The sequence below is a fragment of the Cupressus sempervirens genome, chromosome 9 (genome assembly GCF_028749045.1).
Source record: "Cupressus sempervirens isolate cs-2001-9-10 chromosome 9, ASM2874904v1, whole genome shotgun sequence".
Taxonomy (NCBI): domain Eukaryota; kingdom Viridiplantae; phylum Streptophyta; class Pinopsida; order Cupressales; family Cupressaceae; genus Cupressus; species Cupressus sempervirens.
The window spans coordinates 788760553-788904731 of NC_143126.1; the positions used below are offsets into that span (position 1 = coordinate 788760553).

A 144179-nucleotide genomic window follows, 5' to 3' on the forward strand; every position below is an offset into this window, starting at 1 on the left:
TCCTTTGTACATTGCATCATTGACCAATCAGGATAGGACACACACAACTTCTTTGACACTAAACTTCCACCTTGCTTTGTCATTTGTTACATTACAATCTTCCAATCATAAGTCCCCTATAGCATCATAAGCCTAAAAATTCTTCCTTAGAACCTTACAATACCCACTTCTTCATAACATTGTAATACTTTTAAAATGACTTTGAGATCTTACGATCTATTATTTGTCATAGCATAAAAAGGCATGACTAGCCATGTGTCTCAAAATCTTTCAACCCCATCACCTGGCCCCACTATGCTTTATCAATGGATCCATATGATCTTACGATCATCTCTTTATCATATCTTTGGATATCTCAAAATTTGTTCGCATGATCCTACTACTAGGGCCTTAGTGTAACATCGAAGAACCTTAGTTGTTTCTTTGTATCACCTACTTCTACTATCCTATGATAAACTAGTTATTGTAAGGCTGTGACCCTTCTTTTTTGCATCTACAATACCATGATTGCCCATTTTCCGCAACGTCGCGCACCTTAGTTTAACAATCCTTTCATTAGAACTTATAATGATATGATACAAAGGAATTGTAAGATCAGGAATCTCATCTTTTACATTTGTAATACTATGACCACAGTATATCTTAAGATTGGAAGATCTAGATTTTAACCCTATGATCACTCGACAACCCCTTTGATCGTAAGAGAAGATTCAAATGACAAATAATATCTTGCTTGGATATAAAACCTAGGTTAAGGGCAAGATTGTGAGTTTTCTAAAAAAAATCATGATAAAGATGAAAACGCAATCTTAGGGCATCATTTTTCATAGTAGCCAAAGAATTTAATTCTAGCTTAGGGGAAAAAATATCATGTTAGGACCATCCTCTGAAAATGAAAACAAATAAAAAATGATCCCTAACATCACAACAATATTTTCTAAAACATTTTCACCATGAAATTTCCAAATTTAGCTTAGTGAAAATAAGGGCTATCAAATGGGATGAACCTCTACCACCATTTTTGTAACTCCAAAGATATTGCACTTCAAAATGAATAAATTATCATCAATTTTGTCCATAATAGTCCCAAGTTCTACAACAATGTGAGGTTTGAAAAGGCTATGAAAATATCCAAAATAGCCCTTTTATCCCTATCCACATGTGGGATCATGGCTGGAAAAATGACAATAATGTTTATATTTGATTTAGGTTTATCTCTAAGCATGGATTTCCCATAATCTTCCTAACTAATTGGATAATTAAACTATGAGAAGAATTCATCATTAATTTCAATCTCCTCTCAAAAATGCTACCCCAAATATGCATAACTCTCCTACTAGACTTCGTACAAATGTTTGTATCCATGGTGCAAAAGAGAACTATAAAAATGAAATCAAGGGAAAATAATAAAAGCAGCAAGAGACCAACAATACGTGAGAACCTTGAGATAAAAATGAGGAATATAGTACGACAAAAGGGTTACATGTTCAAAAAATCATGCAATGATAGGAAATGAGTGGAAACATACTGATCAAAGTACATGTACTTACTAGATCATAATAGTAATAAAAAATGAACTAAATGATACGTGTCAAGGGTGGAAAATTCAAGGGGGGAATTTAAGGGAAAAGGGGACCGATAAAAGAATTAGAAACTAGGGGAACCTAAAAACTAGGAAAGCATATGAGTAATTAAATTAATTGTGAAGGCTAAATCTTAAGGGGACTTAATGTTAGCATAAATCCTAATGGTATTCCTATAGGGGAGTATCCTAGTAGTATTCAAGACTATTGAAAAGAGATTGTTTGAAGTGTGGAACCTATCATGGAACAATCATTATTTTTCCAATGATGTCAAACCTACTACTTTTTGGTAAGATAACTACTTTTTGGTCTGAATTCTGTCATTTGATTTATTGATGAAGAAGATTTGAAAAGAAAGGATAAAAAGTGCATCTAGAGAAAGGTTGAGTTATATGGTGTATAAAAGGAGCACTAAGACCAATTAAGACATTGATGATATTATGTAGTGTTGATCTAATTAAAGATAAAGTGAATGGTTACTTAAGCTAAGCCAAGAAGAAGTGTTTTTCATAAAAAAAATTTGCCAAGCCTAACCGAGCAAACAATGTAAGTCGAGAAAACTTAGTTCAAGCTAAGAAGAATTCAACATGTGCCAAGTGTCAGAAAGTTAGTAAGTGTAAAGTGTCAAAAAAATATAGTAAGTGCCAAGCATCAAGAAAATAATAGTGATGGTTGAGCAAAGAAAACATAATAGATGCTGAGCAACTTAGTGTTGGTCGAGCATCAGAAGACTATTATTGGCCAGTGAACAATGTGGATGTTGAGTGATAGCTAAAAGAGTTAAATCAAAGATTTGATAAATTTGAGCCAACAAAGTTTATTTCTTGAATTATATGAAGCATGTGGAAGTTAAGTAAGATGAGCTAGAGACACAAAATTCAAGGTGAACCATTTTGAGACAAATTTAAGGAATATTGGAAGAGAAGTTTCTAGAGGGAACCTGATGGAAAGAGGAAGGATTTGATGAATCTGACCTAACCCAAAGATGGAAATTATGATTAAGCAATAAAATATCATAATTATCTTTATAAGAGGATACAAGGCCAGAAGTAATGAGTAAGGATACAAAGGATATGAGTGCCAAGAAGAATGGAGGACTGAACCAAAGATTTGTAATCTACAAGTGAGTTGTGTTTTATTATTAGATCAATTATTGTTGCTACTTTCTAACCATTGTATAAGTCTGGATAAATTCTTTGGATCAAGGTTGATCTAACAGTCATTTGTAAATCTTTTAATTGGGTGAAATTCTAATGGAATATTCTAAAGTCCTCTAACAAGGCTCACTCCTACTAGGGTGATTAAAATCCTTTAACCAGGTTGCATTTAAAAATCTATATTGAAACCTTTAACAAGGTTGGCTCCTTAGAGGCTCACTTTATAAGAATGAAAATTGGTAGCATGTTACTGGTGGTTTTTTTCCAAATTGGGTTTCCATGTTAAATCCTTGTGTCAAATTGTGTGAATGATTTTTCTATGTCTTATATTTACATTACTGCAAAGTTATTTTGATCTAGGACAGTGACCAACTAAGTTGTGGAGTTATTGGATGATCTAATCAATGCATGCACTTATATGTTTGGTAAGAACTAAAAAGTTTGATTTGTACATTTGGACCTTGGATAACTATTTCACCCACCCCCCTTAGTTATTATAAATATTTCAACAATTGGTATCAAATCCATTGGTTTTTGTAAGGGAATAGTTTGAAGATACTAGAAGCTCAAGATCAAGATGTACAAAAAGGAGGTACCCAAGCTTAACAAGGATAATTTTCCTGCATGGATTATTTTGATGAAGTTGCACCTAGGAGGACTTGGAGACTTTACACTGTCAACTATAACTACTGAGTATGTAAAAAGTACTAGAGGTATGACAATAGAAGAACTAAAACAAAAGAGAGAACACAACCAAATAATGTTGGAAATTGCATATGCCTAAGCTATTTTGAGTTTGATGACATCAAAGAGTGTACTACTTCCAAACAGATGTGGGATGCCCTGCAGAAGATCTATGGAGGAGATAAGAATGTGCTAAGAGCCAAATGTGAAAGTCTCAAAGGAAAGTTTGATGGAATGAAAATGCAAGAAGGTGAGAATATAGTCTAGTATTCTGCTAGAATCAAGGAATTTTTCAATGCCATCAGAGGATCAACTAGGAAACTTGAGGATGAGATTATGATTAGCAAAGTGTTGAAAACCCTACTACCTATCTATGGTATTAGAGTCTCTACTATACAAGAATCGATATGTACTCCCTGGTAATGATCTGACCCTTGAAGGATTGGTTGGTAGACTTACTGCATCGGAGCTTTCAAATTTTGATCATTTTAAAACAAAAAATGTTGAATATGCTTTCAAAGTGAAACTCTCACTGAAAGAGGCTAAAGAAAACAAAAACAAAAAGGTCAACATGTTTCTAATGACAGTGATATAGATGAAGATGTTGTAGAAGATCTTGAGGCATTTTTGGCTAGTATATTTCGTAGAGGCAAAGGGAAATACAAAGTTAAGTTGCCTATCATATGCTTCAATTGCAATGAGGTTGGTCATATTGTTGCAAGGCGTCCAGAGAAGAAGAACAAATATAAAGTGGAGATAACCATAGAGGTAAAAGAGATGAAAGTAGCAAAAGATTATTAAAAAAAAAGGAAAGAAGGCTTTCTACATTGCTAAAGAGGAACCCAATGAAGATTCAGATGCTCATGATGATGAAGTTGTGTATGTTGCAATGAAGAATGATTCTGATGAAGATAAGGAAACTACATTAGTGTCTTATGTGAACAAGAGTGACAAATGGATCATTGATAGTGGTTTCTCCAATCACATGATTGGAGACAAAAGTAAGTTCAATTATCTTGTGCATTATGATGGAAATAGTGTTAGATTTGGTAATAATGCACCTTTCTTGACAAAAGGAAAAGGAATAATAAAACTAACAAATAAGATCATTCGTGATAATGCTTACTATATAGAAGGACTTAACTATAATATGTTGAGTGTGTCACAATTGAATAGTTCAAGATGTAAGGTTGAATTTGGAAATAGAAAGGCTAAGATTTATGATGTTGATGGAGAACTCATTGGTGGTGGTGATCAAACTATAGGCAATCTATTTTATCTTGACATAAATGAAGCTACTTGTCTTGATGTACAATTTGATGATGTGTGGCTATGGCACAAAAGACTATGTCATGTAAATTTTGATAATTTGGTTAGTATAAGTAAGATGAAGAGAGTCAAAGCTTTGTGAAAATTGAACAAACCATATAGTGTAATTTGTAAAAAATATCAGTTAGGAAAGATGGTAAAGTTTAGGTTTAAGAATAAGATTCATACTTCTAATGCAATTTTGGACTAAGTTCATACTGATCTATGCAGATCAATTAGTATGCAAAGCTAAAAATCTGATATATACTTCATACTATTTGTTGATGATTATTCTAGAATGATGACTGTTATGCCTTCCAAATTTTTAAGTGGTACTTACATATAGTTGAGAAAGAGATAGGAAAAATTCTAAAGTGTTTGAGATCTGACAAAGGTGGATAGTTTACATCAAATGAATTTGAATTTTTTGTAATGATAGAGGAATCAAGAGACGTACCTCTACACTTAGAACCCCTCCACAAAATTGGATAGTTGAGTGTTAGGACACTAATGATGGAAAAGAATGTTTCTTTGAAATACTGGAGAGAAGTTGTCTATACCTTGAACCAAGTACAAGTGGAAAAAGGTACAAGTATTACACCTTTTGGATTATGGTATGGACACTCACCCAATGTCAAACATTTTAAGGTATTTGGAAAAAAATGTTACATTCTTAAGCAAAATAGGAAAGGTAAATTTGATGCTAAAGTGAAGAAGGTATATTCCTTGGTTATTCCATAAGAAGATAATCTTATAATTGTTTAAATACTAACACAAACAAAATTGTAGAAAGTGCCAATGTAAAAGTTGATGAATATACAAAAATTCATGAAGAAGAGAAAAAGGAGAAAGCTTAAGATTACAATTTTTTTGTGTACTACTATGAAGGCATGACTACAAATGATTTTGTAGATCAAGTTGCTAATCAACCAAAATCAGTGACTGCCAAGTCACATCTAATGGATGTCAAGTTGTATTCAGAAGTTAAGTTACATTCTAATGTTGAGATCAGTGTACAAGAAAGGAATGTTGAGTTACTTGACAGCAATGCACATAGTGAACCTGAGATAGAATTTCCTGAAAGACCTATTGTTGAAGAAAGGAGAATAGATCCAAGACTATCAAATTATGTCAGAAGACATCACCCTATAGAGAAAATCATTGGTGGAAAAGAATATGGATCAATGATAAAGAATAGATTGAAAAATGATACATGCTTGTTGAGCATACATGAACCTAAAACTATGAAGGATGTATTAGAAAATGAATGCATTAAAGCTATGAATGAAGAGATTGAGTAGATTGAGAAGAACAAAACCTAATCACTTGTGCCTAGACTAGAGAACAAGAATGTTATTAGAACCAAGTGGGTGTACAGAAACAAATTAGATGAGAATGGTGAAGTAACAAGGAATAAGGCAAGGCTAGTTTGGAAAGGTTATGTTTAAGAAGACGGAATTGACTATGGAGAAACATTTGCCCCAGTTGCAAGACTGGAAGCAATGAGAACCCTACTTGTTTACTCTACATAGAAAGGTTTCAAAGTTTATCAAATGGATATTAAGTCAATGTTTCTAAATGGTATACTGGAAGAAGAGGTTTACATTGAGAAGCCTGGAGGATTTGTTGATCTTAACAATAAGAATATGGTATGTAGATTGCACAAAGATTTATATGGTTTAAAGCAAGCTCCTAGAGCATGGTATGAAAGATTACATAGTTATCTTGTGAAGATTGGTTTTGAGAAGATTGATGACACCATCAATCTATACCTGAAGAGTGAAGGAGGTAAAGGAATTTTACTAGCTGAAATATTTGTTGATGATATCATATTTGGAGGATAAAATGCATTATGTAAGACATTTGCAGTTGAGATGATGAAAGAATTTGAGATGTTCATGTTTAGAGATATTAAATTCTTTGTTGGTTTGCAAGTGTATCAGATGAAATATGGTATTTACATTACTTAGTCTAAGTCTGTAAAGGAAATATTAAAAACCTTTGGTATTGAAGATTCAAAACTAGTTAGCACACCTATGGTAACTGGACACCAACTATCAAAGACCAATGATTTTGTTGAGGTTAATCAAACATTGTTCATGTTTATGATTGGTAAATTGCAATATGTAGTGAATAGAAGGCCTGATATTGCACTAGTTGTTGTGATTGTTGCAAGGTTTTCTATCAATCCTAAGGATAATTACTTAATGGTTGTCATGAGCATAATGAGATATCATAAAGAGATAGAAGACTATGGTCTATACTACAAGAAAAATTACAAGTTTGAATTGAGAGCCTATACAAATGTTGATTGGGATGGAAACATTGATGATAGGAAAAGTACAAGTGGTTGACCATTTTTCCTAGGAAAGAGACTAGTTACCTAGACTAGTAAGAAGCAAAATTGTATTTCACAATCTACTATTAAAGTTGAATATGTGTTTGTTGCGATGAATTGTACTAATGTGGTATAGATTAAGTAGTAGGTATGGAAGAGGAAATCACTAAACCTATGGTAATCTATTATGAGAATACAATTTCTATAAACATTTCTAAAAATGTTGTGATGCATACAAAGGAATAGATAGTTGATATATTCACAAAGGCTTTACTTAAGGATGCACGTGGATATCTAAGAGGTAAGCTAGGGGTGATACCCTTATGTCAAGCTACTTGAGAAGTTAGAGTGGTGCCCTACATGAACTGAGTTGAATGTCATATTTTACAACTTGGTGCAGTGGATCTTACTTTAGGAGCTACGTAAAGTAATGGGAGAGTTGAAACAGAAGATTTATAGTCAAAAGAAATGTGATAGAGGGTGAACTTGAATTGATAATATCTGCATGTTGAGATGACAAGCCTTTAGCATTGTTGTCAAAGAGGGAGATATACAAGGAAAGATAGATAGAGGGAGATATAGATTGAAAATCTTAAGAGACTACATGAGTTTATCAAGGAGATAGAGTGTGGGGGAGAAATTGTAGGGAGAGTTTCAAAGGTATTAAGTTCATTTTTTGGTATTATTATTGATATTGATTTTCCATCAATGGAAAAGAGGGAGATTGTTGAAAAGAGATTGTTTGAAGTGTGGAACCTATCATGGAAAAATCATTATTTTGTCAATGATGTCAAACCTTCTACTTGGTGGTAACACAACTGTTGGTGTAAATAAGTATTCACTTATTACACTTACTTAAGTTTACTTAGGTTAATGCATTATTTAATTATTTTGCATTATTTTATTATTTTATTTATGAGACACTTAGGAGTTTGTGCAACCTTGTGAGTTTTCATGTTGACAACACAAGAGTTCGCACCTCTATTTGAGCACATGGTGTCTACAACACTATTTTGCGTGTCCCACCCTTGTAGGCTTATCCTCTCATCACTGCACTTACTCCCGTGCTTAATGGAGGATAATCCATATCTGGTGGACATGTGCTTGGTTGTATGACACATCATGATGATAACTTCTATGCATTCTAGAAGCTCTCCTAAGGCCTTCATATATAGGCACTCCTAGTGTGTTGTTAATCACATTCTGAATAGAGCAATGTATTCGGACATACTCTGATTAATTGATCATATCCATTTTTGGTCTACTGTGTGCTTGTGTTTGAGTTCTTAGTTCTTGGGTGAATTTTTCCCTTAGGCAAATTCTTACAACAACTACTTTTTGGTATAAATGTTATCAGTTGATTGATTGATGAAGATGATTTAAAAAAGAAAGGATAAAAAGAGCATCTAAAGAAAGGTTGAGTTATATGGTGCATAAAAGGATACCTAAGACCAAGTAAGACATTGATGATATTATGTATTGTTGATTTACTTAGGCTAAAGTGAATGCTTACTTAAGCTAAGCCAAGAAGAAGTATTTTTCATATAAAAAAATCTACCAAGCCTAGATGAGAAAATAGTATAAGCCAAGCAAACCTAGTTAGGTTGACCAGAATTCAACATGTATCGAGTGTTAGAAAGTTAGTAAGTGTCAAGCATCAAAAAAATATAGTATTTTTTGAGCATCGGGAAAATAATAGTGGTGGCCAAGCAAAGAAGACTTAGTAGATGTTGAGCAACCTAGTGTTGGTTGTGCATTAGAATACTATTATTTCTGAGTGAATAGTGTGGATGTCGAGTGATAACAAAAAGAGTTAAATCAAAGATTTGATGAATCTAAGCCAAAAAAGGTGATTTCTTGAATTATGTGAAGCATGTGGAAGATAAGTATGATGAGTTGGAGGCACAAAATTCAAGGTGAACCATTTTGAGATAAATCCAAGAAATATTGTTAGAGAAGTTTCTAGAGGGAACCTAATGGAATAAGGGAGGATTCAATGAATCTAACCTAACCCTAAGATGGACGATTGTGATTAAGCTAAAAAATATCATAATTCTCTTTATCAGAGGATACAAGGCTAGAAGTAATAAGTGTTGTAAAGAAGTTGGAGGTATTGCTTTATATGGTGGCTAAAGGAATGAAACTACATTTGGCACATTGAGCAAGAAGACTTAAGGAGTTGAAGGCTTGAAGGGTGAAAAAACTATCAAAGATGAAGGGTATGAGTGGCAAGCAGAATGGAGGATTAAACTAGAGGTATGTAATCTGCAAGTGAGTTGTGTTTTATTATCAAATCAAGTCCCGCTACTACTTTCTAACCATTGTATTCATCCAGATAAATCCTTCGGATTAAGGTTGGCCTAACAATCATTTGTAAATCCTTTAACCAGATGACATTCTAATGGAATGTTCTAAAGTCCTCTAACAAGGCTCAAAAAAATAGGGTGATTGAAATCCTTTAACCAGATCACATTTAACAATATGTATTATAACCTTTAATAGAGTCGGCTCCTCATAGGGCTCACTTCATAATAGTGAAAATAATTGGTAGCATGTTACTAGTGGTTTTTTCCAAATTGGGTTTCCATGTTAAATCCTTATATAAATTTTTGTGACTAATTTTTCCACGTCTTATGATTTTCCAATGAATCTGATGATGAAGATGATAAGATGGCACTTATTTCTCATTTTAGTAAGAATGATACATGGATTATTGATAGTGGTTGTTCTCACCATATGATTAGTGATAAATTAAAGTTGAACATATGCAACACTGTGATGGTGGGAGTGTTAGATTTAGAAATAATGAACATTGTTGCATAAAAGGAAATAGTTGTATTTCACTAACCAATGAACTTAGATGTGACAATGCCTACTAGGCAGAAGGACTAAGCATAATCTACTGAGTGTGGCATAGTTGAAGAACATTGGATTCAAGGTAGAATTCATGAATGGGAAGGGCAAGATGCTAGATGGAAAAGGAAATCTAGTTGGGTCTGGTGATCAAAAAAAAGGTAACTTATTCTACCTAGATTTACATGAAAGTTCATGTTTCATTGCTCAAATAGAAGAAAGTTGGTTATGGCATAAAAGGTTGTGTCATGTGAACTTTGATAACCTGATCAAGATAAGTAACAAAAAAAGAGTGAGAGGTATTCCTAGTTTGAGGAAACCTGATATGGGCATGTGCAAAAATTGTTAAATTGGAAAGATGGGAAAGACTAGTTTAAAAAGAAAGAACTATCATTTTGAAGAAGTTTTTGAGCTGGTTCATACAAACCTTTGTGGACCTATTTTCATAGAGATCTATACTGGAGATGAGCATTTCATTTTATTTTTTGATGATTATTCTAGAATAATGACTATAATGTATTTGAAAGATAAGTCTGAAGCTTTTTAAAAGTTCAAGTGGTATCTAGCTAGAGTTGTGAGCGAGACATGAAAGGAATTAAAATGTCTAAGGTCAGATAGAGGAGGTGAATTCATATCAAATGAATTAAATGAATTTTTCATTGAGAAAGGAATCAAAAGACAAGTATCAGCCCTTGATACACCTCAACAGAATGGCATAGTAGAAAGAAGGAACAGATCTATCATGGATTGTGCAAGAACTTTGATGATAGAAAATAATGTTGCAATCAAATACTAGAAGGAAGAAATCAGTACATTAGTTCATACCTTAAACAAAGTACAACTAAAAGAAGACTCAAATCAAACACCTTATGAACTATTAAATGACTATAAACCCAATGTAAGTTACTTGAAATTATTTGGTAGCAAATGTTATATCTTGAAGGAGTCTAGGAAAAGTAAATTTGATGTCAAAAGTGATGAAGGCATATTCCTAGGGTACTCTAGTAGAAGTAAAGCATATACATGTTTGAATATGATTACTCATAAGATCATAGAAAGTGCACGTGTGAAGATTAGTGAGTTTGCAGAAAAAGAGTGAAGAGAGTAGCAAAGAACCTAAAGATTATAGAAAGTTTATTTATTTTGAACCTGATACATTTCCCAATCCAATTAGAAGTGAACAAAATTCACCTCCCAAGTCCCCAAAATCTCTTGAAGCATCCAAGTTACAGCCAGTGCAACCTAAGTGAAAGTTTGAAGGACCTGAGTCATAGACAGTGGGACCCAAGCATAATGCAAAAGATAATGGTGAGGCAAGTGGAACAAGCTCTAAATCTAAAATACTTGTACTTGCAAGATATTTCAAAAGGCACCATGCACCTGAGTAGATCACTGGAGATAAATCACAAGGTACAAAGACAAGAAACAAATTGAAAGGTACATGTTTGCTTACTAAATTTGAGCCTAGAATTGTTAAAGATGCTTTGGATAATGAAATTTGGAATGAAGCAATAGAAAAAATTGAAAGGAATAAGACTTGGACTCATGTTCCTAGACCTAAGGATAAAAATTTAATTGGCACAAAGTAGGTATTCAGAAACAAGCTGAATGAAGATGGAGAAGTTTCAAGAAACAGCAAGGTTAGTATGCAAAGGTTATTCTTAAGAAGAAGGTATTGATTATGGTGAAACTTTTTCTCTTGTTGCAAGATTAGAAGCTGTTAGGACTTTAATTGCTTATGTTGCACATAAAGAATTTAAAGTGTATCATATGGATGTAAAATATGCATTCTTGAATGGAATTCTAGAAGAGGAAGTCTACATAGAGCAACCTGAAGGTTTTTTAGATCCTAGCAAAAGAGATATGGTTTGTAAACTACAAAAAGCATTATATGGTCTCAAACAAGCTCCCAGAGCTTGGTATGAAAGACTTCATAGTTATTTAATGAAGATTGGTTTTCAAAGGAAAAATGATAACAATGGTCTTTACATCAAAGAAGGTCCAAAGAAGGAGATACTGGCAGAAATATTTATGGATGATATACTTTTTACTAGTTATGATGACTTGTGTAAAATTTTCTCTAAATAAATGAGTAAGGAATTCGAGATGTCAATGTTTGGCAAGATCAATTTTTTTTTGGCTTGTAGATTCAGTAGAAGAAAGATAGTATCTACATTACTCAATCTAAGTATATCAAGGAGGTACTAAAGAAGTTTGGAATAGAGGATTCAAGACTATTTGGAAAATCTATGTCTATTTGACATAAGCTTTCCAAAAATGATGATTCCAAGGAAGTAGATTAGATCACTTATGTATCTATGATTGGAAAACTACATTATGTAGTACATACTAGGTCTGATATTGCTCTTGCAGTTGGTATGGTGGAAACATTTTCAGCTAATCCTAAAGAAAATCATATGATGACAATTAAGAGAATCATGAGCTATCTATATGTACTCAATATTATGGATTATGCTACAACAAAGGAGGCAACTTTGATTTGAAAGCCTTCACTGATGCTAATTGGGCAGGAAGCATTGATGATAGAAAGAGCACTAGTGGTGGGGCATTCTTTCTTGGTAAAAGACTAGTGTCTTGGACAAGTAAAAAGTAGAATTGCATCTCTCAGTCTATAACAGAGGCAGAATATGTTGTAGCAATAGTTAATTGTTCCAATATTGTCCGGTTCAAGTAATTGTTGGCAGGTATGAAGGTAGAAATAAAGGATCCAGTGGTTATCTTTTGTGATAACACCAGTGCAATTAACATATCAAATAATCCTGTGATGCATACCAAGACCAAGCACATTGCAATAAAATATCATTTTCTGAGAGAATTGGTGCAAGACAAAGAGGTGAAATTGGAATATGTGAATAATAAAGAACAAATTGTAGACATATTCACCAATCCATTACCTAAAGATGCATTTTTGTATCTAAGAGGTAAACTAGGGGTCATTCCCCTATTTGAAGCTCACTAAATGAAGTTTAGTGATGCATCAACCAGAGCATGTTAAAGATCAATCAAGTTGATATAGTAATGAAAGGACAAATGGCATATGAATCAATACTTAAGGTACATTGGAAACTACATTATTTATGGTCTTTGGCATAAGATGTCAAGATGGGGAGTTTGATCTCATAATTCTATGGAGAAGATTTTTGATAGAGTTTGATATGATGAAGATGTCAAAGAGGGAGAACTTCATTGAAGTTGTTTGAAGAATAAGAACTTGGTTTAAAAAATAGAAATTTTTAGAGTTGATATCAGAGAGGGAGAGTTTGCTATCAAAAGAAGATATTGCAGTTAGAGTATTCAGATTTTGTTGACACCATAAAGGGAAATTGAAGTCAGAGGGAGTTTACATTAATAGAGGGAGTTCTCATGGATGAGAATTAGAATGAAACCAAGGATATTATCCTTACTTTTATTTTGCTATAATATTTTATTGTATTATGACATGGTGTGTTGCCATCAATGCCAAAGAGGGAGATTGTTAGATACAATCATTCAATTGTATATTGTCTTTAATGTTACACAAAATGCCATACATTCACCAGTTAGTGTCTACCAAGCTCACTCAGGTGATGAAGAAAATTTCATGCATCTGTCGAGCATTCCAGTGTTTTTCAAGTTTAGAAGACAGTGTACACCAAGTTCACTCAGGAGACAAAGGAAAGTTGGCAGGCAACGAGTGTTAACCGAGCTCACTCGATTACCAAAGAGAATTCACAAAAGATAGTGTCTACTAAGTTCACTCGAGAGACAAAGTAAATTTGGCATGAAACCAATATTAACCAAATTCACTTGGTTAATGCAAGAAATATTTTTTGGTTAGTGTCTACTGAGTAGGGTCGGCTACCAAAGGATTTTCTTGTTTTGGCATATTGATTTTAATTGATTTGTTTGTTGGTTCTAGCTGACTAAAGATATGAATATAAATTATTTTAAGTTGTATTCAAGAGGACTTGACAATATATATGATATAAGTATAAGGTCAAGTTAAGGTATTGAATGTGAACAAGTGTGTGAAGATAAGAAGATGCTTAGAGGAAGCAAATTGGAAGGATAAGAAAAATATCCTTGATGAGTTGTAAAGATACATCAGGAAGGATCAAGTATTAAAGCCAAAATTTAGATCTGAAATAAGCAGAGATAAATTTGCATCAGCAATCAAGTCATATTATTGTTACTCTCTAACCATTGTAGGAGTGAACTAAATCTCTTAACAAAATTGGCTTAACAGCTATATGTAAATCCTCTAACAAGATGACATTTCTACTTGAAGTGTCTTAAAGACCTCTAACAAGGCCACTCCTAATATGGTAATTAAATCCTTTAATAAGGTCACACCTAACAGTGTGTTTTGCAACCTTTAACAGGGTTGGCTCCTAATAGGGCTCACTTCAAAAGAGTTAGTTGTAATTGGTTGTTTTTCCCAAATTGGGTTTCCACGTTAAATCTTGTTGTCCCTTATGTTCATGCTATTTCTTTTAAGTGTATGCAACTAATTTAATTAAGGTTACACTAAACATCTTAAGATTTGAATGTTTAGTAGTTACTGAGTTACAATTGATATTATAGTGCTTGTTGAGTAATAGAAAATTGCTAGTGTTAATTGAGTGCCTCTTTGTTAATCGAGTTACCGTAGAATACAATTTTAGCAGAGTTTATGTTTTGAATTGTATTAACATCTAAGGGACCTAGGATTTATTTTTGTGGTAACTGATTTAACCCTCCCCTCTCAATTACTCCTCTTATGTTTCCAACACTTATCAATCTTAATAAGCTTGCAAGCTTTTAAACTTTCTACCAGTGCCTCCAATTATTCAATGTTATTGGAAGAGTTTCCCTTGGGTTTAGAAAAATTACCAAACACCCTCCCATTCCAATCATGGATAATGCATCCTATGCCACGTTGACCTAGGTTTCCCTTAGAGGATTCATCAAAATCAAGTTTACACCAAACAAGTGGGGGTAAAGCCAAATATAATTTTGGCATTCCTTTTTAGCCTTGGATCAACTCTTACCTACACAATTTGGGATAATTAGGCTAGACCATTCTTTATTCATTTGAGAATCTCGTTCAGAGAAGGATACCTTGTAATGAGATTTGAATCTAAATTTATTATTGATATTTTGAACAATTCTAACGTCAATTTTATCGCACAAAGATAAATTATTCATCTCTAAATAATGGAAGATTCTTACATTGTGTTCCTTATATAATTCTCATCTCAAAACTATTGGTCAAATTCTCATAGAGCAACATAATTATTCCTATTAAATTTGAATGATCGTTATTCAAAATGGTTTAATAAATTATTCTAAAAAAAAGTGGGATAATGGAGTTTGTTATAAAGCCATACTCAATAGTGTTGAGCATATGGAAACCGTAGTAAAAGATGATCCACTTACTCTTAGTAGGGCTAGTAGATCCACTTACCCCTAAGGGAAAGTAGGGGTAGATGATCCACTTACTCTAAGATCTTAAAGGATGATCCACTTTCATCTCTGGTCACCTTTAGATTCACCAAAATGTCACTATCCACAAATAAAGCTAATTAGGCCTAATTGTTTTAGGTTTAGTCTCAATGTTTCAATCAATTACCCTATGGAAGATTGTACAATTCTTAAATCTATCACCTAGAACTTCTAGAATCTAAAGTTTTAAAGTCCCAATAACCCACAACCATGTTCACCCTCAAGCCCTAGCTTTTAGGCTATCTTTTAAGCCTCTAGACTAGTTTTTACAAAAAACATTCTAGAAACCTTCAAACCCCACATCAACCTATCCAATCACTTGTTTCATGAAGGGAACACCCTAGAGCTTCTAACCATGCCATTAGATTGGCCATGTCAAATCATGGGTTTTCTCTGCAAACTCTCCTTGTTGTCCTGGCTCACCTACGCCCACCAGTCAACCTAAGGCATCACTCTACACCTAGAAGACTAGTCACACAAATGAAAAAGAAAAAAAAAATATATATATATATATATATACAAGGTATAACCAATCACCCCCCATGGTTTCATGCATTTTCAATGTGGATGATCAAGTTAGAGCCATTTTTGCTTTTGCAACCTTCTAAATGGAAATCACCTATAAGCTTCTCCAACTATCCAACCTTGTAACTTGAGATTAAGTTTGAGTATGAAAAAAAAAGGTAATAAAATAAATTATAAGTTCATGAAGTCTGATCAAACATTCCAATCCCTACACAGTCGTACTAGGGCATGAAAACTCTACAAAAATAATGAAAAACATACTAACATTCTATATAGTTTTCTCACATGTGTGGTATGCAACTAGAGATCAATCTAACCTTCCAAAATATGCATCCCATGATCAAATACCCAATAATGAGTAGTTACAACCATCCAATCCTTCATTAGCAACATTCTTGAAAAAATTGTAAAAGTTGCTCAAGCAACTTTTAAGCAATTTTGCTCTTTTTCTATTTTTGAGAAATGGGTGTCTCTAAGCCTATTATAGGACCTTAGTTAGGATTCATAGGGCATTATAAGTGACCAAATAACCTAGTTTCCTAACCCTAGAAAATTTTATTCATTTGACAACTTTTTTACAACTCTAGGACCTTGTGAGCAAAAATTTTGCTCTTTAAAAATACATTGGAACAAGCTAGATTTCAAGGACCATTGGAGCTTATTAGACTCACAAAAAACTCTTTACTAACACCTTAACAACTCACAAAGCCAAAAATTAGGGAGGGAGGCCTACACCATACTCCCCTGGGACAAAGAACTCAAGTCCCTTGAGTTAGGAGGTCTTCAATGGTAATCCCATGCTTCAGAATATCTTCTTTGGTCATTGAAGTGGCTTCAACATCTAGTAACCCTCTCCATTTCACCAAATAGCCTTTTTAGGTGCCCTTCTTGATCTTCTTAATCACCTTGGAGTCCATAATGTTGTCTAATTACAAAGGTTGGGGAGTGGGCAAATCCTTGACCCAATCATCTTTCCTCAAATCTACAATGGTGTATTGATCAGTATTAGAATGTAAACCTTTGAAACATATCACATACATTGAAAATGGGTGAGATACCCAAATTAGTAAGAAGTTCCACTTCATATGCATTATTCCCAAACTTATGCAAGATCTTTAGAGGTCATGTCTTCTTCATCATTAGTTTAGTGGGCTTCTCTTTTGGAAATATCTCCTTCCTAAGCTAAGAAAGCACTAAGTCTCCCACCTTAAAATTTCAAATCCCTTATGGTCTTGTTTGGTCTATTTTTGTACTTCTCTACTTGATGTTGCAAGGTCCTCCTAACTTGTTCATGAATTTCTTTCATCTTCTCTGCAAAGGGTTCTCCTTGAGCACTCCTTTTATATGTTGATCTCAAATTAGTTTTGACAAGTGAGTGTCAACACACTTAAATCATTTACTTAGTTCATACTGAACTAGTAATACATGTCGAGCACAACATGTAAATATTAGACTATGTCAAGTTGCAATGAGTGTCGAGTCACTCATGTGTTGAGTCACTTAGGTGCCGAGCAGATAAACCATGTTGAGTAATTCAAGAGCCGAGTAAACAATTGATGTCAAGTAATGTAGGTACCAAGTCAGAAGTAGAAATACAATACATGACAAGCATTAGAAACTTCATATGTCAAGTCACATAGTTTAGACATATTTGTTTGTAATGGTACAAACAACTATGTAAACCGTTTCTAAGCTTACTTAAGGATAGATTTCAATCTTTTAGAGATAAGAATGAATCTATAATTGGATTCCCTATGTAATTACATGCATCCAATCAAAAAATAGGAAGGTTCAAGTTGCAAAATGGATGAACCCTAGTTGTAGATTCATACCTAACCCTAAGCCACTAGAGTCTACTTAAGGAGGATGAAGCCCTAAACTTTTTAATAGTGTAACAAGGGGTGAATGATCAAATTGAAGGAGCGAACAAGATAGTTTGTAGAACATTCAAGCTGACTTAGTAGTAAGAGTATAGTGCAAAATCATTTAGAGAATAATAGAGAATAGAGAAGGGTACACCATTGATATATCAGATCATGAAGGATCAAATCACATATTGTGCAGAGGTGATCTGTTACCAGTCAAGCAAGTGCCAATTGCAAGATCTATGCTAAGACGTTCTAACAGGTGATTTCTGTTAAAACTCTTAACAAAGTAGTCCTAATAGACTATATTAAATACTTTAACAAGATGACATTCTAAGTGAATGACCTAAAGTCCTCTAACCAGGCACAATTCTAATAGGGTGTTGAAATCCTCTAACAAGATGAGACTTAACAGTCTTTGTAAGCCTTTAACAGGGCAGGCCTTTCACAGGGGAGACCATGATTCATGGTGAATCCTTTGTAACCTTAATTGGCTACACTTTATTACTGTAGTAGTAAAGATTTTTGGGTGTCATCCCCACCCCAATTTTACCTTCTCACTTGGAGGGTTTATGGGTAATCATATCAGGTGTTATGTGTGTGTTTGATTACATGTTTACATGATTGATGCATATGCTTTACATGTTATTTTAGTTTACATATTGAATGCATGTGATGTATGAATGGTGAAAGTTTCATGTGTTCAAGTCTAAACTCCTAATTCACCCCCCCCCCCCCCCCCCCCTAGAAGTTTACCTTTCCTACTTGTAATTCAAACAATTGGTATCAGAGCCTAGTTCTCTGAAAGAGAAGATTTTCAACTTAGAGGAAAGATCTTGAATGGAAGTTTACAAGTTGGGAAAGATTATTGAGAATCAATGAATTGAGATACAACTCATTCTACATCAACTTGATGAAGCTAGAGAAGAATTAAGGAAATCCTTAAAGAGAAGGAAAGAAATTGCCATTGTAGAGAATGACACACAATACAAAGAAATCAACACTACCAAGCTATTTGCCAATGGTGACTCCAATAAATTTAATGTAGCTATTGCAAGTTTAATGGAAAAGAATAGAGTACAAGTTGATGAGATTAGAAATCTCAAGGTAGAGCAATAATCTCAAGCCATGATGCCATGTGAGATAACTAAACAAAAGAAGAAAGATATGGAAGACAAAGCCATGACTGAAGAAGACAAAAGAGTCTTGGCCAATAGACTAGAAGAGAAGTCAACAAAGCTAACATGATCTCCAACATGCAATTGGATACTCTAAGCCAAATGATGAATGTTGATCATGAGTTCAATGTCAAAGACTTTGAAATAACTACATTAAAGTTGTAGAATGATTTGAAAAGAGAAAAAGAAATTGTTGAAAGTCTTAATAAGCCAAATGAAGCCATCAATTATTAAATTCTCCTAGATCCAACAATGATACATTAGGATTAGGCTAAACAAGCACTGAAGAAGGAGAATCATCCAAGGTTCCTAAAGAAAGAAACATCAAAGGTAAGAACTCTAAACCTACTTGTCAATTTTATGGTAAGAAAGGACATACCACTAATGCATGCAAAAACAAGAATGCAATTCAAAATGTCAAGCCTAAGAATATGACTCATTGTCATAAGTGCAACAAACAAGGTCATCAAGCACATGAATGCAGAACTAGAACCATGCATGCAACAAGATTTGAAGGATATTGCTACAATTGTCATAAATATGGACATAGAGCCTTTGAATGCAGATCCAAATCCATGTGGTCATCAAACAAGTCAGCAAAAGTAAGAAGCCATGGAAACTTTTATAATTGGGATTATAACACAAGACAAAGTTGTCATTATTGTCAAGAATATGGACATATCCTTGAGAATTGTATTAGGACACACTTCAGAGGCAACTACAAAAGATGGTTAAGTCAAACTACATGTTTTAGCTATTTGAAGACTCGTCACATTAGTAAGCATTGTCCAACTAGGTCAAAGGCATCGAGTTGTGAATTCAAAAAAGGAAAAGGCAAGGAAAATGTTAAACACATCAAAGGTGAGATGAACAAGACATGGAAAAGAAGAGATGGTTGTAGTACATCAAATGGAGAAGGGATCACTTCACCTAATAGGTTAGGTGCTCACACCTCAACAAACTAGACAACTAAGAGGTACGAGGGACTAATATTCAAGTATTATGTCATACATCAATTCCAAAAGAAGATAGCAATAAAAACAATACATTAGCATGAATAAATATGCAAGATATTGTTAAAAATTCAAATTAAAACTTTAAGTCTTTCATGTTGTTGCCGAGCATGAAATGTTTCCTGTGTATGTCAAGTGGAATGCTAGTTGATGTCAAGCTACTAGACTAGCCAGTTAATGTTGACCTCGTAGTAACTTTTGAGTGATGGTAATATCTATAGATGTCGAGTGGTTATGAAATCATGTTGATGTCAAGCTTACAACTATACAAGCACTAAGCATTAAATGCAAGGTTTTTGAAGGGTATTTGATCAATTTGTACTCATTATTCACCATTTCAAATTCAAGCAAGAGCAAGTAGAGAGAAAGGTAATTCAAAAACTTGTTTAAGGAATTTGCAAAGATCTCAACGATGATTTCATACCAGTTCTTGGGATTTTCAAGGTATTTATCACAAGCCAAGCTACATAGTTTTATTTTACAAAACCCTAGTTTGATAGAATGGCATCTAGCTCAAAAAATGTAGAAGGGAAAGAGGCTTTGAATGTTCAACTTGTTAGTAATGAAGTCAAACAACCAAATTTCAAGGCAATTCTAGACATAGCTTACAAACAAGATCCTTCTGGCACTTTTTCAATGATCTCGCCAAAAGTCATTATGGTGCAAGATGTTAGGAAATGTTATAATTGCAAAATAGGAGGAATAGGAGACATGGAAATTAGAGAAGTGTATGAAAAATTATGTGAAAATGGTGTTCTAAAGGAAGAATACAAAATCACTGAAAGGAAGGGTTTAACGCGTGGCCTAGATTTTCCCAGTATATTCAAAACTGAATGGATTGGAATTGTATTGAGTCAAATACATAACGGTTCTTTATGGCTAGAGGGTGGACCTATTAAGTTTACCAAAAGAATAATTCATAGGGCTACTAGTTACCCAACCCTAGATTGGCCCAAGACTCTAAGGAATGATTCCAAAGAAGTGATTGAGAAAAACACCAGAGAAAAATGGAATAAAAGAGGCATGATAATAGATATTGTTACTAACCCACTATTGAATTTTGTTGTTAGGGTAATATCTCACAAATTCTATCAATCTACTAGATTGAATAGTGTAACCTGTATTACTATGGATGTTGGCTAAAACATTGTGAAGAAAGATCATACTTATGATCTGGCTAAGCTTCAACTACAAAAATTGATAGAAAATCTTGGATCAATCAGAAAAACCAAGAGTGCTCAGTGTAAATTTGGTTCAACCATTGCCTACATATTCTTCTATGTGCAAAATACTTTTCCCTCTTTTGACTCTGTAGGATGGAAGAAAAATAGGTCTGTTGTAGTGCAAATTGCTGAGTTCATTAAACAGATGGGAGAAAACTTTGAAACCATCATGACAAGCTATTTTGAAGACTTTAAGAAGTCAATGAAGTAGAGACTCAGGTACATGTTTCCTTACTTGAAAGATATTATAATGTCATATGTTTTCTTGTTGACATTGATTATACTTATATGCACGTTGTCACACCAAGGGTTAGATTGTTAAGACCATTAGGTTATGAAACACTCCTAGCAGAGGAAGTTGACAAAAGTGCAAAGATCTTTGGAAACTATGATGTGATGAATGTAGACACCTAAAAATCTTTTAGAAAATAAAGTATTTTTATTTTCTGGAAAAGTCCCTGATGACATCATCAGTTATTAATTAATTATTTATTTAATTTATTTATTTATTTTTATGCCATTAAATCCCTTTATCTTAATTAAAAATATTTAATTAAGGAATCCCTCCCAAAAATGTTTAAATCTTATTTAAACATTATTTCCTTATTTATTAATTATTTAATTAATAAATTGACCAAAAATTCCAAAATAAATAAATAATTTATTTTTTGCCCAAAACTTGGCCAATTTCCTTAAGACCACTAACCTCTTCCAAAATCTTCTAATCCTTCTTTAATTTTGATTAAAGGCTAATCTCATCATTTCCTACCCCTAATCCCAACTCAAAATATTTAATTAAGATTAAATATTAATCCTCATGTTTATTAAAAATATTTTAATAAATATCTCCTCAACCCAAACCCTTGAAATAAATAAAACTTTATTTATTTCCTAAAAACCTTATTTATCCTCATCCTAGGAAGTTCTAGACACTTCTAGAAAGTCTTCATCCTCATCCAAAGCCTAGACTCTTCTAGAAGATGGCAATCCTTATCTTTGACCCTAATCCTAATCCCCCCCTAACCTTGTCACATTCCCTAAACATGGGTTAAGACTTGCTAACCCAAGCCAAAGCCAACAACTATCTCCTCCTTCACCCACCCTCATTAAATGGCATCCACTTGCCCATCTCTAACAAGCCTAATCTAATCTTAACACAAGCCTAATCCAAGCCTTAATCATTTTCACATTCCTAAGTCAAGCTTAAAACTTTCTTAATCCAACCCAAGTCAAAATATCTCAACTCTCTCACAAATATTTCAACCATAAAACTTTATGAAGCCCACAAAGCCATAAATGACTCTTACAAGCCCATTCATTGCTCTTACAAGCCATTATGAGGGTCTTCATGAGCTTTGAGCCTCCTTTGTTGACCACTCAACCCCTCTTGCTCTAACCAATGACACTGTGACATGTGTCACTCCCTGATTGGCTATAAGGAAGCACAATCCATGTGCTCTCCTCTCATTCAATCTAAACCTTCCATAAGCTTTCTCCCATCCTTGCATCCTAGCCCTTGATCTGATGCAAGAAAAGGATGAATAACTAGGGCCAAAGGCTCACCCAACTATCCAAACCACCCTACAAGAGTAAACACAATGGAACCAAACACAAGTGGACAACAACCAAAGGAGGAGAAGAGGAAAATACTTCTATTGATTCATCAAAATATCTTCATACATGCCTAGTTGTGAGGCCTTCTAGGTTATGGCCAATAACAATACATTCACATTCAAAGATTCAACAACAAATTCGCACTTTCAGTTCTGCTCTCTCAAAACTTTCCTTCTTCTAAAACTTACCTAGCTCTAAGCCTAAACTCTCTATTTATACTTGCCAAAATGGCTTACAGAACATTCTAGAACATTACATAAGAGGAGGGTCGACCCAACAATGGTCTGGACTCATCCCAAGAAAAGATCTTAACTTAAATGTCGCAAATGAAATAATTCTCGCAAGTTAGCTCGCAAAAATCACGTCCAAATACTGGCACTCGGCATACACTAGGTAACTCGGCACCTGAAGGAATGCTACAATAACTCGGCACCTGAAGAGTGCTACAGTAACTCGGCACCTGAAGAGTGCGACAGGAGCTTGACACCTGAAGAGTGCAATAGGAGCTCAGCACCTGAAGAGTGCGACAAAAACTCGGCACTTGAAGAGTGCGACAAAAACTCAGCACCTGAAGAGTGCTATAGTAACTTGGCACCTAAAGAGTGCAACAAAAACTCAGCACCTGAAGAGTGCTACAGTAACTTGGCACCAACTACAAAATGAGCAAAAATGAGCAAGATAACAAGGCAACCCAGGATGCTCTTGCATTAGAAAACCGAGGTTGGAATAAATGATTCTCCTGAATCATTGAGATGTCCCAACCTAAGCTGAATCCAACTCAAATTGAGAGATCCATGAAGCATCTTCAATAGGTCTGTTCTTCCACTTCACCAAATATTCATAGTAATCTTTTGCTCTTGTACTCTTGCCAACTCTCTGATCCAATATCTGTTCAACTTCCTCAATCTGTTTCTTATGATAATCATCTGGTCTAACAACTTCATCCTCTGACTCATGATACTTATACAAATCAGCAATGTTAAATATAGGAGATATATCCATGTCATCAAGTAACTCAACTTCATAAGCATTACTACTGTCAAACTTCTTCAGGATCTTATAAGGTCTAAATTTCTTCATCTTCAACTTGTTATATGTTCCAACTGGGAATCTTCCTTTCTTTAGATGAACCATCACCTCATCACCAACCTGAAAATCATGGTGTCTTCTAGACTGATCAACATTCTCCTTATACTTCTGATTGCTTTGTTCCAACCTCAACTTTACTTCTTTATGCAAGGACTCCATAAAATCAGCAAATTCTTCTCCTACAGTGCTTTTCTTTTCTTCACCAACAACATCTCTCAAATCTAATATACCTCTAGGATGCATTCCAGTAACAATCTCAAAAGGTGTCTTCCCTGTACTCCTATTCACAGAATTATTATATGCAAATTCAGCTTGTGCCAATACCATCTCCCAATTACTCGGTTTATTCCCAACTAAACATCTCAACAAATTACCCAAGCTTCTATTCACAACCTCTGTATGTCCATCTATTTGTGTATGGAATGTAGAACTAAACTTCAATTTAGTACCCATCTTCTTCCACAAAGTCTTCCAAAAGTAACCAACGAACTTACTGTCTCTATCTGAAATAATGCTTCTTGGTAATCCATGCAATCTCACAATCTCTTTAAAGAAAAGTTCAGCAACATGCTCTGCATCTGATGTCTTCTTACATGGTATGAAATGAGCCATCTTAGAAATTCTATCCACTACAACAAATATGGAATCATACCCCTTCACCGTTTTAGGCAATCCAAGAACCAAATCCATACTGATATCAATCCAAGGTTTCTCAGGAACAGTAATAGGTGTATACAAACCAGTATTTTGACTCACTCCCTTTGCAACTTGAAAAACTCCATAGCTCTTTACAAATTTTTGAACATCCTTATACATTTGTGGCCAATAATATTTCTCTTTCAGCAAACTCAATGTCTTATCAATTCCAAAATGTCCAACTAATCCACCACTATGTTTTTCTTTAATCAAATTCAACCTCATAGGACTTATAGGAATACACAACTGAATGCCTTTGAACAACATACCTTCTTGAATGAAATACTAATCATACTTACTTATGTGATCTGTCAGATTTGGTGCTTTGCACTCTCTCCATGCCTCAGAAAAATCAGGATCAGCATCATATAAATCTTTCATCTCATCAAAACCAAGAACTTCAACCTTCATTTAAGTCAACAAAGAACGTCTTCTACTCAATGCATTAGCACCTTTGTTAGTTACTCCACTCTTATGCTTGATCACAAATGTAAAACTCCGTAAATACTCAACCTACTTCATATGTCTTTGATTCAATTTATGTTGACTTCCCAAGTATTGTAAAGTTTTATGATCAGTATACAACACAAACTCCTGAGGCATCAAATAGTGTCTCCATTTCTTTAATGCTTGAAAGTTGGCATAGAATTCTTGATCATACATAGAATATTTCCTTTTAGCAGCATTCAACTTTTCACTAAAGAAAGCAACGGGCTTACCTTCTTGACTTAATAGAGCTCCTATTGCATTACCACTTGCATCACATTCAACTTGAAGTACTTTGTTGAAATCAGGTAAAGCCAATACAGGTAATTCAACAACCTTTTGTTTCAAAGTCTCAAAACTCCTATCAGCTCCATGTGTCCACTTGAATTCCTTTTTATCTCCCCTCATTGTTTCAGTCATAGCATTACAAACAACACTAAAATTCTTTATAAACTTTCTGTAAAAACTAGCCAAACCATGAAATGATCTTACCTCACTCACATTCTCAGGTGTAGGCCATTCCAAAATTGCTTTAACCTTTTCAGGATCCATCTTCAAACCATCAGCTGAAATCACAAATCCTAGATACACAATCTCCTCTTGCATAAAAGAACACTTTTTCAGATTAATTAGCAACTTTTCCTCTTTCAACCTCTGCAATACTTGCCTAATATGCTCAAGATGTTCTTCCTTAGTCTTGCTAAATATCAGAATATCATCCAAATAAAAAATCACAAATTTACCCAAAAATCTTTTCAGAACTTCATTCATCAACCTCATGAAAGTACTAGGTGCATTAGTCAAACCAAAAGGCATAACCAACCATTCATACAAACCATCTTTTGTCTTGAAATTAGTCTTCCATTCATCACCTTCTCTAATTTTGATTTGATGATAGCCACTCTTCAAATAAATCTTGGTAAAATACTTTGCTCCACTCAAACAATCCATTATGTCATCCATTCTTGGCATAGGAAACCTATATTTCATTGTTATCTTGTTAATGGCTCTAGAGTCAGTACACATTCTCCATTCTTTTTAGGTGCTAATACAGTAGGTACAGCACATGAACTCAAGCTTTCTCTGATCAAACCTTTATGCAATAGTTCATGCACTTGTTTGTTAAGTTCTTCATTCTTTGTAGGTGTCAATCTATATAGTGCTTTGTTTGGAAAACTAGCTCCAAGAATCAAATCCATACAATGACTTATACTTCTTACTGGAGGTAAACCATCAGGAATATCTTCAGCAATAATGTCTTTATACTCATTCAGCAACTCTGCAATTTCTCCTGGCACTTGGTCAATACTACCATCCGTCACTCAATCACCACTGATTGGCACTCGGTTAACATTGTTTTCTTGCACTTAGTCTCCATTGACAAAACTCAATTTTCTTGGGATTATAGCAAAACAAACTTGATTCTTTTTCACTTCTTTTTCAAATTGTTTCCCATTAACCATGCAAATTTTTTTAGCAGTACAATTAATCTCATCTGGAACTTCAATCAAAGGCAACAATGTTTGTTTCTTCCCATTTACCCAAAGAGTATATTGATTCAATCTTCCATCATGTACATCATATCTATCATATTGCCAAGGTCTACCCAAAAAAATATGACAACAATCCATGGGCATAATATCACACAAAACTTCATCAAAGTAATGTCTGATTTTGAATTTCACAAGGCATTGCTCACTTACCAATATCTTATGCTCATCTTTGATCCATGAAACATGATAAGGTTTGGGATGTTTCAGCCTCTGCAATTGTAACTTTGTAACCAGCTCTTCTGATGCCAGATTTGTAGAACTTCCACTGTCAATGATCACTTTACAGCATTTTCCAGCCATCTTACATCTTGTTTTGAAAAGACTTCTCCTTAAAATAGGTTCCTCATCACTTCCCTTATTGCATAAGGTTCTTCTCACCATCAAATTTTCTCTAGCCTCAGATCCACTTGGTGAACCCTCATCATCTTCTTGAATCACAACATTTCTATTATTCTACCCACCTATCTACATTCAAAGGATCTATGCCCTTCTTTGCCACATCTAAAACAATTACCATGAAATCCACCTCTAAAATAAGAATTACCTCTTCCTCGGTAAGAATTAGTGCCTCTTCGATAAGAATTACCACTTTTCCATTCAGTCTTGCCTTTGTCATCATTCTTTCATTCAGGTCTACCTTTATCCTGCACAGAACTGTCAGATCTGCCACTTTCTCCATAAGATCTACCTTTGCCTCTCTGGAATCTACCACCTCTACCTCTCTGTCTTTGTTCATGCTTCTTTGTCAAGATCTCCTCAGCTTTCAAGGCATATTGATATGCTTCTTCTACACTTTCCAACTTCACAAAACCTATTTCATCTTGTATTCAAGATCTCAATCCATTAATGTGCCTTGCAATTTTCTCAACATCATCATCCACATGTCCAGATCTGATGTCCAGTCTATAGAATTCCTCAGTATACTCTTTCACAGTCATGTCTTTTTGTTTCATATTTTGCATCTTTCTCAACAAGCTAACTTGGTAATCGGCAGGAAGGAATTTGTTCTTTACCTTGTTCACCATCTTTGGCCAAGTTCTGATCTTCTCCTTTCCTCTCCTTTGTCTACCAGTTTGCAAGTGTTCCCACCATAGTGATGCATGACCTTTCAACCTAGTGACTGCAATCTTCACCTTTCTATTATTAGGAGTGTTTTCATACTCAAAGAACTTATCCATATCAGAGATCCAATCCAACACAACATTGGTGTCCAATTTTCAATCATAAGGAACAACTTCTACAGCAGGCTTTGAATTCGCTCTAGACAATACTCTCAACAATCTTGCTTCATCTTGGTCTTTTTCAGGTTCTAGATTATGGTTTGGTGCTACTGCTTCATCATCACTTACATCATCAAGATGTGCTCCTCTCCTCTGGGCTATCTCCACAACATCTAATTTGGTTGCAATTTGTCTCAACTAATCCAATATAGCATTATCAACATTATTTCCTCTACCACGAACAATCTTTACAAATCAGGTTCCTACAAGATCATAACCCTCTACAAGTTATAGGTCAAATCCATAGATCTGCCACCCTACAACCAAATCCAAATTAGGCTTCTACATGATCCAATCTCCACAAGGATGAACCTCAAGCTCTGATACCAACTGAGGTAGGCATATGGAGAATAACTAGGGCCAAAGGCCCACCCAGCTATCCAAACCACCCTACAAGAGTAAACACAACGAAAGCAAACACAAGTGGACAACAACCAAAGGAGAAGAGAAAAATACTTCTATTGATTCATCAAAATATCTTCATACATGCCCAGCTATGAGGCCTTTTGGGTTACGGCCAATTACAATACATTCACATTCAAAGATTCAACAGCAAATTCGCACTTTCAGTTCTGCTCTCTCAAATCTTTCCTTCTTCTAAAACTTACCTAGCTCTAAGCCTAAACTCTCTATTTATACTTGCCAAAATGGCTTACAGAACATTCTAGAACATTACATAAGAGAAGGGCCGACCCAACAACGATCTGGACTCATCCCAAGAAAAGATCTTAAATTAAATGTTGCAAATGAAATAATTCCCGCAAGTCAGCTCACAGAAATCACGTCCAAATACTGGCACTCAGCATACACTGGGTAACTCGGCACCTGAAGGAATGCTACAGTAACTCGGCACCTAAAGAGTGCTATAGGAGCTCGGCACCTGAAGAGTGTGATAGGAGCTCGGCACCTGAAGACTGCAACAAGAGCTCGACACCTAAAGAGTGCGACAAGAACTTGGCACCTGAAGAGTATGACAGGAGCTCGACACTTGAAGAGTGCTACAGTAACTCGGCACCAACTACAAAAAGAGAAAAAATGATTAGGATAACAAGGCAACCCAGGATGCTCCTGCATCACCCTCAAGCCCTTTGCCTATTTAAGGAATCCTCTCCTAAGCCATTTTAACACAATCTAGAAAGTAAAGCCATAATGCCATTCTGAGAAGCCATTTTTACATCAAATCCATTCACCAAAATCTATCAAAAATCCTCCATTGAAGCCCATTTGAGCATTTGAGCATACATACATAATCAAGCCATCTTAGCTATTAGACACACCTCTACATCAAGTGATCATCCTTATTGAGAGAGCCTATCCATGGTTCATATTCTCATTTGAGGACTTCACTTTGTCTCTCATGAAGTTATGTTAAATTAGTATGCAAATGCTTTTGATTGTTTTAATTTAGTGTTTCAAACATACTAAAGTAGCATATACAATGAAATCAAAGGTTGAAATGTAATTGAAGATAGGCTCTACACTCAAGAAGAAGGATAGACTGGTGAAGAAGCTTAAAGAAAATTGTGGTCAAGGTGCAGATCAGGAATAAGAGGAAACAAAAGGTGCCGAGGGAGAAGAAGCTGAGGAAGCACCTACACATGTTGAGCCAAAGAAGAGAAAGGCTAAGGCACAACTAGTAACTAAGGCAAAGAAGAAAACTATTAAACCAAGCCCAACCAAGCCAATAGCACCTACCACTAGAGCAACCACACAAGCCACAACGTAGAAGGCCAAGGAGAAATCCAAGCAAACAAAACAAGGTGACCAAGTGCAAAATAAAAAAAGAAGAAAATATATTGCAAAGCCTGACTCAGATGAAGAAAATATTGAATTAGAGGATACAAGCTAGTTCAAAGTGGTAAGTTACAAACCACAATTTGATATTGAAAACTTGTGTGAAAATATAAAGAATATTGATTTCGAGAAACTTAAAAGAGAAGAGAAAAATCAAGTGGAAGAGGCATTGTATGCAATGATGTCTAAATTTAAGAACACTCCACTAGAATTTGACAACACTATGCCAAAAAATTTATATGACATTATGGAATAGAAGTGGCATTATTGTTTAAATTTAGGAAAATAGATTAGAGAATCAACTTTAGCCTAGGTAATGCCAAAAATTTAAAAAGGGAAAATTGCTAAAGCAAATCAGAAATATGGAGGAAGGTTTGCACCAAATATAAAGCCTTTAGCATTCTTCAAAACAATATTGAAGATGTTGTGAAGAAGTCAACCTAAATTTGGAAACTTATCTATGGATTGACAATTATGAAACAAGGAGAAGAGGACCCCTTTGAGGGTAAGAATGATGATAATGAAGAAGATGACAAGGAAGAAGAAGAAGAAGAAATATAGTTGAGAAGGGAACCGAAAAGAAAAATGATGACACAATAATGACTGAACAGTAGCAAGAGGAACATAGTGTGCAAGACACAAAAATGTCGAGTGCCAGCCCCCCTCATGACACAAGTGTAACTATAGAAACCATAACTATCAAGGATGTTTATGATGCATCGGCTCAGAACATCAACTCTCTGACTGTAGAGATTTGAAGAAGATTCTAGACCAATCTACACTGCAAACCAAGCTATGCAATAATAAAATTTTGGTCAGTGTAGAAGAACTTCAAAAGGTAGTAGCTAAGGTCACGAGGGGCAAGGTGAATCCACAAGAACCACCTTCTATCATCCCTTCAATTACTCAAGAACAACCTTTAACTCAAATAACAGTAGATACATCTACTAAGGTTGATACATTTGTTAAAATGGAAAAAAATGAATAAAGGCATATTGCAAAAGAAATAGGGACAATAGTAGAGCAAAAAGGATAGATAAATTCTTTTGCACCTAAAGTAAAAAGACCAGATGCTAGTCAAATCATTGTGCTAGACAAGAGAAAATCTAAAGAATATGAGCAAATACCAAAGGTAAAGGAGTAGGCAACCATCTAGGGATTGGTACCTCTACCAACATCTGACACTTCTCCTACAAAAGTTCTTCAGAAGCCAAGCATAGAAGCTACACCATTACAAATCTTAGTGCCAAGCTCTAGCTCTTCCAAAGTTGAAAAGGTAATTCACTATGGAGATATCACTCTAGATAAAGAAATAGTGATTCCTAAATACGACTATGACACAATGACAATAGAGCAAATAGGTATTTTGTAACAAGCCTTAGATAAAAAGAAGCATCGAGAAATGCTCAAGAGAGAACATAGGCATAAGCAAGCTCTTCAAGACATTAAAGACATCTTTTTAGATGCATTCAACGTAGCAACTCTTGAAGAAACTAAGCCACTAATGGAACAACTATCAGACATAGTGGAAAAGATAAATAATGAAAACATGGATACTAATGTTAAACTTTTTGACTATTCTAAAAAGGAATTCTAGAGCAAGGTAAATGAAAAGATATCTGGTGATATAACACTCACTCAAGTTGCATTGGCAACAAAGGTTGAGGATGTGAAGAAGGTACTTGAGAATATATTCTCATTGTACACCAAATTTTGTGACCCCACACTATTCACCCAAGAGACCAGACATCATATTATGAGCCTAGAGAGGAACATAAACATATTAGGTACTCAAATACCTTAGAACCCAGCTTAGAGTGAGAAACATTTTCATAAATTGCTTCAAACACAAAGTCAATTAGTTGTGTTAACAGCAGAAGAGGCTAACATAAGAGCCAAATTGACAAATAGATAGGCTTCCCTTACCCCACACATGGAAATACTCCACAAGGAACTAGGTTATGAAGAAACTCTACTAAAGAAAGACCCTAATCTTTCTACTCTACATGGCCTAGTACACATTGCAACTGAACTAGCTATCCAACTCAAGTCATTCGACGTTGCATGTGACAACTAGGATGCAGCTCTTAAAATAATAATAGATGTCCATAAATCATTTTTGGACAAACACACTATATGTGTATAGCCCATTTGCCTTAAGTGTCGAAAAGGGGGAGAATCAACTAAGGGGGAAAAATATCCATGAAAAGAGAGGAGAATATCCATAGGGGAAGATCTACAAGGAGAGAGCAAAGCAAGAACAAAGGAGGGGCAAAGAACAAAAGAAAGGAAGAAATATAATATATGAGAAACCATGTGACCACCCCAAGTAATATACATTTTTTTCATTTTTTTTGGAAAGAAAAGGTCGTAAACAAATATAGATACCAGCTATGATAGAGCATATAAGATGAAAGAATATCAGAGACAATGCATAGAAGTTAGAGAGAGCACAAATTTTGGATACAAAATAGACACGTTAACTTAGGGGGAGTTATCAATTTTGAGGTATATAGGTTATTGCAAAAATTTTGAAATTTTTGAAATTTTGTATATAAGTTGAGTCATGGATATGTTATGCTGAAGAAAACTAAGATTAATTGTGTATATTTAAGTGTTTTTGACACTCATGTCAAAGGGGGAGATTGTTCATCTCAGATTGGTTTTGACAAGTGAGTGTCAACACACTTAAAACATTTACTTAGTTCATACCAAACTAGTAATACATGCTGAGCACAACATGTAAATATTAGATTGTGATGAGTTGTAATGAGTGTCAAGTCACTCAGGTGTCGAGCACATAAACCATGCCAAGTATTTCAAGAGCCAAGTAAACAATTGATGTCAAGTAATGCAGGTGTCGAATCAGAAGTAGAAATACAATACATGTCAAGCATCAATAACTTCATATGCCGAGTGACACAGTTTAGACATATTTGTTTGTAATGGCACAAAAAACTATGTAAATTGTTTCTAATCCAACTTAAGGATATATTTTGATCTTTTAGAGATAAGGACAAATCTATATTTGGATTCCTTATGTAATTACATGCAATCAAAAATAGGAAGGTTCAAGCGACAAAATGGATAAATCTTAGCTATAGATTCATACCTAACCCTAAGCCACCAAAGTCTACTTAAGGAGGATGAAGCCCTAAACTTTTTAATAGTGTAACAAGGGGTGAATGATCGAATTGAAGAAGCAAACAAGATAGTTTTTAGAACATTCAAGGTGACTTAGTAGTAAGAGTATATTGCAGAGTCAGCTAGAGAAGAATAGAGGATAGAGAAGGATACAACATTGATATATTAAATCGTGAAGGATCAAATCACAAATTGTGAAAAGGTGATCTATTGCCAAAAAAGCAACTGCTAATCATAGGATCTATGTTGAGACATTCTAACAGGTGATTTTAGTTAAAACTCTTAACAGAGTAGTCCTAACAAGCTATATTAAATCCTTTAATAGGGTGGCATTCCAAGTGAATGACCTAAAGTCCTCTGACCAGGCACACTTCTAATAGGGTGTTGAAATCCTCTAATAAGGTGGGGTTTAATAGTCTTTGTAAGCCTTTAACAGAGTAGGCCTTTCATAGGGCAGACCATCATTCATGCTCAAACCTTTGTAACCTTAATTAGCTACACTTTATTGTTGCAGCAGTAAAGAATTGTGGGTGTCATCCTCACCCCAATTTTACCTTCTCACTTGGAGGGTTTTTGGGTAATCATATCAAGTGTTATGTGTATGTTTGATTACATGTTTACATGATTGATGCATATGCTTTACATGTTATTTCAGTTTACATATTGAATACATGTGATGTATGAATGGTGAAAGTTTCATGGGTTCAAGTTTAAACTCCTAATTCACCCCCCTCCCCCCCCAAGAAATTTACCTTTGCTACTTGTAATTCCAACATTATGTTGCAAGCTAAGGTCTCTCAATTATATTGCTCCCCTAGGATTTATCCTATAAAATATCTCAAATGGGCTCTTTCTAGTCCTCCTATTAATGGAATTGTTGTAGGCATATTCTTCCTAGCCTATGATATGATCTCATGACTATCCATGTTCCTTAGTTAAATACCTCAATATATTACTTAGGGATTTGTTTACCACCTTAGTTTGGCCATATGACTAAGGATGATAAGCTAAAGAGAAAGTAAAAATTGTCCCCAAAATCTTCCAAAGGGTTGTCCAAAAGTGGCCCACAAACTTGTCCCTATCACTGAGTATGTTGAGTGGTAAGCCATGAATTCTTACTATGTCTCAGAAGAAAATTCATGCAATGTGTGAAGCATCATTGGTTTTCCTACAAGGAATGAAGTGTGCCATCTTGTTGAGCCTATCAACCACTAAAAACACATTATCATGCCCGATTGGTGTCTTAGGTAGTTCTAAAACAAAATCCATGCTTAGGTACTCCCAAGGTCTTCTGTATAGATAAGGGTTGATACAAACCAATAATACTACTATGTCCCTTGGCTCTTTGGTAGACTTGACACTGCTTCATAAATTTTCTCACATTTGTCTACAACTTAGGCCAATAATAGTGCATATTTACCTACTCAAGTATCTTGTCCAATCCAAAGTGTCCTCCTAAACTACCTTGGTGTTTCTCCTTAATTATATTCTCCCTCATGGAACCTTGGGGTATACATAACAAGTGTCCCTTGAACAATAGTCCCTCCTACAACATGTAATTAGTAAAATCCACCTTAAAGCCCTGCATGAACTTATCACATGCTTCATATGCCTCTTAAAGTCTTCATCCTCCTTGTAGAGATCTTTAAGATTATTCATTCCCACACTTTGTGACTGTATTTCTTAAGTAGCTAGCACTCTCCTACTTAGTGAATCTTCAACTTTATTACTGACTCATTTCTTATGTTTGATGAAAAAGGTGTATGTTTGTAGATGCTCTACCCATTTTAGGTACCTCTGATTCAACCTCTCTTGCCCATTCAAGAAGCTAAGAGCATGATTTTCTATGTATTGGAAAGAGATGATGCCTCCACTTTTTGAGTGCCTGGACCATTGCATATGATTCCAAATCATGGGTGGAATGTCTTTGATTGGCTTCATTCAACTCCTTTGAGAAGAATACCACAGGATGTCCCTCTAGACTCAACACTACTCCAATGGCTAGTTTGCTAGCATCACACTCTACTGCAAATAGTAGATTGAAGTTAGGGTACCTAAGAGTAGGTATCTCTACTATTTTTTTCTTCAACGTGTCAAAACTCCTACCTGTTGCCTCTATCCACTTGAACTAACATTTAATTCTTCCTTTGATTGTATTTAGGACAAGTGCACACACATGACTAAAATTCCTTAAAGAATTACTATAATAAGAGGCTAGTCCATGAAAAATCCTTACATCCCCTATGGATCTAGGTGGTGGCCATTCCAATATAGTCTTGACCTTATTAGGATCCATCTTAATACATCCATTAGAAACAACAAATCTAAGATAGACTAGTTCAGTTTTCAAAAACTCACATTTGTCTTTGTTAATCATCAATTTTTCTTGATGTAGCCTCCTCAAGACCATCTCCAAATGCTTCATGTGATCCTCCTTAGACCTATTAAAAATCAAAATGTCATCTAGATAAATAGTTACAAATTTACCTTTAAAATTAGCTAGCACTTCATTCATGAGTCTCATGAATGTGCTAGGGGAATTTTTCAAGCCAAAGGACATTACTAGCCACTCATACAACCATTCATTTGACTTGAAGGTTGTCTTCCATTCATCACCAAGCCTAACTCCAATCTTATGGTAACCTAATTTCAAATCCACCTTAGAGAAGTAACAAGATCCTCCCAAATTATCCAACATATCCTCAATCCAAGGCATAGGGAATCTATATCTGATGGTGATCATGTTGGTAGCCCTGGATTTAGTACAAATTCTCCATTTTCCATATTTCTTAGGTGCAAGGATAGTTGGTACAACACAAGGGCTCAACCTCTTCCTTACAAGGCCTTTCTCTAGAAAATCTTGTATTTGTTTAGCAATTTCAGCATTTTGACTTGGAGTCATTTTATATGCTACCTTGTTAGTTAAATTAGCTCCTAGTATGAGATATATTTGATTTCATATCCCTCATAGGTGGTAAGGAATTTGGTAGTCCATTATCTATTACTTCATGGTTCTTCTCCAACAGTTGTTGCACTTCTTGGGGCATCTTGGCGTTCCCCTTATTCTCCTCACTAGGCTTCACTATCATTGCACAACACACTCTATTAGGATAAAACCATAGACAACAATAACAATTTCATGCAAATATAAACAATAACAAAAAATAATAGATTACACAAAAGAGAACAAAGTACACAAAGATTTAATGTGGCTCACCCAATCCCTGGGCTACGTCCACCAAATAGAAAGTCCAATATTATTACGATCCAATGATTACAACTTTATTACAATCTATAATCCCTTACAAGTCAATATTGCCACAAGAAGAAATTTTCATATCACCCACAATGAAACAATCCCTAACCCTAAGCCCTTTTATACAAGTACTTTTGTTGCTTTAGGGTTAAAATTAGTTACAACATGTCGACCATAAAAAATATCGATATAGTAGCCTTGAACCCCACTGAGGAATTATGGAGTACGTACAGTACTTCCCTGATCAATCACTACAATCTAATAATCTCCCAATTGGGGGACTGATCAAGATCCACACTAAACAACAATCTCCACTTGGAGACTGATCATGTAGCTATGCTACTACTCCATGAGGCTCCCACTGGATCAAACCACCTTAGACTCTATTGTTCTTTTACTCCTATTCAGTCTAGAAGACCAATAGAAGCTGAAGAGGAGTTCAACTTCTCCCTTGTTACTACCTTTGTAAACATATCTGCTAGATTGTCATTTGTATGTATCTTGTCCAACTTTAACTATCCATCATCCAAAACTAATCGAAATGAAATGGTAGTGAAACTATATGTGTTTTGTCTTTGAATGCAAAGCAAAATTCTTTCCAAGATGAATGACACTCTAGCTATCTATAAACAAATATTTATCCCTCTAAGGGTGTCCCAATTCTTCCAAGAAAAACTGAAGCCATATCATCTCCTTGGTTGCCTCTTTAGTAGCAACATACTCTGCCTCTATAGTGGATAAAGCATTCACCTTCTGTAATCTAGAAACCTAACTCACGACTACCCCACCTATAGTAAATACATAACCTATAGCACTCTGCCCAGTATCAATATCCCCTACCAAATCTAAGTATACATATCCCTGTAAATTAGTAGTGGAGCCCCCAAAGTGTAAACACTTACTAGATGTTCTTCTCAAATATCTGAGGATCCATTTGACTGCATTCCAATGCTCAATTCATGGATGACTCATATAGCTACTAACGACTCCCACTGCATGTGCAATATCTGGCCTTATACATAGCATAACATACATCAAGCTTCGTATAGATGAAGCATAAGGTACCTTGGACATCTTATCCTCCTCTTCTTATGTCTTGGGACACATCTCCTTGGTCAACCTCAAATGACCAGGTAAAGGTGTGTTGACAGCTTTACCATTCTCCATAAAGAAATGTTGCAATACCTTTGCAATATAATAAACCTAAGATAAAGTCTATTTCCTTTTCTTCCTATCTCTACAAATCTTCATACCAAGGATTTATTTGGCTGCTCCTAAATCCTTTATAGAAAATGCATGTTCTAACTGGTATTTTATCCCCTTAATGTGATCCATATTAGACCCAACTACAAGCATATCATCAACATATAAACATAAAATAATCTATCTATCATCATCCAACCTCTTAAAATAAACAAAATGATCTGAATGACACCTACTATATCCATGCTCATGCATGAAACTGTCAAATTTTAGATACCATTGCTAAGGTGTTTGCTTCAAGCCATATAAAATTTTCTTCAATCTGTACACTAATGTCTCCTTACCATTGACCTTAAATCCCTATGGCTGAGCCATATATATATATATCTCTTCATCCAAATCACCATGAAGAAAGGTTGTTTTAACATCAAGCTGCTCCAAATGAAAATCTTTAGTAGCCACAATACTTAAAACAATATAGATAGAAGTTATCTTAACAATAGGAGAGAATATCTCATCAAAATCAATACTTTTTTTCTATGCAAATCCTTTTACAACTAACCTAGCTTTAAATCTTTTCCTACCTCCATCCTCTTCTTTCAACCTATAAACCCACTTATTATCTAAATCCCTTTTACCAATAGGCAACTTGCAGAAATCTCGTGTCTTATTTTTTAGCAGAGTCCATTTCATCTTTTATTGTAGACTCCCACTGAATCTTAGTATCCACCTACACAATTTCATCATAAAATTCAATTTCACTGGCATTGGTTAGTAAAATAGAGTACAAAGAGGGAGAAAATATTTTTGAAGGTCTACTTACCCTTGTTGACCGTCTAACATTCACTGGGGCATGTGGTATTTGTTGTTGTAGTTGTTTCACACCATGAGGAATTGTTGGAACATCATCTTTTGGAGCATCATCTAGTACTACATAATCATATTTTGTCTTCTCATTTTGTTGCAACAAATCTTTGTACAACACTTTCTCATTGAATATGACATCCCCACTTCTTACAAATTTATGATTTTCAAAATCCAAAAGCCTATAACCAAATTGATCAATGCCATATCCAAAAAATACAAATTTCTTTGACTTGGCTTACAGCTTGGTTCTATTTTCAGAATCTATATGAGCAAATGCTTCACAACCAAATGTTTTGAGAAAAGAATAACTCACCTTCTTACTAGTCGATGCTTCCTCTAAAATACCACAACCAAAAGGAGTAGAGGGACCTTTATTAGTCAAATATACAACAATATTAATAACCTCTACCCACATGTTTAAGGGCAACCCAACATGCAACCTCATGCTCCTTGCATGCTCCATTATAGTCATGTTCATGCATTCAGCCACTTCATTTTCTTGTGGAGTCCTTGGAAATTTTTTTTGTCTATGAGTACCATTAGTAGAGCAATAATCTTCAAATTCATGACTACAATACTCACCACCATTATTAGATCTGAGATATTTTAATTTCTTACCAGTCTTATTTTCAACCAAGCATTTCTATTTCTTAAAAGTTTGAAATACATCAGATTTATTTCTAAGGAAATAAACCCATACTTTTATAGTTGCATCATCAATAAATGTAACATAATAATAAAAGCCACTAAGGAAAGATACCTGAGTTGGTCCCCATACACTATATGCACAAGCTTTAATTTCTCACTTTTATTTTCCTTCCCAATCTTCACAAAAATCCCTCTCTTTTGTTTTCCATGCACACAACTTTCACAGAAGTCCATATTAACACATTTTAGACCTGGTAGAACTTTCTTTAAATGAACTACTTTCATACCTTTCTCACTCATGTACCCAACTCTATTATGCCACAACATTGTATTAGAATCTACAACAACTATTTGTTCTCCCTACTCAACTCCAACAACTGTTCCTAAACATTCATTTTTCTATGATACAAAAAAAGTAGAAGGAACAATATGACATGTACAAAGATATAAGGTACCTACTTTCACACCTTTTACTACTACAAGCGAACCTTTTGAAACCTTCCATTTTTTATCATTAAAAGTAACTACACAACCCCCATCACCAAGTTGCCTTGCTTAAATTAAATTTCTACTTAGCCTTAAAACATGTCTTACCTCATGTATTAGCCAATGATTCCCATTCTGCAACTTAATCTTAACTTTTCCCTTTCCAATAATCTGATAGGGGTTCATTATCCCCCAAATAAACAAGCCCAAAATCCCCTTGGACATAATCAATGAAATAACCTCTATGAGGTGTAGCATGAAATGAAGCACCAGAATCTAAAACCCATGAATCATCAACACTTTCTAAAGATAGAAACAAAGCATCCTCTTTGGATTTGTTACTTACCACATATGCCTCCTTACCTCCATCTTTCTTTTCCCCTTCATTTTTCTTTTGAGTCCAACAATCTTTCTTATTGTGCCTTTGTTTTCCATAGTACCAATAGTCGTTTGGTCCTCTCGATTGAGACCTCTTCCCTTTTTACTTTCCTCTTGATTTCCCACAATTTCTATAATTACTTCCTCTCTCAATCATTCTACCTCAACTTTGTGTGTTCAAAGCACTTTCAGATGTAGACCTACCTGAGGTTTTCCTATGACTTTCCTTACTCAAAATAACACCAATCACATCATCATATTTTAGAGTATTAGATTTAGAAATAGAATTACTCACAGCCATTACCAAACCATTCCAACTTTTAGGCAAAGAGCACAAAATCAAGAGAGCCCTAATTTCTTTATCAAAAGTACTACCCATAGAAGATAACTAACTAGTAATGATATTAAACTCATTTAAATGATCTACAATAGATCCACCTTTTTCCATCTTCATATTAAGTAAATGCTCCATGAGAAACACCTTGTTTGAAGCGAAGGGCATTTCATACAATTTCACTAGGGTTTCCATCAACTCTTCTATCGTCATCACTTTTGTAATATTAAATTCCATCGATGGTGTCAGGCACAATCGAATGCTTCCAAGTGCCTTTCTATCTAAAAGATCCTAGTCATCATTTGTCATAGATCCCTGACTTTTGGTTTTTCTTTCCAACGACTTCCATAAATCCTTCTGATAAAGATAGTCTTCCATTTGCATCTTCCATAATTGAAAGTTTTGCCCATTAAACTTGTCAACCCTCAGCTTACCCTTGTCTACCATCACTCCCACTCAACCATGAGACTTTCCTACAAAGGATAACTAAAAAAAAAAAAAAAAACTCACTCTAATACCACTCATTAAGATAAAACCATTAATATAAATAACAATTACATTCAAATATAAACAATAACAGAAAATAATAGATCACACAAAAGAGAACACAAGACACCAAGATTTAATGTGGTTCACCCAATCCCTAGGCTACATCCACCAAACACCAAGTCCAATATTATTACGATGCAATGATTACAACCTGATTACAATCTATAATCCCTTACAACTCAGTACTATGCAAGAAGCAATTTTTGCATCATCCACAATAAAACAATCCCTAACTCTAAGCCCTTTTATACAAGTATTTTTGTTGCTTTAGGGTTAATATTAGTTACAACAGGTCGACCATAAAAAATACTGATATAGTAGCCCCAAACCCTACCAAGGAATTATGGAGTATGTACAATACTTCCCTGATCAATCACCATAATCTAACACACTCCTTTCTCCTTCTTTGTGACCTTAAGGAACTCCTTTCCACTCAAGAGCATCGTACTAGATCCCACATGCTTCTCTTAACTAGGTTCTACTAAAGGAACCTTTTAATATTTCTTTCCTTGCTTGGAGATTACATATCTATTTTTTCCCCATCAGGAATTTCTTTGACATCATATTTCTATGGATGCTCTAATAGGAGGTGATAGGCATCCATTGGCATTATATCACATAGTATTTTGTCTTTATATTCCCCTATTTCAAACTCCACCAAGGTTTGTTCATCCACCACTATCTTTTTTCCCTTACTCAGCCATGACACTTTGTATGGTATGGTGTGAGGTATCCTCCTAAGCTTCAACTTGTCCACCATCTCTATTGACACTATGTTCTTTATGGAACTAGAGTCTACTATCACCCTATAGATCTTCCCATGTGACATACAAGTGGTCTTAAACAAACTCTTCCTTTTAGGTGGTTCTACGACATTAGAAACTTTCAACAATGTCCTTCTCAACATGAGATTTTCTCCATCCAATTTTGGCCCTGCCTTGGAAATTGGTGAAGTGACACTTTGGGTGTCTTCTTCCTACATTAACTGAGTTCTCCTCTCTCCCATGGATGATGTAAAACCCTTTTTAGGACATCTGCCCATTGTATGACCCGCTTGATTACAATTATAGCATCTTCCGATGAAGACTGAAATGCCTCTACCTTGGGATTGAAACTTATCTCTAGGTGGTCCTCTTCCTCTGTATCCTCCTCTCTGAAATGTGCCCTTATTATTATTACCTCCATTGTTGTCAGTAGTTTGAGTTTCGTCTGGCCTACTTGGACCTTGTCCTTTACCAAAGCTACCCCTTTGGATCCTCTTTTACCTCTTCCTCTTTGTTGGGAGTCATGTCTCCTCCTATCCTTCTCCTCTTCTCTCAAGGCTAATAGAAAGCACTTGTGCATACTATTAGGGGCCATTATGTCGTTCTCATCTTGAATCCCTTGCCTCAACCCATTGAGGTATTTTGCCACTCTTTATACTTCCTCCTCTTGTCTTCTTTCTCTTAGACTTAGTTTCTTGATCTCTTCAATATAGGCACTCAATGTTAGATCTCTTTTCCTTAGGTTCTACAACCTTTGATATACCTGTATGCCATATTTTGCGGGTAGGAATTGTGCCCTCAACCCGATCTTCATCCTATCCCAAGACACTATCTTCTTCTTCCCTAATGTTACCTATCATCCTGCATCATATTCCATGATACCAATGTTGATCCCTTGAGTCTATCCTTGACATAACTCACTCTATTCTCCTCTTGTACTTCTTTGTAATCAAACTATTTATCTATAACCTCTAGTCAGCCTAACAACTCTTCTTGATTCAAACTAACTCTATAATAGGGAATATGCTCCACACTATCCTTGTTAAGAGATTTGAAGGCATCTAAGAACACCTTTGGATCCTTCTTCATCTCTTCTTCCTTGCCTTTGTCAGGGTTTCATCTTCCTCCTCACTCTCATCTCCCCTATCTGTGACTTTCTTTTTTTCTTTTTCTTTTTACCCGATTGGCCTTGGCCTATAGATCCTTGACCAAGTCCACTATGGCTCCCTTTCTCATTGCCTTGGGTGGCATACTATCAACTTCTTGGCTCTCTTCCATGTCAGACATACACCAAACTAAAAGTTGGCTTTGATACCACTATAATGTAGAGGGTCTAGGGTTCCAACACTTTAACTAATTCTAGTTATAGTGTAATCCTTGAACCATCCAATGGTTCTTATCTCCATTGTTCTTTCCACCAATCTTGGCCTCCAAGACCCCTTTCCCAACTTGCTTCCTAGGTATAATTGGATTAATGTTAGAACTTGGCCTTTCTTGTTTTAGGAAGTAGTCCTAGTAGCCCTTCCTTCTCTTATAACTCTAAATCCTTGCTTAGGATCTTACTCCCACCATTCCAAGGTATTTCTTGATGTTGTAAGCATCCTCCATGCCCTTCTTGAACCTAACTGACACCTCTGGCCACCTTTAGATTCACCAAAATGTCACTATCCAAAAATATTGCTAATTAGACCTAATTGCTTTAGGTCTAGTCTCACTGTTTTAATCAAGTACTCCAATTTCTTCCATGCAACCCTATGGAAGACTATAAAATTCTGAAATCTATCAGCTAGAACTTCTAGAATCCAAAGTTGCAAAGTCTCAAATCACCCAGAACTCTATTCACCCTTAGGCCCTAGTTTTTAGGCTATCTTTTAGGCCTCTAGACCAGTTTTTACAAAAAGGCTTCTAGCAGCCTTCAAACCCCACACAAACCTATCCAATCACTAGTTTCATGAAGGTAAAAACCTAGGTCTTCTAACCATGCCATTTGATTAGCCATGTTAGATCATGGGTGTGCTCTACAAACTCTCTTTCTTGTTGTCTTGGCACACCTACTCCCACTAGTCAGCCTAGGGCATCACTCTACACCTAGAAAACCAGTCACACAAATGAAAAAGAAAACAATAAAAATATATAAAAGGTTTAACCTATCATCCCCCATGGTTTCATGTATTTTTAACCACAGATGATTAGGTTAGAGCCATTTTTGCTTCAACAACCCTATGAATGGAAAACACAAACCAGTCACCTAAAAGCTCCTCCAACTATCCAACCTAGTAACTTAAGATTAAGTTTGAATATGAAAAAGAAAGGTAAGACAATAAACTATAAGTTCATGAAGTTTGATCAAACATCCTGATCCATATATAGATGTATTGGGCATGAAAACTCTGCAAAACCAATGAAAAACATAGTAATAGTGCATATGGTTTGCTAACACATGTGGTATGCAACTAGAGATCATTCTAACCTTCCAAAATATGCATCCCATGATCAAATACCTGATCATGAGTGGTAACAACCGTGTAATCCTTCATTGGCGACATTCTTGCAAAAATTGTAAATGTTGCTCAAGTAACTTTTGAGCAATTTTACTCTTTTTCCATTTTTGAGCAAATTAATGGGTGTTTCTAAGCCTATTTTAGGACCTTAGTGAAGATTCATAGGGCCTTATAAGTGACAAAATATCCTTGTTTCCTAATCCTAGCAACTTTTACCCATTTGACAACTTTTTTACAACTCTAGGACGTTGTGAGCAATTTTTGCTATTTACAAACACATTGGAACAAGTTGGATTCCAAGGACCATTGGAACTTATTAGACTCACAAGAAACTCTTAAATAACCCCTTAACAACAAACAAAGCCAAAAATTAGGGAGGGGTCCCTACACCATATTGTCCAGGGATCTACATTCCCATCCTAAGTTACACTCAATATGGGGATAAGAGATATAATTATTCAAGGTTGCTCCCCATAGATTTTTTAGGGTGGTAGAGATATTTGGAGAGATAAGGGATGAAAGCAGAGGATAACCTCCCCATGAGTCTTCCCAAAAAAAATATGATTGATGATTACCAACATCCCAAGAGAGTTGATGGTTGATCATGGATCTATTATCTAACATGAAGTTCAATACTCTAGAGCCTCTAAGAGGAGAGCTAATCCCAAAGATGCTATAAGGGTTATCCAATTTCAAATATTTATGGTAGATGATCTTAGCCTATTTCCTATTAGATTCCATAAAAATCCTCCAAACCAAATTTCCTCTAAAGGTTTTGCTCTGCCACATAAGATTTTTAACACCAAGACGTCTATTTTTTAAAGGTTTAGAGATATTACCCCATTTGGTGAGAACTATTTTCATTTGATGAGAAACACCTTGCCTGAAAAAGGTCTTACTTTTCTTCTCTAGGATTTTTTTTTGTTTTGGATAAAAGAGGGAGGTAGGACATTGGATAGGTGGGAATGAGAGAAAGAACTAACTTAAACACATTCATGCAGTTTGCAATAGAAAACCACTTAGATTTCCAACTCTCTGTATTCTTATCTAGATTTAATATGGTTTTTTTCTAAAGTTTATTTGATTTAGTTCCTTTACCTAAAGGGATTCCTAAATATTTACATGGGAAGGATCCTTTCTTGAATCCTAGAGTATTACAGACCCTATCTTCAATAAATGGGTTTGAATTGATGAAGAATAGTTTAGATTTTTTAGTGTTAACCATTTGATTAGAGGATTTGATATATAAGTCGAACATAGACTTGAGGTAAAATGCTTCTTGGATAGAATACCAAGCTGCAAGGACTATGTTCAATAAACTGTTGGTGAGTAATATTAGGTATAACATCCATTACTTTGACACCTTGAATTAGGCCCTAATCTTGACAAGCTTTGGTCAACCTCCCAAAGGCTTCTACCATAATGACAAATAAAAATGGATAGATGGGCTCACCTTGCCTGTGACCTTGAAAGATGTCAAAGAAATATATTAGGGATCCATTAAAGAGGATATAAATTTTGGGGGATGAAATTCAATTGAAGATGAGATGTATTTATTGGCTAATCAATATAAAAGTTTCCATTTATTTACAAATGAATCTCCAATCTACTTTTTTGTAGGCTTTCTAGATGCCTAGTTTAACTAACATGTAAGGGCTTTTGTTTTTCTGAACTAAGTGGATCTATTACTAAATAATAATGACCCCTTCCAAATTGAGCGACTTGGGATAAAACCTATATGTTTATTGGAAATGATGAGGGAGAGTAGAGTCTTTAATATGTTTTCCAAATATTTGGTGGAAATTTTGTATATGGTGTTACAGAGTGCAATGGGTTTGAAATCCTTAGGTGGATAGCCTTGATTTTCTTAGGTAAAATTGTAAGAAAGATGTTATTAATTTCTATAAGGAGGAAGCAAAAGTTCCTTGTTCCTTCTAGGGCTTCCCATAAATAATCTCCTAAAAAGTTCCAACGCTTTAAAAAACTAGCTTGGAGACTATTAGGCCCAAGAGCTTTACCAGGGTGCATCTGAAAGAATGTTGTTTTAATTTATTCTTTTGCAAAACTTTTAATTGGCACTATGTTATGATCTTTAGAGCTAATTTTTATGATTTTATGGAGTAAATATGATTGAGCATTGAGATCCAAATATTCCCAATTATTTAGAACCTCCTTAAGTAGTTCACCGACTCTTTGTCTATTTCTACAGTATACTCTAGGATAATCCCTTCATAATTTATGAGCCTAGAAATCCTATTTATAAAGGCTCTCATTGTAGATATATTATGGAATAATTTTGTATTCATGTCCTCATTCAATAGCCAATTATCTTTGAACTTTTGTTTCTAGAATTGCTCTTCTTTTGTTATCAGGCCAAGCTACTTATTGAGAACAAATTTCTTGTGAAAGTAATTATCATTATTCATTCCTTCAGACATTAATTATTCATTGAGATCTTTCATTTATTGTTCTACGAGGGATTTTTATTCAAAATGTTTTTAAAGGTGTATTTATCCCATTCTTTAATCTTAATCTTTAGACTTTTCATCTTGGATAAAAAGAAAAATATTTTACTTGAAAAGATTCTTTGTTCCACCAAGTCTCCAAAAGGGAGATAAAGTCTTTTTCCTAAAACCACATATGTTCACATTTAAAAGAGTTCTTACTAGCTCTAAAAAGTTCTACAATGTCCAAGCTAATTGGAAAATGAATTGATCTAGAGGTGGGATTAATAGAAGAAGTTAAAGAATGATTAAAAGAGGGAAGGTCATCGTAAAACAAGAACCTATCCAATGTTTTATAAATGTAACTGGATCTTGATCTTATATTTCTATAGGTAAAGATCCCATTAAAGGTTTTAATATCTAAAAGGTTGCATGAGGAAATTTATTCTTTAAAATATCTAGATGCTTGATTAGGAATTATGACACCTACTAGATTTTCATCTAGATCAATAATGGCATTGAAGTCCCCACTTATAATTGCATTGCCTTCCTCATGTCTGGATAGAAGATCTAAAATATCTTTCCACTCTTAGTTTTTCAAATGTGTTATGGTCCATAGATATTTATGAGGGGAAAACAAAGACCAGGTGAGACTATTTTAACCCAACCACTCAACCAAATTGGATGAAAAGAGTTAGGAGTAAATTGGACATTTTAAGGATTCCAAATACATATTAGTCCACCAGAAGTGGGGATTACAACATGTCCCACACCTTCCAAAAGCCTATCTTCCTATCAAATATAGACAACTCTTTGGGGTCCAGTTTGGTTTCTTGAAGAAGGATAACATCTGAGTTGAAATTTTTAAGGCAATACTTGAAGATGTGTTGCTTAATAGGGGAATTGATGCCCCTAGTGTTCCATGATGTTGTTATCATTAAGAGGAGGGAAGACTCTTCCACTTCCCATTATTAAAAATAGAGGTGATTTTAGCTTGGTTCCCAACTCCACCACAATTTTTCTTAACTCATAGTTAGATTTCTTACCTCTCTTTCTAGAAGGCCTATTACAATTATGATATTTATCACCTTGAAGAATTGTTGCAATGCCTAAGAGTCAATGGAGATTGGAAGGGGATGCCTGATAAAGAGGTGCTATTTTGGGATTAGATTTTGAATCTTGATCCAAGAAGTATTGGTGGGATGCCAAATTTAGATCATGACGGGGGTGGGGGGTAATGCAAAAGTGTACATTATCCAAATTTGAATCTTGATTAATGCTAATTATATCATAAATTAATTCAAGTTCCATGGGAATTTGATTAGTGTCATGCCTATCTATATGGGGATTGGATACAATTTCTTGATTATTAGATGATATTAGAGATTGAAACTCCTTACATCTCAACAACTATTTTTGAACCTCCTCCTGATTATACCTGACTTCCTTGATGAGATCACTAGGTTGAAGCATTCTAGTTTTTAGGGATTTGATAATGGAAGCTTCCTCTTCCTTATGAGAATTGACTAGATTATTGTTTAAAGAGAAGGAAGGAATAGAGGATAGACCCAAGACCTATGGGTATACCGTATCCATATCCAGAAGAGGTAGACTATGAGCTAGTTTCATTGATTAAATAGTAGAAGAGGTTGTAATATCATTGAAATCTAGATTAATGAGAGGAGAGGGGGATGAAGAACTATTGTTTAGATTATTGTGGGAAACTATAATTGATTATAGGACATGTTTGGGAGGGAATGTCATGTTGGACTAAACTAAATTGACATGATTGACTGAGCAAAATGGCAAGGAGTGGACTCAAGCATTGAATAAGTGTTGATGTGTTAGCATTGATTGAAAACTAGTTAACAAGAGGATTAAATTGTTGCAAGTAAGTACAACCATTGGTAGACTGACATACTAATCTCGACAAAGGACAAAAATATGATAAGCCTATGATAGGCAAACATATGAAAATCTTGATGGTCGTATCCTAGTCACCATTGATGTGGCAAATATGTATCAAGGTTTGAAGGTGATGTGACATGTACATAAAGAGAAGCATCAGATGTGACACAAGAATGCAAGGACTCATTTTTATAAGTAGACTTATAGATGGACAAGTAGGCCTACATGTATGGACACCTACATATAGATAGTCACACATGTCTTGTGACTACACTTACTACACATTTCGAATTCCAAATTCATAATTTGAGTGGGATAATTTTAGGGTTTGTACCCATGAATTGGATGAGTGATTTAAGGTCACTCAAACTTCATTTTTGAAGATATTGATGTTGGTGTCACTATGAGGAGTAGTGATCCATGGAAGCATACTAGAATAGTGAAGAACAATGTGTAAGCAACAAACCAATGCTAAGACATGAAAAAAGGAAGTGAATAGAGAAATTTCACCAAGTTAAGCTAGAACATAGAAAGGAGATCAAAGAATATATGAGGAGTTTCATCGTGGATCTACAAGGTAAGGTGTGCCACATCTTTAGATCTAGTCTTTAGTTTTCTTTCTTACTATTGCAACTATTGTAAGTCTTTGATAAAGAAAACTTGTAACAAGGTAAGGTATCTCTTAGAAAGGGATCAAAATCCTCTAGTAAGGTAGCCTTAACATGTTATTTTGATCCTAGCAGATTATATGCATTTCTAATAGGATGACTTCTTAGAAGGAACATATGTAAGCCTTTAACATGACACCCTTTTATTTACACAAAAAGGCTAGTGGGTACCTTGCACTGACCATGGTTTTTAATCCTCAACTTAAGGGTTTTCACATAAAAATATATGTGTCATTGTATGCATCTTTGTGTAATCTTGTATGTTTGTACTACATTGCTCTTGTCATTACCTTGTCTATAAAAGAGTTAGTAATAAGGTGTGTTTTTAACCTACTACATTGATTGGTGGAATTGGACACACTAATTTACCCCCACTCTTAGTATCGGTTAGGACCAACATGCTAGGCTCAAAATGATGGGGGGAAGAGACAAAGAAGGAGTGGTTATTGAAGGAAAATACACCTTTCTACAAACATTCAAGCGAGATGGGTTGGGTGTGATTTGGGGGAAGCATTATCAATATTCAAGGTCGATGAGATCTGTTGGGGGGATAAAAAATTCCTGAGAGAGGACAACCCTACTTCATATAATATTGCCTATGGATAAGGAAAAATTAAAAGAGGAATTATCATTATAGATCCTTATCTTGAGGGGGTTAAAAAGGGGGTTAATTAGTAAAAGAATTTTGTAATCTCCAAGAGAGGAAACAAGGTTTTGAAAACCCATAAAAGAGCCAAAGAAGTTCCCTATGCCTAATAAAGTTCCCTAAATGAGTAGGGGAATCACGAGAGCTCCTAGATTATACTAGACATGAACAACCTTCAACTTGAAGGAAAAGAGATTTAAATTTGTTGGCCAACCAAAGAATAGAAAATGGAATTGATCAAAGAAGATTTTGTAGTTCGCTAAAAAATATTTTTTAATTGGTTATAAATGACATTCAATAGAGTATAATTTAATTTCAATAGGAGAGATAGTTACCTGATTCACAAATAAGGAGAACCACAATTGATCATGTACTGAGAATCCTTGCCATTCTAGAAGGACAATAATTTGAAGGAGTTAGATGATTTGTCATTTGAAGGATGAGGAATGAGGCAGTCTACCCAAGAATTAGAAAAGGTGGGATTAGGGTTTGGGGAAGGGGAATTAACTACAACAGATGAAATTTGGGGAGATTTGCGAGGTTGGGGGGGGGTGTCATTTGAACATCCAAGAGGAATTTTATTGCTCCTTGATGCAAACTGGGAAATGGAAGATGATATATATTTTGCCCATAATCCATATACATTTCAGGGAAATGAAGGATTTAAAGGAACAAAATGAGCCACATTAATACTTCCATGCTTCCACGAAAGATTACAACACTCTCACTTGAACATGATAGGAGGGATGTACTTCTTGTTAATTAAATGGTGATTAGAATGAAGGGTTGATCTTCTAGCTACTCGAAATAATCATTTTATCCCAAGATTTCCTTAAGATAATAAACTAGGACTTGTCTAATACAGAGGGAAGAGGTTTGTAGTGGGGGGAGGGGGGGTGGGTAAAGATGGGGATCTTCATTCTCCATATAAGGGTAGCCACCATGAAGCAATGGAGTTGAAATGATGGATGAAGACACAAGGGTGAATGCGAAGGTGTGAAAAGTAATGAACTTTTTGTCACTTCTTTTTTTCCTTTTAAATATCATTTCTTCTTTGTCACATCTCTCTTGATATAAGTGTTTCTTTGTATATTAAGGCTTGTATTTGCAATAGTGTCATGTTTTAGGTTCAAGTGCAAGGCAATAAAGTGGCCCACTTGTAGGAGAGTTTACAACATTAAGGAAATGCCCCTTATATGATTGCCTGAGTGCCACCAAACCCCTTTGCTTATAACGACTATTCTTCATTCCATTGTTGCTGACGCAATTGTAATTCATCCACATACTACTCTCACACTCCATGCTCCAAGGCCCCTCACCACCATTCTATTAGGGGAAGAGATTTTCAGTGGCATTGCTTAGTTTCACCAGTGCAAGGTGACTCTCTTTTTCGTTGGCACATGAGAGGTGTTGGTCCTTCCACTTCTAGTAGCACTAGTTGGCCAAACACTTATAGAAATTCTTATTGGGTGAGTTCTTCTAAATGGCTTATACGACTTTCCCAACCATTTCTCTTGCCAAGGAGACATAAAAATAAAAAGTAGTTACAAAAGAGGGGTAGTCCATTCTAGACAACACTCCTAACCTTACTGATGTATGGAGTTGCAAACATGATAGAGATCCCTTGTCATATCCATCAACCGCTACTATAGTAGTCTAGTGGTTTTTTCTTTTGCTTTTACTTCTAGACTATGCCCTTTTGTCTAAATGTATTGCTTTTCCAAGCTTAACATGATTGACTCTTATAAAGTGATATTGTATTTTCTTTTTATTTTGTAAATGGTACATTTTATCTTTTTACCTCATGAATGAACTTTCTTATTTATAAAAACAACAACTTTCATCAACCTAGATTTCAAAAAGCTCCTAGACCTCCATTGAAAGACATTGTTCTTTAAATTAGTCACACTAGACCCATCATAAAACCTTCTATTTATAATATAAAAAGCCCTATTAATTGCAATCTCCACAATTATTATCATCATTAATTATAATTTTTTTAAATTTTTAACAAATTAAATTTTTGAGAAGGGTCCTAATTTTAGTGTGGCCAATAACGCAATAATATTAAAAGCGACCTTACGGAAGGGCTTGCATGTCATACAAAATCGTATAATCTCATATACATAGCTGGCAGCCTTCCACACACGAAAAATATATTCTAAACTTGTTTACATATTGATGAGAAATTGGGAGAAGAATCTGTACCTTTAGTTCTCACCATGACGAAATTTTATTAAAAATTATTTATGTTTTTATTAAAATTATTATTATTGTTAGTGGACAAAGTTTTCAAGGGCCGCGAAATACAAAATTAGTTTTTCATTTCATACAATCATTTACAAAATCAGATAAACTGGTACAAGAAGAGTGTGCGTAAGTCTTCGGGTGGTAGTGGTACAGACCCAGTTGCTAGAATTTTAGTTCTCTGTGGCGAAGGAAATAGCTTCAATGAAAATTTGATGGCTCGGCTAACACAGGATGCGTCGCTTTGTTCAGAATAATCTTCTGACTTTTTAAACTGCATTCACATTAAGGCCAGTAACTAAACACCACAAAGGAGCATCTGTAAGTAGAAGGAACAGTATGATAATACAGAGATGCGGTTAAAAACATATTATATAATATCAGGGGAAAGCTGCGCCATGGAGTATAGATGGGATAACGCATCTCACTGTTTACAGGTCGATTAATGAGTATCGTAGGAGACCCTTCTGATTTTACAGGGATTTCTGAGGATGGGAGTTAAGTCGAGCATTCATAAAAGCATTGGTCAAGGTAAGCATTTGCTTGTCTAATGTAGATTATTGTATTTGATGGCATTCAAGACCTCCACATATAAATTCTTTTTCCAATTCGGTAGTGGATTTGAAAAATGGGCATGCATTTTCTTGAGGCTAGAAAAATATAGCAAAAATCTCTCTAGAAAGAAGACCGCAGTTGTTTTTTGTCATCCTTCTCGAGGAGCGGGACAATTTTGGTTTTATCTAGGATTCTAATGGACTCTAAATTAAGGGTTTTTTAAAATGTCGGAGGTAGTTTTATATGCTTTGAGATATTATCTTGGAAATAAAATTATGTATTTAACCATGGAGGAAACTCTGTAGTTAAGCGTGCTCAGGCTAGAGTAGTACTGGGATGGGTTACCTCCCGGGAAGTCCTGATGCTTCACCCCTGTGAGCATCACCTAGATCCAATGAGTGCTAAGTGTTCCATTTATTCTCATGAGAGATGGATTCATGTTGAATCACTACTCATGAAACCTGGGTCAATTAGTTTGACTCAAAAATCACACAATTAAATCCTGATAGCAATATCACAAAATTATGTATGTTATTTTTTCCCTTGTTTTCTCGAATTTGGATTGCCATTACTTCAGTATTTATAAACGGGGCTACTCTGGTTACAGTTGGAATACTGTAACATTCGTTTTTGAGCAAATAAATTACGGTTTGACAGCATGGAAGCCCTGCAATTTGATCTCCCTTCTGACTATTATCATTATAATGATGATTTGCAATTTTACTTCTTTTTAATCTCTTAAAATTTTTGTAATGCAGGCAAAATTGACTTTAAGTTAGATTGGTTACACCCTTTAGGTCGAGGAATATCTTCAGCAGATTGCTTGGGTAACGAGTATGTAATATATGCCTGTGATTCCTAATGTGCAATTTTCTCATATTTTGGTTTCTTGTTATCATGATATAAATCTTCAATTTCTTTCAGGGCTTCAAGCAGTCCTTTATCAGTCCTCGTTGGAAGGTGAGCTCTCAGTTCTTTATCCAAGTTGAAGTTGCCGAATTTAATTCTCGCCATTGGTAAAATGGTTGAAACTTCATAGCTGCAATCTCAATATGTGAACTCTAACGTGTATTCAGCAAGCTCTTGCAGCATTTTTGCAAGACAGAATAATATTTTTCGAGGAGATGAAAGATTAGACATTTTACTGGAGAAGGCTTTCAATGAGTCATGCTATCGAGTGAATTTTAGACGACCAAGTTTTGATGGAGACAGACAGCAACAATCCATTACCTTTCACGTAATCTAACCTTTTTGCACCCTTACATTCACATGTGGGGATTAAAGTTAGGATGTTATTTTGGTTCATCTCTTAGAATAGCATACTTTGCAATTATCACTAGTTTAATTGTCACGCAAGCTTGACCTTCTAAAGGAAAGGTCCTTTTGTAGTCCATGATACCAGATGTATGTTTTTGGGTCTACATATGGTAATAACAATATAGGACTACCCCATACTCCTTGCAGGAGACACCTAACTGTGCTACAAACGAAGTGTACAAACCCTATCCCCCAGTGGGATTTGAATCTGTGACCTCTCTTTCAAGAGAACAAGTTCTTTACCACTAGGCCCACTCAAGTTATGAAAACTTGTTCAATTTTTAAGATCCTTGAGCTTATCATAAATTTGAATTAAAGATTTTGAATTTTCACAGGTAAACATAATGTCATATGTCTGGACACAACCTTGCAATGGATAAAATTTGAATTTAAAGATCATCTGGCCTGATAAAAGTGAATAAATGGGATGTAGGCTAAATATGATTTGGTGTGACATTGGATCAAGAATATACTGCAAAATTATACCGCTTGCAAATGAGACTAATTCTCTCCCAACATTGGAATCATATGTGCAGAATACACTGAATCCAGCAACTTCTGTCCATGGCATTGCGACTGATTCATTTGGCTCTGTACATGGAGGTGTCAGGCTACAGAGGTTTGCCATAGAAATTGACCAAAAGTGGGCGTCAGATTCAAAATTGACAAGAATGGTGGGCATGAGAATTGAGGTGAGCATAAAAACTAAAAGCTCTTTAATACATCAAGATACTTAAATGTAAGGAGGAAAGCAGTTTAGCTGTTTCTGATCCTGGTATCACAAACCGGTATATTATACAAGAAATGTGTTAAGAAGAAATATCAAACACCTATGGGGGAACGTCCTGCTTGAATTCGAGTACAGGCCTAGATATATTGCATTTAGGCCCTTCAAATTTACATTCCTGCATTCTTAGTATGCCTTTCATAGTAAAGTTTATCCATGACTTGTAGCTCACATCCCAAGCAAAGATTGCTAGGTATCTCAGAATTTCACGTATTTCCGTTTTAACGTGCCCATCTAACTTGTGTGGTTGCATTGCTTCAGCAAGTTGGCCCCATTGGTGATAATGGGCTTCCTATATGTAGAGATTCATACGGATGTCCAACCACGTTCAGGTATATGAAATTGTTTGACGCCTACTGAATTTTAATCTTGAAAAATCCAAGGGAAATTTTTACCATACATAGAAAGAGCAGAAGGATATGGAGTAGAAAACCATGGTCTAGTTGTAATAAATTTGCATTTGACCATAATAAATTGGCATTGACCATATGTTGAAATGGTTCAAGTATTGAGCAATAACCACACTGAGTGAACTCTTGTTATGCAGTGGAAATCCATGTGATAGAATGCTTGTTGCCAAGATGGGGACAGAATACCTTGAATCTAATGACAGGTTCTTTTCTCAAGTTAGTGACTCCATACTTATAAAGTATATGTCTTCAAAATCCAATCTTGATAATTAAAAGCACAGTTCTATAACTATTTTATTTGCATGCCTTGACTGCTCTACGTAATAAATTTTGGCTGAATAATTTTTAAAATTTAATCATGTTTCCAGTGTAATGTGCTACTGGAGCAAGGTTTACCTATTTCACCCAACTGGCTCCATTTTCAAAAATTTAAGGTCCACAGAAGGAAGGGAGTTAAACTAGGCCCAACTTTTGGCTTCTCAAGGTAGGTCATAGTACCATATCTTCTATACAGTGACAAAAGTATCTGATTTTCATTTATGTTGAAAATAACCAATGTTTTGCCCTGTTCACCTTATTTTTGATGCAGCATCTCATTTGGCACTGTAAAAGGAGATTTAGCTCCACATGGTGCATTCCCAATTGGAGGCTTTAACAGTGTACGGGGATATGGTGAAGGAGCTGTTGGCACAGGGAGATCATATTTTGTTGCTACCAATGAGCTTTGCATCCCTGCGGTATGCTTCATTTCAGTAATTTCATTTGGTGGTTATGAAAATCTCTAATATTTATTCTGCATATCCGCTAAAGGACATTAAACATTGAGGATTCTGTGGAATGATATTGAGAGGATATCTATTATGGCATGGCTTGGCGATTGGTAGTAAGAAACATTCCACTAGAGGCATGGATTGTAATCAGTTCTTATTGTCATTTATGGATTCAAGTGATATTTATGATCGTGAGATAATACAATGGATCTAGGATGGATCTGAACATTCATAATTCAAGAGTTTCAAATCTTTTTGATTTTTGGTAGAATTCTTATGAGACACTAGCAAAGGAACATGGTAAGCTTATTAAGGCCAAATTCCAATATATAGTTTTAACTTGGATTGAGGCATGATTTGGTCACAATGGTTGAAAACATCCGGTGGTTGAGGGAGGGGGTGGTGGTCAATTAGCATAAACTAAAATTTAATCATTTATTGAACTTTAGACCATTTAGTCAATGTGGCAGAAGCAAACAAATAGATGTAGATCTGAATACACGGGGACACTAAGATTTTTACATGGAAAACCCAAGGAAGGAGAAACCATGGTGATGATTACTCACAGGAAATGAAACTAGCAATAAGATTGTTTGTTTTGTGCTCAAAATCAAGGAAGTGTTCTACTTTTTAATATGCAAACTAGGACTCACTTTCCTAGGGCAAGATACAAAAAACTTTTAGAGTGAAGATCACTTCTTTAGGGCAAGATACAAAAGTGTTTACAATGAAACAAAGTAAATGAACTGTTGTTGAAGAACATCCAATAGGTGTAGAGGATGCAATCCCTTTTGAAGCCCAAATGACCTATCACTAATTTATCGCACCTAATACTTTCTTTAATTTCTCACAGTTCTGTTTTTCACATTAATTCTCACATCAAAAATTATAAGTCACCCTTCTCAAGTGAATGTTTCTTCCACCCCACACCCCCCTCCCCCCCACACACACAAATATTTATATGCTTTGCGTAATCACTAATTATCAAATTACGTTGACCTGACTGGATATTAAGAAATGAAACATTGCGAGCTAAAATAGTTCAGCCTTCAAACATGTGACTTGATCACTAAATTATGTTGTGGATCAACCTACCTCTTAACAAACTCTTAATCACATTTTAATACTTTCTTGGGTAGTGCAAAGATCAAGAGCAATTACAACTAAAAGAAACATGACTAGTTGGCTGAAAAGCAATGCTGGTGATATCATCAACCTTTGTACTTTTGGAGAGAGATTTAAAATATTGTGCGCCAAAATGATGGCATAGGTGACTATCCACAACCTTTTCACCAGAATTCCCAAAGACACCAAACACTAAGAGCAACTCTTGAAGATAAATTATCATCAAACTTGCAATTGCCTCTTTGTAGTATTCACAACATAGGTTGTCGTTAGCCTATTTTCCCATGGTACCGTAGGCTAACTAGGACATAAAAGGGACTTAGAGACTATCAGGCCTAGGCAATTTTGGTTGCAGTTCATTCCGAGGTAATCTGAAGCAGTTTAGGGCACATTTACTATTTATAGTAATTCATTCTAGGTATGACTAGACATCTAGTTGTAGTGACATGTTGATGTTAATTGTTTAAAATCGATAAAAAGATTTATCTATTATTGATATGATTTATTATGCATTAATAAAGTTATTTTATAAAGTTTTATTTAACTTTACTAATGCATAGTTTATAGTTTGTGGGAAATATTTAAATTAAATGGTCCCCTTTGGCTTTATTCTATAATAATACATTAAAAGCATAACTAAAAGTTATTGGGGACTTAACTTGAAGGAAAATCATATATATGGCATGGAAAATATTAAAAAAAAAGGACAACAAAATAGGGACCAAAAAAGCAAGCACGAGAAAATAGGGACGGAAAAGCAAAAATCCCAGAATAATAGGAAAAGGGTAAAAATGTGATTTTGTTTTTCCCACATAGTCAAGGTGAGTGCATAAGGTCTAAGAGAGTGCTATAAAAGAGATGGGAGTGCCCTCTTTCAGCATGCTTGGATAATATATGAGAATTGGTGGAATTGTGGACATTTTCTATTTTGGGCTTGGAGGATGAAATCCCTCTATACTGACATTCTTCTTGCTTTGCAAAATACAGTCGAGAGGATTTGGCTGAGTAACAAGGTAAAATCTAATCATTGAGGTATTTACTACTACTTTCTTTACCCAACTACCAAGAGAGTTTGATTGGAAAGCCTCGGATTGTATTTGAGGTGCTTTGCTGAAACTAGCTATTGGAGTATCATCATTTGGGAAGGGTTAATATATGCTGTACTGATCAAAGAAGACCCAGAAGTGAGTTGCTAAGGAAGATTCTATTGTGGCCATACTGGTTAGAGGCTCATATAGACAGCCATTTTTGTCTTCACCTTCGGCATTCATCATTATTCTTCTGAAAAACATCAGAAAGCAGGTTATACATTTCAGAAAGGTCTGGAGGTGCATTGTACAAGTTTGCAGCTGCTTACAATGAGCCCTACTGACCAAGAAGAGGACGTAGCAGGTCTGTAGCAGTCCATTGCAGCATACTGAACATTTTTGGAAGTGTTGATTGTAGTAATATTGTGTGAAGTCCAACATTCCAGTTAATGCATTAAAGGCAGACCATTTGTAGTTCTCAGCAATTTGGCAAGTATGTATCATTGACATTGTAAGTCTTTTCGTATTATAAATTAGAGATATCTATTGCTTCTGTAACTCCAATGATTAGCAATAAATGAGTGTATGTGTGCATTGGATTGGAACAGTATTGTATTACTTTGCGATTTGTCAATGCTACCCTGTCAAGCAATTACCTATCCAAAAAAAATACTAATTCAGAAGTTCCAAAAAAAGAAAAAGAAAAAATGAGTTTGGCAAATTAGGGAAGACCCTTACAAAACTGGTAACTACTGGATAGATCAGATAGAAAAAATTGCAAATCCGAACACTGGCAGCCCTGAAACTCACCGTGCTGATAAAAAAAACGTTCATAAGTATCTTCCCAAAATGACAAAGCCGTATCTATCACTGTGGAAGAATGCGGAGCATTCTAGTGAGCCATTTGAGATGCAATATACTAATAATCTGCTAATTGGAGTATAAGTACTTAGCTTCCTCTGTACAAGTGACTTACTCATGAAACTTGGCACAATGGTGTCTGACATAATCCTTAACCTGATTCCGACATCACATAGCCATATCATGCAGGAGAAACTTAGAGTACAAGTATCAATACACATTTACAGGAAATCAGGCAGATCTGCTTTTAGATGAATTTCCTCCATTTCTCAATCAAGATGATGATCTCATACATCTACATATTGATACTCAAAGAATGTAGACCTTGACCAAAACATCGACATCATATAAACAAACTGGGAAAGAATCATTGCATATTATCTAACCTTTGTCATCTATTCCTGACTAAAATGATGTCATAAAACGATTTTCTGGACTCCACTTCTTCATCTCTAATCATTTGTACTATTGTACTTAAGTATCTTCAACATTGGTATTTATCATCAAGCACATTAGAGACCTCCACTTAGACATATCAATGAACACGACATGTACTTCAGTTATCTCCTTAGTGGCAATATGTACTGTTAGACATCAAGTTGACATCAGAAACAACACATATTGCCAACAAGAATCACTTAATGATTCTGGACCTTAGAAGACTTTCAGATGAAGCATAATATTGTTTTTAAAAGGGAACTGTGTGAGATATGAAAAAAGAGCATGGCCATTGATCTTGTTGATTTTGTTGAAGATCTAATTGATTTCGATGACTGAATCACATTAAAAAAGGTAGAAATGGGAACAGCTGCAGAAGCATCAACAATATAGAGTGTGTACAAGACAAAAAAAATTTGGTTAGAAAAGATTGAGACCCTACAGCTTGCTCCCGCTCACCCAACTTTATAACCCCCCGCCTAGGCGCTTTCTGTTCCCACCCAAGCCAGAGATAAATGAATCCCATATTCTATTGACCCCTATTGACCCCTATGGGGGGGCATCATGAGATGCAGGTGGTGATGCTACTTACATTGGAGTGGGTAGCAACCTAGGCTTTGAGAATGAAAGGGATGGATAGGACATGAACTAGTAGTGGCTAAGCTGAGTAAAGTGTAATGGGATCCACTATAGCTGGCTCACTTTAAAGTTACTTATGGTGCTTGTTCTACTATAGTTATACCACTAATCTCATTTTTTCTATCTTTGTTTCTGGCTCCAGATTGGGCTTGGATGCTTATGCAAGGCATGTAGGAAGTAGTTAAAAGACTTGGACTCACCTTGAAGTTTGAACACAACAAGCTAATTTTGGACTTTGACATGGAGTTGGTGTTCTGACTTGACAAAGACTCGACAAATTGAAAAACCCAAGAAATTCAAAGAATTTTAAGGATTTAAATTTTTTTTGTGCATCATATGGTCAATTAACATCAAAGATACAGTAATTGAGATAAACAGAGGCTATTGTGCACACAAAATTTACATCAATCACATAACTAGAAATGCAAATTTTTGAAGGAAATAAGTCAAACTAAATAACACATTAGAAATTTAAATAGTGTTGCTGTTAAATGCATACAATATTTATGGATTATGAATCCACAAAATCAAAAGTTCAAAAAGTACATCAAGATAAAAGCTAGAGCCTAGAAGACTAAGGCTCAGAGTAGCCTATATCTTCTTACGTGTATGCCTAAGACAGGTCATGGAAGATTCTATAGCCATCTTCTATCTTCTTTTGTGTTTGAGGCTCAACCTTAGTGGAATCCTCATCATCCTTAGATCCCTCACTCTCAACTCCAGGGTCCTTCATTGGGACTCTATGCACTATAGTGCCATCACTACTGCCTTTGCCTCTTGATCCACTTGATCAATCCATTCCAAGTCTTCATCACTAAAGAAAGGATCGTTAATCTTAGTGTTCCACTTTGCTTGTGGATCGGCCTCCTCTAAAGCGATAGGTGTGGGAGTGCCTATGATATGTTTGCGATGAAGGCGAAGGTTGTAATAAACAAACACAAGATCATTTGCCCTTTTCACTGCCAACCTGTTGCTCTTCTTCAAGTGTACATGCTTAAATATACTCCATAAGCATTTGCAGCCTAAAACACTACATGGATGGCTCAAGATAGGAACTGCAATCCTCTTAAAATTTGGAACCGAAGTACCAAACATCTCCCACAATGCATCTAAAACAAGAAGATTTAAAAATCAATTTTATAACTTTGACTTTATCAATGTAAAATGGTAATATAATTAGAAATCAGAATCATAGATTTTTACCCAACACTAGTAGCATCCAGTTTTTCTTGCATAAGTCTCGTGAGAATTAGTCTCCTTGTGAATTCCTATTAATTTCTATCTCATGAACTACATTTGTTCCAACCATTTCATTCGGTGACATTCTCTTAGCAACATTATAGAGCCCACTCCACACCTCATCATTGGCCTTGAAACTTGGGCTGATTTAGAATTTCAGATTAAGGTAGTGGGTAGCCACATGTATAGGCCTATTAAGTAGAGTGTGCCATTGTCGATCAATAACATCCCACATGGGACTATAATTGTTGCCATTCCCCGCATAAAAAAGATCTAATGACCTCTTTAACCCTGTTCGTGGCCTCATAAATGTATCCCATTGGGGCTTCTCTCCATCAATAATTTGTAGGAGAACGAAAAGAGGCTCTATGAACTGCAATCTTTGTGAAAGTTGAAACATTAAGCTTTAAGTTTTGCTTTTAAAAATGAATAACAAACATAAAAAAGTGTGAACAAAAATGATGAGTGAAATAGAAATGAGGACAAAAAAGTAGATTACCTACGCAATCTCCTTGACCAGTCAAAAACTCGATCAGTTGTCTCAATCCCTGCATTGGTCTTCACATATGATGATTTGGTCAATTCCTCAATTAAAAACATGTATTTCAAACTAGCCTTGGAACAAAGCAAGGATTTCAATGTGATAATGTTTTTTGTAAATCAGGTGACCCCTCGACGAGACAACTCTTTTATTTGTGATATTGTTCATATTGTTCATAAACTCTTGTATATGAATTTAAAAATATTCCTTCTATGTTGTATGCATGTTTTTTTCTGGGGAAGTTTTCCAAGTTCCTCCAACATGAGATCAATGTAATGAAGTACACAAGGGGTCCAAACCAAGTGGTGGTGCCTCCATAAAAAGGTTTTCTTGCAGCAACATAATTTTCTGCATTATCCATGACTATTTGTACCACATTTTCCTCACCCACCTCCTTCAACACTTCCTCCAATATCTCACAAAGTTACTCAACATTTTTTGTTTTCCTTGAAGCTTTAACTGATTTCCAGAAACACTATTGCATCTGAAAAAAATACAATCATAAGTTAAAAACTTAATCATTAAATCTTTAGTTTAGTAGTAAGAAGTATAGGTTCTATAATTACTTGATGAGGAGACAAAAAAATTCAGCCATGTTCTATTTCTTCTATTGGTCAAACCATTAGTCATGATAGTGCGTCCCTTCCTCCTCCATAACTCATGTTTCTCGTCAATTGCAAAATTTACATCAGCCACCTTTCGGATCAAAATTGGACCTTTTAGCTTCTCATCATTAGGGGCTTTGAATCCCACACTACAAATAGTAACATCTATTGCAATGTGCCAATAAGGAGACCAAAAATAAATTAAATAAACAAAATAACTATAAAATTAAGTTTGACTTTCAACATAAAAAATTAATATAATCAATGTGGCATATTATTGAGTCTTCAATGCAAGAAAAATAACAGATAAGTGAAAATAATAACGAGTACCTTGCTGCATTGAATAGAAGGTGGTTGTAGAACCATAAATCTCCAAGTGCCATTTTCACAGCCTCATGCTTCTCCTTTTTCCAACTGATGCATTGAAGCAATGGTTGGGCACCCAGAGTTAGGCTGTAATGTTCCTGGTGGAGAATCACCCTTAATGATTAGTCAAATAATTGTCAATGGTTGTGTACGGTCTATTGGAGAAGTTCCCACCTTCAAACAACAAAATTTGGACCATATAGTTGGGGATTTGTAGTTCTACGGAGGGGATGGGAGTGAAAATGCTGCCATATGTTTGGAGGTGAAGGTCCATATTACAAAGTAATTGGAAAATATTTGCTTGTTATTAACAGAAACCGAGAGGTCTATTTATACAAAAGAAAAAAGTGATGTTTCCTTAAGAAACAATTGTAAAGAATAGAAATATTCTTTTTAGCTAAAAGAAAGCTAAGAGATATCTACAACTAACTAAAGAATAGAAACATTCTATTCTAGAAACAAAAAACTAAATATTGGAAACATTCTAATATTTATAGAAGATTACAATAGATAACAATTAGATGCTAAATAAAGACAATAGAATTTATCTATTATTGTAATACCCTCCCTTAATGGTTAATCTATCTAGAGCATGAAGCTGCCAAAAAGTGTAAAAGGCAGATTCTGTCTGCTTAAGGTGCTCTGTACTGTGCAAACCAAATTGCTTAGATAGGGCAGCTAAGCGCTTCCAACATTCAACCTTCATTTGCCCATACTTGTGGCAATAGTTGCATTGAATGTTTTTCTTCGGGGAGCCTTCTGAATCTACGGTAGAGGATGTCTGTTGAGAAGATTGCTGAAACTGGCCTTTATCCTTCTGAAAGGATTTGGCTGCAAAGGCTTGCTCTGTGGAGGTGGAGCTGGAATTGCTATTGAACTGTTGTTTCCACTGATCTTGATGAAGCAAAAGTGTGCAGAGATCAGTGAACTTAAAATTAACACCAGAAGACATGATGTTGAGAGTCTCAATAAAATGGTTGTAGGACTTTGGTGAACTCCAGAGAGTGATAACCACAATGTCCTCTTCCTCCATCCTGCGACCGATGGAAAGCAACTGATCACAGATTTCCTGAATCCTATTCAGGTGAGCCTGAAGCGAGGTTTGCTCATCCATGATAATAGAAAATAGAGTGTTCTTCAAGAAGAAGGCTTTGCTTTTGTTAGAAGTCTCATGAAGAGCTTTGAGATGTGCCCATATCTCAGTAGCTGTTTTGCCAGATGGAATCTAAGTGAGCTGATTATCAGCTATGAATAATTTGAGAAGCATCATTGCCTCCCGATTATTCAGATCCCATGTATCCTAATCAGTACCAAGGGTAGTCGGACGCCGTGTAACACCCAAAACAATTTGATCGGTATTCCGATATTCAAAAAATGCCATGATCCTTTGCTAACAAGTGCCATAATTTCGACCATTGAATTTTGAATTGATCTCGAGTAGAATATTGGTCAATGATGTCATAGCATGTTTTTCAATGAAAAAGCATGAAAATCCGTGAAGGCGTGTTCTTCGAGGCAAATAACGAAAGACCCAAATAATTTGAAGGATGACCCAGAAGAGAGCTCAAAAAACCTAGAAAGAATATGTTGTCGGTTTTTGGATCCACTTGCTAAAAAAATGAGGCACGAAAATTGAGGCATTCGAAAAAATAGACAACCTAGTTGAGATTTCAAAAAACCCATCAGGAATTTGTAATTTTTTTTGATCCGGTATAGAAAATTAGGGTTTTAACCAAAAAAGGCCTTGCTGCAAAAAAAAACAACAAAAAATGGCAGAAATGTGCAGAAAAACAGATGGATTTAGATAGAAATGAGTTGCAGAACTGAACTAGAAGTTGGCAGATTCAGATCTCTCAGAACGGAAACCCTAGTTGGATTACAGTGAGAGTTGGAAGCAAATATGAATGTAAATAATTTCGAAAATAAAAGGCAGATAATATTCCGAAGTAATTGGAAAATATTTGCTTGTTAATTAACAGTGATCAAGAGATCAATTTATACAAGAGATTGAACGATGTTTCCTTAAGAAACAATCGTAAAGTATAGAAACATTCTATTCTAGCAAAAAACTTAATATTAAAAAATACTAATATTTACTGAAGATTACAATAGATAACCATTAGATACTAAACAAAGATAATAGAAATTATCTATTATTGTAACACCCTCTCTTAATGGTTAATCTATCCAGGGCATGAAGCTATCAAAAAGCCTAAAAGGCAAATTTTGTCTACTCAAGGGGCTCCGCACTGTTCACTATGGGCTGCAAAGCAGATTGCTTAGATAGGGCAGCTAAGCGCTTTTGACATTCAACCTTGATGTGCCCAAACTTGTGGCAATAGTTGCATTGAATGTTTTTCTTCCGGGAGCCTTCAAAACTTGGAGCAAAGGATGTTTGTTGAGAAGGCTGTTGATGGTTCTAAAACAAACCGCAAAAAACCATGATTTTTAGGAGAAAATCGATAAAACTAAACATGATTTTTGGAGTGAAAAATCAATCAAAACCCAACATGATTTTTGTGGTGAAAAATCAATCAAAACTCAACATGATTTTTGTGGTGAAAAATCAATCAAAACCCAACATGATTTTTGTGCTGAAAAATCAATCAAAACCCAACATTACAAAAGCTTCATTTTTTAAAGGAAAAACGATAAAACCCAATATATAATTTTTTCCTCCAAACCCACAATGGAATCCCACACAACTTTGCGAATTACAGAGTCAGAAATTTTTAAGGAAAAATTTATTGAAACCCATAAGAATTTTTTTTGGGAAAAAATTATGAAAACCCATCAAATTTTCTTTTGAGGAAAAAATATTATGAAAACCCACCAGAATTTTTAAGAGACAAAATACAAGACTTTGCATGGTAAAGCAACACATGCAAACATGCAAGTACATGCAACCCTTAAAAAGTAGAGACCCAGAAAATTTGAAAGGTGACCTATAAGAGAGCTTGAAAAATCCAAAAAGAATATATTGTTGGTTTCTAGATCGGTTGGCTTGAAAATCAAGGCACCCAAAAAAATCTGACAACAATCCAGCTGAGCTCTCAAAAAACCCATCAAGAATAAGAAGTCGACAGATTCAGATCTCTCAGAATGGAAAACCTAGTTGGATTACAGATATAGTTGGAAGCAAATATGCATGTAAATAACTTCGAGAATAAAAAGCAGATAATTTCAACTAAGAAATTATACTTATTTTTGAATTTTTTTTGAGTATTGGCTCTGACACCATATTACGAAGTAGTTGGAAAATATTTGCTTGTTATTAACAATGATCAAGAGATCAATTTATACGAAAGACTGAATGATATTTCCTTAAGAAACAATCGTAAAGAATAGAAACATTCTATTCTAGAAACAAAAAACTAATTATTAGAAACATACTAATATTTACAGAAGATTACAATAGAACTATCTATTATTGTAATAGATAATTTCAACCAAGAAATTATAATTTTTTCGAAAAAGAATTAGAGTATTGGCTTTGATACCATATTACGGAGTAATTGGAAAATATTTCCTTGTTATTAACAGAGACTGAGAGGTCTATATATACAAAAGAGTAAAGCGATGTTTCCTTAGGAAATGATCATAAAGAATATAAGTATTCTATTCTAACTAAAAGAAAGTTAAAGAAAGCTAACAAATGTCTATAGCTAACTAAAGAATAGAAACATTCTATTCTAGAAACAAAAAACTAAATATTAGAAGCATTCTAATATTTACAGAAGATTACAATAGATAACCATTAGATACTAAACAAAGATAATAGAAACTATCTATTATCCTAATAGTTCGTACAGTGACAACTAGGGGCTGAGGCAACTTTGTCGTATGGTGTGGAATTAGGATTTACGTAGTTGGAGGTGATGTACAGATGACATATGAGTGTTGGATGACACCGTACAATGTTGTGTGGAGGAGGAATACTACCATATAGTAGAGTTGGTTTTATGATGTACGAGTAGGCCTTTACAAAATGTGCAATGGGAGGGGTACGACATCGAGTTGATATTGTCGTATGGTAGAGAATAGATGCCTTTAGACCTTGAATGGGAACACAATTCCTATATGTTGTCTTGCCAATGCGGTTATAGAATCGAGAAACATAATATTCACTAGTACAAGGAATAATCCAAACACAAGAAATGGAAACAAAGTATCGACACATGACATGACAAACACCTATGCCTACAAAAAATTAAAGATGGGCTTGAGATATACATAAATCGATTGGGACCCCAAATACAAAAATATTATTATTTTATTTATCTAACGACATGGATATTACAATCCTCTCGTCCCAAAAGTTGCTTATTCTCAAGCAACTATAAAACTTGGTTTTGGCAAACCTCTTAGAATCAACTTCTTCAGCTTGGAATCAGACACCAAGTAGATCTTTTCTTTGTAGTAAATGATATCATCAATTGTTTTGTATCTATCATCCTATATGTAGCCATCCATTAACTAACATGCAAAAGTATTTTTGGAGTACTCAACCAATAGATGGGCCCACTAATCATTCAGGGACTGAAGTAAGAGGTTAAGGGTAGATGCCTGGGGTAAAATGTTGACTGTCATGATTTTATTTGCCTTTGCAATGTCAAAATTACATTCTTGGGTCATTTTTGTCTAAAAATTGTCTCCATCTTCTTGATTGTGACTTCCTCTATTTGACATCCCTCTTAGCAACACCTTCTTGCCATCTATTTCAAATGAAAAGTCCATCCTTTTTGAAAATTTGGGTATATTGATCAAGGGTCTCCATCCGCTCGATGTGCAATATGATATCTATGTCTACCAGATCTATAACAACAAAATCATCTATTAGGGTATAGTTTCCCATGATAATGCTTAACCATGGAATCACGTGAGTGCAGGGTAACAAAGTTGCTCTTGCCACCTTAACCTCAAATTCTCCATGCTTTACTGCACGCAAAACCTTATTAGTGGTCAAAGATGAATTGATGAAATTGAGTGTGGCACCACTATTAATCATGACTGTGACTCTTTTTTCGTCATGTCTGCCACAAACCTTGAAGATACTAATTCTAGAAGTCATAGTGAAGGTAGTAATGGAACCCCTTTTTTGCACAAGTGTGGCGATTCTCCCTACCTTAGTAGTTTCTTCACCTTACCCTTTAGCAATTGGACTTTCTTCTTCATTATCAGGTAACACCTCTAGGTAGTGAATCTTTTCTTGCCAAGACAACAATGGCCCAACCCCTAGGGCTCCTTGCAAGCGAAGCAAAGTTGCTTCCTTTGAAGCTTTTGTCGCAAGTCCTCATCAGTCAGAGACTTTTTTCTGAGCCATCTCCTTGTCTTTGTCCTCCTGCAGTAGAGGTGGTGGAGAGGGTGCATAATTCTTGGAGGAAGATGATGTAGCCATGTCATACACCTTTTTTATAGCTTTGTTGAGAGTGCCATGGTTGAACTTTTGACCCAACCCCCCAAGGGTTCCCTTAGCCCATCCATGAATAACACAATCCGTCCTCTCTCTGAGATGTATGTGGTCAACACACAGTCTTTGGATTCTTGTGATGTAGTTGTCAACCAAGCTGGTTTGTATTGTGCCAGTTCTTTGAAGTTTAGTTCGGGATCCTTCTCGTCTTCTCGTCGAAGTGGTGTACGAGTCTTTTCGTAAATTCAACATAAGAGGTTATTTGATCACGATCGAGGGTAACCAGACTATGATGCCACCATTAATGGGAAACTCCTTATAAATGAAGCACAACAAATTTGCTTGCTTCTTCACCTATTTGAGTATCTCACTCTCAGATCAACATAGTCTCTATAGGATATATCCCCTTCCATATTTACATTCCTTCAATCTTCTTGAAATTGTTGCATTTCCTAGAAGGTTGGCTCTCGGTCCCTGTGCGACATTTGCGTCCTTGGAGGGAAAATAGTTATCGAAGGTCGAGATTGAGAAGGTTGAGGGTTTGTCCTTTCCATAATTGAGTATCAGTAAGCCCATTTTTCTCTCTGATTGCTTTTTGCTCGATCATGTTTGTAATGTTTCCTGTTGGATAGTTGAAGGGTGGGGGGGCTGAATCAGTTATCTCCAGGTTCTTCAACAATTTTCAACCTTAATACCTTTATAACAACTAATCTTATTAATCAGATTTAAGCATTCAATCGACCACAACAGTATGCATATGGAAATCAGAAAATAACATGCAAAATAGTCAATCAGACTTTGACACCAGTATTTAATGTGGAAACCTAGTTTGGGTAAAAAACACTGCGGGAATTTTCACCCACAAATAATTCACTCTTTAGAAGTGAGTTTGGTTAAGAGCCAACCCTATTAAAGGTTACAAACACATTTGCTAGATGTGACCATGTAACGGGATTTTCACCAAAGATCTACTAGATCTATCACTTTATAATGAGTTGCTTGATTAGAGGACTTAGTAGATTCGTTTGAATGCCACCTCACAAAGGATTTAGAAATAGGACTGTTAAATCCACTTAGTTAAGAGATTTTCTTGTACAATGATTAGAAACTAACTATGAAATGATCTGTTAAAATGTGCAACTACGTTTTCTTGTTCAGATCTCCTTTCTGCTCTTTGCTCTTCTTCAAACTCTTCCTTGCTGGCTGACCAATATACAATCTTCATCTCATCACATTCCTTCACCCGATTCACACTTTTCTTCAACTCTGTTGTGCTCGGTGCACCCTTTTGTATTTGTTTGGCTTTTCAGCAGCAACAACCTTCTTGATCATTCTTTATATAGACAATTTTTGCCGCTAAATCACATTCATTACAGTTTCTTTGAAATAATATCATCCATTCGATCAAATCTCAACTCAAATACATTGTATCTGTTGCTCGAAAAAACATTTTATGAATCGTGCCAGCTTGATCTCACCTTGGAACTTGAACTTTTCTTGGATCTTGAACCATTTGTTAAATCTTCACCATTTATCTATACCTAACCTTTTTCATTTGTTGATTTCGCTAACTTTATTCCTTCCCTAGGATCTTCTAGATCAATCCAAATCACCACTCGATGTCGTCCTTCAATTAATTTACCAAAATTGTTCTCCTGTACTGACCTGTGTTCTTGTTTAACCGAACAACTTTATTTCCTCGGTTAAGACTATCTACTCGGTTAACACTAAGTGTTCGATAACATTAGCACATCCTTGGTTTACTAACACATTTTTGGTTTACTCCAACTAAACAATATCTTTTCTTACTGACCACGATTTCTACCTTGGTAACACACTGATTTCTTGTCATTTCAATTGACAACTTCATTCCTTTATTACCGACCAATGTAATTGACTTGTACATCTTTCTTACACTTCATCAATTCATGTAAAACAATCAAACCAATATTACTTTGTCAAAGACTGATTCATCAATCACCCATTTAAGCTCACACACTAACATCACTTATTCAATTTTTCTATCGTTACCAACCTTAATAACTCAACATTACTCAACGCCACATACTTCAGATTGATATGGCAACTTCTATAAATCAGTAAGTCAATATTCTTGACATCAATGACAAAATAACAACTGATCGAATTCTTCTACATACATTTCATTGCTGTGTTATTTGACCTTATTTGTCATCAACATCAGTTTGGGGTAACAATATCAGTTGGGGTAACAATATCAGTTCGTGTAACAATCTCCCCCATTGGCATTGATGACAACACATCTGAAATATACCATCCAATGCCAATAGTCTTCGTCATCAACTTTATTTGTTCATTCTTCATTGTCTTTATTCTCTTGGTCATCACATGTGCTTCCCCTTGGCTAGTCCTTCTTCCTCTCTCTTTTTGGTCACCTCAACTTTCTAATATTCTCCTTTATTGATTTCCTGGTCTTTTTTCCTTTACTGTTCATTCTCCCCCTTTGACTATTCTTCTCCTTTTAATCATCTCCATCTTAAGTAGTTCTCTCCCTCTTTCTTAATCTTCCCCCTTTGACAACAATGCCAACAGTATCTGCAAAATTTAATCTGAATTGTAGTTGTACCTTGTACCTTGCTTGTTTTTGTTTCCTCATAACTTTTTTCACAACTTTAGTCTGCTCCTAAAGAGTGAACATCTGTATCAACTCACAAATAGATAATCTAATAAAGCATGAATTGATGCAACCTACATCTCTCTCTAATGAACATTAGATAGGGGAATGACCCCTAATTTAACTGTCAGGTACTCAAAAGTATCCTTAGGTAATGGTTTGGTGAATATATCAGCAATCTGATCCTTGGATTTCACATATTCCAGCTTTGCTTGTTTCTTCTGTACCTATTCTCTCAAATAGTTATACCCAATTGATATATGCTTTGTCTTAAATTGCATCACCGGGTTCTTTGAAATGTTCATAACACTAGTATTAGCACAATAGATTGTCACAAGACCTTTTGTTTCTCTTGTATCTGTTCAATTTAATCCAAACAATATTAGAACAATTGATTGCAACAACATATTTTGCCTCAACAGTTAACTGTGAAATGTAACTTTTCTTTTTGCTTATCTTTCTCCTAAGAAGAAAGCTCCTCCACTTGTACTTTTCCTTTCATCCACATTACTTGCCTAATTAGCATCAGTCAATACTTTCAATTCAAAATCTCGATCCTTTTTGTACCATAAGCCATAGTCTTTGATTCCTTTCAGATATCTAAAGATTTTCTTCACAACAGTCATATGTCTCTTTAGGATTAGAAGAAAATCTTGCCACAATTTCAATAGCATGTGCAATGTTTGGCCTGCTATGAAGAACATATTGTACAGAGAGAGGCAACATACATTGAAGTTCTTGAGGACACTGTCTAGGACACCTTGAATGTGATCCCTATGGAAAACATGCTCTTGCATCAGTTTTCCTGTTTGTTTGCACAAGCATTTCTTGCACAAACGAGGCGAAGGGAAGAAATTGAGAGGGAATAATGTTGCCAATCGATCTTTGAGGAGCTTTGTTGTAAACAACTGTCGGGAGGAGGAGGAACATGATGAGGCCTGACAGAGGACCAACCCATGAGCTTTAAGCCTTGTGAGTGGCAAATGAAAGGAACACTTGTAAATCTGTAATGGTCGCACAATCAACCCATGTTTATAGAGATATAAATAAATAAAAAGTGTTTCTTTTACTACTTATGATGCTTGTTTAAATTAATGCCCAATTCACTAAATAAATATAGAAATAGAAAGGAGAAAACGAATGATTTGCAAACCACACATGAATCTTTAATTCTCGTACAGCAAGCCAAATGAAGATGGAGGTTAAGGTAACTTGCCGAGGGACAACTAGTTGAACGGTTCGTTCGAGGGGGACCTCGGAGGTGTCATAGAGGGTGACCACAAGGGTGCCACAAGAGGCGCAGGAGCCACGGTTCGCCAGAACATTGATGAGTGAGCAGTAGTGAAAAATTGCATGAGGAGACATAATAGAGGCTGAACTTGATCAAAGAGACACGAGAACAATTCATAAGCTTATCTCACACACCACGAAGGGAGGAAATCCGAGACGAAGGAGGAGAAGAGGTGAGTGAAGCTCAAGACATTGGGGCAAGAACAAGCATTGGAGGGACACAACAACATGGTGGTCAAAGCAACCCATTAGGATCTAATCCTATTAGTTTGGGAACCCAATCAAGTAGTCCACGTTAGATGACCAGAAGAAACATGTCCCAGAAACAAAAATTACCAAAATTTATTAGAGACAGGAAGGAGGATCCCATCATACATTGTCGTATGTATGAAACAGTATGGACGGCTAATGCAGTCACGGACAAGGACGAATGGGTACAACAATTCTCGGCTACTCTGCGAGGAGTTGATGTGGATTGGTACTCAGACATGGATAAAAGAAAAATAAGTTTTTGGGACGACCTTAGAAAAGATTTCTAGGCAAAGTTCAAATTGCTTTGGGACGACAATGAAGTAGTTGCAGAGATCTATAGTTTGAAGTAGGGGAAGAAGGAGATTGTACGAGCCTATAACTGAAGGCTAAAAGAATTACTCGGGAGATTGGCCACTCAGTCAGAAGACGAACTAAAGAAGAGATCGTTTGTCGAAGGATTGAAATGCCTCTCTACAAAGGAAAATAAAGATCGCTAACATCATACTCTGATGCCTATGACTGAGCCATGAATCTGGAGAGTGAAGGGAAGACATCAAAGAAAAAGAAGAAACAAAGCAAATCTTCGTTAGGAAGTGATGAATTGTCCTAGGAGGGGAGCAGTAGTGAAAGCAAGGGCAAACCGAATAAAAAGGTCCAGACACTCTAGAAGGACATGGAGAGAATGTTGAAGGAGTTCAAAATGATGAAGGGGAGCATAGGCTGCAGTGATGAAGGCGAGATGTGGTGCACAAAGTGCAAGGAGAACGGGCACACGAAGGGGTCATGCCTGGAAAGGTTAATGTGTGACATCTACCAGCTGACAGGTGATTCCACCAAGAAATGCCCATACAACATGAGGACCCATAGTCAATAAGTGATCTTTATTTAGGAGCAACCATTTACCTCTGTAACGGACCAATCGGAACCAACAAACCAACAATGCATCATCTAGCGGCTACCGTAACAACTATTGAGGAGGTAGAGGAGGGAATGAAAATAGATGCCGAATACAACATGATTCGAAGGGTTGGCCAGTGATTTAGTGTTGGGCATGTGACCAATGGGGCCACTTGGCTAGAGACTGTACAAAGAGTGACACACCTCAGAAGTTGTGTTGATGGTGTGGTTCCGAAGACCATGAAGACGCAAACTATCTAAAGCCGGGTGTAAATATTCTCAATATTGAGGAAGAGAAGGTGCTTGTTGTCACCCAGAACTAGATGAAACAAGTTGTGTACCTTAATCCCTGTATAGAGAAGCAAAGGGTACGTGAAAAAAAAGAAGAAATCGAGAAGGCCATGAAAGGAAGGAAGGATACACATGTGGCCGCGAGTGCCTCTAGACGAACAGAGGCCAAAAACAACATACTATGGTAGATGTTACAAATAGAGGTGCCAGTAAAAATCCAAGACCTTCTCCAGACTATGCCTCAATTAAAGACGAATACCTACACCACACAACCAAGCACCACTTCTCAAACCAGTCTCACACAACAAACCTATGTTCCAAGAGGGTCAGCAATGGATCCCATGCTACTGGCACTAAATAATGGTCAACACCCGGCTGTAGTTGAAAGGGGGATTCTAGGAACTATTTTGACGGATACTATAGTCGACAGTGGGTCAGGGGTAAACACTGCTGGAGGAGACATGGAAAAAGCTTGGGAAGCCTACCCTGTGGCCACTTACCTTCAACCTACTTGGTGCAGATCAGTAGGGAATTAAACCCCTCAGGATGCTCATGGCTTAACAAGTAACCATTGGGACAACCATTTGTATTGGACTTCGTTGGGATCCCATTGAAGAAGGGATATGGCACCATTCTTGGCAGGGGATGGCTGGTGACCAGCCAGCAAAGGCAAATCACAATTGGAAGAAGAATACCTTCTCAATGGAAAGTTATGAGGAAAGTGGAGTATATCACTGCTGTTTCCAAACTGAAAACTGACTGGTTTCAGCCCTTATCTCATTTCCTATGAGGTCTTTTGCGTTATCAAGTTGATTGCAATTTCCCTTCACTTTTGCAATTGTTGTCTTGCCTGGGCAGCTAACAACCTGGACTTCTTAGCTCTTAGTGACCACCTATCACACAACCCTTGTGTCCTAACATCTTTAGTGACTGCATGTCCATTGGATTAACGATCCTGGAACTTATTGCCATTAAGTGAATTTTATGATTCTCTATCTATGGTCTGAATTGTGGTGGCGTGAACTCTCCTCACATAATTCATCGAAAATACCCTAGGCTTGAGTATTTTTACACAACTCCATAGAACCATCTCCCTCATGTGAAATAGCTGTTGTCTCATGCTGATGCAAAGGAACTTCACTGCTTTCATGAAAATCAGAAATGCTAACAATGTTGGTAGCAACTTCTGGAATGTTGTATCATTCTGGGCATCTGCCATACTATTATCATGTTGTAAAAGTTTCTTATGAATAAGTGCCAAAGTATTTAACCCATGTTTGCCAACAATTTTGATAGTAACTTCTGGAATGATGTGAGTATCATTGTGGGGCTCCACCATACTATTATCATGTAATATTTTCTTATCGATAAATCATTTCCTGAATCATTGTGTGGACAAGTCATTTCCCAAGGCTTGCTTCATGTCTCCTTGAGTCAAATGTGCATGTCTAACAAAACCATCGTATGAATTTTCATATTCCTCGTCAGAACTTAAAGACACTTATGTAGAGTTTTATCAGTCATATGTGAATGTTCTCTATCCATTCCATGTATAAACAATACATAAGGTATATCATGATATTCCTTCCTTGCATGTTCAGTCTTGTGGCAAAATTTCAGGTGCATGTCCATGTAGTCCTTGAAAGGTAAATCCTTTTAACATGTTGAGCAAGAATGCCATACTCCCCAAATACAATAAACACCACCGCTTCTTTGTCTTGTGGTGTTGGACCTTTGCTGGTAGAAAGCAGGAATGACCCTTTAGACAGTCCAAACTTTGAAAGTGAATCCTCTAAATGCTGCAATTCACATCTGAGCTTGTGTTATTATGGTTGTTCAATTTTTTTCCATGCCTATTTATTGCTAGACAGTTTTTGCCATGGTAACCTTTTTCCACTGTTCAACTGAAAACCAAATCCAAACTGACTTGTGCACAAGTTATTTTCACACCAATTGGCTGCAATCATTTCCCAACAGTTTGGCAGGAATATGGCTCTGATATCACTAAAAGATTCCAACTAATTCTGTCTGGAGTTTCTCAGTCTAAGTGTATTGACATTTTGTCGAACACTTGTCATGCAAGGTCACTGTATGCTGATTTATGAGTTCAATGCTTTGTTTTTGTAAATGTTGTAGCTTCAGTCGGATGCATTTAACCATGAGATACATTGTTATGATTACCAGTTAATCATTCTGATTAGTAATCATTAAACAATGAATACATACATACATACAAACATATATATATATATATATAAAATTAACAATTGTTGAATGAATACTAATCATAAATAATGAAACAGTATAACATTAATGAATAGACATGTCCCATGAAGGGACACGTCTCTTCTTGTCTCATCCGCAATATAAATACATAGGAGATTGCTGCCTTTGGAACACACATAAATCAATAAGTGCTAGTACAAGTTACAATAGAGACAAATCTGTTCAAATTTAACAATTTTGAAACTTGCTTAAGATGGTTTCCACATATGTCAATTTAAATGAAACATAAACAATAACTTTGCATTCAAAGAAATGAAATTCCCAACATCAAATATGTCTCTATTATCATCATAGCAAGTCTGATTACAATGTTTATCAGGTCTAAAATAATTCCAAACTCCTAGACTCCAATCAAATGGGTATTTCGAACAAGCTATTAATTGACTTATTGACACCAAAATGACAAATAGGAATTGTATGAGGTAATGATGGAATAAATATAGTGAATTTGGAATCAATACAATTCTGAAACCCCCTTATTAAGCCCTGCAAATGATCTTCTATGGAAAACATCAGAGTAGCATTACTGTTGGCTGAAGGTGTACAACAAGCTGTAGAGATGAATTTAGATTACAAAAACCTTTGATCTGTTGCTGAATATGCTCGATCTGCCCTACAAACTAATTTTGGGCTGATATTCTTGAGGGTTCGGACCTAGATACAATTTCCAGTGTACTGCTATTGTATGACTAGAGGAAAATAGCCCGACAACAAAAATTTGCTGCTACAAGATAAACATGTATGCATTTTGATAGATTTCTGATTTGTCCTTTCACAACATAAATTATCAAAAGCGATTTGAGCTCTTGTTGCTTTCTTTAGTTGAATGACCAATGAAATCCTTGCTTCTTGCAAGTTGGGGTGTCATCCAACCCTGACACAACTCGAGTTTTTGTTCTTGAGTATGTAATTTGTTGGAAATCTTTGCGAGGGCTCTCCATAGTTGGTGGTAAAAATGTTGAGTAATAGATATCAAAATAAGCTCCCGAACACTTTTAATTTTATCATCTCCTCGAAGCTTGTTGAACCATAATTAGGGTTGGCCCACTTTTTCTTTAATGACCTTTTTAAAAGTCACCCTTCTTATTTTACTATTATTTTGTTACTTTATTAAAAAGTGATAATAATATCACTTTTATTATTATTTTATTGTAAAGTGAATATAATGTCACTTAAATATTTTAATGTTATTCTAATCCAAACATGGGAAATATTAATTTATTTCCTCATTTACTCATAAAATGGGATCTATATGACATAATTACGTAAACAAAGTACTTAAGGTAGTTATTGGGAAGACTTGTGTACAGAGAGACACGATAGTTGGTTCTTGTAACCGATTGGAGTGCTATATGTAAGGATTACTGGGAATTCGAATTGCAAGGTAATATTGGAGAGAATATTGGTAATTCTGGTAATGTAATATTCTTGGTACAATCAATAAAGTGACAATTTATCATCTCTGTGTAATGTGTATGTTTTGGTTACTAGTATAAGTATTATGATTGCAGTGTTATCAAGATTTTGTGTATAACTTCCATACTTGGCGTGACAACCTTTGCAAGTGGGCATATAGACGCTTCCATACTTGACATAGAACCACTTCCATATTTGGCATAGAGCTATTTCCACATCTGGCGTGGTACTCTACCATATTTGGTAGATAACATTTTTGGCGCCGTTACCCAAGTACAAATCCAAGGTCTAAGTAGACAGTGGAAAGATGGAAGCACAATGGGACAACCTTTTGACTAGCAAACAATGATGACTAATAGCGACATTGAGGAAGAGGAAGTTATGAAGGAGGATCAATTGACACAAGATCTTGTTCAAGCGTGGGACGTGGCGATAGACTAGTACATACGAACTAGTACATACGACAAGAGGTAGAGGAAAGGTCTCTCCCCATTAGCATGGTACGAGACGATCTCACGGTGAATGAAGCTATGTAGTCTTCCATGGTTGCTTGTACAAAGGTTGCTTGTGCAAAGGCTGGTGGAAGTGGAAGCACAAAGAGAAGCTATCCAAAGGAAGTGGAGTAAGGCAATAAGTACCACAACAATTTTATGAGAGGAATCATAGGGAAGAGGAATCTAGAGACACAAGTAACCGTAGAATGAATCCTTGGTGGAGGAACCACGAGGCACGAGTAATTGAAGAGCGAACCTTCAATTAATGCCCCTCCTTCCTAATAAAGATAGGAGACATCAGAAGGAAAAACAATTGGAGAACAACGAGGAAGAGGCAAGGCGAGCCCTACTAATACAACAAGCGGAAAGGTGGTGAAGGTTGCAAAATATTGCCCAACAAACCCAACAAGACTGCACCATTTCCATAAATGATGAGCACCAATAGAGAGGGTCACTAGGCAAAGACACCAGTAAGGATGAACTAGTAATTGGCACGACAGGGAACGGTGAGGATATTGATAATTGGGAAAGTGAATCGAGAGAAACATAGGATTCTCGGGATTCTGATAGCAAATACGAAGAACATAATCTAGGAGAGGTAGCTGATCTATTTGAGAATATGGTACATAGAATAAAAGGACTTAGCCATTTCAGATGAGATAACCATAGGGTAGATAGACCCAGAAACTCCAAGAAGGTTACCACCAAGGTAGGTTTTGAAGGTGGGGGTGGGGGAGAAGCCTCAGAACCTGATAACATTGGAAGCCTACCTAAGGGATAAGGAGAAGGGAATTTCTAGCAATCAAATAGGAGAAGAATGTCGAATACACCAAATAAATAGAACCTCCCAAAATTCACATGGGAGGGTTCAAAAGACCCAATATGACATTGTTAAACATGTGTAACCATCTGGGAGGCCATAGGATGGGAATATGAAGATTATTGGTCAAACGCTTTTCCAACTAGTCTGTGGGGTATAGCAATCGACTGGTATACAAACCTTCTAGATAAATAAAAAACATGGAGTGACTTAAAGAAAGCCTTTGAGGCGGAATTTAAGTTATTAAGGGATGATGATGAGGTCATTGCAGAAATATACAACACTCATCAAGGAAAAAATGAAAGTGTTTAGGTGTACCATTGGAGATTGAAGGAACTAATTGGAAAGCTAGATAACAAACTGATAGATAAATTAAGGAAAGATGGTTTATATAGATGGACTAAATCCTTCCATACGGAGAAAAATGAAGGTGGTACCACCATCCACATATAAGGATGCATGTGGAAGAGTGATGGATTATGAGAGTGAAAACAAAACAACTAGGAACAGAAAAAGGCTTGAGTGATAACAACAGTAATGAAGAAAGCAAGGGAGAATCAATAACGATTCAAGCACTCCACAAAGACATGATGCGGATGATGAGAGAGATGAAAGGAGAAAAAGAAATTAAAGAGGGTAGGGAATTGTGGTGTATTGAATGCCAAAATGAAGGGCACACCAAAAAAATTGTTCGAAGAAAGCATTTAGTGACATCTGCCAAGTTACTAGACATGCCCATAGGGAATATCCATACAACTAAAGGAACTCCACCACACCATCGAAAAATACAAAGCCTAATGACTCCCTATGTGGGTATAGGAACGACAACCAAGGGGGAAATAGCGATAACAACAACACACCAAGAAATCGCATTTAGTACGATATGAAGGGCCAACTAATGATACAATGCCAAAGATGTAATGGATGGTGGCACTTCGCGCGTAAATGCTAGAACCAACAAAGTGGCAAGAATATGCTATGTCAATGGTGTGGGCCAGGGAATCACAAAGATGAGGACTATACAAAAGGGAAGGTAGTAAAAATGCTGGGAGTTGAGGGGCCTGAAGAAATAATGGCCATCACGAGACTCCAAGCCAAAAAGGCCTCATGCTCAGTTCCTCGAATGGAGAAGGAAAGAATGAAGGAGGCATGACTGACATCGAGGAAGAACAAAACCACACTAAGGAGCCAACAAGCAACCTGTACATTCTGCATTGGGAATCAATATAATAAAGCAGATGTTACAAGCTACTGTACCAATAAGGGTCGCTGACTTACTAGATGTGTTACCCAACTGAGAGTAGCAATTTTAGGTTCAAAAGCCAATGCCACGAAATAGGGTAAGCCTACCAAAAATGATGGCTGTAAGGATATTCTTGGTAAGGACCCGACAACTATGGACTCAATGTTACTGACGATAGGATTAGGAAGAACTCCAACAATAGTGGAAATAGTGATTTTGGGTCATAAAATTATCAACATGATTATGGATGGAGGATCTAGAGTTAAAGTACTCTTGGAATAGACATGAAGAGCCTTGACAAAACCACACTCAGGCCACCAACCTTCCATCTGGTGGGCGCACACCAATATGACATAAAACTGCTAGGTACGCTCGTGGGCCAAAAGGTGATGGTAGGAACACAACAATTCTTCCTGGACTTTGTGGTCATTGCCCTAGAAAAGAAAGGGTATGATGCCTTGCTCGACAGAGAATGGTTAATAATTGATAAAGCAAATCATAAGTGGAAGACAAAGACTTTGCATCGAGAACATAGGAAAAAGGTACATTATTGATCCATGAAACTAGACAATGAGCTAGGATATTGTCATCTGATTCCGAATCTAGAGGAGAGTACAATAGGAACAGAGAGATGGAACTAGATTAGGAAGGAATCTTGAGACTTGGTAGTTATTCAGAAGACGAGACAATTTTTGTTAAAGGAATGTTCCAATGGTAGATGGAAGAATACAAAATGTTCCAGCCAAGTTGCAATGTACTTGAAGTAGCTGAAATGGAGGAGAATGTGTAATAACCCCAATAGGTTATAACTTCTTCCAACACCAAAAATCTTTATACTTCAGTGGTTTGACATTTCGTCAAACACTTTGCAAGCAAGCTCTGATACCACTGTAATAGTCCTGCTCAAATCCGACCTTAAAATGCTGATTGAAGGCTCAAAGAATTTTGTCAAACACTTTGCATACAAGGGGCCATATGACTGATATAACTTTTCAGATTGCTGCAATGACTCTTGTTTCGATTTGCATCAAAGAGAATGCTTACAAAAAAACTCCAGATTGTTTAAACAATGACCTAACATGAATGTGCAACTAATTTTGACAATATTCAACACAAATATGTGACTTAACTACTTGCAATATGTAGCTACAACAACTAGTGATTATGACAAATACTTTGGATGCAACCTAGCATGGCATTAATGCACTTACAACCAATTGATATTTTGTCAAACAATTGGAATGCAAACTAATAAGCTGATCATCAAACTCTAGGCTTGCAATATAGATAGTCTAAAAATTACAATGCTCTTTCAATTGCAAAATCTTAGCCTTCCTTTGATACCAATAATGCCAAATGGCAAACAAAGACAAGTACAATATGAAATAGTGAAGTGCTGAAGTTATATTTGATACTCAGCTGAAAACCGACATTTCTCAGAAAATATGCCAAATGAGAAGTGAAGAACCTGATTGTGGATGGCTGTAATATTTTCCTTCAATGCTGCCCCTTCTGCTTGCTTTTTTCCCGATCTGCTTTTTCCACTTGCTTTTTCAGTTCTGCTTTTTCGCCCTGCTTTTTTTGGACTGCTTTTTCGGCCTGCTTTTTCGAACTGCTTTTTCGACCTACTTTTTTGAACTGCTTTTTCGGCCTGCTTTTTCGAATTGCTTTTTCGGCCTGCTTTTTTCGAACTGCTTTTTTGGCCTGCTTTTTCCGAACTGCTTTTTCGGCCTGCTTTTTCGAACTGAAATATTTTTTCTCAATGTAGCACAAATAGAAGACTGAAGTATCTTCCTCCCAGCTGCAATAATTCAAGTGATATTTCACACTTTCAAAATCGCGTACCAATTGAGAGTTTTCGTTCTCAATGGCCACAAATATTTTTTCTCAATGTAGCACAAATAGAGGACTGAAGTATCTTCCTCTTAGCTGCAATAATTCAAGTGATATTTCACACCCTCAAAATTGCGTACCAATTGAGAGTTTTCGTTCTCAATGGCTATTTGTGACTATTGCAGAAACCCTAAGTTCCACAATGCACATCAACATCAACAACAACAAATCTGGATGATTAGAATGAAGCCCAGGGTGCCTATTTATTCTTTTTCTCCACTTTCTCCAGAAACTTCTAGAACATTATTTTGTTTTATCTATTAAGTGACTTTATAAAATATTTTATAATTCAAGTCACTTTATTAAATTAATTAAATATAAAGTTACCTTTTAATATTTATTTATTTGATAACTTTATAAATAATTAACTTAATACCATTTATTTATTTAATTAAAATAATTAATTAGTCATCCTCATAAAATATTCATTATTTTGGATAACCTAATTAATTAAATTAATTAAATCAAATTGCCTCCAAAATGGGGACATGACAGTCCGCCCTTCCTGAAATTGCTTGTCCCCAAGCAATGGCTGAACAATAAACCAATCAATCCGCCTGGATCCCAAATGTCGTCATGAACTATACTACTGTCAATTAATATAGGCTCCTGTAATATCCTCTGCAGTATAACCAAGAGGAATCCATAATCAAACTGACAATTACAGCTCAACCAAACTCCAAAATCACAACTGCCATAGTCAAAAACCCACGAGACACAAACTCTTAGAACATCAGAACCTAAGTAAAGTGGACAAATCAAACTGCCAACACAGTAAATACCATCAACGCATCCCACTGGCCTATATGGAATGTACAATCCAACCTTGCAACAATGGTGAACGCTCCCGAATGAAACTGTACCAAGTATGGAGAATCCACACACTGAACAACTCGTGCAGTCAACACAACTCTGCAGATCACCGGCCACTGTCTCATAGCCATAATTCCCATGCACCGCTGATGGTGAAAAGACATCACAAGATAAACAGCAAGAAATGGAACCCAAACCAAATTTGTCTGCCATCAACTCCTCAGCACAAGGATCAAATGCTAACTGATGCACATGCCCTGCAGTATAATGCTGATAAAAAGAACCAACCTCAGTCAACAGCTCACCATGAACAAGTGATACAACCCATTGTGACTGATCAACAGCTAAGTCAGGAGATGTCATAGCCAAAGGAGTAGAATCAATAACAACAACCGCTGAAGCATCACTCCCAAACTCCTGCTCTAAGTCATGTATTATCAAACTGTCAACCGCAAAACCTATCGCCATGTCTTGCCCATCACAACTCTCATCCCGAGGCATCAAACCATCCCATAACTGATGACAAGTGCTAGGAACAAAAGTACATCTCCGTATCATCATCTCATCAACATGGTCATCAAAAGTAAATTGATGAGCATATCTCACAGTGTAATGCCGATAGAATGCACCAATCTCAGTCAGTGGCTCAGACTGCAATCCAAATGAAACTAATTGCAATCGATCACTAACCAAGTTGGAACTGACTACTACCTCCGAAGACATCGCCAAGGGAGTAGTATTACTAGCAGGATCCATGCCAACTGCCGGCTCACCAACATCACCCATGATCTTTGATACAACATCTCTAGTCTCCATGCCATTAGTACTAGAGGCCACCACCATGTCGGGCATACCACAACAATCTGCTGCAGCACCCAACTCAACTGAACCTGACTCTAGTGGGAATGGACCCGATATGCCAATGCTAGTATCAAGGATGGATGCATCCCTATCTCCACTGTCTCTAACAATCTCGGCCATGGACATCCTTGGATCACAAGACACCACAACCTGTGACTGTACAGAATCTGGTAAAGACTGCAGTCATTCTAACTCCATCGTCACCTTAGCCAAATGAAACTGTGACTCCTCGAAAGCCAACTGTGTACTCTCAAGAATCTCAGAAGTCATCTCGAGCTGTTGAGTAAGCTCACTCACCTCATCTTCCTTGGCCAATAATGCATCGTATGCTGTACTCCCCCACTCCATAAGATAATCTCTGTCGGCTACCAACTACATATAATTCTGTCTCAGGATCCGAATAGCCTCCCATAAAGAGTGGATCTCTGTCAAGGAAAAATAACTGCCTCCCTGCTCATCACTAGTAGGAGAACCCCATCCATAAACTGCTAACAACTGTCGAGCAACATCGAAATGCTGGCAAGCGATAGCAATGTCTCGCTCACTAACTCCCAACTGACTAGACACATGACGGCACTGGCTAGACTGTCTCCTATAAACCTCCTCTGACGCACTGTCTAAAGGAGTATACTCAAAGTTACTGGTCTCTAGAGTATTACCAACCATATCCTGCGAATCAACTCCAAAGCTCATGTCAACATATGGAGTATCAAAATCTGTAGCACAACTGTCCAACTCCTCTGTACCAAAAGGAACTGCCAAGGAAACTAAGTCTTCAAAACTGCCCACTGCATCCTCCTGGATATCATCAATGCCAATATGATCCTGGGACTCATCTGTACACACTGCAAAATATAAAAGATCATCAACACATTCTAGCAAGAATGGTCGATTGGATATATGAACAAAGCCCAACACCGATGTATAAAAACTAATACCAACATCGGACAAGCTGCTGGCACAAGAAAAGACAACACCGTGCAATCTACTAATCAAATCCATGATAGCACCCAAACAATCACTGCTACCAAAAAGTGTTAAAGATCTCCAGTCAATTGAATCCCAAACGCCAATATAACAATCTCGAGTCCATATATGTAAACTACAATCAGATGGTAACTCAAGCAAACTCCTCACTTGAGTAAAATGACCAATACCAACTAACTCCACATACCTGTCTGACATTGTCCCTGTATCCTGGATGTGAATGCAAGATGAACGCACAACATTATCAACGACCACATATGATTTACATGCCACAGAAAACTGAGTATCAAGAGTGCAAGATGAAACTCAACTCAACTCCATGCCATGCTTATCCCCATGTCTCTCCCAGTCCTGTAATGCCAATGGAGTATTCACCAAAGAAGCTTGAGTGTCCTCAAGCTCGCGAGAAAGCCTGTCAACTTCCTCCTCCTTCCTCCTCAAGGCATCTGAATAGTCTCCGACAAGGCTAAGAAGATGGTCACGATCTGATAGAAGATGTAAATAACTCAACTTCATCGTTCCCATTCCTTCCCTACTCACTTGTAAGTTGACACAAGAAGACTTTGCCTGAACTCCCTTATGTCTACCCTGTAACTGAATCATCTGGATGTGATCCTCTATCATATTTCGCATCCTGTCATGATGATATAATGAAGTCACAGTACTGTCTTCGCTCACCTTCAGCTGGCTGGACAAATCATGTGAAGTACTACCAGCCTCAACCTCATGTGACGAAGCATCTATCTGTGCCTGGTACTCTCTCTCAGTAAAGTCATGAATGCTCAATGTCTGCTCGTCTCTACCAAGTATCTCACCATCATGCACAACAACATCCTCATAATCATCATCTGAACCCACTATGTTGTAGTCACTGCCTGTTGGAACTAAACCATCCCGAGTACTTGTGACATCACCCTCTGACGACCTGTATACAATTGTCTCAACTTGAGTATCAAGTTGACCATTACTATCAATTTGCGTAATATCCATTCCCACTACCTTCTGAAGTATTGTGTGCCCAACATCTTCCTCCAAGCTAGTCTGATTTTTGTCCTCCCTAGATTCGGTTATATGCTGGTCACCAACTATTGCAAACTCCTTGTAGAGGTTTCTAGAGACCTCACTTGTAGAGACCTCTTGTTCCTCTTTGTCTTTGTTCTGTGATGTAGTCCTCTTAAACATGGAAACCATCAATTCATTCATCCTTTTCTGACTTTCATCCAACCTTTTCAAATTTTGTTTAAGCTTCTTCATATCCTTGTCCCACTGCTTCTGGGTACTTGAAGTAAACATGATTAACTAACTGATTCAATGTCCAATTTACCCAACAGGATGGTAGGTCAATAGCTCTGATACCACTGTAATAACCCCAATAGGTTATAACTTCTTCCAACACCAAAAATCTTTATACTTCAGTGGTTTAACATTTCGTCAAACACTTTACAAGCAAGCTCTGATACCACTGTAATAGTCCTGCTCAAATCCGACCTTAAAATGCTGATTGAAGGCTCAAAGAATTTTGTCAAACACTTTGCATACAAGGGGCCATATGACTGATATAACTTTTCAGATTGCTGCAATGACTCTTGTTTCGATTTGCATCAAAGAGAATGCTTACAAAAAAACTCCAGATTGTCTAAACAATGACCTAACATGAATGTGCAACTAATTTTGACAATATTCAACACAAATATGTGACTTAACTACTTGCAATATGTAGCTACAGCAACTAGTGATTATGACAAATACTTTGGATGCAACCTAGCATGGCATTAATGCACTTACAACCAATTGATATTTTGTCAAACAATTGGAATGCAAACTAATAAGCTGATCATCAAACTCTAGGCTTGCAATATAGATAGTCTAAAAATTACAATGCTCTTTCAATTGCAAAATCCTAGCGTTCCTTTGATACCAATAATGCCAAATGGCAAACAAAGACAAGTACAATATGAAATAGTGAAGTGCTGAAGTTATATTTGATACTCAGCTGAAAACTGACATTTCTCAAAAAATATGCCAAATGAGAAGTGAAGAACCTGATTGTGGATGGCTGTAATATTTTCCTTCAATGCTGCCCTTTCTGCTTGCTTGTTTCCTGATCTGCTTTTTCCACTTGCTTTTTCGGTTGTGCTTTTTCGGCCTGCTTTTTTCGGATTGCTTTTTCGGCCTGCTTTTTCGAATTGCTTTTTCGGCTTGCTTTTTCGAATTGCTTTTTCGGCTTGCTTTTTTCGAACTACTTTTTCGGCCTGCTTTTTCCGAACTGCTTTTTCGGCTTGCTTTTTCCGAACTGCTTTTTTGGCCTGCTTTTTCGAATTGAAATATTTTTTCTCAATGTAGCACAAATAGAAGACTGAAGTATCTTCCTCCCAGCTGCAATAATTCAAGTGATATTTCACACCTTCAAAATCGCGTACCAATTGAGAGTTTTCGTTCTCAATGGCCACAAATATTTTTTCTCAATGTAGCACAAATAGAAGACTTATCTTCCTCTTAGTTGCAATAATTCAAGTGATATTTCACACCCTCAAAATTGCGTACCAATTGAGAGTTTTCGTTCTCAATGGCCAGTTGTGACTATTGCAGAAACCCTAGGTTCCACAATGCACATCAACAAACATCAACATCAACAACAACAAATCTGGATGATTAGAATGAAGCCCGGGGTGCCTATTTATTCTTTTTCTCCACTTTCTCCAGAAACTTCTAGAACATTATTTTGTTTTATCTATTAAGTGACTTTATAAAATATTTTATAATTCAAGTCACTTTATTAAATTAATTAAATATAAAGTTACCTTTTAATATTTATTTATTTGATAACTTTATAAATAATTAACTTAATACCACTTATTTATTTAATTAAAACAATTAATTAGTCATCCTCATAAAATATTCATTATTTTGGATGACCTAATTAATTAAATTAATTAAATCAAATTGCCTCCAAAATGGGGACATGACAGAATGGCGAGACATACCCAAGAGAGTATAAGGAGAGGACGGCTAGGATAGACGACATACCAACCCACAAATGCAAAGAAGACAAAGAGGTAAAATACAAGGAGCATAATACCCAACATGGAGAAGAGGAAACCACAAATTCTAAGGAGGAATTGTACAGTGAGAAGGTGCTAACAAGAAACCAGTTCATATGCGTACGTGTATGCACTCACATGAAAAGAAGGGAAGTCCGGCCGATACGTGCAGAGAAGATTACATGCACGTTAGGAGAGAGGCAATTTGTACGTGTACATCTTCATACAACAGAGAGCATAAGATTGGCCGTATGTGTTCAAACACCACCCATACGTACAATCACTAAAGGATGCCCCACGTACAAATCCCAACCACACACGAATGAGTAGTAGGGAGGGTTGTACAGACAACAACAAGAGTCATACGAATGACAGAGAAGATTGTATGGATGACAGAGAAGCGATATGGGTGGTAGAAAAGGTCATACAGATGACAGAGAAGGTCATACGCATGCTGGGAGAGAAGCTTGTACACATGTTGGTAGAGAAGGCCTTATAGATGTTGGTAGAGAAGGTTGTCCGAACACTAGTGAGGAGCGTACAGTTGGCAGAGAAGGCCATAAGGGCGTTAGCAAGGAAGGTTGTATGAATGACATAATTGATAGGGTAAGAGGGAAATCCACAACCGATGGAGAAGGAGTTGGCAACAAACTAGCTCTTTCGGATTAGGGAGTGAAAAGAATAAACTTTACACCCTCTCAAATTTCATCTTTGGCTCATCTAGTTCTAGTGGAAAGAGTTCCAAACACAAAGTGGTGGATTTGAGGACTACTAAGTGGGCAGCCCACACAATACGCATTACCACCCCATAAGGAATTGAGATTGCACAACCGAATGAACTAGTAGTGGCACCTATAGGAGCACCTACCAACCAAACAATGGTGACACCTACACCCACACCACCTCCAATCAATTCTTCAACTCCAATGCCTACTATGGAGGTGGTAGAAAGGCCACAGGAACAACAAGACCTTCGTACTATAGACCTAGAGCCAAATAATTTACTTGCCAAATTCCACCTGGGAGTAGAGGATATGCTGCCACCTTCCCCAACTTTGATGGGGGAGCCTTTCTACAAAAGCTAGGAGGAAATGAGGACCTACCAATGGAGCCTGTAGACATGGAATGCACCCAATGATTCATAGCTGAATTGGAATCCATGACTAGGGACACATATGAAATAAGAAGAGAAGCTAAGGAAGTCGACATGGCAACAACTGTTTCTGCAGTGGAATTCCTCTTGTGCTTATGAAGGAAGGTTGTTATAATGACTTCAAAAGTATATTCATTGATCACGGATGACCTATTGAAAAGATAGAGGAGCAGTCTTAGAATTGGCAAGGATGGAGGATTGTACTGGCACGTGGGCCCTTCATGACCATTCTATATCAGATGGAGGATACTTTTTAGTCTACCTTTTTGAAATTGCAAAAAGCTAATTGGGAATTGGTTTCCAGAGGGTGATTGGATTATTCTTGGAGAGCAAGTAGAGAAACTGGAAGATAAGTTTGAACTAGAAAGGGCCATGCATACCAAAAAGTTGCCAACAAAAAAGGACAAGATGAATGTGCCCAAGCTTCTACAAGGGGCATGAACTAAACAACTCATAGTGGAATGAGATGTGATGCTCTTCAGGCAACAACTAGCACGATTGACAACATGCACGACTCCAAGGACGTCATTTGACCCGTCATAAAAATGTATTGGTTGCTTGGTCATCTGTAAGGCAACTTCTTTTTTTGGGGGGAATAATGTAGGACATGATTATGTAAACAAAGTACTTAAGGTAGTTGTTAGGAAAACTTATGTACCAAGAGTCTCAATGGTTGGTTCTTGTAGCCAATTAGAGCGCTATATGTAGGGATCATTGGGAATTAGAATGGCATGGTAATACTGTAGAGAATATTGGTAATTCTAGTAATGTAATATTCCCAGTACAATTAGTCAAGCGATAATTTACCATCTTTGTGTAACGTATATGTTTTGGTTACTGGTATAATTATTATGATTGCAGTGTAATCTAGATTCCGTGTATAACTTACATACTTGGCATGAGAACCTCTCCAAGCTGGCATATAGACACTTCCAAATCTAGCATAGAACCACTTCCATATCTGGCTTAGAACTACTTCCATATTCTGCCCAGAACTACTTCAACATTTGGCACAGTACTCTACAACATTCGGTAGATAATGAAATCTGGGGCTCAAAATCAAATTTTGTCTGAATCATTTTGAATCTTGATACTATGTAAAGCCTTAAGGCCAACTGGAACCTCGGTAAAAAGTAATGTGAAAAGTGAGTCCCTTTATCAACCTATTGGCCTACTGAAACTCAGTTGATAGGCCAACCATCAACTCATCTCTTGATATTTGACTTTATTTATATTTCTAATGAGTTATTTAGTTTAACTTATTTCCTTAAGCTATGTTGTGAGGTTTTGACATCATTGCTCCAAAACTTTGGGGACCCCCTTTTTTTAGTCGCCTTGGCAAATGTTTGAGTTGTCCAAAAAAAATTTAATTCGATTTTTGAAAACTTGTCTTTGACAGCTTTGGGCCAGAGGGGAGAGGGTTAGATCTATTTTCACCCAGTTTCAACTTGATTTTCCAGAGCAACCAATTTCATCCTTAGGCTGGACAAAATTTTAAAAAACAACATTTGGCAGGATAAAATTGTAAATATTGTACTTAGACGATTTCTTTTGAAAATTTGGATATAATTGTGTAAATTTAGATAATTTTTAAAAGGTGAAATTTTGTTAGATTTAGGTTTTGGGAAAATCTTGAATTTCTTTGGTGAGAAATATTTTTTTCTTTTGTGAAGATGAAATCAAATTGCAAAATCGATTTGAGACTCTAGAAATGATTTTATTTTTATCAAAAATTTAAATTGCTTAGCAAAATCAATTTGAATTAAATTGCAAAAAAATTGGCTTTAATGGATTAAAATTGCCTTGAAATTTTTTAAGCCTTTAATGAAATTGATAATTTAATATTGAAAAATGGCTTTTGGCTAGCCAAAATCTGATTTTAATGACATATTAATTGCTAAATCATCATTAAATGGAAATATTTAGCATCTCCAAGGCATTATTTACTTTCTTGTTGCAATTTTGGTCTAATTGGCAATTTAAAAAAGTAAATTTCATCTTGACAAAATTAATTTTGGGCTAAGCATTTAATTGGGGGCCATGTCTTGTGTTCTAATTAATTTATTTTTGGTTCCAGGGTCCCAGTTGGCCAGCTAGGGAGGATGAGGCAAGTTGGGTATAAGAGGAAATTCTTTCCCCTCATTTTTTCATTCCTCACTCCTCTTTGGTGCTTAGGCAATTTTTGGCTAGGAGCAGATTTTCTCTTCCTTGAGCAATTTTTCCTAAGGCAGATTGGCATTTTCTTTGGGTGATTTTTCCAGCTAGGGCAGATTGGCATTATTGTTAGCAAATTTCTTCATGATAGAGATCTCTATGTTTGGCGATTTTCCATGATTGAGGGCAACTCTACACTCTTCTTGCTTGGCGAATTTTGTGGGAGCCAAATTTTGAGAGAGTCGAATTTTGTGGGAGCCGAAATTTGTGGAAGACAAAATTTTGATTTTCAAGAGGTGCTACGATTTTTCTTCTAGAGTTTGGGCAATTTCATTTAGAAGGATTATTGTGATCAAAGGTTTGATTTTTTTGGGCAAATGGAGGACAATTCCGAGAGGACTAAATTTTGATTTTTCCAGCTAGGGCCTCAAGATTTGCGAGGGATTTGAAATTCTTTAAGTCTGATTCTAAATTCCAAAAAGAAGACCCGGCTATTGGTAAAGGTAACTTCAAATCATTTAGAGTTGAAAAGGGTCCTTAAGCTGATTTCCTTCTTTCGTTCTTGTCTAGATATTGTCTCCCCTGGTTCTTTTTGCATTCATTGTCCACCACTTTACCATCCCGTAATAGGGCGACGAGATGGAGGATGGTAGTGCAAGCAAAAATCCTAAGGGAACAAACACTAAGAAAGACAAAGAGGATATGATGCCCAAAACAACTTTCTTCTCGAAAATGAGGCGAATAACCGATACCAATGTTGGTACAGTAAACATGATAAAAGTAAAGGATAGACTAAAGGAAGGACAATCCCCCTTGGCCATTGGTAAAGGTAATTTCAAATCATTTAGAGTTGAAAGGGGTCCTTAAGCGGATTTCTCTCTTTCATTCTTGTCTAGACATTGTCTTCCTTGGTTCTTCTTGCATTCATTATCCACTACTTCACCATTCTATCATAGATTGACAAGATGGTAGATGTTAGTGCAAGCAAGAATTCTAAGGGAACAAACACTAAGAAAGACAAAGAGGATATGATGCCCAAAACAATTTTCTTCTCGAAAATGAGGCGAATAACCGATACCAATGTCAGTAAACATGATACAGGTAAATGACAGACTAAAGAAAGGACAATCCCCCTTGGCAAAGAAGATATACAGAAGGCGGTTGCACATCACAGCCTAGGCATCGACACTTCCATTACAACCATGATGAGCGACATTGGAGCAACACTTGATTTTGAAGACATCAAAGAAGAGGATATCAATGAGACAAGACTTGGATCAAGATTGGATGAGCTAGAAAAGACTACTATCAAGAAGAAACATTTGGGCACCCTTTCCTCTCTCAACGCCTTTATTGGATACGCAAGAGAGTATGAGAAGGAACATGAGAAGATGCTACAAGCAACAAGCAGCATGGTGAAATCAGCCGAACTCAAGATGAAGTATACACCTTGTCCTCCCATGGAGGAAGTCAATGAGAGGTTAGCTAGGTTCATTGCCTTAGCTAAAAGAATGAAAGAGAAAGGGAGATTTATATTAGAAGATCATTTGATGTAAGCCCAAGTGGCAATTTTCCTTTCTTCTAGGATAGGACAAGTGTCTATTTCTGATTGGCCACCATTTTGGTGCCTTCTCATTGGTTGCCACTTTTTCACTTTTTTCATTGGTCCATCGAGGAGGTGGCATCTTCTCATTGGCCAATGCTGTGGCAACCCTAATTAGGGTTTCTAGGATCCAATCTGGATCATTGATTTTGCTTTTAATCTCTACCATCGGTTGTAATTTGGGCCTCTATATAAGGCCATTTTGCTCATTTGTGAGGGGGTTATGTTGGAGAATTGTTGCCAAAATACTATCAAAATTGTTCTCTATTCATTGTTGTGGCTTGCATGGTGGATATACATGATCATTTTGGTGTATTGCATGGTTCTTCTCATCTCTCAAATTAAAGTAGGATTTCATTTCATGTTGTTAGAGTAGAAGTGGATGGCTAATTGTATGGTGATTTTACTGAATGTTTGATAGGGGTCTACAAGTAGGCCACTAGCATCTTAGCCGCTGGTTAGGGAGCCTTGCGTGGTAAACTAGTTCTCTTTCCCTTTGAATCATTGCATCTATGGAGGTGGAGCCGCTGGTTAGCTTTCATTAGATTCGATCCCAATCCATTTACTAATCTTTCCATTCATAGGAGTAGGAGTAGAATAGCGAGTAGTTGAGTAGTCGAATTTCACTCTAAGAAAGTTAGGAACGTAGAAGTCATTAGAAGCATTATTGCCTCCTCGCGCAATCAACATTATTTGGCGCTACACCCTCCACCATCACTGTCACCATCAATATCACCTGGCACTCATAAAATCATCACCGTCTCACCAAAAACCCAAGTCATCCTCGAATGAATAGTGTAAGGCCGCCTATGTGATTACTAGCAAATTATATCGATAAAATTGAGCGAGTATCCACAAGTGTAAGGAACATTGGAGTTATTCTCATATCCCATGAGCACTAACTTTTCAAGAGAGGAATTGTGTGTTTGATACTCCGTATCAGATATCCAATTACTAATATGTTATGTAGTGATACAAAAATTCTCATCATCAAGCTAATGCCTAGAATTTGCATTTATAGTGATGTGATCAATGTGAATTTGTATATGCATGTAAAGTAGCTTCTATTTATTAAGTTTATTGTGTCTTTAAGTTTAATTATTTAAATTTATTGTGTTTTTTAAGTTTAATTTATCAAATGATGCATGGCAAATGTTTTAAATCCTTCAAAATCTTTGAAATTCTCAGGCTTTTCAGTTCTCGAGTCTTTGTCAAGTGCCAAGTTTGGGTTTTGTAACACTGGCTATGATTGTAGGGTCAAATCTGAAACCACCTTATTTGAAGAGAGATATTTGTTTGTTAAGATGTAAAACTAAGCATAATTTTTGCCATTGTGATTGTTAGGGAAAATTAGGGACATCATACATGTTATTAGAGCATAATCCTAGCATCCTACAAGAGTCAAAGACAAAGCTCCCTTAATCTCCATATAATTTAAAAAATATAATCAAATAGAGAAATGATGCTTTTCTATATGTATATGTCTTGAATTACTTCATGTCTAAGATAGGCATTAAGCTCTATGTGTATTTTATGCACACTCTTCATTTGTGTGCCTTACATGTGTGATATGTACTTATGTGTTACCTCATGCCTTATATGTGATGAAGGGCACTACCCTTAATGACACAAACACAATAACAATAGAGAAATAACAACTAGTTGGAAGTACATATAGTTGGCTTCTTATTATCTTCAAAAGTACGGAATTACAAATTTTAGAAATACATGCAAAGCCACTTGGATGTTTTCCTTACAATATTCTGTAAGCCAAAGCGACCACCAATATCCTAGAACTGTCCTAGACCTCCTAAGAAGATTCTAGAAATCTAATTCTAGACCCTAAGGCCGACCAAGCTTAAGTTATTATTATTTTTCATATTTTATTACATCAGAGTAGGCCCCAACAACCTTTGAAACCTAAAACAAATTTGGAAGAAATTTCGTTTTTACCCATTTTAGGTGGCACGACTTCTTAAGACCATAACTCATCGCCAGTTGCTCTAATTGACTATGATGACCCCATTTCGGAAATGCGACTTGATCAGTAGTGCTTGGCTCCCTCAAGTTGTAGTCAAGGTTTGACCTCTTTTCAGTGTCTAAAGCATTTAAAACGAGTTCAAACTTTTTATACCCTACTGCCAATACTGAAAATTTTCAATAACTTCCAAATAGACTTGATATGGCAATGAAACTTTATTGGAAGGCTAATATATATACAATGAACCTCCACGAATGAAATCAGAACATTTTGAGCTCAAATGATCAACTTACTAAAAATAGTAAGCATCCAAAGATAACAACTTTGCATTGAGATAGCACTTATTGAATGACAAATCATATATATTTTTGGGTGATACAAGAATGCCCTTACACCGAGGATGCTCCTGCATCAACATGTTTGAGGTGTATTTATATCAAAGTTTTCAACTCAAACTCAATGCATACTTTACATTGTTGATCCAACTTAGGGCTTCAGATTGTGTAAAAATTACTCAGTAGTGATTTTTAAGGATTTTAAAGCTCATTTCATAGACCCTTTCTTGAATAAATATTAAAAACATAGTAACATCATTAGTAGAAGCTAATTTGATCACATACACAAGTATACGTTAATCACATAAGTATAAACACAAATTGTAGCTGAAGCAAATAACGAACTTAGCTATATTAAATTGTAAATATTGTCAAATGTGTATATAAATCACGGAATATGAAATCAATGACATCAAATGTTTCCAAATATATATCAAAAGAAAAATAAGTTTGGGGCTCAGCCTTAGCCTTAGACGAGCCTACATCGCTCCTGGAAAGGTGTCTAAGGTAGGTTTTTGATGAATGAACAACCATAGTCTCACTACGCCTGTGCTTGTGTTTGATCATGCTCTATCCTCCTCTGTCATGACAACTACCCCAACCTCTTTATTCATTTGGTCAATCCATTCAAGGTCCTCATTTGTAAAGATAGGATCGATAGACTCAATGATCCACTTAGATTTTGGATCGACCTCCTCTAGCATGATGAGCTAGTCACTCTCCATATAACCTATCTTGTTCTAAGACGAAGGTTTTAATGAACAAATACTAGATCATTCAATCTTTCCACTGATAGTTTATTATGACTTATTGAGTGAATGTGCCCAAACATGCTCTAGTTGCGCTCACAACTTGAAGAAATGCATGGCTGGCTCAATACACTAATGGAAATTCTTTGAAAGTTTGGTGTTTTAAGCCCAAGCATTTTCCACCATCTATCTGAGATAGAAAAAAAAAATTAGTCTCATTTCCAACTCTAAGACTATATTATAAAATCAAATTATGCTCTAAACATATATTTTCACCTGGCTACAATTATGTGGAAGCAACTTTCATCCTTCGACTACGAAAATAATTCCCCTTGTGCACTATCTGATGCCTCTATCTCACAGAGTGTAGTTCTGTTAGCAATATCATTAGTAGACATCTTAACATTTAATAGGGCCTAGTAAGAACCTCCTCATTTGCCTTGAAATCAGGGCAGAAATGGTATGCTAGAGTCTTAGACTGAGGTAATAAGCGACTGCATGGATAGGCTTGTGGATTTAGAGGTGTGGATGCTACTTACTTTCATCTCCTGCATAGACAGGTCTAATGGCCTTCCTGGCCCTATCCATGCCCTCATATAAATAGCCCACAAGAGGCTTCTCCCTGTTGACAACTCATAGTAGAACTACTAGGGGCTTCACAACCTGCAAATATGGTGAAGCATTAACAATTAAGAGTGAATGAAAATAAGCAAAGTTGCAAAAAAGAAAAATATGTACATTAATTAAAGTAAATACTAAAACATAATGTAGATTTTATAAAATAAATTTACTTAGATGATCTATGCACAAGGCGTTCAAAAAACCCGCCTCATAAAAAATGCAATGTCTCACATCAGTCTCTGGAGTGGCTGTAGCATAGGTTGAGGAAGTCTGTTCCTCACCAATAAATATGCGCCTCAAAGCCACTTTTGACTGCATCAAGGATTTTAATGTGATCATATTTGAAGCAAATCTTTTTATACCAGGATGAGCCAACTCATTTTGTCCTCTATATTGCCTTATTATGTTAAGAAGCAGTGCCCGATTGTAGATAAACTTGCTAATGTTTTTGGCCTTATCAATGCATGCTTTGGCTCATTCAACTTTACCACTGTTGTCCAATACATGGTCAAAACAATGGGCCACAATGGAGACCGATTTTTTTTGGATGTCTCCATCAAATATCTACCTAGAGAAACATAACTAGTTACATTGTCCGTCACCAGTTGAACTAGATTTTCTGCCCCCACTTTTCTTATGACTTCTTCAAAAGCCTCACAAAAAAACCATACATATTTAACATGTAAGGAAGCATCAATGGACTCAAGAAACATGTTGAATCTTGAAAATAAAGAAAAACAATGATCAATCAATAAATCATAAATTACAAAATTCAAATGCTAATCACTAAATCATATTCAAATTATTCAATGCATTTAGGGAAGTAGAATAATCAATCACCTCTGCATGAAACAAAATGAAAAAAATTGTAACATGCAATAAAACTAGTATAAAAGTAACGGCTAGTATTTGGCAATTAACCAGATTTGAATTCCAAGATACAAGGAAGGAGACTATTTAAAATGCTAAATATGCGTGCATTTGTTTTTTTAACAGAAGAATTCACAAACAGTATATTCAGTAAAACAAGTTATTAGCAATATTTGCTAGATATTTGAATTAGGAAATAAGTCAATCTGATTCTATGATTTATGTTACATGAGTTTATTTTCGAAACAAAATACAGAATGTAAATAACCAACTAAGCATATAGAAGTGGATTGTCACTGGGGTCTTCTTGCTCTTTCTTCTGTTAGGGGGAAAAGATGTCAGCAGGGCATTTATCTGCCCAACCATGGACCATCTCTTAATCCTCACTTGCTCACTAAAAACTAAAGTGGGCCCGGCCCTCTGCAAGGGAAATGAACATGGTAAGGAATCAAGTCATCTGGAACTGGTGGTGCCTTACAAACTTAATCAGTTGCGTCCAATAGCTCTTGGTAACTTGGCGCAACTCCTGATCAAATTTGTAACCAGGAACTAGGAATTGACAAGCACCAACATAATCTGGCACACCTTGGCCAAGTTTTTATGTTCATGATGAACATGTTGTCAATTCACACCCTATCCGACTTGCACCATCTGGACACATCAATTTAGGCAATTTAAGCTACGCAGTTATTTGAGGAAGGATACATTCTGAGGATAAGGTTACCATAGCCTTTCATTAAATAGTATCCCCTGCTAAGCTCTTAAACTGCATTTGCATCTGTTTAAATAGGGCAAGCTGGACTGTGCTAGTCTTCTAACAGTTTTGTTAAGTCATTGAATCATTATTAGGTTATGTTCTCCACTTTCCTGGTCTGTGGAGTATCAGATGTATGCTTAGACCCTCTCTCATGTTGATTGGTAATCCTGGAAAGTCTTGAAGGTGTGGGACCATTCTTGTCACACAGAGACAACCGTGGTTACCACATGATCCAAAACTTCTAACCCATCTTCCCAATTCAACCTAGCCAGAATGAAGTTAGCAGCAGATTATCTCTGCATTATTATTTGTTTGAGAAAGATTCTATTCTTGGTGGTATTAGACAACAGTAATTTAAGTGTTTACCTATTGCAAAAGATTAACTTGTTCACCTTTGCCAGTGTACTATCATTTGGAAAGAAGCAGTAGTATTGGAAACGATCATCTCTTATAACAACAAGGTCACTGATAATTGGAGTTCATTCTAAATGTTTGGTCTTTCCTTTTAACTTAAAGTTAGTATCAGCTAGGTGCTAGGAGGAAGTGCATTTTTTCATTTCTTTTTGCTAAGCTTCATAATGTTTACTAAGTTCCCATGCAGCTTTGAGAAGAATAGGTGCAATCTGATGTTTCCAAGCTATGACTCAGTCCATTTGGGAGAAAAAGAAAGTATTCCTGACGCCCTCATATTATACTAACAAATTGAAGTACAAGATAGAAGGTTCCCGTAGCCTAGGTTTATAAAAGCACAGAAGACTCTACCATTCTCTAATGCTTGTATTTAAATAATCAGTACTTTCTTGCTATGAAAGGTAAGTTACCAAAAATGTTCCATACTGCTAACTTACAGCACCATAAACTTGACTTAACAAATCTATGGCCACAATGGTTGAGTTTTCAATATCCCTCTTTACACAATTTTGCAAAAGGAAAAGAGGTAAACATTCTTAATACTTCTTGTAGCTAAACATACAGAACACTTAGCATTCTAATGCTTCCCTAAAATTTTCTTCAGCATGAAAGACCTTGAAATAATTTCTAGTATTGTTTCATGCAACTACAAAGAAAACCTATAAGTATCATGCAAAGACTAGTTTACTATTCCTACCCAATACACAGAATTAACGAGCTGCTGAACCACATTGAATTCTTTTTAAAGAAGGAAAACTACTGATTTTCCGGTTCCATTATTTCTAAGCACCAAAGAAACAGAGAGAGACATGCTTAAAATTGTTGGAGGAACTGTAGTTGCTACTCGACACCAAAAACCTGATACAAGAAAGTATTTTTCCATCTCAGACTTCTTCCAATTGCTTCTTCCCTTCTGCGTTATCAATTTTCTAGCCTTCAAGAAGCTAAAACCGTTCCTAAAATAAGACTTATATCAATGCAAGGCAGGGTATACGAAGTTGGTGAATCGGCACTATTTTTCCACCATCACCCATCGTGATACAAGAGTATATTTGTGCGGATGAAAGTGATTTTTTCAAGGTTTCAAACTGAATCATCATTCCCCGCTTGGTAGCATGGTTCCAATATATATTAGTTGTGTTTGAAGGGCTATCATTTACGAGCCTATCCATGAATTCTTTCATTCTAATGTTTCTCAAAGAAAATGAAATAACCATTGGTCACGTAATCCCAATAATTCATGAAAAGGGCCAAATTAATTATGGAAAGTCTCCACATAATCAACTTATTATTGAACGCCCTCTTTCCATCACAATGTAATGTTCCACGTTAATATATTTAACATTAAATTAAGTTTTAAGAGTTTGGGTATCTAAATGCTAGCAAGTGATTTTTTAAAACATGCATCTAGTATGTACATATAGTTAAAATATATACCTATCTCATATTTACATGTGTGTGGGTAATTCTACTATGGCGTTCAAGCCATGAATGACACATGTAAATACATGTATATATTGCGACCACATACATACATCTTTTAAATCATTACTTGGTAAGTCTTGCATTAAGACAGTAAAAGTAAATGTCGTTAGGAACCCCAATGAGTTAGATAAGGTTGGCACAACCTAGATGGTGCAATTTGGTGGTGTCGATATGACTCCGTGGTTATGTCCATTAATTGAAGATAAGGTGAACTCGATCCAACTCACAATCTAACTGGGAATCCAATCTAATAAGGTGACCCAATCATTTTCTATTGGTACTTACCTTCCTCAGCAATCTAGTCCATCAGTGATCCTTAACATATCTTTTCCCTCTTCCATGACGATACCTTCCCCCCTTTCTCTCGGAGACCGCATCGAACCTGCACCCACTTGCCAAACAATGGTAGTCAATTTGTTATCACAGTTTCAAAATCTCGTCAAAATACATAATGTAAAACTACAATTACATCTATCTCAGACTTGTTTGATCATATGCAATAATATTAAATAGTACAATCCATTGCATTTTATTTGGAATTAAATGATCATCATTGCTAGATAATATAATTTCAAAATCACGATTTAATGAAATCCAGTAACCATTTAGGGTACAATTTACAAAATCACTGTGTAAATTAATTCAGAAAACCATTTAAGGCGCACTTTAATTTACAAAACCACTGTTTAAATTAAATCCAATACCATTTAGGGCACAATCTATCAAACCACAGTTTTAAATTAGTTCCAAAACTATTTAGGGTACATTTAAAAAAAATCATTGTTCTAAATTTAAGCATTCTAGAGGGACATGACAAAAAGTGAGGCACGTATCAGTCCAACCACTTGTTATGATGGTGTGCAACCCTTTTTGCTTCAAAACACTTGCTAGTCCTCTAATTCAACTTTTATGTCATCGACCATTTCTAACAAAGGTTGGCCACTTAACTCGACATGTCCCCCAAATGGTTATGGCATCTATCATGTCTTGCTAGTAATGAGACTTGTGACAAATATATCAAATATGGGTAATAGAATTACAAAAATAAGTCCAAACTATAAATTTTAAATTTTAAATTATCAATTAAAAAAGAATTACCTCAGTGCGACAAATGAAATGTTGCGAAAGTATCAGAAATTGCAAATTGCATTTTTATGGGCCTCCTTGTTCCAAGACATATTCTCAAGTGAAGGCTATGAAGTAGTAGTGGGTGGCACAAAATAATCATCCAACCTAGATTTATGAACTCTAGGACCAAAGCTAACAATGCCACTCGAAGAAGTAGCGCTAGCAAAAGAACTAGGACAGAAAGGAGGCATGGAAGAACCCACTCCAACACAAACTACATATGCGGCTGAACAAGAACCAATACTCTCCAACCTTTCCCTTTACCTCTTCTTTGTTTCCTTTAATTGTTCAAATGTTTTTAGTGCCACATATCATGCATGAACAACCTCAGGAGATGCTAATAGACACAACTCAATATCATGGCTATGTATCCTGGTGATATAGTATTTAAATCATTAGTGTCCCCTTGATTACTTTCTTTACAATACTTACATTTAACTTGTCCTTTTGTTCTATCAGGAAATTCTTTGGTATATTTCCAAACCTCATCCTTTTGACTTGGTTTCTTACCCTTAGGTTTAGGAGTAGCAGCTCTGTTAGAAATGGAAAAAGAAATATAGAAATAAGCAAAAACTAGGAAAGAATCTAAGTGAGTTAATGCATGAAAAGATATTACCATAAAATAGGAGAGAGAAAGCTTCAAGACCTAACACCATGAGACAAGATATTTGGAAAGGGGAAAGCAAAGAAAATCCCTTGTGAGTATTATGAATGAGGCAAAAGCCTAAGAATGAGAGAGAGAGCGAAGAAATGGAGCAAAATAACTCATTTACAATAGCATCAAAAACTTGATGTGAATAATAGAGACTAGATGAAAATGAGAGAGAGAAGCACCTCTTTTAAAGAGATGAGAAAGGAGTTGCATGTCTTTGCATGTGTAACTCCCATTTCTATGAATGCCACATTCATAAAAGGTGTGTGCAAAGTGTCAAGTTCCTCTTAAGGAGGAATATCTAAATTACAAATTATAATAAATATTTGTCCTCACATATTCCACTAGATGACAAAATAAGATGTAGTGGAAAAAGGACAAAAAAGAAATATATTAGGATACCTTGGCTTATATCCTAATATATTACAACAATAAAGAAAGAAGGTCTAACCTTGGTTTATAAACACACCAAGGAAAGATTACAACTTCTAACACCCCCCTTTAATCTTTACTTGGGGTAATTATATCAAGGGTATTAAACCCATATTTTACAATGAAATAGCAGCAACTTGATCTTTGAGAGTTTCTTCATTTATGCAAAAGGTCTCTTGTGAGTGTAGGTAGATCTTCGTACAGCCGAGAGAGAAGTGGATAGGTACACCAAATCCTGTATGTGTTGGATGGATTACCTGAAAAACATAGACACTTTAAACAAGACAACTATCCACAGGAAGTAGTTCATCTTATATTCAAATTAGAAATCCTTTTGAATAAGGATAAGAAAATTTTCATAGAGAAATAGAGGAAAATAAAACATGTTACCACAAAACAATGGAGATAACCTGATATGAAGTTAAATTATATGCTCAAAAAATTGTCAACAAGGACAAATTGAGTAAAAAGCTTGATCAATGCTCTCATGAAAAGTATATTATACTAATGCACAAATGACCACAGACAAGGCCAACTAATGATACTCGCATCAATCTTGCATCAGTCACGTGGATATAGACAGTCCACTTAATGAATCATCTCACTGCAAGTTAATGGGGGCCTCCCTCCATAACGTGCATGACTCATGATCTAAGCAATAAAGTATGCAAATCATTATCACATTAATATATGAAAATAAAGTAAAAGAGAGACATGCTGATCAAATTAGTATTATCATGATTTGTTAGGATACTCAAATGAATATATTATGAGGGTGTAACAACATATTGCCTTCAAATTGGAAATCCATCATGGACAAGCAACTTCATTGCCACGAGGAAAAAAAAAACATCATGGGTCAAAACAACTTTTCCAAATAGAGTCTCCAATATTGGAGTGCTCCAAGATATGGTAGCCTCGTCACTTATACACTCAAAAATGAGCAAAGTGTAGGAAGCCATACCATGACTAAATCAAAACTAGGAGCATACACCAAGGAGATAAAGAGATTGAAATGGGAAATCCCCATAAAATATCATCCTCGCATTGAGGAACAAAATAAAACATGGAGAGAAACTCCATAAATATCAACCTTTCAAAGTGGAACCAATAGAACCAAATGGAGGGAAACTCCATATAAAATGAGTGCACACCAATATAGGATGAAGGTATACTCCATGGGCCAAATAAGGAAACTATGTATCAGTTATATTGAGGGGACCTACATAGTTATCCTTGAAAAAATTGGCTCCCTATGCAACTCAAAACAAAATATCATATAAATCATGTATATCAATGGTATAAAACCATAAAGTGCCAACATGGGCATAGAATGATCAAATATCACAATAAAGTCGAAGGAAAATGTGTAAGATAACTCATAATCCAATCAAAATGAATTAAACTTTATTTCAAAATGTAGAGATCCAAGGATGATCAAAATAAACAAAATATGTATATCAGGTATAAAACTCCATTGAGGGTAAACATGAGTACTCAATTCATTTGTAAATTTGAACAAGTTCATTTGAAATAAGCATATACAAGAGACTTTAATAATCATTGTAGTCATAATAGTTTGTATATTTATCTAGGTATATATGTGTGCACCCATATATACTTGAATAAATATACTTGAAACATCATGGTATGAAATCTCATAATTAAAATAATGCAAAATAGGGTCAAAGCTAACTTGCATGAAAGCCAAATGGCTGATGGAACATAAATACTTTACATAAAGTAAATACATTGGAAGAGTTAGAAAAAAATTGTAAAAATTTGAAATAAATAGATCCCCTCTTTAGGCACCAAAGATATATGAAAAGTAACTTTTAATAAAGTGAGACTACTAAAATTGAGTTTAAGACAAGATAATTTATCCTAATAGTAATAATTATACTATAGGCTTTAACTCATGTCATAGCAATGCAAAAGATCACCTTATCTCACCTCAAAGCATTTTTTAATTTGGAATAGACTATCTTAGAGAGAACTAAAGCAGTTTAGTATAACCATCAATAAGCATGAATTTAATCAAAAAATAAATAAACATATAGACTTAAATGAAAATATAATAAACATAGTAAAATTAAATCAAATCATTACAAGTTCGAGTCCTTTTTTATTTTTACATAAAAGATTGGCTTTTTAATAACCAAAGTCTGACTGGCCTTGCTGTCCAGTAGTAATAAAAACGTTTTCTTTTCCATCTAAGAATAGGAATCTGAAAGATGCTTTACCATCAATACCATGCAGCAATCATGGATATTCTTGTAACTGCTAAGAATAGGAATCTGAAAGATGCTTTACCATCAATACCATGCAGTAATCATGGATATTCTTGTAACTGCTAAGAATAGGAATCTGAAAGATGCTCTACCATCAATACCATGCAGCAATCATGGATATTCTTGTAACTGCTAAGAATAGAAATCTGAAAGATGCTTTACCATCAATACCATGCAGCAATCATGGATATTCTTCTTACATATCAGACTGGCTTTTTAAAGAAAACCGACTTTCCTCCAAATAGAAGGAATATGAAACGGTTTCTTTTATTCCATAGCCATTTTTTCGTCATTATGAACACTCCTTTGAAATGATTTAGTAATGAGATGCGCCTGCATCACAAAGGAGGGAGAGAATACAAAAAAAACTCCAGCAAACCCTGTAATGAAATGTGTTTCAGCCGTAGCAAAAATGCCTGTTACTCCACCTCCAAATCGAATGACTATCTTTAGGGGTAATAAAGAAGCCACCCAAACGCCTTCCCGCCTAGGGTTTTTGACAGACAAAGAATCTTGAGCTTGGAAAATTGCTGCAGGCTCAAGAGCAATCTACCGCTGTTTTATGCATCTCTCCTGGCACTGGTTTGACTCGCACTTGAGGCTGATGAAGGTCGAGGACATGGAAGGGTTTACTTGGCGTAGGGGCGATGGTCACTTTGGGCGGCAAGCATGCTGTTGAAGGCTCTCAGAATAGCGTGGAAATTGAGGAGCTTGGACGCTTTGCCATTCTACATCACAATATCCAATAGAGAGAGAAAGAGAACAAAGGGCCTCTGTCATTTAGCCGAGTGGTGAAGTTAGAGGAGAAGGTGGTAGCAGGGACAATGTACCATCTCACGCTCTAGGCGAAAGAGGATGGAGATTTTGCTCCCAAACTCTATGAGGCCAAGGTATGGGTTAAGCCGTGGGAAAATTTCAAGAAGTTGCAGGATTTAAAGCCTGCGCCTTCCTCCTCAATTACTCCTGCTGATCTCGGCGATAAGCGTGAAGGGTTGGGTTCGAAGTTGGAGTATTGCTACATATTCTAAGTGGTTACTTGGAGTATCCTTATGCGGGAATTCATCCGGAAAATGGATCTTTACTGAACTATATGCCCGGCTATGGTTACACGCAGCCAACAATTGAAAAAGAGAAAGAATTACTGCAGGTTCGACTACCCTTCAGCTATGCATCAGCAAGAAAGCAAAAGCAAATAGATTGCTGTTTGAAAGAAAATAAAATAATAATTCACTGGATTATCTATCTCAGCATAAGGCCAAAACACTCGTGCTAAAAAACAATTGTGGACATATAGAGAGGCATAAAGGTCTATATTATTTCCGAACCAACAAGCCAACTCTCTGAGTCTATGACTTCAAAGCAGGAATTGCTCTCAAATTTACAAGTACACTGAGCAAAGACTGAGAAGATGGCTCAAAAGAATAAGAAATGAATTTTTTAATTTACATTTGCCACTATAGCAAGTAACCCATAAAAAAAATAAAAATAAAAAAATAAAATAAATAAATCTGAACATTGTTTAGTTATGAAAGGTTGTAACCCATCAAAAACTAGCATATATATATGAACATTTCAAATAAAAACTAATGTAACAAAATGATACTGCAGAAAAACAGAACAAGCCTTTCAAAACAAGAGGAAAAAAAATGGTTCGATGATAAAGAAAGTTACTCTTTGGTGGCAAGCCTTCCAAAGAGGGTTAGATGAAAAATAATAGAAAATAAGAAGTAACTTGCACAAATTAGAGCAAACAGAAGTTAAACGGGTTTGGCAGTAAACCAGCCAAATCCAAAAAAAATTTCAATTTCTTCCAACTTAAGAAGATTAAAAAAAGTGAAATCTCTCTCAAGAGTCTCCTTCGAATCGTACCTTCATGCAAACACTCAAAACAAAGATTAAACTGCTCTGATACCATGTTAGAAAAGGAAAAAGAAATATGAAAATAAGCAAAAACCAGGAAAGAATCTAAGTGAGTTAATGCATGAAAAGATATTACCATAAAATAGGAGAGAGAAAGCTTTAAGACCTAACACCATGAGACAAGATATTTGGAAAGGGGAAAGCAAAGAAAACCCCTTGCGAATATTATGAATGAGGCAAAAGCCTAAGAATGAGAGAGAGAGAGAAGAAATGGAGCAAAATAGCTCATTTACAATAGCATCAAAAACTTGATGTGAATAATGGAGACTAGATGAAAATGAGAGAGAGAAGCACCTCTTTTAAAGAGATGAGAAAGGAGTTGCATGTCTTTGCATGTGTAACTCCCATTTTTATGAATGCCACATTCATAAAAGGTGTGTGCAAAGTGTCAAGTTCCTCTTAAAGAGGAATATCTAAATTACAAATTATAATAAATATTTGTCCTCACATATTCCACTAGATGACAAAATAAGATGTAGTGGAAAAAGGACAAAAAAGAAATATATTAGGATACCTTGGCTTATATCCTAATATATTACAACAATAAAGAAAGAAGGTCTAACCTTGGTTTATAAACACACCAAGGAAAGATTACAACTTCTAAAAAGCTCATAGACATTGGGGAAAATGTGGTTTTCAGAATGTCAAGGCTGCTGCAGTAAGACAATTTTGCAAAAAAATTACAACTTGTGCATTGTGTTCTAAAAGTAAATACAAAAAATAGGGTTTGTCCAATAAAAAATGTGGAGTTTTTAGAATTTCGTAATTATTAAATCTTGATTATTTCCCTTTCAAATACAAAATCAAACTTCAAAGTTCAAAGAAAGGAAAAAAAAAACCAACATTTTTTCTATTTACAAATATTTTTGTAAAAAAATGTATGGTTCGCTATTGTCCTATCATTGAAGTTCAAAATTTGAATTTGAAAGGAAAAGATTCAACTTTAAGAATTGGAAATTTTCAAAAAATCTATAAAATTTCATTCTTTACCTCTTATGACTAAGGTGAAATGAGATGAGATTTTTTTGCAATTGCTAGTATGGACTCCTTGATGATCAAAATGCAAGTGTTACACTGTCTAAATGTGACTTGTTGAATATTTTTCACTCTTCCTCCTTGCTAGTTGCACTTTTGTGGACTCTTGTTTTTCATCTCAGCTCACTTTTCTCCTCCTTTCTTGCCAATACAATGAAATGAAGTCCTTGTAAGGGTTGCAAAGAACAAATAGCGCAAAAAATACAACTTAAAACTTTATGATTTTATATTTGTTTTTTCCAAATAAGAATTGCATTATCAGATGAGTGTCCGTCATTGGGACTCGGTGAGTCACTGCAAACTTGCCTGAAACATAAGTTTGGTGATTCCATGCTCAGACTCGGCTGAGTCCAGGCCCCTAGGACTCACCCAAGGTCACCCAATGCGTGACTCGTCAAGTTTGGGTGAGTCACAATGAGTTTGGGAACTATGATTTATATATTGCTTGATGCGTTACATGTCTGATGTGTATTTAAGATTGCTTCATGCCTTACATGTCTAACATGTATTTAGGTGTATTGCTTCATGCTTTACTTGTTTGATGTGTATTTATGCTTCATGCCTAACATGTAACTTCATGCCTTTTGTGCATTTGTACATCTTCATGCCTGAAGTGTATTCTTATGTATGATTCATTGCCTTGTGTGTATTCACATATATAATTCATGCCTTATGTGTATTCATTTGTACAATGCATGCCTTGCATACGTTCACATACATAATTCATGCCTTGTGTGTACTCATGTTTATGATTTTGCCTCAAGTGTATTTCCATATATGATTAATGCATGTATTCATGCATATAATTCATGCTTTATATGATTGATGATCTAAGTAAATTATTTTACATACTTAATGCTTTATGTTAATGCTTTATGTGCTATGTGTATGCTTCATGACTTAAGTGATTTCATGTGTATACTTCATGCTTGATGCACTATGTGTGTTCACTTGTATGCTTCGTGACTTAGAATTATTCATGGTTATAAGTTATGTGTATTTATGTATATGCCTCATGCCTTATGTATATTCATATGCTTAATACCCAGTGTGTATTCGGATGCATATTTCATGTCTTTGATTCACGACTTATACATTTTCATGCACATGAACCATGCCTACGTGTATTCATGGGTATGACTAACGCATTTGTTCCATGCCTAAAGCATGCATCCCTTGTGCATTGATGTTATGTGCATTTGTGTGTTTGTTTCATCATAAACGTGTTTACAGCATGCTTACTCCATAAGCACCTATTTTGTCATATCTTGTATCTTACATATATGCTTCGTGACTTATATGCTACTCGTGCGTTCTGCCTTGCAAGTAGTAAGTACTCCTTGCATCTTTTGCTTCATATCTTACATACTTATGCTCCAAGACTTATTAGAATGTACGCATGGAATCTAGATTGTATCCATAGTTGCCTGACAATTATGAAAACTGTTTAACATTTTAGATCCTAGAAAGAGCTTTAGAATATTTCCATTAAGCCTGATCCTGTTGAAAGGATTTAAAAGTCCACTTAGGTTAATATCACATGACATTTGCAGGAACCCATATTTAAGATACCTGATCCTTTCATGATGTTTTTGGGACAAGGATGAAAGTGGTAAATCCACTCTAAGCACAAACCATCACCACATTTAGTGGGAGCAGCACATGTCAAACCAACAACTCTGACCTTGCAACAACCGAGTTTTGCATACAGATACTAAATGGATGCATTCCACTCCACAGAACTAAGTGCAACCCTATTTATTACTTTAAAAAATCAGACAAGCACTATGACTAATTTATATATGTTAATGTCATTGCAACTTGTTACAGTATTTACCAGTCTGCTGCCAATAACAACCCACTAATTCTTCAACATTAAAACAATATTATCAATGATATTAGGAACAATGACCTCAGAATATGCCAAATCTGCTGCAAACTCACAAATTGATATTACCTTATAGCAACAAAGCAATCAAATTGAATGTTCATTTCAACGGACTTTATCAATTATGATTGTCATAGTATTGTGGAAATGACCTGGTGGTCAAGCTGTCATGATTGTAAGTTTTTAACAATGATTTCAGATACCTTGATGTAAAATTGTTATCATTTTTACAAACCTATATGATATTTTTGAGGTTTCAAGAGGTAATTATTAAGGCCATCTTCTGATAAGCCACAGTTTGCACCACAAATCTTATGCTGATGCAGTATGTTACAAGTTTTGAAATTATGAACATACTGAAAAATCTGAGGAGCATTTTGCCGACTAATTTTATTGTGCAATTGTAAAACAGAAAGAAAGCTTTTCTGTGGAGGATTCTCCATTTACTCTTCAAGTTGGTTACAGAAACTTTCGTTAGTTGTATTCAAACATGTTACCCTACAAAATATATGCGTATGTCTTTGTGAGAGATTAAAAAGAAAAATGGTTGAAAAGTAGATCATGCCATTAAAAAGAAAAGAAAGTTGAGGTGTAGATTTAAAGTACAGAACTTGAAAGAAAGGTAATGGAGCTCATTCATGGCACTTGACATATGCTGCATCTTTGAAACTAGGCATAAAATTGGATATACATAGAATTAGCTCAGTTATGTCATAAATATTCATTAAACTGGAGACTATATCTAGGAAGAGGTTTTGTAAAACCAGTTGTCGACTCATGTTGTTTTTACCACGGGAACTCGCTCTTCGGATGGTGAGGTCTTCCCATTGCATCAAAATACTACTCAGTCCTAAGTCTGTGCACTTCAAAATTTGAAATATTACATCCTGACAGTTTGCTATGGCTGCGCCTGCAATGCTTAACTTTATTTTGTGCAGACTGGATTGTTACAGGGTGTCATATTTGCAGATTTTGGAACAGACTTGGGTTCTGGAATAAGAGTCCGTGGTGGGTTGGCTTTAAGTTGTATTTTCAAAATTCAATTTTGAATTGTTTTATTTTAACTTCAATTAAATTAATAACTGATTACAACCATGAAATCATCTTTTGATGTCCAGGGGATCCTGCTGCTGCACGTAGAAAACCAGGAATTGGTTTTGGGTATGGTGTGGGCATTCGAGTGGACTCTTCATTTGGACCATTGCGAATTGATTATGCTAAAAATATGTTGGGTGGAAGGTGTTTTCACTTCGGTCTTGGATATCATGAATAAATGTGATTGGAAGGTGTATTCATTTTGGTTTCGGATATCATTAATGAAAGTGCGCATATTTCATATCGAGAAATGATTTTGGTGTGCGTAGGCAATTCTTAAAATCATTTTCAAACTGTAAAACTTCAAATTACAGAAGTTTAGCGATTTTGATGTTCTAATTAAGCTAAAGATTAGCTTTTGTGTAATTCGATTTCTGTGAGGCTTTGTTCTTTTGATATAGAAGGTTCGTACACTGGTACAAAATTAATAAATCGGACAATTTCAAAATAACATCTTGTTGGTAAACAGATTTGTCACTGTAAAAATGGCCCAAGGGAGTGTATGTGGCAAATTGTTCACAACAGTTGGATAGGCTTTTGGTATGCGGCCTTCTTTTGCGTTTAGAGGGGTAGCTCTCTTGTATGATATAGTTTTAAAGTTTTTCCAAGGTCACCGGGAGACGGGGAGACTTCAAGGTCTCTGGTACTGGTACTGGTACCGGTATGACAATTTTTCAAATAGGAGACAGGGATACTTGGAGACGGCAATTTTTAATTTTAATTTTTTTTAATAGTTTAAAGAGTCTAATACTAAAAGTAAATACAAGATTTGAAAATAGTAATACTGTAAGGCTAAAGTAAATAATAATAGTAATGTCACATTAAAAATTAAAATAGACTCATAGAGTCAAATATTTCAAAACTCACATGATCACAATATTGTTTCTCATAGATGTATTTGTTTTTCGAATATTGTATATGATCACCATCATATCAGATTGATAATCGCTAAGATTATCATTACATATTCAAATTTTAAATTAAAAAAAGTATAGTTTGATGCTGAATTGTTGATATGCAAAAAAAAATGAACACTTTGTACGATAAACAAAAAATAGAAATATATCTAGTATTAGTATGTCGATAGTACTATCATCTACTCCACAAGGTTGTGATCATCCATCTCAAGGTCTTAAGCTATCATGCTCTCCAAAAAATCATCACTCTCCAAAAACATTTTAAATGATTTAATCATTTAAATTGTTGAATAAAAATATTTTTTAAAAAGTGTTTCTAATGTTTTTAAAGTTATTAATTTATTAAATAAAATATATTAAATGATTTAATCATTTAAATTGTCGGTGGTTTTAATTTTTGTATTAAAAACATTCAAATGAGGGCTAAAATATATAAAATTATTTAATATTATATTTTACATTTATATTTTACCAGGAGACTTTGGGGAGACTTCACTTTTTGGATTAAGAGATTGGGAGACTTCAGGAGACTTCGTCATGAAGTCTCCAACCTTTTTTGAGGTCTCCAGAGACGCAAAAAGTCTTCGAGATGCGACTTTTAGGGGGGAGACGGGTCTCCCGGTAACCATGAGTTTTTCGAATAAAGATAAAATCAAACTTTAAAAGATGAGAAAGCTCATGATGACGAATGCACCACATGACTTCACAGCTTTTTTCAATTAACATAAACCGCTGATAGCAATAATCAAGATCTATGCTTGAAGGCTACTATTAGCACAATGTTGATTTGATAATCCATGAACATTTGCACAATACTGTGAAAACACCCATTACACAGAAAGAATCAACATTTCAACTTTCAGATATGTAGAAAGAGAACTCAAAATGTTTTTCCTTTTTATTTCTTTGCACCAAGAACATAAAAGAAATTTTTGATCACAAGAACAAGATTTGTACACACTTTCCAAAAATTGTCCTGCTACCAAAACTTTAACATAGTGTCCCTTTATTTATAAATTCAAAAAGTCCCTTTACAAAGCCAAAAAGATTCCTTATATAGACACAAAGGTTAAGAACTACCTCTTCGTGGTTAATAACTACCTCCAAAATACGTAATTAAGCTCACTAAAATTAATCTATACAAGGAAAATTTCAAAAAATAAAACTTTAGCTAGAATTACTAAGAATGTATATGTATCCAATCATTGGTCTTCTAGCTATGAACTCTACCTATTTGGACATGATTGACTTATCCTGGAAAGCCCTATAAGCGTTGACGATGATTATCATTGAATCATAATTCGGAATGAACACATTCTCCATCATGAGTTTGGTTGTGAAGTATTTATCTTGGATCTCTTTTGACTCTTGTGGATAGGCTGAAATGTTGCAATCTTCCAAAGTGACTACAACTAGATTGAGCTTCATCATAGTTTCGGGATCCGATACTCAATTCTTTATTTTTGAATGAATTTGGATACTAAAAGAATCAAGAAGAAATTGGCGATCAATATGTTGAAGATCATGTATTGCCGCCCCACCTGTGATATTAGAGACTAGTTCATCCGCAACTTTTGTTTTCAACTATTCCCATGAAGCTATTAGCTTTTCAAACTTAGTGATCCCTTTGACTAATATTTATACTTCATGGTTCAGCTACCGATCCTTCTCTTGATTATTTTAAATGTTTTTCAAATCCTTCAAGGTACTTCACAAATTGGAGACTTCTCGAAGTTTTCCTATTAAGGTAATCAGATGAATATCTGTAGCTTTCAGCATGCACCAAAGCTTGGATTTACCTTTAAAACATTGCTTCTTCCTTTATTTATGATAACACCAATTTGGAGTGTGTCCATGCTTTCAGATTTAATGTATATGAAATTGCCGCTTTATTTCAAAGCATACAAGTTTACTTTGCATTTGATCTTTCAAAAGCTGGTGTGTGCATTTACATAGACATTTTGGCAAATAGATTGAGTTCTTTGTCAATGTTCCTATGCTCTAGGTTGGCCGACTGTCCAAATAACACTCAATAAAACAGCTAACATGCCACTTTCCTTACTCTATCCTCCACCATTTTGAATGCTTTGGGCTACAAATTTTATGTTCATCAAACACAATGTTTTATGAATCTTGTAACTATCAATGAAAATATGAGAGAAAACAGGTAGCTCATGCGTCTCCATCAATATCACCTTCGAACTTAGCATTTTGTTAAACAGTTTGCAAGCTTTGTCAATGGTTGCCACCAATGTGATTGTGTTGGAAAAGAAAGGCAAGCCACGACTAGGATTATAGATCTTCCTTTAAAGAGCTCACATACTTTGATATGTATATTCCTTCTAATCACGTGTGGTCACATACAAAGAAACATAAATAATTTGTTGCATCCTTCTCTGTTATGAATACTTTGGCCTTGACCACGTGGGCTGTCACGTTGGTGTTGAAAGTTGTTACTAGCTTCTTTACCTCTTCACTTCAATCCAAAACTCAAAAAAAACACATGCTTGAATGCTCATACTGTATTCTATATCTCCAATTTGGCGCAGGCAGCAAGGATGCCAATGTAACTTTTCATATGTCTTGCCTTAGCTCTCATACATGCATGGATTATAAGAAATACTGGTAAAATCTTAAAAAAGAAAAACTGCAGGCTCCTTCATTAATTCAATTTTTTTGGCACATAGCTCCATTCCCCTTTTGCAAATCGAGTTCTTCCTCTTCGAAAGCCAAACCTTATTTTGTTTTATTGGTCTCTTTGTCCATTCTCAAGACTCGATTATTATAGTTAGTTGTGCATTCTTGATACATCTGCATTGAAGTTACGGGTTGGGGAAAAGAGGGAAGTTGCAGGTAAGTAGATTAATTTATTAGAAATTTAAATCAATCCATTGCTGATTAATGCCATTGAATGGAGCACCAGATGAAAAGTTGAATTGGTTCATAGTGATTCACTTTTCAATTCTCATCCTTTATTAACTTGATTAGGGAGGTTAATTAACCACCTTCAAAATACGTAATTTGGAGCTTAACCTTAACCTTTGAGACAAGAAGTTAAGGTTAATGATGGGGGAGAAAATACGTGTTTTGACCCCTAAACCTTAACCTCTTTTAGAAGGTTAAGTTTGCGAGCTTATCTTAACCTTTTTTAGAAGGTTAATTTTGCAAGCTTATCTTAACCTTTTTTTAAAAAGAGAGGTTAATGGTTAAGTTTTCAAAATGAAATACACGTTTTGACACTTAATCTTAACCTTTTGAGTGGTTAATGGTTAATGATGCAATTGAAAATACATATTTTTGATTCTTTCATTAACCTGTGACAACTTTTGACTCTAAAGCTGGATTTCAAAAATTCAAAGTGCTGGATGGAGTTGTTGATTAGCCAGAGGATTTGAAACCATGAGACTACCAAGAATTGGATAAGTCTTCGAGCACTTAAAAAAATTTGAATTTTTATGTCTTGTACATTTTGATTGAAAATTTTGAAATTTGGGTATGATAAATACTAGGGCAACAATTGGCTCTAATTGGGGACAAGGACTGACAAGGACAAAGCTTGAATCTAGAGAAACTAGAACAGTGCCTCTTCCTTATCTTCCAAAAGATCATCTTGAATTTTTAGGCATTTCTGAGTTACATGGGTACCATCTTCAACAATACGGGCCATAACTTCATTTTTCATCCCATTAATATCAAAATTTTCCATCTGAAGGGTCTTCTGATGGTTAAGAGGAGAAGATACCAAACTTTGTATTGGATTGCCTTCATAAAATCTATGACACGAAACAACTTGTGGAGTTATAGCTATTGAACCTTGTCCTTGAACACCTATTTGAGAAGCATTAATAGAAATACCTTCGTCTAGAAACAAAGGATTAAACATTTTCTTCATAGAGGAAATTACCATCCAAGGATTTTGAGCACATGGTTGGAGTAACTACATTGTAAGAGTTTTCTTCACTAGATTCCTCCATGAGATCCCCTACTAACTCATTACTTTCTTCATCATGGTTATTCTTCTCATAGAAGTTCTTTGGCATAGGATTTCCTATTTGATGAAAATACTCAAAAAGAGGATTTCCTTGAACTTTGAATGATCCATAGGATTTCAATTGCACTTTTGTTGAATTAGAGGAACTTGTCTTCATATACATATAGCTTTCATCTTCAATACATTCAATGATATCTATCCCCTTTTGAATCATCATTTCTTCTCCAAGACATTTTTCATGAGATGTGAAAGTTGGCATGCATGATAAAGAATCAAGGTTAAATGGTTCATCTTCTTCTCCTAGAAGCTGATTTTTATCTTTTTCATCAACCGATCTTTTAATCACAAGTTCATCAATATCATCAAATGTAGAGGTCTCCATTTCTTTAAGGAAAGCAGATATTTGTAGAAGTTCATTGGTGCTTTTATCTCTATCAATGGTAGTGGTTTCAGATTGTGCCATAACATCTAAAGTATTGATGTCGTTAAAGGATTCATCATCTTGAATGATCATGGAAGGATGATTGCGAAGATCTTCTCCACGTAGGAAGTCATCATCTGAAGCATTGAGGCACCAAGTAGGAATAAAAGCAGTATGAAATTCACCTTGATCCACATTTTCCTCATCTTCAATCATATGTTGCATGGTTTCTCAAGATTTTGATATTTCTTTTTCTTTCTCATTAGGATCGAGATGATTGAATACTTTCTCCTAGATTTGGAAATTTTCACAGTCATGCCTTAACACATTAGTAGACCCTTCTTTTCCTATAGACTCCATTTCTCGACCATAGCCTTGATTAGACATAGAATCCTTGTCTTCCTTCATGCATGAAAATTCAGATGAGTCCTTTCTAACATTTGGATCAGTTGATGTTTTCTTATCAAGAAAATAATTCTTGCATGGCTCTTCTTTCTCAAGTTTTCACAGTGTTTGAAGTAAAGAAGGATGTACTTTATCAGAATCCAGGCGTGCATTTCCATAAAAGCTTTTCAAAAATTCAACCTGATTGGGATCAATGGAAGTACAATTTTGATGAGCAATATGTGTAGGCATTAGGACGCCCTTTTGACCACCATTCCTCGATTCACATGAATCATTTTTTTGATCAAATTCTTTCTTATACTCACATGTGGAACTTCTTTTTGAAAATGATTTTGGTTTGTGAGAGAAAAACTAATTATCTTTACCATCTTCTTCATCTATCTTTTGCAAGGTTCAGAGCAAAGATGGATAGATCTTTTTTGGATCTAGTTTCCATCCACCATAGAAACTCTTCAAGAAGCTAGCCTGCTTAGGATCAATGAAAATCTGTTTTTGTTGAGATATAGGTGCATGAGAGACATTTTTAGTATTCCTCATTGCTAATTTAGATGAAGCACATTTTTCAGCAAGGCCTTCTTTATCTTTATATGTTAAATCTTTTTCCAAGAAGGATTCTTGAGCATGAAAAAGAAAACCATAATCCTTTCCATTCTCTTCTTCGATCTTTCGCAAAACCTGAAGTAAATGGGAATGAACCATTTTAGGATCTAGCCTCCTGCCGCCATAGAAATTCTTCAAGAATTCAACTTTTAGAGGCTCATCAAGAATCTGTTTCTTGGGATATGAAAAGTATTCATCATCACTGTCACTATCACTATCACTCTCAACTTTTCTCTTGTACCAAACCATGATTCTGAATTTCCATCTTCAAATAGAGTCGCCAATAATCAATCTTTAAAATAGAGTCGCCAACCTTCATTTTAGGGAAGGTACCTTTTCAACCATGTTACTGATTATTGTTCACTTGGTCTTGGATGTGACCAAGATTTTGCCCGTTTCTTCTTGGAATAGCAACTATTCTTTCAACAACTACAACGTTTTGACCAATAGGAGCTCTTTGCAAGATTTTCCTGAATTCCTCTTCTTCTTCTAGAACTCGATTCACATGATGGTATTGTTGAGCACTTCGTCTACATCTCCAGGCTAGAGTGTTCAAATCTGAAATAATATCTTCTTGTCTGTCTTGGAAGCCAAGATTCAGTTGTAGAACTGGAAACACATTCTCATGTGGCAATACCATCTTGGTTCATTACAGGCGACTGAATAATCTTTCTTGTTTGATCCCAATAGAGTTGCCAAAAATCTATTGGTAAACAAATTTGTCATTGTAAAAATGGCACAACAGAGTGTATGTGGCAAACCATTCACAAAAGTTGGATAGGCCCTTGGTATGCATCCTTTCTTTGCATTTAGAGGGGTAGCTCCCTTGTATGATATAGTTTTGAAGTTTTTTGAATAAAAATGAAATCAAACTTTAAAAGATGAGAAAGCTCATGATGACGAATGCACCACACAACTTCATAGCTTTCTTGAATTAACATAAACCTCTGATAGCAATAATCAAGATCTATGCTTGAAGGCTACTATTAGCACAATGCTGATTTGATAATCCATTAACATTTTCACAATATCGTGAAAACACCCATTACACAAAAAGAATCAACATTTCAACTTTCAAATATGTAGAAAGAGAACTCAAAATGTGTTTCCTTTTTATTTCTTTGCACCAAGAACATAAAAGAAGTTTTTGATCACAAGAACAAGATTTGTACACACTTTCCAAAAATTGTCCTGTTACCAAAACTTTAACATAGTGTCCTCTTATTTCCAAATCTTAAAAGTCCCTTTACAAAGCCAAAAAGATTCCTTATATAGACATAGAGGTTAAAAACTACCTCTTCATGGTTAATAACTACCTCCAAAATACGTAATTTTGGAGAGGTAAATTAACCTCACTAAAATTAACCTATACAAGGAAAACTTCCAAAAAAAAACCTTTAGCTAGAATTACTAAGAATGTATATATATCCAAGCACTGGTCTTCTAGCTATGAACTCTATCTATCTAGACATGATTGACTTATCTTGGAAAGCCCTATAAGCGTCAAGGATGATCATCATTGAATCATAATTCAGAATGAACACGTTCTCCATCTTGAGTTTGGCTATGAAGTATTTATCTTGAATCTCTTTTGACTCTTGTCGATAGGCTGAAATATTGCAATCTTCCAAAGTGATTGCGACCAGATTGAGCTTCATCATAGTTTCGACATCCGATACTAGATTCTCTATTTCTGAATGAATTTAGATACTGAAAGAATCAAGAAGAAATTGGCGATCAATATGTTGAAGATCATGTACTATTACCCCACCTATGATAGTAGAGACTAGTTCATCCGCAACTTTTGTTTTCAACTGTTTCCATGAAGCTATTAGCTTTTCAAACTCAGTGATCCCTTTGACTAGTATTTATACTTCATGGTTCAACTACTGATCCTTCTCTTGATTATTTTAAGTGTTTTTCAAATCCTTCAAGGTACTTCACAAATTGGAGAATTCTCGAAGTTTTCCTATTAAGGTAATCTGATGAATATTTGTAGCTTTCAGTATGCACCGAAGCTTGGATTTATCTTTAAAATATTGCTTCTTCCTTTATTTATGATAGCTCCAATTTGGAGTGTGTCCATGCTTTCAGATTTAATGTATATGAAATTGCCACTTTATTTCAAAGCATACAAGTTTACTTTGCATTTGATCTTTCAAAAACTAGTATATGCATTTACGTAGACATTTCGGCAAATAGTTTGAGTTTTTTTGTCAATGTTCCTATGCTCCAGGTAGGCTGGCTATCCAAATAACACTTAGTAAAACAGCTAACATGCCACTTTCCTTACTCTATCCTCCACCATTTTGAATGCTTTGGGCTGCAAATTTTATGTTCATCAAACATAATGTTTTATGAATCTTGTAATTGTCAATGAAAAAATGAGAGAAAACAGGTAGGTCACTGTCTCCACCAATATAACCTTGGAACTTAGCATTTTGTTAAACAGTTTGCAGGCTTTGTCAATGGTTGCCACCAATGTGATTGCGTTGGAAAAGAAAGGCAAGCCACAACTAGGATTATAGATCTTCCTCTAAAGAGCTCACGTTCTTTGATATGTATATTCCTTCTAATCATGTTGGTCACATACAAAGAAACATAAATAATTCGCTTCATCCTTCTCTTTTTTGAATACTTTGGCCTTGACCATGTGGGCTGTCACATTGGTGTTGAAAATCGTTACTAACTTCTTTACCTCTTCACTTTAATCCAAAACTCAAAAAAAATGTGCTTGAATGCTCATACCTAGTTCTATATCTCCAATTTGGCGTAGGTAGCAAGGATGCCAATGTAACTTTTCATATGTCTTGCCTTAGCTCTCATACATGCATGGATTATAAGAAATATTGGTAAAATCTTTAAAAAAAAAAAACTGTAGGTTCCTTCATTAATTCAATTTTCTTGGTACACGGCTCCATTCCCCTTTTGCAAATCGAGTTCTTCTTCCTCTTTAAAAGCCGAACCTTCTTCTCATTTTATTTTATCGATCTCTTTATCCATTCCAAGACCCGATTATTATAATTGGTTGTGCATTCTTGATACATTTGCATTGAAGCTACGGGTTGGGGAAAAGAGGGAAGTTGTAGGTAAGTAGATTAATTTATTAGAAATTTAAATTAATCCATTACTAATTAATGCCATTGGATGGAGCACCAGATGAAAAGTTGAATTGGTTCATAGTGGTTCACTTTTCAATTCTCATCCTTTATTAACTTGATCAGGGAGGTTAATTAACCACCTTCAAAATATGTAATTTGGAGCTTAACCTTAACCTTTGAGACAAGAAGTTAAGGTTAATGATGGGGGAGAAAATATGTTTTTTAACCCCCAAACCTTAACCGCTTTTTAGAAGGTTAATTTTGCAAGCTAAGCTTAACCTTTTTTTAGAAGGTTAATTTTGCAAGCATATCTTAACCTTTTAAAAAAAAGAGAGGTTAATGGTTAAGCTTTCAAAATGAAATACGCATTTTGACACTTAATCTTAACCTTTTGAGAGGTTAATGGTTAATGATGTAATTGACAATATGTATTTTGGATTCCTTCATTAACCTGTGACAACTTTTGACTTGGAAGGGATTTCGAAAATTCAAAGTGCTGGATGGAGCTGGTGATTAGCTAGAGGATTTGAAATCACGAGACTGCCAAGAATCAGATAAGTCTTCAAACACTTAAAAAAAATTGAATTTTTATGTCCTCCTGCACTTTTTGATTGAAAATTTTGAAATTTGGGTATGATAAATACCAGAGCAACACATCTATGCATCTATTTTATTGACAAGGGATCTGTAATAATTGATTTCAGAGGCAATGATTTTGAAACCTAGAAACTTGATTTTTTTAACTTAAAAAATAACGAGGGGTTTATGAAGATAAAAGTGAGAGCTCTCCGTAATGAATTGTACTTATGACCAAATACTTGCCAAAGGTTTCACAAATGGAGTAGCGAACTAATTGGCCCTTCTTCTTGGGTAACTTTATGGTTAAGTTTATCAGTGCTAGTGATGCAGAGCCACACCTTGGAAAGCTCAGGAGGAATACTCACTCAACTGAGTTACTTCAAGGGGCACGACATCAATCAGCCGGGATCGAACTCGAACCGAACTCAAGATTGGATTAATCAGAATATATAAATCTCCATAGTTTATCTTCACCTGCACACCAAGATCTTTAACCCGGAATGTCCTCAAAGAAAATATATTTGCACTTTGACAAGAGAGACCAAGATCGAATTGCTGCCAAACTCCATAGTCGATTATCTATATCCTTTCTAAGGCAAAAACTGAAACTTTCTCTATTACCCAAATTCGAATGCCTCTCTTACATAGCCAACCGGCTTATTTAAAACTGACTCTCCTTTTCTAATAAAAGGATGAGAAACGTTTTTTTCGTCTTCTATACAAGAAAAGGATAAGAATCCGAAACTGCCTACTACCTATTATTGGATTCTAAAAATCATTAAACACTCCACCTACGAACTAAAAAAAACTATTCTAATTTAAGATCCACACACCTGGTCCTAGGTGGCTATATCTGGAGAGCTTATCGAATTGCTATTCTAGGTATGCCACCACATGTAGAACGTTATTACAAACTTTAAAAACTAAAAGCATTTAAAACATAACATTAAATTTCCTATTACATTTTCAACAATGTTGCCTCCTGTAGCGTTTCTCTTCTCTGCCACTGCAGCATACTCCCCTGTAGAATGAATCTCAAGTCCTCTTGAGATGATGTGTTGTAGAAATGAATCTCATTCTTCTTTCGAACTTTCCAATTTCTTTGAACTAGGATGATCATATCTACAAGAAAAACAAAAATAATATCCAACTTCTCCACCTTGTAGCTTTGATTCTTTAATGCTGTAAATGTCACAGAAAATTCTTCGGCATGATTCACTATACATGAAATCTGCATCCCTGCATAAAAATTATTAGAAGAAAACATATCATCAGCATTAAGATTATTTGAGTTCTCTTTTTGAATATGAGCTTCCTTATACACCATGTAATGTGCATCATATCTATCTTCATCAATAGTAACCATAAACTTATCTGCTTCTTGACTATCAACCAGTTTTACATCTTGAATCTTAAGAATCGTATTTATCTGTTCTTCCTTTATTAAACATTTATCATCATCTTGATCTTCTGTAGTAATCTCACTTTCAAATATCTCTTTCTTATTACAACTTTGCTCAAGAACAATAACAATATTGCACTCTTTCCTTTCTTCTTCAAGCTGAGTTTTCGTACTACCGCCATGCCTTTTCCATTCTCCTACAATGGCTGCAAATTTTTCCCATAAATCAGATTCTTCTTTAGAACTTGCTGTTACACATTTCTTAGCTTCATCTTCATGCCATTCCTCTTGACATTTTTCATAAGAATCCGAAACTGCCTACTACCTATTATTGGATTCTAAAAATCATTAAACACTCCACCTACGAACTAAAAAAAACTTTTCTAATTTAAGATCCACACACCTGGTCCTAGGTGGCTATATCTAGAGAGCTTATCGAACTGCTACTCTAGGTATGCCACCACATGTAGGACGTTATTAAAAACTTCAAAAACTAAAAGAATTTAAAACATAACATTAAATTTCCTATTACATTTTCAACAATGTTGCCTCCTGTAGCATTTCTCTTCTCTGCCACTGCAGCAGCTAGTGTAATACTTATTGGGTTGAGTGATCTTCTCAAAATTTGGAATTCTGATATTCAATTGCAAGTGCTAACAATGTTAACTTAGGGGCTTAGGCATTGAGTGCTAAGAAGACCATAAGGTCATAAGTAGAGGTTCGCAAAAAAACAATAATTGCATGATAAAATGATGATTTCTTTTTAATTTCTATTTTTTTTCCGTTGATTACTTTTGATAAATATAAGCGACATATAAATTCTCATAAAGTTTGATGGAATGCAATTTTAATTTAGGGAAGACATTTTTTAAATTTTTATATTCAAATCTCATGTAGGCAGCGGTATGTAATTAGCCGATAGGCTACCTTGCGCGGGGATGCCTACCAATTTTCAATGTAGGATTCTGGCAAAATAAAAAGTGGTGGTAGAAAAGTGTGAAAATTTGAAATTGCGTTTATTCAGTAATTAGGTACCATCATTGAGGTGGAGGTTTTTGTAGAAGTTTAAATGTTAATAAATGATCCAATTTTATCGTTGAGCTGGCGGTTTCATCTGGACATGGACTACACAATGATTAGATTTATGATTTTTAGTCTTTTGTGAGCAGGAGTGGCTTTTCTTGGCCTAAATCTCTCAAGGGGTGCTTCTTTTTATTAAAATCAATTTACATTTATATGTTCTTTTATTAGTCCCTGCCTTATATAAGGCAGGGAACTAATGTTCTCGTTTGACCCCCCTATTAATTTATTTATGCAAAAAACTAATGTCTTATTTCAAAGTTCATAAGGTTCAATTTTAAAAATCAAGTATGGTATATAATTCTGATTTTCTCATTGGTCCTCGTTAATTTCTTGGGGATTTATCCCTATTTTCCAAAGTAGTAAATAAGAAAATTAAAAGGCAGTGTATCTTCTCCATAAGGGCATAGACTTCTACAATTCTTCTCTCCAACTGCACTTCACACCATTTAACAAAGATCACTGAGTTAATTCCACTGCAAGAAAATGTTACACAGGATTTGCAGTAAGATTTCATTGATGTTGCACTACAAAGCTTTGATTACGATTTCAAGATTTTGCAGATGAGATTCTTTCTTTTCAAGAAGAATTTTTAAGTTCAACACCTATCGAGTCTCTGTAGGATTTTTGTGGCAGTTTTTCCTTCTATTTATAGATACCTTCTTGGAAACTAAAATAAGATGATTGTGATTATTTTGACTGAAAATTTTAATAGTTGTGGATATTTGAAAGTCATTTTCATGGCTACAATTGCTATTTTATGTGGGTGTTTGTGATCTATGTTTTATTTTCTTCAGAAATATGGTTTCTTGTTTTTTGTCTTTCCCTTCCTTTTACGCAATTAAATCAGCTCCCTCAGCTTTTTGAGATCCGCTGAAAATCGTTCACAAAGCCCTCCTTTGAGAGTTCACTTTTTATCTGCTCATGCTAGTTTTCAAACTATATAATTTGCATTTTATAACTGTGTACTCTGGAGATAATTTTTTTTCTAAAGTATTATCTAGAAACTACCAGGGTTTATACATGCTATTTGGAGGTCATGCAAATGCTTGAAAATATAAATAGCCTCATGGGGTTTTCTAGATTATTGCCCAAATCATAGTGAGATAATTTTTTGAAAAAGATCGAGTTGTTTTTTAATTCACAATAGTTGAAAAATAAATAGTGTAAACTCATAATCAAATATTACAAATTATTTTATCACATACACTAGATTTTGAATAAAACTACTTATAAATCTATTAGTAAGTTGAAATATTTTTTTTTTGAATAAAAGGATAAACAAACTAATATGTTGATTTTAAAATAGTAATAATTTTATATTATTTTTAAGATTTAAAATTTCAATGGTATTTATATGTATTCAAATAATCAATTGAAAAATTAAAATTAATTTTATGAGTTGAAAAAACTAAAATTTTGAATGTTTATTAAAATCTAAATATATTTTACTAATTATATTATAAGTTTTAATATAGAGATTTTGTTATCACTACAATGCCAAAAACTAGAATGCAAATTAGAATGATCATACAAATGTTATCTAATTCCTCCTGCATACAAATATATTGAACTAGAACCATCTTTACTGCCCCTAATATTACCCATCTTTATTATCCCCAACCCTTCATAAAGCAGGGACTCTAGCTCTACAAGAGCTCGTGTTATTTTTTTTTTATAGTACAACACAGAGGAATGAACATCGAAATGATGATGAATAATTTTTTTACTATAACTAAACTTTACCATTCCTTAATTTTGCAACAGTATTAGGATGGGGATTCGATGGGAATTTCCTTTTCAATTTTTTATAGTTATGGAGAACAATAAAATAGTTGTTAATAAATTCTTTCTATGCAAAATCACATTTAGGTAAATAAGTAAACTAGAAATAAAATAACTTTTAAGTAAACCACTTCAAATTATTATTCTTTTTAAAAATTTCAACGGTTAAAGATTTGTGATAAATATATTTTATTTAAAATGATCATTAGTTCAAATATATTGACTAATATCTCATTCTTTAATTCTTTATTCATTAGATTCTAAAATATTTTTGTTAAATAAAATATAATCATAGTATAAATAAGTAAACAATGAAACTAACACACTTCTATAATATTTCTAGAAATGTTTTAGATAGATTTTTTTTGAAAAAACGTATACTAATTTTATTTTATTATCTAACTATTTTATATATTTGAAAATTATTTAAAAATCTTGACACTTTTATATTAATTTAAAAAATAAAATAAAAATTGACAGTTGACATAATGAAATCATTAGAGGGATAGATGGGACGTAGTCAAGAATTTTTTTAATAGTTTACATTCTATATTGAAAAAATAATAAAAGTGATTTTAAACATAGTCAATAAAGTTATTGGAAAAAAATATACAGGACCTTCCATCTACACAATAAAAGGAGAAGAACAAGCTAAAGGAAAAATTTGAAAAAATACTCTAGGGCACCCTCTTTTCCAAAGAATAATGAAAGAAGACAAAGAAGAAGAAGAAGAAGTGGGATAATAAAATGGAGAAGAAGAATAAGAAAAAGGAGAAGAAGAAATGGAATATGAAGAAAAGGTAGTACAAGAAGAAAAAAGATAAAAATGAGCGAAAAAAGAAGCAAGGAGAAGGAGAAGATAGAGAAGTAGGAGGAGGAGGAAAGAGAAGAGGGAGAAGAAGAAGAATGGGAAGAACAAGAAGAAAAAGAATGAGGAAATTATGAGGAAGAAAGGGAAGGAGAAGGCCAAGAGGAAGAAGGATAAGGGGAAGATGAAGTAGATGAAGAAAAAGAGCAGGCAAAAGAGAGCAAGAAGGAAAAGAAAAAGAAGTAGAAATTAAAAGCAGTGATGCAAGTAAATGAAGAGGGTATAATGGAGAAAGAAGAGAAGAAGAAGAAGAAGAAGAAGAAGAAGAAGAAGAAAGAGGGAATGGAGAAGATGAAGAAGAGAAGACAAAACCAGAAAGGCAAAAAGGAGCAAGGAGAAAGGGGAAGCTAGGGAAGGAGGTGAATGAGAATAAGGGGGTATACAATTGATTTTCTCTCCCTTCAATTTCTTAGTAGATAAAACAAGATATGTCTTTCTATCGGTGTAACTAGTGCACCTCCTCTTGGTGCAAGTGCTAGTCTTACTTTCTCAATGCCCATGTTTTCTAGGATAATACATCACTGGGTTTTTCATGGGAGCACAATCACCCAATTGCAGAAAATATAGTGTGTAATCTAAATTAATTAATATTGTGATTTTTTCTACTTTTGACCTTTTTCCCACTGAAAAATAATTTTTTAAAAACTAGTTTACAATCTAAATGACATACACAAATGCTAATTTTTACTTATTTTATCTTCCCTCAGTGGTGCAAAAAAATATAGAATTAAATATCGAGTTGACTAAAGACAATTACTATCAAAAGTAGGGGAATAATATTACTAACAATTATATTTAAAGGAGGTGTAAGGAATATGCTAGGTGTTTGATGATATGATGATATGATAGATTTCAATGACGTCCATGAGGCCAAAGTAGCCTATGGGACCTACACGATCACCCCCTAAGGCAAGAGCAAAACTAATCTAGTTGCAAAGTTTTGTTTAACTTGTCTCTCCTTCTTTGAAGTTTGATAATAAGAGTCGTTGTTCTTTTCACTTGATCTTCCTTGAATAAGTAGTTGAAGTCCTTGTTCTGTAATATCTTTGTATAACCAGATTTGATGTCATTGTATGCCAGACAATCCTTGACAAAGCGCTGCTCCATCTCTACTGCTCCCATATTATAGAATAAACACATTCTATTTTCCCACTCTTCCTTTGAAAATTGCCATCTACCAGTTTCACATCGCAGTCGGTGTGAACTAGTTCTTAGTTGCACCATCAACATTTTTTCTTTCTAATTAATAGGTGCTCTTATATAGGCCTTTTCATCATGACTAGAAGTGGGGTTAAATTCTTTAATGTAATATGTATTTTCTGCCCTATGTGCCTTGTCCATAAAATATTGCAAAATTTTTCCATGACAAACTTCTTTATTTCTTTAATGCTATTCAGGCAAGCATGTATGTTGATATCCCATTTTTGCATCCATTTGTCACTTTGGTTCATCCATGTGCATTTTTGCCTCACAAGTTTTTCATCTACAACTAGATTAGGCCAACGATGTGCTTCTAGACCTTGGGTTTTCTTTAAATAGCTTAACATCTGAACCAATGCGACGACTTTTGATGGAAAGGAACCCACCTTCGCTAATAAGTTCTCATACGACACCGTGGTCTTGACTTTAAGATTGCATGTGATGAAGTCTTTTTGAATTCTTTCTACCTATCACCATTTTTGTTCGGACATACTACCACCCCACGTTTCACATCTATATAAAATAACCAAAGTGATCAACAAACCAAAAAGAGTTTTCATGGTCATCCAATCCCATAATTCCACGTTCCTACACCTGTTTTGTAGAGAATATAATGCCTTCCAGCCCCCTTGGATCCTTTTTGATTATAAGGAAACTTGCAAAGGAAGAATATAACTGTTTCCACATAACCCATAATAGATCTAAAATAAATATGCAATTGAAATCCACATACAAGAGAATAGAGAACATACTCACAAAAATGTGACACAAGATATACTCTGAAAAACTCTGATTGATGGAAAAACCTAGCCTCCGAAAGCATCCATCACCCTGCATTATTTAGCAAAAATACCATTGCAATACCATGGAAGCCTTCAAAGTCATAGCCACAACCAAGAAATCCATGTGAACAAGCATGAATCCACACATCCCATGCCATGTTTCCAACCTTCAAAAATGCTCCCTTGGCTAACCTGTCAAGCCTTGTCCTGCTCTACTTTTTCCTTTTGTCTTCTTCTTCTCACTTTCTCACCCACAACAACTACCCTTGTGGCTGCTTATATAGTAGCAAGTGCTACAAAACCACCAAGTGGTATTACATAAACCATGTGCTACCTAACTCATTGACCCCACATTTAATATTGAAAATTTAATTCCTAAATAATTATATTAAATATTATCACAATGTTACAATACAACTCATCAAGTATATCCCATGAGAATCTTTACATGTTGCATGCCCATCTAGGTGCAACATTACATAATAAAATAAAATAATACAATATAACAATATTATGCAATGTGTGCAACACTCATTATCTCAACAATCTCCCACTTCTTGTATACATTGTACAAGGTCAAACTATAGCCACATAAATGAACAAGGGAACAATCCCTCCTAGCACATCCACCATCATGAATCAAAGTAAACGAAGTGCTCCATCTTGGTATTTGCAACAAAAGTAAAGTATCCATCATCTCAAACATGAATGATCTCACCTCCTATTATGCCACTACCACCGAACATACATAGAAGCCATCCAAAGAGAAATCCACCCAACCTGTCACATTAGAAGATCATAAAATCCTATACCAATTGAAATGCTAAGTACAAAAACCTAATCCAAAGGTAATCACATGTATCAATAGTTGTCAAAATATCCATAGCTAAAATAACACCCACAACAACTTCCAAATCCATCCAACTATCCATACCTTTAAAGGTATACCAAGTGAATCTCACATCATCAACATATCCAATTTGTAACTTGCAATCACAAGCCTCAAGAGCAATACCTACCCCATATATACCAAGAAGCTCCCATTGCAAAAGATAATGTCAAATCTATAACCAATCCACTCACAACATCTAAAACAAGTGAATCCACGTAGTCTCAAGGACATCCACAATACATAAACCAATAACATGCAAGAACAACTCTTATAACAAGTCTCCAATAGTCTCCCAAGCTCTCAACTACCAATAGAGGAAAGAGATAAATGAATAAACATGCCCTCTCTCACATGACATACATGAACACAAACTAGTGATCACAATCTCCAACCAATCTCAAATCCAATGTAAGTGAAACTGAACATTTAGGAAGATAACCAAGATCATAGATAAACCATGCAAATTATAACTTGTATCATGTCCTTCTACACACACCTCTAGATGTAAACTATGCAAGTATGATCTCCATACAATCCCAAAAAGAAGCCTCAACAACACCCAAACCATACCATATAACTAATCATGGATTTAAACCTCTCACCAGAAGATCAAACTCATAAGCCATTCCTAATCCAAGGAATAACCATTCCTAATCCAAAGAATATGCCCAAATATAAAATCATCTCCCAAACTCAACCAACATAACAACATATGAAAATGGAGGTAACCAATGCTAAAACATCTCTCAAATGAACCCTCCAAAACTAACTCATGTACCATAGCTCAAGATCCATATCCATGAAAGACAAGCATAAACATAATGCACCTAAGAGAAACAATGGGCTATACCTCTCAAGTAGAAAACCACTGAGTAGACCAAGAGTGGGGAATGAGAATGCTCATCAAGATATCTAAGTCTCCCACCAAGACTCATCCAAGAACAATCTTCTCTCAAGTCCATATCAGGTGAATGCCCCTCAAACTTTCTGCTGAAACCAAACAACCGTCCCAAAAAACACTTCTCTAATCTAAGAGAAGCCAACATCACCACGGTCTCTAAGTATCCATGAGCACCTATAGCCAATCAATCCATGCCAACTCCAAATGCAACATAGCAATATCATGAAGTATCCATCTTATGATCAATGTACTTAATACCAAGAAACTAAACCAAGATCATTATCAAAGGTCCAACCATGGCCTTAGGAACATAAACATGACAACATGATGTAACCATCTCAAACAAAGAGATAACATGCTCCATACGAATATACTATAACATGTCACAACTCTAAACATGTATCAAGAGTATACCATGAGATAAAAATGAAACCATCCTCACAACAAGGATAACATGTCAAATGAAAGTATAAACCACACTTTTACCAAGAACCCCATTAGTCCTCAAGATACAACCATCTATATGTACCATGAAGAACCATCTCCACACACCATGAAGATAACTAAGAACCCCATGAGTCCTCAAGATCTAACCATCTTCACACACCATGAAGATAACCAAGTGCACCATGCAAATGTTAAAGATGCTTTTGCAACAACAGGATCTAAGAAAAATCTCTAACATCTACAAACACTCCATAAATATATCAATGCAAACAATTCACACTCAACCGTGGTACCAAGGCATCATAAAATCCATCTCCTCCACGAAGATCCTTCAGATCTACACTCACACAACCAAAGTGTTAGTACCAAGTGAAATCAGGATCTCCAAACCAAGAAGATACAAACCAAACTAGGAAATAACACTGTACTGTCACCTCATCACTATCACAAGCTCTCACTAAATCATGCATCCAAGCTATCTATGACATTATGATAAAAAAAAAACCATCCTCTAACAATAATAATCAACCAAGGCATCAAACCATCAAAGACTTCAAAGTGCACATTATGAGCTCCTCAAAAGAAACCAAATAACCATCATCCTCAACTAAGAAGATATACCACCATAACCAAATCAAGAATCCAAACTAATGAACATCAAGGATGTTCTTGTATATCCAATCATGCCATGCCAAAAATCTATGGCACCATGATCACATCCATGAATCGAGCAACTAACTCTCAATGTGTCCAATCTATCAACTTAAAATAGTCAACCATAATCCTCCACCATGATTGTACCTAGTAATAACATCTCATCCCTTCTATATGAAGAAAAAATCAACAAATAATGTGACTTAGGGCATAGACAACCGAAATCCAAGCGACCAATCTGAATATGCATCAATAATGAAAGATCAATGAGCAAAGACAACCCATAACCAAGCCATAAATGCAACTTATAAGTATAGACCACTTACAACACAACACAACTTGTAGAACCAACAAGTCATCATACATATCTAAATCAAAGATTGATAACCATATCATCATGAGACCAATCTAAAATATGAACTGAGTACACAGTGACATCAAATCTCAAATCTCTAAACATACAATGTCATAAACTCACAATGTTACCATAGTCAATATATGCCATAAACTATTTAGATTAATATATCACCAAATAAACCATGTCAAACTTGCACTAAATCTGAGCCAATGTGTAGAGCTCTCTATGATCTTTCTATTGACTATTTGAACTCAAAAATCTAACTTCGTATGCCCAAGTTGTACCCTAATCTATGCTCAAAATAAATAATATCTGAAAACCTAACAAAATTTCAAAATCATAGAACCAAACCTACACCATGTTGTAGTGCTCAGAATTAGCTTTCCAATGCCTATAAGAAGTCTGAAATCTGATATCCTGAGAGAAAGTTATGGCCATTTTACTATGACAATCTTTTTACCATTTTTCATTGCGATTTTTTTTTTGTGACAAAAATTTTGACAAGATTAAATTTGGTGACCATCACAGGCTACAACTAAAAAACTCTTTCATTTCCTTTTAACATGGCCAAACTAGGGATATTGTATATCAAAATGTATGAAATTATTGACCCGAATCCAATGGTGAGGTATGTTTTTACCCAAGAGGTCATTTTTGCAAGTTACCCCCTAAAACCCTCATTTAAATGAAACATCCAAAACAATCCTTTTGTCCAACAATTTCATATGTCCAAAATCTACCAACATCCCATCATAACAGAAAATCCAAAACCCTCAGATCTACAATAAATAACTCATATATCTTGCCATTTCTTTTATCCTTTCATACATTCCCATGGATTCAATCTAGGGTTACAACAATAAAACCATAGCTCTGATACCACTTGTAAGGAAACTTGCAAAAGAAAAAATAACCATTTCCACATAACCCATAACAGATTTGAAATAAATATGCAATTAAAATCCACATACAAGAAAATGAACAACATACCCACAAAAATGTGACACAAGATATACCCTAGGAAACCCTCATTGAGGGAAAAACCCAACCTCCAAAAGCATTCATCACCACGTACTATTCAACAAAAATATCATTGCAATATAACCATGGAATCTTTTAAAGTCATAGCCACAACTAAGTAATCCATGTGAACAAACATGGATCCACACATCCCATGCTATGCTTCCAACCCTCACAAATGCACCCTTGGCTAACCTGTCAAGCCTTGTCCTGCTCAACTCTTTCTTTTTTGCCTTTTGTCTTCTTCTTCTTCTCACTTTCTCACCCACAAAAACTACCCTTATGGCTGCTTATATAGTAGTAAGTCCCACAAAACCATCAAGTGGTATTTCATAAACCATGTGCTACCTAACCCATTGACCCCACATTTAATATTGAAAATTTAATTCTTTTCCCCATATTAAATAATTACATCAAATATTATCATAATGTTTACAATAAAATTCATCAAGTATATCCCATGGAAATATTTACATGTTGCATGTCCATCTAGGTGCAACATTACATAATAAAATAAAATAATACAATATAACATTGATCTCAACATTGATCTACATGTACCCCAATTGAGTTTGTTATGAAAATCTATGCCCAAGTATTTTTTCTCCTCCACAATCTCAAGAGGGTTACCCTCAAATAGGAACTCGTCCTGTATACCCCTATTCTTCTTCAACAAGAAAATCATAACTTTGGTTTTGCTAGTACTCACTTGCATTCCTACTTCATGGCAAAAACTTTCTAGTTCTTTCAAGTGTTTTTTCAAACCTTTGGCCATTCTAGCAAGTATGATGAGATCATCTACATATAAGAGCAATCTTATCACAAAGTGAGCCAGCTGTACCCCCTTACCATTGGTCTTGTTTATCCATTCTTCTAACTTGTCAATATAGAGCCCGAATAATGTTGGAGATAGCGGACACCCTTGTTTAACCCTGATGTTCTTGCCAAAATCCTCTATTAGCCCTTCCATCATTCTCCTTTAGCTTTGACCTGCTCATACAATCTGTGAACAATAGACCTAAGTTCTTTAGGAACTTCCAACTCTTCCATTCTATCTCAAAGTTTGTTACATGACACTGTGTCAAATAATTTTTAAAAGTCCATGAAACAACAGAAAGCCTCGACCTCCTGAGTGTCTCAAATTTTCTCTATCAAATATTTGAGAGTGATGTCATGGCCCTTTTTCTCTTTTGCCTTCTGTTTTAGCCCATTTATTGATTTTTTGTTCTATCATGCTGCCAAATAACTTTCCAAAGAGTGGATTGATCATGATGGTTCAGTAATTAGAAGGGTTTTTTATATCTCCACTTTTGTGGAGTGGGATCACCACACTTGTCCAATTTATAGGGAAGCCTTTTCTATTGACACTATTGAAAATCTTAGTGATGTGTTGTACCAGGGTTTCAACACCCAATTTTAAGTATTCAGCTTGTAGTCCATCTATATCTTGTACTTTACCAACAACTAACCTCCTTATGTCTTAAATAATATCCTTCTGGTTGAATAGCTCACCTATAGTCTTGGTTACCATGGTTCTATGTTCTCCTAAATCACACTCGTAGAGGGTCTCGGCATATTCCAACCATTTGGTTTCTGTGATGTTGTTCTCTATCTATGTTTTTGTCTGCTGAAGCTCTTTCCAAAACTTTCTGGGGCTGCTTTTCCCAAGATTAATCAACTTGATTCTTCTCATGTTCACATACTCCTCTTTCTTGTTTTTAATCAACTAATCATATTCGTTTCTACTTTATCTATTCATGTTCTTTTTCCAACTCCTTTTTTCCATTTTGCACTCCTCATCAAACCATGAATTGGTCGAAAAAGTGTTCTTGGCTTCTCTTGTGGCCCTAGATCTTTTACACTCCTCCAGAGCTTTAATGATAGTAAGAACAAGATTATCCTTGTCCATGGAATGTTGTTTATCAGATTTGAGATGCTTTCCCTGAGCTTTAGACAGTCGCAATAAAGAGTCTTAGAAAATATTATAGTTTTCTTGTGTCACTATAACTTTGCTAGTCGGAATCATCTTCCTCTTTTGTAAAGGTTTTGAGACAATATGTTGATGTTTAAAGTGGGTGGATACCCTTATCAAGATAGGGCTATGGTCAGACTTTAGCTCCATGGGGCAATCCTCTATCTCAAAGTTAATTATCTTTGCGACATAGTCTTACGAGCATATGAAATAATCCACAACACTTTTCCCATTGTGCCTTTTGCATGTGATTCCACCTGATTTGGGCCACTCTTCCATACCATTCCATATGACCATGTTATATAGGCAACATAAGCTTAGTAATTCAACCCCAATGTGATTAACCTTTCCTATGCTATCCTGCGTTGATCTTTCCCATTTTTGTGTCCCTTCTTCTTCTAGCCAAACTAGGTCTCTTCTTTCTTTGTAACTCTCTTTAAGATTGAGAGTTTGGTTGTTTGGTGTTCTAGCGTTGAAATCAACTATTATCATTATTTCCCCTAGAGAGCTAAAGGCTGCTATGTCTTTTTTGAGTTAATAACTCATAAAGAGAGGCTTATAAAAGTGTTAGAGCACGCAAATTGTTCTATATAGTAGTATTTATTCTAGATGGCTTAAAATTATACTAGTGTCTTATTGTAATTTTTTATGTATTAAAAGCATAAACATTTATTAATTTTTAATTATAAATCCTATCTCATTTCCTCTTTTTTTGATTGGCAAGTGTGAATATGTAAAAGATAAAATAATATAATTGATAAGTAACAATAAATTTCAAGAATTAAAGAAAGAGAATAATGTAGTATTTAAAAAGTGAGTGTACCACTAACTTAACATACTCGAATTTTGGTGGATGACTTTGTAGTGTAGTGCTTTTGTGGTTGCACTATCAATGGTGCAACCAAGGTTCAAATCTTTTCTTGGCCTAAAAAACAGAGTTAATTTTAGTTGGGCCCACCCCAATTGTTCTGCATGTGGAGATAAGGACATGTTAATGTTGGTGGATTGAAGCACATGTAAGGAGAAAAGAGATGAAGATTATAGTGTTCATGTCGAACAATGTTCAAACCAGTGAAGAAGGAGAATGATGTTCAACTCTCAAGATTGTCATTTGGCTAGGAGTGCTTGCAAACCTTGTGTTGTTCCCTCAGACTTGAAGTACTTGCTAGGATTTTGCACTCGAAAGTCTTGAGTGTTAGATTTAGGGATGCAATTATTAATAGATTCCTCAATTGTTAAATCTTTGATACCAAATCTATAAACATCAAAGATGGAAAAATTGAAGAATCCATTAAGGAATTTGTAAGTCTTCTTAAAGTCTTTGAACTTGGTTTGGTTTCTTTTTTACTTCATTGATTCTTGTGAATTTACACCATCTTGGTTCACAACAAATGTAATGACTTTGATATTCTAGTTCTCTCTATTACAAGCTATTGTTCCTCATGAGATTTCTTTATTTCCTTCTAAATTGGACGGTTTAGTGATTTGTTTACCATCCTTCCTTAAGGGGTGACACTTTGAGCTACCATGAAAAATGTGTATGTAAACTTATTCATATTTATCAAATGATTGTATAAAATAAAATACATATAACTACCAAGTCAAAAATATGTATATGTATATTGTTGCAACTACTACAACTATTTTCATAATTAATGCATATCACTTTCATTGTAAATTGGTAGAAAACTAAAATAAAATGTTGGGCTTAGGGAGTTAAAAGACAATAAAATGACTCATTGAATTATTTATTCTTTTATAATAAAGGAGAGTCGTATATTTGATGTCTTAATGACACAAATTAAAATTTCATCTATGGTATGCCCATAAAAACATATGTCATTAGTACTATACATATGTGGGAATTATCTCACATTAATATTTGTGTTGTTTAGAATAATAATAAAAAATTCCCAGTCAAAGAAATTGTTAGTCATCAAGATTTTGAAATGTGAAAATTAAATAAGGATGAATGAATATTTATGTGTCTTCATGAACATCGAGGTATATGTACAATCAATTTTAAATTTTAAGTATTTTATCCTAGAAGTTATATGCTCCAAACATAATTGAACAATCATAATGGTATGACCAATAACAAAAGTTAGAACTACCATAATGTTATGTCATTAGCAAAAGCCAAAAACTATTAACTCTTGACATGGCATATTAAACTTTGAAAAGATTTGTAGATCTTCAGTTTAATCACGTGAATTAGATAACATCCAAAATAAACCAATAATTAAATTACAATATTAAAACTAGGCCAATAATGTAAATATTTATCTAAAAAGTAACTAAATTAGAACATAAATCCAGTCACCTTCTACCTATTAGGTTTTATGATAAATGTCATCTATATTGTAAACTGCCTTCAAAACCTATAGAGCATAAGCACCAAATTCATAATTCTAAATAGAAAAGAGTTGTTTGTCCATACACGTACTGTAATTCTTTTGGGTGTTTGTGTTTCAATCCATAACCCTAATACTTATTTAATCAGAGCTCTATGACTATCTCTAATACTAATAAAAATCATAGGAACAAAAACAAAATTCCTAATCAAACCGTAATGCCAACCATAATATGAATTCAACTATAACCTTAGCCTTAGTTCAACTATATTCTTACCCCAAGCTTTTTCCTACAATGATAAAGTTGCACTTGAATACTAACAGTGACTCTTATCTTAATTGAGCCTTAAAACTAAATCTCATCAAATTTATATTAAGAAGATAAAAATATAAAATTTATTATTGAATCAATATTAATAAGACAATCCAAATTTTGTAAATATAAACATTGAATAATTATTTTGAAAACAAGGCAGAGCCTACAACACAATGATAAATTGTGAGTTTCTTATCTAGGAGGTCTTGGGTTCAAGTCTACTCAACCACAACACATAATAATAATTAATTTTAACAAATAAAAAATAATAAAAAATGAATAATCTCTAGGTTTTGACCCATTACCTATCAAATTTATTTATTTATTTTGAAAACAAAGACTAGATCATGATATATCTTCAGATTATAAAATAATTGTACATTGTTTATTTTGTATTTTGTAAAGAAAAATATTAATCTATAGTTAATAAATTAACAAATCAAATCATTTCTCAATATCTTATGTCCTTAATTTGAAAGGAAGATTCGTCTAATCTAAAGATCAAGTAGTATTAGTTGTTCTTATGTAATTTTAAAATTATTTTCTTTTCATAATAATAATTGTACAATTTTTTATTTAATATATACATATATATTATGTATGGTATGTATGGTCAACATACAAAATTTCAATAAAGAGAAGAATTTTGTAAATAAGAATGAAGCAAAATTGTAGAAAGAATATATTTAGTACAAGATTGAGAACTTGTCATTTCTTAAATGGAGTGTAATGATAGATCATGGTTACAAATAAAAGATCTTAATATATGTATTGGCCTCCCATTTTTATTTTATATGAACTCCTATTGGATGTGGCTTTGACTTTATATGCTTGTATTGTGTGATCATGTTGGACATGTGTGAGGTTTGTACCTTCAGGGTGATCTTTTTCGTGTCCTTGCATCAACAAGTCATTTATACCCTTATGCCATAGTTGTGAGAACCATTGTATTGTGGATGGTTGTATATTGATTTGTGATGCCTTGCTTTATGGTTATTGTTGCTCCTATGTGGTTGGTTGAGTTGATTATAATTCAATGACTATTCATCTGTTATGAATTTATATTGGAATCATGGGATGCACCCAATTTTGACTGATGTGAGTGGTGTTTCTACTGATGTATGCATCAATCACTATTGGATTATGAAGTTATCATGATATAATTTTGTAATTATCCATATGATGCGGTCACGTGGTTGCACTCTATGATGCTTTCAATTATCATACGATATTTCAATTATTTTTATTACTACTTTTTTAATACATTTTATTGTTATTACTATTTTGATCATATTTGCATGCTAATGTCTCATGATATATCTAACATTTTATGCTTTTGAGAATATTGGATTAATATATCAAAGATGATTTTATTGGATTTCCTTTTATATTGTGCTTCGTGTGTTGTGGGGTACATTTTATGAAGACTTGCATTGACATATGCTCATATTACATTGATCCACTATGTTTTTCATCTCTTGGTCTCTTTCATCCTAATGATGAATCACGTAGTGTGATTCAAAATATTGATGGTAAAAATATCTACACAATCAAATCCAGAAACAAATCAATGTAATACAATGGATTGTGGAAATTTGATCTCTTTAATATGCTCATATTGTCAAAAATGATAATTTAATGTTTTTATTTAAATGAAATATTTAATGTCAATATAATGTCAACTTAAATAATATGAAGTTTATTGCTAGGCTCACATAATTGCTATGGATTATGCTTGATGTGTTTGTAAGAAGTTAGATGAAGTCTTCATTACTCATTTTTAGATCTACATGATATATTATTCCCCTTTGGTGGATTCTACCATGTATAATTATGTGTTTTGACTATTTATATTGTGAAAAGATCCACTAGTTATGTTTGTGTGTTTCAATGAATAGGTACCCAACACATTCTGCTTAACTTGTAGAATTTGAGTGTATCTATATCCCTCATAGTGACATAAGAGATAGTAAAATGAGAAATCATATTGAGTTGATGTTGTCCTTGTATTGCCAAGCTATCTACAATTATTATATTATAGCCTTTGGTACATGTTGATAAATATAGATTTTATATGCATATTTTGGTAGACCCATGAGCGTGTCTATGCATTAACACCATGCTCATTTTATTATATTTGGATAATTTAATATTTTATTTAATGACTAATTTTCTGCAGTTGGATCCAATTATTTGGACTTTGCCTATTTGATATTTGGGGAAAATTTAGTAGTTTGCTTAAAATATTTAAGTGACCTATTTTAAAAGTCACCTTTTTTTGATGTAGGGTTTAGATTCATGAGGTAGCCCAACAAATGTGTTGGGATTAAAAATTGCATGCTTCATTTTTAGTCACATTTCAAAATTTTTGAGAAAATCAAGCCCTATGAGTACCCATAATTGCATATGTACTTGGTTGTACCTGTGAGGACCCTAAGTTGTTTAATGATTCTAACACCATCCATTCAGCTTGTTTATGCGTTCCATGAAGTTCAATTGTCATTTCGAGTCATTTGGTAAAGTTTTGTTTTGAGCTAATATCAATTTTGCATTTTCACCCACGTGTCAGACAGCGATAAGAGGCCTTGTTGGCAAGTGAATATCTTGCACCTAGAAATGCGTCATGACTTACACCTTTGGAAGTATCTAGTGTCCATATCCAAGAACCTATGTTTCAAATTTTGAGTCGTTTTGAGTCCGTTTGACTATGTTTTGAATCCCTCAAAGTTGGTTAGTTACTGCTTTCATGCTTTTGCAATTAATTCTTAATTTTGGGAAGCCCTGTTTGACGTGTTGTAACTTTTGACCAGTTGACCGAAATGTGAAATTTCCTTTTGCATTGTGTTTCAAGTTTCAGCTTATGACGAATCCGTTTGATCAATTTTTAAATGCGATTTGAAATGCAATTTTAATATATTTACTGGTGTCAGCAAATGTAGATTGATTGGAACCCCTGTTCGTGATGTCATAACTCAAAATTCATGATTGGTGAGATCGAATGGATTGTTCCCCTATATTGTCCTTCGAAAATACTCCAAGTGTGTTAGTTTGTAAGTCATGACGAATCCATTTGCACACTTTTCTAGGTCAATTCCATTTACAAAAATTGCTTTTTAGGCATTATTTCCAGTCAGTAATTCTGAGTAGCCCATTTTGACTGATCGCCATTTGCGTCCAGTTATTCTTCATTAGCCCAAATCACATATCCACAATGTCCTCATGACAGAGAATGAGTGTTCCAGTTTTTATTTCCCCATGTGCTCATTTGCCTAGTTTTCCAAGTTGATTCCAGAGCCAATTTGTTGTTTTCTAACATGTTTCTTGCAGGCAGTTCTGGGAGGTCCACTTTGAAAGAGAATATCTTTTGACCCCGAATTCGTCATGAGACAAGATTCAACAAGGTGCAAGAATGCGGAGCAGAGAATCAGTATCCCAAATTTCAAAGCACTATTATCTGTTTGAATCAATTTTTAAGGGAAGCCAACGGATCTTTTGGCACCAAATTGACAATTTATAGAATAGTGATAAAATGATTTTTTAATGATCAATCAGTGATCAAATGTGATTCAAATCAGTTCAACAGGTTAGTGGGCCAGTTTGAGGGTTTAGTTGTTCGGAAACAAATTTTTTTTTAGCCGAACCCACTCTGGGGCCCGACTAATTTACACCATATCTAAGGTGAGGAGTGAATTGCTTAATAATGAATTCTAAGGAAATGAGGGATGCCTGGTGGTGTAATGAATCTAATAAGTGCTTGATCAGAGGCCCATAAAGAAGTATGTTCAGAACAACGTAGATATTATTGAGGAAGTCCAAGAAGGCTTGCTTGGGTTTAAAGGATAATAAGAGATAGCATTAGCTTTGTTTAGTATGACAAGCCGCAACACTCTTTTAACTCCCAGTAACATAACAAGAGAGAAAATAAGTGCTACTTCTAATAAAATTATAGATATTTTCTCTATATCTCCATTTTTTTCTAGCTATCTAAAGAGCTCAAGTAAGAAGCACTTTGAGACTACAAAAGGAAGGATAGGGTACCTGATGGTCAAGTCATGGCAAAGAAATAAGAGTTCAGAACTAATTTATGGATATTATTCTTCAATTTATGATTTCATGCCTGAGGAAGTTTGCTAGGCATTGAAAGAAAGGGATAGCTCAGCCGTCCTCCACGCCTGGTCAAAGCAGAACACATGATCAATGATTTTTTGCAGAGAGGGCATCCATCAAAACAGAGGAAGAATGAAGGACACTGCAATAAGAAAAAACTCCCACGCCATGTAGAGATATTAACCACCACGTCCAAAATAGTGGTCAACACCCATACAGAAGGCTCACACATAAAAAATGGAGAGCCGTCCATGGCACAAAGAAGATCCCAATTCAAGAGCACCCCATGCATAGGAAGTAGCAAGTTGTATCTTGAAAAGAAATACATCTCATGGCATCTGAGGGCATGAAATGAAGGAGAAGGCTACAGTTTTAAAAGGAGGAAATTGCGTAAGGCAAAAACACTATTTTAAAGAAATGCAGTCAAATGCTAGAGCCAACGCCATGTGAAATAAGTTGAAGTTGCTTGTAAAACAATCATCCACACTAAGTCAAAAATAGAAAAGCTCCACATTGAAGAAACCCATGGCACGTAAAGAAGCCCTAGTCACTAATCAAGAAAAAGATGCCACACCAGTTAGAAAAGAGCAATCGATGCCATTAAAGAAAGGACATATTCTGAGAAGCCACCATCAAAAGGGCAAGTCAGCGATCATGGAAAGAATGGCGCATCAATTAAAAGAATGCCACAGTCAAAGTAAGAAGGTGTCTCAAGAACAGAGTAAGCCGCCTGTAATAAGAAAAGTGCATGGAAAAGCCATTAAAGGCCATTATCTCACATTATCCATGGGAGGCCTTTTTTGTTTGTATAAATACAAATCCACATTCATAGTGAAGTGTTACAAGGCAATCGCCTTTTGTGAAGGCAAGTGTGCATATGATGTTGTGGGACTCGACCTGATGATGTCAGCCTATGTAGCAAGCATAGAATTTTAAATGAAGGCGCATTAACGCTGATGTGGTGAGGAGGATCAAGATTTTGACAAGTGGCGAGATCGGGTGATGCCCGCTTCCCTGCAATATGAAGTTGCACCTGGGTTAAAAAATGCAAGAAAGCAAGCTAACGACATGTGGAAATTAGGTCCCGCACACATAGTGATGTGGTGTAGACGACCAGTTGCAGACAGAGGCACAGGATGTTGCCACGTGGTAGATCTAACACATTTTTACATTTCCACAAAACAAAGATGCTCAATGGTTAAATAATGCGAGAATGCGGGCAGTTGACACGTGGCAACTGAGCAAGCAGGTAGGTGACATGGCAGGGCCAGAGGTAATGAGGTGACAAATCAGCTAGCCAATTAGGGGCCACCACGTGGTAGCCCGGGTGGCATCCAGTGGCTCATAGTAAAAAAAATTGAGTAAAAATAAATAATAATTTTAATTATTATTTTTAGGAAAATGGGTATGCTACGTGCAGTTTCTTTTTTTTAAAAAAATTTTCAAAAGGGGATTTTCTTTCTAAAGTTTTGACTTTAGAAAATTTTATTTTTTTCAAAAATTAAAATTTTAATGAGTTGCAGACCTGATTTTTATAGTAGATGAGTCATTTTCTAAATGACTTTCAGGGGGTTTTCAGAAGGAAAAATAGGTGATATTATATATCGCCAGAATCGGGAGAAGATGAACTTTTTGATTCCATTGTCAGATTTTGCATAGAATGCCTTTGGTTCCTACTACATGAGGTTTTCTCCTAGGTTTCCAACTTGCAACTGCTTTTAGGTATCAGAGTTCAGTTTGGATTTTTAGCATGAGAATGACTTGAATGTAGGCAAAATATAGTAAAATGTAATTGGGATCAAATGGAACTAATTTCAAATCAGTTGAAGTTTGATTCCTCCAGTATTTTCATGGGGCAAATCAGATATTTTGGTGACTCACATAGTTTTCATCATTTAGAAAGGGATATTTTGCAAGTTTGTTATAGAAAATGATGAAACAAGATCAGATCAGAATGGGAGATGGGAGGAAGAAGTTATTCAGTTACAGAGGACTGCATTTCAAATGGACACTTGTCACTTGAAGATAAGATTTGAGATTATTTCCTTTGCTATATCTTTCTATCTTTCATTCTTTCTAGAGGTTCGAATCTTTTGGAGAAAAATCTACACATTACTGTGATACCAAGGTTTTGGATCCAGTTCTGGTTGCATTCCCATGACTGTGACACCATTTTCCTTTAACAAATTTCTCTCATGTGAATATCAAGTGTAAAGATAATATAGATAGTTCTGAGATGTTAGGTTGTTTTCATGTTTTGATTTCATGCACCTGAATGTACATTTTCAAAGAAAATGAATACACATGAGAAATAGTTTCACTAGCTTCATTCTGTTTCTTTTCTGTTGTCTCAACAACCTGTAAGTCTTATGTGGTTTTGGAACAAAGATCTAAGACCCATTTGCATCCCTTTCAGGTTGTATTTTTGATGTATTTTGCTGTTGGACCAAAGGGCCAAGTAAATGCTTGATATGTTTAACAAGGTTGTTGGTTACTTGAGAAGGATATTTCGTAAGAATGAGATCTGAATGAACATTGATGTCTGAATCACAAGGTGATTAGATATATTTGATGTTTGGGTATACAGAATATGTCCTGATGTCACAGATGTATGTTTTCAATTCATGGAATTTCCCAATGGATTAGGCACTAATCAGAGATAGGATCATTAGGTTTTGCTGCATGTTTGAGGATTTGTTGAACATCAACATCAATAATCAACGCTTTTCCCTTTCATGTTGAAGAGCTATAATAGAATGCCCTCACTCAGCTTATGAGTGTTGTTTAGTGTGGAGCCTGATCAGTCCCCAAGTGGGAGATTGTTAGATTGTGGTGACTGATTAGGAAAGTACTGTACAAATTTTTTTTTTTGGAAGTAGCCGACATATTATGGCCGACATATGGCCGACATGTTATAACCCTAAAGCGGTTTAATACTTGTATAAAAAGGGCTTAGGGTTGGGTATTTTTCATGTGTGGTGATACGAAATTGGTTCTTGCAGCGATATTGAGCTGTTAGGGATTACAGATTGTAATCAGGTTGTAATCACTGGATTGTAATAAGATCAAACTTGCTGTTTGGTGGACGTAGCCCAGGGACTAGGTGAACCACGTTAAATCTTGGTGCTTTGTGTTCATTTCTGTGTGTTCTATTATTTTTTGTTATTGGTTATATTTGCATGTAGTTTTTATTTTTGTCCGTGGTTTATCCTAACAATGAGGTTCCTAGATTTGCATTTAGCTACTGCAGATTGATGTTATTTCATGAGTTATCTGGAGAAATAAGGGTTTTATTTGCTTCATATTAGATTCAGTGTATGCTTTGATAAATGGTACCATATAAAGAATCTATAGGTCTACCCGCCTAGGTTTTGTAGAGCCTAAAGAAGAAGAAGGGTCATGCCTTATAGTTGGCCTGTTGTCAGAAATGGCATGTTGAAAATGGGAGTTACTTGCCCCTAGATGTGTTTTGTTCTCATCAGGGTAATTGGAAACGGGTAATGTTTTCAAACACCAACAAAATGCACAAAGCTTGTGAGCTACCAACTATGAAGGCCACCACATAAACAATTTAGGAACTCGATACAAGCCCACTCATTCTTGAAACCTCTTCGACTTACGAACTAGGATTGGGAGGCATCCACACTATCAAAATCATCAAGGACATGATCTTGACCTTATCATTTATGATGTCAAAGCCTTGCACTCAACAACACTTGATCCATGGTGGGCTCTTTGTGAGACATTCAACCTCAAAAATGCTTTTATGTAAAGTAAGCTTTTCACTCAATTTTTACCTTTTGTGGCAATTTGGGTTTTGCTCCAAACATGATTTTAGAAAATTGTTCCTTTTTTTGTTGTGTTTGATTCACATGTTAGACGAATAACTCATTGGATTCATGTTGAAAGTGGTCCACTTTGCCAAAGATTCCATCCAATTTCATCAAGTCTTAGAATTTGCTCTTCATTTTGGGTTTTCTCCACTTTGTGTGAGGTAGGGTATCTAACCATTTTTTTGATACATAAAAGTCCATGAGGCCCAAGATTGTGTTTGGATTGAGAAAACCATCTCAATTGGGCACCAAAGATTAGAGATGGATAGGTATCCTTGGTGTGTCCCTTACATGAATATCTTAGAGAAATTTAACAAATTAGCGCCTATTTTTTATTTCCAAAATTATAGCTTTACTCTTGATAGTTCTTTGCAAATATAATGTGAAAATTAAACTTGGCTATGATCAAGTTGTTAGAATGAAAAATGGAACTTGTCTCCTCTTAACTGAATTTTAAATTCAAATTGTATATAAAGAAAAATTGAGAATAACAAAAAATAGACCACTTATTAACATTATCAACTAAATTGATCAATCATA

At 35.3% G+C, this 144179-nt stretch overlaps 1 protein-coding gene across 2 annotated transcripts; it reads left to right on the forward strand.

Moving 5' to 3' along the window:
• Window positions 1-51865: 51865 nt before the first annotated feature.
• Window positions 51866-110105, forward strand: LOC149541082 (protein SUPPRESSOR OF PPI1 LOCUS 2, chloroplastic-like). Of its 2 annotated transcripts, none has more exons than XM_089802075.1 (11): window positions 51866-52297; window positions 53080-53155; window positions 53246-53281; window positions 53411-53558; window positions 54175-54330; window positions 54687-54757; window positions 54973-55051; window positions 55204-55319; window positions 55425-55572; window positions 109498-109567; window positions 109678-110105. In XM_089802075.1, the coding sequence occupies exons 1-11, from the start codon at window positions 52258-52260 to the stop codon at window positions 109830-109832; spliced, it is 1095 nt and encodes a 364-aa protein (XP_089658201.1). In that variant the 5' UTR covers window positions 51866-52257; the 3' UTR covers window positions 109833-110105. The 2 variants fall into 2 exon arrangements, with proteins under 2 accessions (XP_089658201.1, XP_089658202.1); XM_089802076.1 differs by having other exon boundaries at window positions 51869-52297; window positions 109513-109567; window positions 109678-110020.
• Window positions 110106-144179: the final 34074 nt, after the last annotated feature.

Bases quoted from the DNA above. Each gene is read 5' to 3' on its own strand.
- LOC149541082 (XM_089802075.1), top strand. From the start codon at position 52,258: ATGGGAGTTAAGTCGAGCATTCATAAAAGCATTGGTCAAG. The intron at 53,282-53,410 runs GTGAGCTCTCAG...AAGCTCTTGCAG, and splicing joins TTATCAGTCCTCGTTGGAAG to CATTTTTGCAAGACAGAATA. The intron at 109,568-109,677 runs GTGGGTTGGCTT...TTTGATGTCCAG, and splicing joins TTCTGGAATAAGAGTCCGTG to GGGATCCTGCTGCTGCACGT.